The following is a 142,278-nucleotide window of genomic DNA, read 5'->3' as shown; positions in this document are numbered from 1 at the left end:
ATCCATATATAAGGAAGTGATTAGTTCTATGACTCAATTTGTTTTCCTCAGCGTTGGAATGACTTAATAGAACCTTGTGGCCTGATGCAAAATTTTTTCCTCTCTAAAGAAAAGGTTTATGGTGGCAAATGGTGTTTATTTTATTTTGTGAAAAAAAAAATATATCCTATGTGCTTTGTGCAAACACCGAAAACCCTCTGTCATCCCTGAGAATTACCTTGAAGCTGTGGTCTATGGTGCTGTCGTCTTGGGCAGTGGGCAGTCATGTGGCTTTCTATTTGTTTCCTTTGCAGTCTTTTTTTCTTTCTTCCTAATATGGAAAAAAAAAAAAAAGCTGAGTCTTGTCCCGTTCCCGTTACAGTGATAGCTCAGCGCCCCCAGACGTTCACCTGCTGGCTCCTCTGGCCTGTGTGCTGCCTCTGTGTGTTTGCCTCATTGTTCAAAACACATGGCCATTGAGTCAATTCTGACTCCAGGCGACCCTATAGGACAGAGTAGAACTGCCCCATAGGGTTTCCAAGAAGTGCCTGGGGATTCGAACTGCCGGCCTTTTGGTTTGCCTCATCTTTTGGTCTTTCTCAAATTCATGCTTAACCACTGTGGGAGAGAATAACTGCAAACAGCTTTAATTAAATCATACCCATAAAAAATGATTTTCTTATACTGCACTTTATGTTTTTGGTATTTGTAATGGATTGAATAGTGGCCCCCAGAAATATGTGTCAGCTTGGCTCAGCCATGCTTCCCGGCATTATGTGGTGGTCCTCCATTTCGTGATCTGATGTAATTGTCCTATGTGTTGTAAATCCTAATCTCTGTCTGTGGTTAGTGAGGCAAGAACAGGTTATGTTAAAGAGGATTAGGGTGGGATGTAACATCGTTGCTCAGGTTACAGCCTTGATCTAAGGGGAGTTTTCCTGCGGAGCGGCCTGCATCATCGTTTATCTTACAAAAGATAAAAGGAGAGAGAATCAAGCAGAGAGATAAGCACTCGTTACCACCAAGCAAGAAGAGCCAGGGGTGTGTCCTTTGGATTTGGGGTCCCTGTGCTGAGGAGCTCCTAGACCAGGGGAAGATTGATGACAATGACCTTCCCCTAGAGCTGACAGAGAGAGACAGCCTTCCCCTGGAGCTGATGCCCTGAATTTGGAGTTCTAGCCTCTGAAACTGTGAGAAAATAAATTTCTGTTTGTTAAAGCCATCCATTTGTGGTACTTCTGTTATAGCAGCACTAGATAACTAGTATTGTTTATCTTTAAAAATTAAATGGTCTTTGATAATAGATCTATTTTGTATTGCCTTATTAAGACCAAATACTTCTTGTCATCCCATTCTTTATCCTCTCCTTCCATGGAATTTTTATCTTCAATTAAAACTTTTTTAAAACACTGACTTGTTTCAAGCATACTGTAAATTTTGGTCATGGCCAGCTTTGAGTGCAAATGAGATGTGTAATTCCGTTATTCATCACTTTTCGAGTTTGAAACTCAGTTGGGAATCTTTGACAGAATTTAAGAGATATTTCTGAAAAATGCTTTCTTTTCAAGGTGAAAGCTCTTATGTGTGTGGCTCTGTTGAATATAGCCATTTCTGAGATGAAATTATATATTTATATACACATGCACATACATTTTTTATTATTGGTTTTTAGAAATTTCTTTCGTATACATTTATGAAGTAATAAGACCAATCAGACCATTTGCAGACACTTAGTGCAACTTTTTATGAAGAAAATAATGCTAAAGTAAGACAAAAACTGATGTCATCACGGAAATGAACATTTTCAATATGTTCGTATTTTAATTCATGAAAAATGTGTTCCGAAACTGGAAACTCATAATACTCATGTGAATTGCAGGTTTTTAAATGTGATGTTATTTTGACAGTGTTTTAAATTTCAGAGTCACATTTTATTCTGATCCGAATTTTTATCCAGATGTTGAGCTTTTTTGTTGTTTGAAGCTAGTTTGTTATAACATATTGTGCATCATCACGGTATTTATTTTCTAGGACTATTGTGAATGTGTAGACTTGTGTTAACTGCTAAGGGAACAGTTGTTTATAAAATAATATTAGATCCAGTATTAGCTGCCTATTTATTTTCAGACACTTAATACTTGCAGAGATCCATGTTACATTGACCACACTGAAGGCTTTTTGTAAGAATCCCCCTCATGGTTGAAAGTAGATGTACTCTTACGACGTGGGCATTAGTGTTTCAATAAGCATGTGATTATATTAAGGTGTTGGTAACGGGAAGATCATCTTGATTCCGTTGGGAATCTTAGGTTTTCATAAATGTATTGGGAAAACAGTTTTTCCTGTAATGTCCAAGCTTCTTTTTGGTAAACAGTGTCTTTCTGAAACAAAAAGCATGAAGGAGAAATGGAGGTGTGTACATTTCCTCAAATGACCAGCGCTGCGTGGGTGAATACTGTGTGTCTTGCGATGAACGGTGTGGACGCTGTTCACTTTTCAATCTGAAGTAAAATACTTTCAAGAACTTTTAGTTTGCCCGCTGATTTGTTTTGCACGTTCCATCTGTGTTTGACTCCTGCCTTATTTCTTTTTTGAGTTTCAGTACTTTTTATAAAGCTCTTGTGACTATACCAGAAGCGTGTCAGGTAGCTATTATAGCCCACCCACATCGATGAATCCTAGCCGTCCTTTGCTGGTACCTGTTAGACACGATTTACAAATTCTGCCTCACTGTGGTGACATTGCTTTGGTGGTCACGTATGTGTACCTGGTCAGTGTGCAAGCACTTTAAAAAGTAACTTAAAAAAAGAGTTACATCCTAGTTTTTAGAGGTGCTGATGGAGCAAAGAGGTGTCAGCACAAAACCTGAATGGTTATACTTTGATGATAAAGGTAAATAAATGCATTTTTCCGCTCCAATTTTAAGACGTTGATGAAGGTGCCCAGTTTTTAATGTCCTTGTTTTCTTGGGAGATGTAGCGTTCGGTTTTCAAATCTAGGTCTGGTCTATGGGATCTATGGTTTTTATATGTAGTTGCCCACCCCCTGTCCAACAGTTGATCATATTATATTTTTTTTGTCCTATTTTGAGTGTGTTTCCTCTTTGCTGGGATTTTGAGCCTCTCGTTAATATTTGGTTATTTGCTCTGGCTCCAGGTGCTCCTGAATAAAGTCTTCACAGAGTAAAACAAGGGCACTGGGGAGAACATTGCTTGTTTTTCCCTGTGGGATCTCATATCTCCAGGCGTTTTCTTCTTGTTCCCTCCCCCATGTACTAGTAAGTGTGAGTTGTGTTTGCCGTAACCTAGGGACCGGCGTTTGGGGTTTCCAGACATGCAGGCGGGTCAGAAGAGTGCGTGGCTGCTGTGAACTGCAGGACCCTGTAGATATAACGTGTTCATCACAGAAACCTCCCTAGTGACTAGGATGCAGTTGTCGAGGTCGCTCTTTAGAAGTCACGTTATCAGGTATTTTGTTCTACAGGGTCGCTATGAGTCGGAATCGACTTGACAGCACTGGGTTTGGGTTTTATCAGGTATCACTGACGTTCCACTGATATTTTTTTTTTTGTTCACGATATATCTCAATTTTAATATTGACCTATAATTTGAAACCGATCAGTTCCTTCAATTATAACATGCTGTTGATTTATTTTTTAGTTTCAGACACTAACTAGGAATGTGTATAGGGAATTTGTTTGCTTCTCAGTTAACTTCTCAAAATTCAGTGGTAAACTATTAAAAAAAAAAAAGACATTCCCAATTTTGCTGTGATTACAAATACTGAGATGTTAAAATTAATGATCAAAAGATTTGTTCTTATCCATCAGCTCTTACTCTCCCAGGTCATTAAGTTGTTTTAACTAGTGAAAAGCAACATCTCATAAAGTATTTTGTGAGCAGAGTATTATATAAATGGCTCTATTAAATTTGAGTAAAAAGTTATATTTAATAGTCATGTGTTATAGTAATTTTCACCAGTGACACAGTTGGTCTTCATATTAGAAAATGATACAGCATTCAAGCGGGGGCAAAGATTTGTGTCAGTCATTCCTTGGAGGTATTGTCTTCACCTTGCCTCAGCGTCTCAATCTCTAGACTTTAGCTAGCCTGCATTTTGTCAAAACATGTATGGATGGAATAAATGCTAGGAAACAAATTTTAATATGCTACCTGATATTTAACATAACTAGGAAACAAGCCAGATGTTACTGTGGAAGTTACTGTCATGACTTCAGACCTGACATAACCAAGAAGCCTTTTTCTTGACCACCTTCTTGTGAGTTATCTTGACTTCATACCTTAAGCAACAATTTTTTTTCATCAAAGAGACGGAGCTAAACATCTCTATCAATTGCTATTGATAAGATTATTTCTCAGGAAGATTGTTTATAAAGTCTGCTGATTTATTTGATATCTGGAATTAAACATTTATTTAAGGACAGCTTTTAGTTAATAAACTGGTGTGTATTTTACTCTCAGGTTTTTTTTTTTTTTTTAAGTATCTGCCTTTTATATGGCACTGGGTTTTGGGTATCTGCCTTTTATATTTTCTACTGAAGTGTGTGCTTTACTAAGTTTAATCTAGTTTATGGTCTACTAGCCTGAAGGAGATGAACCAGGGAGAGGAGACAGAACACCTCCTTGGGTTATTATTAGCTTGGGCTATTGCCTGAATTTACGGAGAGACACTTTAGCCATATCAATAAGAATAGAGGGTAGTGTAGAAATCAGGTATTCTCTTAATTTGTGTATTTCGGTGAAAGTTTTTCTTGATATTTGTACATCACCTTTACTTTTACATTTTAACTCAAGTTCTTTTAGTTCCAACGGCCTGGGTAATTTTCATTGCACCAGATGTCACAGGGCCTGATAATAGGGCAGGTCTCCAGAGAGGACACAGTTTAATTGAATTACTTAAGAGTGTTGTAAGACTGCCCTCTGATTTTATAAAAGTCTTCTTAAAGTCCTGTAATCCTTATATAAACCGAAGACTTGTTGTTACAAGTATCAGAGTCTTCACACTTTTCTGGAAAAACTGAAAAGCACTGTCTTAATGCCCCTTGTGAAAGGTGAAAAGTGAGGTGCAGAGAGTGTGGTTTCTTTCTGGATATAAAATGTGAAGGACTATTGACATTAACATTTTTAGTGGAATATACTATAGATACACATGTTTAGAAAGTTTGATGAAACAAGTGTTCGATTTTTAATGTTTTCATTTATTTTCCTCTTTGATTGGCATTGCCTTCTGTGTTAAAGAAATGCAGACTCCTGTGAGGGGCTGGAGGTTGAAGTCATCCTGAAAGCTTTCCCATGTTATCTAGTTACTGCTTCAGAGGCACTACGTAATTTATCAGAAAAAGAGATTTCATACAAACGATTTATGAGATCTCGATAGTTCCTGAAGTCCTGTAACTAGGCACCAGTTACGAATATCATGAATGAATTGCATGCCTGGAAGCTTTTTGAAGTTAACAATTTCTTTAAAGGTGTCAGTTGTTTGCCTTGAAATTTTTATAAACTGCATTTTTACGCAACCTGCCCCCAGTGCTTACCACTGGCTTTATCATTCATGACTTGCTTTTCAGGGCAGGCTTTGTGCTTTCGTTTATCTTCAAAACTCCAGTATGAGCCTTCCTGCAAGACTTGAATGGCTAGTTCCTTTTTTTTTTTTTTTAATTTATCCTCCAATTCTAAAGACAGCTCTGGTTAGACCAGTGGGAGATTTTCTTGAGCATAGCCAACATTTCTGTGAACTGGGTCCCCCACCCCCCGCCCCCGTTTTCATGCCAGCATGCTTTAGCATAGTGGTTTTCTCTTACTTGGGTCCTAGCCAGTGATATTGGTTTGCCTCCTCACAGCCATTCCAAGACTCATGGAAACCGACTCCTTAGAATTTGGTTATTTGCAAATGCCGGCCCAGTTGTATCCTTCACTTTAACGTGAGGGGCTCTACTCACTGCACTAAGAAGTTGAAATACTTGACCACAGGTGAGGTGGACTGACAGGTTACGCAAACCATTACTATAGAATAATGAAAGTTTGCTTCTGCAAAGAAGAGGGAAGCAGGATTAATAAGCAAAGGATGTTTTCACAACTCTGCTCCCTCCTCTGGGTGCACTGGGGCTGCCTGCGTGGACCTGAGTGGTGGAGAGGAGAACGCCGCCTAGTTTGCATCTATATAATCACTGGATTTAGGGTGAAGAGTTGCTCAGCCGCGCAGACAACTGGCTAGTATAACCAGACTGCCCGCTCCAGCCTGATTTCTTTCTGAAACGTGTATTGGAAGTACAATCCTTTTAAATGGCACCCCCGAAGTTTCTCAAATGGTGAATCAGAGAATCAGCTGAGTATACAGAACAACTTTGTCCATCTACCCAGTGAATTTACTTAATTTCAGAATAGACAGGTATGTTTACTGGGAGGAAATGTCAATGTAAAGTATCTAAAAGGATACCGTAGCCCTTCATACCTAATCCCACTGAGCTCCCAGAGCTACAAAGTACCCTTCTACGTTTCATTCTATGCATTTACATACATAAGTATACACACATAGGTAGTTTCAGGGGTCTTTTGCCCTTTAATATAAATGGGATCAGGCTGCAGTATTCTGCAACTCACCCACCACAGAGATCTTCCCATATCCCTACACAGAGGTCTCCTGTATTTCATTCCTTTTTATTATGCTGAGTTTTGCTTGCAAATTGCTGATAGTAAATTAACATGTCAGGTACTCCAAGGCCCTTATAAACTAATACAAACCAAAAACAACCCAAACCGTCGCGTTAATTCTGACTCATAGCAATTCTACAGGACAGAGTAGAACTGCCCCATAGGGTTTCCAAGAAGCAGCTGGTGGATTCAAACTGCTGACCTTTTGATTAGCAGCCAAGCTCTTAACCACTGCGCCACCAGGGCTCCATAAACTAACAAGCTCTTAGAAAATGCGGAGTATTTTTCCGTTTACTTTGAGCAGGGGTTCTGTGAAGTATTGCTATTTGATTGCACTTTTCTCCTGAACTGAGTTTAGTGGGAAAGTTTCCCCTAGTTTTGTACTCTTTCAGGTGGATTTTCATGAGTTGCTTTGATACATGTTTCATCTTTTGCTATTTTTGCTAGCTTACTTTAAATGTTATATTTAACAACACGGTCCTCTGAAAATTAGCGCCCCACTACTTTTCCTATATTTTACTTCCACTTATAACATGTTTTTGCCCTTAGCAAAACTGATGGAAAAAAAATCAGTTATATTGATCATTCACCACCTGCCCCCACAGCTCAGTCTTTTTAAGGCCCTTCAGTGACCACAGCGTCAGCAAGTAAAACTCCCTCTAGAAAGAAGCTGTCTTAGAGTGGAGTGAGTCATGTGGTGGGCAAAGGGTGGGTACTCTGCTGAGAAAATCCAATTATTTGGGGCAGAGAAGGCGAGATGCCTCAGATTTTGTTGGGGCGGGGGGGCAGTGGAAACAGAGAATGAAAGGTAGCTAGGGAGATTCCAGGTGGTGGTCCCCCTTATTCTAGGAGCGTAGCGATGTTTTTTAGGTGATATTTTCCTTGAAATATCTTAAGCTTTCTTAGGCTCTCGTTACGTGATGGTAGAATTTCTGCTGTAATTTCTAATCACTGGTGTTCAGAAAAGTCTGTTATGAGATGCCCTGTATTTACCAGTTTAGCTCAAAAATGCACCTTCTTTGATTTTTAGCTTGGGAATATTTCCACCTTCTATTATAGGAATTGTCTCGACGGCACTGGGTATGCTGCGTATTATACTTCTTACTGGTCTAAAAAAACACCATTAAATGACCCAAAGGAAGTAATACTCTGAAATAATCCATTTGGGAAATAGCATAAGAGCTTGTGTCTGAGTGTGTGTTTTAAAGCAAGTCACTAAATCTTTTTTAAGAACATGGGATTAAAATTTTTCTGTTATTATTAAAGAGGAACCTATCCAAAGCACAGATGAGAATAGATATAAAAATATGGTCAGGCTGACATTAAAAGGAAAAGTCAAAGAGAGGGTTATTAAAAGTATCAAATGGCCTGTTTAAATGGTGTATCAATTCTTAATTTCATTTGCAAACCACTTTTGTACTTAAATCATGCCAGCAGGTTACTTCAGAAATGTAGCTTTGCACGAGCAATCCTTAAAATAGTTGTAGGGTGGATGATACCATGCATCTTGGCTTTTTAAAATCCAATCAAGGTTCCACGTGTCAGGCGTGGTAAGTACTCAAGACATCTCTAACGGGGACAGAAGGTAAGCTACAAAAACAGCAGAGGAAAAGCCTGTCTGGAGAGAGGGGTGTGAGTCAGCCGGGCAGGATAGGCAGGACACAGCGGAGGCTGGAGGCAGGACACAGGGGAGGCTGGAGGGGTGCTGGAAGCGGTCCGCCAAGAAAGTGAGAAGCAGGTGGGCGGGGCAGGGCATGAGTTCTGTTATAAATTAAAGCCAAAGAGTTGTAAAAGCTTGTCCACCACCCCCTTTCTCCACGTTCCCCCTCTCCCGAGGTAGCCACTTTTGGTGGGGAGTGTTTACCTCTATGTCTCTAAATAATATGCTTCTGTTGCCACCTCTTGATTTTCAATTCTTGAAATTATCTGTTGACTTCCCACCACTCCTGAAGAATCCCTTCTCTGCCCCAGCCTCCAAACAGTTATACTGAATTCTGTTTAGCTCCAAGTCAGTGTTTATGTTGAATAAGTGTGTCCATAGTACTGTCAGGGGTGGGTAATAAAATGGTTCTTTTTCTTTTTCTGCACTTTTTGTTTTTCCTGGAGTTTTTTTGTTGGCTTGTTTTTTGTTCTTCAAATTGTCCATGTACTTCACGAATTCACTTGAAATTCTGCCAATTTTCTGAGCCTCTGCCAATGCTCAGGTGCATCAGATAGCTTCTCAGCAGCGAGTTCTGCAGTTATGACTGGCTGTGTCTGATGCACGGATGACCTCTTGGTCTCTCCCTCACCTCCACCCCACCTATGCTGCAGCTCCTGTTCTCTGTAGTGCATGTTGCCTTTTCTCTTGATAAACTCCCTCTTTTCCTTGGTGCACTTCCCCTGGTAGCTTCCTGAAAGAGTGCACAGGCAGTAAATACCTAAAAATGCCTTTTCTCTTTGTGCTTAATTGACAGTTTGGCTGGATATAGAATTCTAGGCTAGAAAACATTTTTCCTTCGGAATTTGAAAGTATTGCTTCCAATGTTATAAGAAGTCTGCAGACACCGTGACTTTTTTTTTTTTTCTTTTTGAAAGTTACTTAGGATCTTCTCTTTGTTCCCAGTGTTTTTGAAATGTCACCATTTTATAGGAAATAGGTGGGTCTGTTTTTATGCATTGTACTGGGCACTTGATGGGATGGGCTCTTTCCATCTGGCACTGCCCATCCTTACAGGACTGGAAAATCTTGAATTCTTATTTTTATTTTCCTTCCTTCTGTTTTCTCTGGAACTCCACAGTTGCTCAGATATCCTGAACTGATCTTCTAATTTTCTTATCTTTTCTTCCCTGTTTCCCATCTCTGGCTTTTTTGTTCAACTGTATCCTCCAGCCCTTCTGCTGATTTTTCATATCCGCTGTCATGTTTTTCATTTCTAAAGTCTTCTTTTGTCCTCAAAAGTTCCTATTTAAAAATAGTATCCTATTTTGTTTCATGGTTGCAGTATAGTTTTTTGGAATCTAAGAATATTAATAACATAGTTAATTTTGTCTCTGTACTGTCTCTTAACTCTGTGTGTGGCTTTTTTTGTTTGTTTGTTTGGAGTTTTTTTTTGGGTTAGATGCTCTCTTCAGGCTTCTGGTTGCCTGCACATGTTTAAAAACCTGGTGGCAAGTGCTGTGTCAATCAGTGTGGTTTGTCAGCTCTGTGCTGCCCTGGGTGAGCAGGCTTGGTCAGGGGTGAGGAGAGGATCTTTAGGACCTGGCTGGTGGGGTTTCCCAGAGAGTTCCTCCATCTCTAGCCTGGGGGTAGGGCCTGGCTTCCTTTGTCCTGGGAGCTGAGTGGGAGAGAGGACTGGCAGGAAGGGGTGTGTGTGTTTGGTGTTTCTCAGTCTGGAGACTCTTACTTTTTTCAGAGAAAAAAACTCCAGGATCCTGTTGGTCTGGGGAGGAGTAGTTACTTGCCTGGATGGTAGTCGTGGTGGTTGGGATGGGGGAGATTGGTACTCTTTTTTTTTTTTTTTGGTTTTAACAAACAGAAATTTATTTCCTCACGGTTTAGGATATAAGCACCTACTCTAGTCTGCAGAATAAGAAAGGCCCTGTACTTAAAAAAAAAATGTATATCTATATGTATTTCTTATATTTGTTGAGCACCTATTATATTTCAGATAGTAGCACCAATTACATATCACATAGATGTACATATACAAAGTCAAATAAAGACATGTTGTTGTTGTTGTTGTTAGCTGCCATCTAGTCAGCCCCTGAATCCTGGTGACCCCATGCACAAGGGATTAGACCATTGTGACCCATACAGTTTTCAATATGAGTCAAAACTGACTCCAAAGCTACGGGTTTGGTTTTTTGGTTTTAATTTTTCAGAAGTAGATCACTGGGCCTTTCTTCCTAGGCTGCCTTAGTCTGGAAGCTCTACTGAAACCTGTTCAACATCATAGCAACATGCAACCCTTCAGTGACAGACAACCAGTGGCTGCACTTGAGGTACATTGGCCAGAAATTAAAGCCAGGTCTCCCACATGGAAGGTGAGAATTCTACCACTGGACCACCACTGCCGCCAAATAAAGACATAGAATTACATTAATATGTACAGTGCAATGTCAAGGGTCCGCACAAGAGCATTTCATAAGAACTAGAAGTCAGAGAAGACTTCCTGGAAAGCACTTTAGCCACAGTTTGAAGGATGAGTAAGAATTACCAAAGAAAGGGTACATTCCAGTCAAAGGGAAGATCATATGCAAAGCTCCGAGGAGGACATATCATAACACATGTGGAGAACTGCTGCAGAGAGTTCACTATGGTAAAGCAGAGAGCTTCTGTAGAGGTAGTGATGATTTTTTTTTTTTTAATTAACTTTTATTGAGCTTCAAGTGAACGTTTACAAATCAAGTCAGACTGTCACATATAAATTTATACACACCTTACTCTGTACTCCCACTTGCTCTCCCCCTAATGAGTCAGCCCTTCCAGTCTCTCCTTTCCTGACAATTTTGCCAGCTTCAAACTCTCTCTATCCTCCCATCCCCCCTCCAGACAGGAGATGCTAACACAGTCTCAAGTGTCCACCTGATATAATTAGCTCACTCTTCCTCAGCATCTCTCTCCTACCCACTGTCCAGGCCCTTTCATGTCTGATGAGTTGTCTTCGGGAATGGTTCCTGTCCTGTGCCAACAGAAGGTTTGGGGACCATAACCGCCGGGCTTCCTCTAGTCACAGTCAGACCATTAAGTATGGTCTTTTTGTGAGAATTTGGGGTCTGCATCCCACTGATCTCCTGCTCCCTCAGGGGTTCTCTGTTGTGCTCCCTGTCAGGGCAGTCATCGATTGTGGCCGCGCACCAACTAGTTCTTCTGGTCTCAGGATGATGTAGGTCTCTGGTTCATGTGGCCCTTTCTGTCTCTTGGGCTCTTAGTTATCGTGTGACCTTGGTGTTCTTCATTCTCCTTTGATCCAGGTGGGTTGAGACCAATTGATGCATCTTAGATGGCCGCTTGTTAGCCTTTAAGACCCCAGACGCCACATTTCAAAGTGGGATGCAGACTGTTTTCATAATAGAATTATTTTGCCAATTGACTTAGAAGTCCCCTTAAACCATGGTCCCCAAGCCCCCGCCCTTGCTCCACTGACCTTTGAAGCATTCAGTTTATCCCGGAAACTTCTTTGCTTTTGGTCCAGTCCAGTTGAGCTGACCTTCCATGTATTGAGTATTATCCTTCCCTTCACCTAAAGCAGTTCTTATCTACTAGTTAATCAGTAAAAAACCCTCTCCCACCCTCCTTCCCTCCCCCCCTCGTAACCACAAAAGTATGTGTTCTTCTCAGTTTATACTATTTCTCAAGATCTTATAATAGTGATCTTATACAATATTTGTCCTTTTGCCTCTGACTAATTTCGCTCAGCATAATGCCTTCCAGGTTCCTCCATGTTATGAAATGTTTCACAGATTCGTCACTGTTATTTATCGATGCGTAGTATTCCATTGTGTGAATATACCACAATTTATTTACCCATTCATCCGTTGATGGACACCTTGGTTGCTTCTAGCTTTTTGCTATTGTAAACAGAGCTGCAATAAACATGGGTGTGCATATATCTGTTTGTGTGAAGGCTCTTATTTCTCTAGGGTATATTCCGAGGAGTGGGATTTCTGGGTTGTATGGTAGTTCTATCTCTAACTGTTTAAGATAACGCCAGATAGATTTCCAAAGTGGTTGTACCATTTTACATTCCCACCAGCAGTGTATAAGAGTTGAGACTGGTACTCTTAACTGCTTCTTAGATTTTCAACTTGCCTTCTTTACTGTATTGGAGCCTTGGTGGTATAGTGGTTAAGAGCTCAGCTGCTAACCAAAAAGTCAGCAGTTCAAATCTACCAGCTGCTCCTTGGGAAGCCTAGGGGGCAGTTCTACTCTGTCCTATAGGGTCACTATGAGTCAGGATCGACTCGACAGCAACAGGTTTGGTGTCTGGTTTTCTTTATTGTAGTGCCACCCTACCCCCACTTCCTGAGGCACCTGTTACCTAAAAACCTGTTGCCCGACAAATCAATACTGACTCACAGCGACCCTACAGACAGAGTAGAACTGCCTCATAGGGTTTCCAAGATGTGGCTGGTGGATTCAAACTGCCTCTTAACCACTGTGCCACCAGGGCCCCTGGCACTTCCAACTTCTGTGTTTCTGGAGCTTACCCAGAATAATTGGGATTGATTCTAGTTTTCCCAGCTGCCAGTTCAGGATTCTCTTTCTTGTGTCTGCTTTTCACTTTCCAGTATTACTCTTCTCTCATTTTCTCCATTCTCGTGGGCCTTAAATTCCTTCACTGCCCTTTTATGTGGGATTCAGAAGGCAGTAAGTGTAGATCATAAGTTTAGCTCACCATCTTTTCTGATCAGTTTTCTCCTGTAAAATCAGATTGCCAGAGAAGAAGGGTGTAAAAAGAATACACCCCAAGTTTAGACTCAGTCACCTCAGTGAGTGGCATGAAGGAGAAGGTAGGGCAGTTCTAATTCTCTTCATCTTTGGGTTGTTTCATTTTCCACTGAGAGTACATATCCCTTTCTGATTAAAACTCATAAAAGCTGTACTGCCCGTCTATGGTAGTCTCTGAGCGGCTGTCCTGTGCCAGGCAGTACTGGAGGAAGTGAGGGATTGGAGGAAGTGAGGGATAGAAGGAAGCTCCTGAGGAAGGGGGGACAGCAAAGACCATCTGGTTGGACTAGCACTGCCCCACGTAGTGACGAGTGAAGAAGCTGTACCAGGACTAATGACAAGTACCAAGCTCGGGACACTTGCGTGGTGCTCCGCTTGGCTATAGTTCCCGTAGCTGGTAAAGAGAAGGGCCGAGTATGTTCAAAGAAGTGCGTCTTAGCTTCTCTTGTCCCTGGGTGGTGCTAACGTTTTGCACTCGACTACTACTAATCTAAAGGTTGGTGGTTCAAGCCCACCCAGCAGTACTGAGGAAGAAAGTCCTGGCAATCTGCTTCTGTAAAGATTACACCCAAGAAAGTCCTATGGAACAGCTCTACTCTGCAACACACGGGGTCACTCTGAGTCAGACTTCATGGCCATGGGCTTATTTATTATTTTTTGGCTTAGCTTCTGTTGTAGTCAGAATGGTAACTTTTATGTTATATATATATTTACCACATGCACATGGAAGATTCTCAGTACCCACCCCAGACCTGCTGAACCAGAAACTCAGAGTGGGATCCAGTATCTGGGTTTCGACCAGGCCTCTAGGTGATTCTCATGCTGACTGACGTTTGAGGACCGCTGATCTGAGGACTGAGTTGGCAATGAGGCTGAAATGCCCAGAGCAGAGATAGCGATGAGGGGAGCCCTGATGGTGGTCATGAATGCTGAGCGCTGATGCAGGCATCATGTTTCACTTTCTCAATCTCTGTCAAGAGTGCTGGTCACAGGCTTATGTAAGGATGACACCCAACGACAAGGTGGGAAGCTATAGCATTGCCCCCCACCCCCACACACTGTAAAGGGCTGAGGGCTTCTAACACTCAGCTTTGAGAGGCCAGAGCACTGAGGACAAGCACCAGCAGGGCCACCCCATGCCTTTAGCTCTACTCTATTCTGGCCAGGGCTGACCTTGGTGGGGAGGACACCCACCTCACGGCTGAGGCACCCGATGATCTACAGGCCTTGGGGCACGCAGGTGGGTTCCCTCACTGCCTGGGTTCTGTTGAGGGGGTAGGGCTTCAGGAGTGGGCGTGGCATGGTTCAGAAGTTGGGGTTGGATGAGGATCAAGTGTGCCCACCGGTGTGCCCACAGTCTCACTCGCTGCTGTGGTTCCCGTTTCCCCGGGCAGGGAAGTCCCTGAGGCTCAGATCTTCCCTGTGAGCCTTCGGATGCAGACTGACCACACCTGGCCCTGAGCCTTGAAGGGAGGGCCAGATGTAGTGGTGGAGCAGCTCCAGCCCAGAGGGTCAAGACCATCATGCGGGGAGCTGAGAGGCTGCGGGATTCCAGAGGAAGGCTTGCTGAGGAAAAGGATGTAGGTCTCAGCTGGGAGCGTCCCACCTGGAAAGGAAATCGGATTTTCACCAACTGAGTTCCCAACAGGTGGTCTCTGGGCCGGGGTTCCAGGCCCGCACATGAGGGCAAGGTCAGGATACCCCTAAGGTCTCTTCCCTCTAGGGTCTCTTCCCTGCAGGGTAAGCTGGGGGTGCCTGGCTCCAGGATCCCTACCATAGCGTTCCAAGTAACCAGGTGTTCCCATCCTATCTGTCATACGGATTACCTGGGTGATGGTTAAACTAAACTCCCAGGTAATGGGGGAGCCCCTGGATTCCACTACAGAAATGAGGGAGCTGTGGAGACAGGAACAGAGTCGTGAGTCGGAAGCAGAGGGTTAAAGGCGCACTGGCACTTGAGTACCTTCTCTCCAGGCAGTGACTCAGAGCAGCGCGTTCTAGCTCACCCAGCCAGGGTGCCTCGGAAACAGGACAGCTTTACTGCCGGCTCTGGGGCCCCACCCTGGGTTGCAGGCGGAGTGGGGTCACGACGAGGTTGCGACACCTACTCTATGAGGCGGGCTTTGTCTTCTGGCGCCAGCAAACCACAACGGGCAACGAAGCCCCCACGCGCAGAGTGCACGGCGCGGCTCCCACCTCTGCACCCTCCCCGGAGCTCTTGGCCTGAGTGAGAGCAGGGCGGCCGACTGAAGCTTCCCGCGTCCCGCAGCAGGGCACTAGCCGGTAGTCTGTGGATCCTTCCAGAAACGGGGCTTCAGGGGGGAGGAAGACCTGGAGCTGAAACGGCTGAGAGAGTTTGCTGGAAAGTATTTCCTTCTGGGGGTGGGGCCGGGCCTGGCGCTTCCAAACACGTGCGTGAGTTACTCGGATAAAAACTGTTTTTGAAAGGCTTTGTTTCCGGCTGGCGTTGGAAGCTGCCCGGCCCTCCCTCCCACACCGACCTGGGACGGCGGCGGCTCGGGCAGTGTGCGCTTTTCCGCAGCTCCGGCCGAGCGCCGCGCGGGGATGGGGCCGGGCGTCGGGCCCCCGCGCCCAGCTCGCCGCGCCGGGCCCGGGTCTCCCGGGCGGCCAGCGGGGGGCGCTGCGGCCGCCCCGCCACCCCCGCCCGCCGTGCCGGGCCCGCCTGCGGCCAGTCGGGCGGCGGCGGCCGGAGCGGGAGCCAGCGGCAGGTGAGCGCGGCGGCGGCGGGGCCCCGCGGGGAGCGCGCCCAGGCCGAGGCGCGGCCGCCCGGGGCCGGAGCCGGCGGTCAGGGTGTCAGCGCGCGGCGCTGCGGCCGCGCGAGGCTCCCGCCGGCCGGGCCCTGGGCCTCCGCGTTTAGGGGCGTCCGAGCGGGGGTGTCTGTGGGGTCCTCGCCTCGCGCCCGCCCGGCCCTACCCAGACGGCGGTGTGGGTGCGGGGCCGGGCGGCTTCAGCCGCGGCCCCTCTCGGCCTGCGCTTCCCCGGCCTCAGGGTGCGGGCTCGGCCCTCACAGGGGCGGTGTTTGAGGGCGATGGCGTGCCCAGTGGTCCCCCAGACCCGCGGGATCGCGGGTGCGCCCGCCCGGCGCCGCACCCACCCCAGCCCCGGGGGCGTTCGTCCCCTTACATCTTTGCTTTTTCTCCCCGCGGAGGTTTGGGTCTGGTCTTCTCAGATGCCCCCTCCCTCGCCCTCTGCCATCCCTACCCACCCCGGTAGACACTGCGGGTACAGGCTTCCCAGACAGTTTCCAGCTGCCAGGAACTCATGACCAACCTCACTTTCCGGATGACAAGACTGAGACCTGAGAGAGGGACCCGGCTCTGCTTCCCTCCCTTGGACCCCTCCCTTGGGAAAGCCCGTTCGATGGCAGAGGCGGCTGGTTTGTCAGGTTTCCCAGTCTTGGACAAGGCAGGGCCTAGCATGAGCCCCTGGGGCCGACACAGTCTCCTGCTTAAAGTAAAAATAGCATAAGGGGAGAGGGGGCTGCGGGGCTGGGGGCTTGGGTTGAAAGCAAACACAAGAGCCAACAGTGCGTGGACCCCTCTCCAGTTAAGGGAGGAGCTAGGTGGAGGGTGAGCAAGGTGCGGGCCCCTGCCTTGGGTCCTCACTGGGGAAGACCAGAAGCCTTCGGTGGACAAAGGTGGTAAGGGACCAGATGCTGGCTGGGGGAGAGATGCTGGAGCCCTTCTCACTGTGGCTCCCGTGAAAGGCCAAGCACTCATGCTGAGTCCCACGCCCGGCTGGAGACCAGAGCTTGGGCCCCATTTATGGAAGCAGAACCTTCAGAATAAGGAAGCCTGGGCCCGGAGGGGTTAAACTGTACCTAGACCGGCCAGATTTGGGGCCTGAGTACTGCTTGCCCCTCCGCACTCCACAGTGATGCTCAACAGAGGAATGAATGAATGGATAACAGGACTGCAGTGGGCTGGTGGTTGGCTGAAGAGACTTGGTGGGTAGGGGCTTTGGGCCCTGAGACAAGGAGGCCCTGGGAATTGAGCTTGTCTGCTATGGGCCTGGTGGTGGTGGTGTGGGGAAAGGAGGGGACAGACCCCAGGTCCAGTGAAGAGGCCTCACAGGAGTGGCTCACTCAGCCTGGGGAGACCAGGTGGGCAACCCCCAAGCATGGCAGAATGTCTATTTAGATAGGGTGTCCTTCAGAGCACCCTCCTTCAGCGCTGAGGGTTTGGGATCCTCTTATGAAGGATATTCGTCCCTTGGCAGCTGTCCTCAAGACTCTTGGGATCTGGAGAATGGGTGCGCTTGGCCCTTTTGAGGGAGGATAGTGGGGCAGCCCCTGTTGAGTCCTCCAGTTTCCAAGGCCCTCCACGGTTCACAAAGCTCTGACAGTTGCTTACATGATCTGATCTTTCAATTTAGGCAGGGCTGGATTATCCACCCCACTTACAGATGAGAAAACTGAGGTCATCAAAGCTTTTGTAGCAAGTTAGGCATGGAGTTGGGATTAGGCTCTGGCCACCTGGTCTTCCTACCCTGTTCTGTTATGGTTCTGGTGGAATGGAGGTTTGAGGAGACATCATGGAGCCTGAGGACCCCCCAGGGGCCAGCATCTTAAGGGGTAAGACACTTCTTACATATGGGAGACACCCCAGAGTTGTTCTCTGGGGTTTTGGTCTCTTTACTCTGTAGCTGGACATAAAGGGGTTGCTGATGGGGGATAGTGGTTTATGAGGACCCCGGCCCCTAAATCCAGCAGGGGAGCCTCCATTGGGCCTGCCTGTGCCTGGGCAGGGGGTAGATAGACAAGGTAGGTGTGGCTCCTGTTCCTGTAAGCCCACTGGCCAAGAGGGGACATAGAGTGGCCCCAACTCAGACCCAAGCACCTCTCCTAGAGGGAGGCAGGTACGGCAGTGTGGGTCAGTCTGTATACTGTCCATTGGAGGAGGACCGTCACTGAGGTGTCTTTGGGGGAGCCCGTTGACAGACCATTGTAACCTTTTTTCATACTTTCTGTATTTTCAGTGTTGTCTGCAATGAGGAGGAAAAGTAAAACTTGATTCCTTTTCGTTTTTTTTGGTCCTTTTTCAAGAGCAGATACCCAGTTCTGCTGTATCTGAGATTTGGGATTGGATTTGAGGGTGATGTCTGGAGGCTGGTGTAAGCCCCTGAGTTTAATAGGGTGTCAAACGATGAGGTCCTAGATTTTGAGATATCTAAGTACAAATTAGCTTCATAACCTAACAGAACTGCCTGGCACTCAGGCAGAAGGAGGAATCCTAACTGGTCTGTCCTGAAGTGTCTTGGTGGTGGTGTCACTTTTTCCAGTGCGTGTCTGCTTTTATCTGTGGCTCATGACGGTTGGCGAGTATCTGATCATCTGGGGTGGGAGCAGCCCCTCTCGTGAGGAGCGCCAGGCCAGGGGCCCTGGTGGCAAGGTGGTCAGCAGACTCCAGAGCTGCCCACTTAGGAGTCAAAGAGAGTGGTTTTCAGGCTGATGCTGACAGGCCTGGATTGGAATTGTGGAGGCTCTGGGTCCAGAAAGGAGTGGCAGCTCCATGTCCCTGTAGGCTGGACTCTGGGCAGTGGCCTTAGGACCCTCACTGAGGAGGGTGAGCTTATGGGGCCAGCCCACAAGCCCCTCCTCGTCGTCCTCCTCCTCCCAGATAATCTGCCCACTCCGCGTGACCCCTTGAGTCCTTGTTGCTCTCTGCAGTGAAAACTTGCATTGTTCCGACTTCCCAGCCTTAGGTCTTGCTTTTCTCCTGTAAGCCCTTCCCTCCTCTGCATCCATATCGTGCCCCTCTTGGACAGCTGATTGCAGGGCTGCTTTCAGCTCTGGTGGTCTGGGGGCCAGTACTGTGACCTGGGGGCTCTTATGACTTCAGGCTCTAGGACAATTACCTTCCTTGCCTTTTGGACACCTGGGCATTTGGACCTGGACTGTCACTTTAAGAGGAAGAAAGGAAAGGCAGAGTTGCTGGCCCCTAGCCCTCCACAGCTTTCTGTCCCCTTGTGGAGGGGGAGACTCCTCCATACCAGAGCACATTCTTCATCTGAAACTGGCTAAATGTGGGGCCTCCGAGGGTGGGGTGGTGAGCCTCAGGCTGGGCCAATGCCAGGTGTGGTGAGCTGGCAGGAGGAGGGTCCACAGGTGTGTGCACAGGAGGCTCCCTCTTCAGCTGACGACCACCTGGCGAGTGAGCAGCTTTGTGCAGAGGGAGCCCCTGTTTTCAGTTAACAAGGTCCATTATTTGCAAGCTCATAGGCCTGAAGGACAAGAGCACTGACTCTAGAGGGAATTGCTGGGCTAGAGTCCCAGCTTCAACATGTCCTAGCTGTGTGACTTTAGGCAAGTGCTTCAACCCTCTGATCCTCAGTTTTCTTATCCATAAAATGGGGGCAATAAGAATGCTTATCTTAAAGACGAAGCAAGGCCAAGGTTCCAGATTAAAGGAGCCAGAGAGACATATCTAAATGCCATGTGTGAGCCTAGATTGAAAAAAATTTTATGAAGGACATTATTGGGACAATTGAGGAAATTGCAATATGGGCTGTAGCTTAAGTACTATATCAATATTAAATGTCCTGATAACTGTTTTTCTACACACTATTAAGGGATAAAAGGACACAGTAAGCAACCAACTCTCAAATATTATGGATAAAAACACGTAAAAGGAGAATGATAAAGAAAACTTAGCAAAATGTTAAAAATTGGCAAATCTGGATAAAGGATATCTGAGAGTTCTTTGTACTTGTCTCGCAACTTTACTGATATGAATGAAGTGACATTAATTTGCATAAAACACTTAGAACAGTGCCTGGCCCTCAGGGAACACTAGCTGTTATTGTTACTGGTGCTTTTTATTATTGTTCTATGAGCAAGGTGTTTCTTCTCATTGTCATGGTAACCCTGAGAGGCAGGTCCTGCATCTCTACTGTTCAGATGACAGAATTGAAGCCTAAAGAGAATGAATGGTTTGCCTAGGGCCACACACAGCCTGGCAGGTCGCTGATAGGGGGACTGTAGGGGTGCTTAACATCTATTTGGGATTAATCATCAACATTTGAAAACTGTGAGATTTTACAGAAAAACTCAGAAGGCAGTGTCTCGCACACAGGGCTCGGGCTTCCAGTGTGCCCTACTCCCCACCCGGCCAGGCAGCCTCACTTACTGATGTCCCCGCCTGGCCTCTGGGGAAGTGGCATTGCACATCTGATCCCAGGGTGCCAGGTCCCCAGGCTCGGGTTCCTCCCCGCCCTCACAATGCCCCCTTGTGTTTCTCCTCTCCCCCCACCAGCTCCTCCATCTAGAGGGTGCTGCTTTGCCCTTAACCTCTACTTGGAACATCTACCCTGGGTGTGGGGAGGGACCTGGGGGCTGCAGTGGAGGAGGAGACTTTGAGGCTCCCATCTGCTGTGTCCCCCAATTCCCACTCTTCCTCTATCCCTGCCTGCAGTCATGAGCAGTGCACCTGGCTCCACAGAAGGGTGCAAGGTGGTTTGCTGACCACCCCATGAGGAGAGTGCCAGAGGAACCCCAACTAGTCTTCACCTTGGCCTGGTGTGTATAGGCAGGCAGTCATTTCTCCTCTTGGGGTCTCTGACTCTCCTTCTTTAAAATGGTGATCTCTTGCCTTCCTCAGAGGCTGCTTGGAAGAATTGAAGGAGCTGAGGCAGGTCAGCCTCCAGCAGGGTCTGTGTGGCCATGGTGGTTGTTTCGTCACTGCTTGGCCTCTGATGCCCCTGGTTCCCACCAGCCAGGTGCAGGGCCCCTTGCTCAGGAGGCGCCGTGAGCCAGAGGAACAGCTGAGCAAAAGCTGGAATGGGGACGGGGGGTGGGCAGTGGCTGGGCTGGGCAGGTGTTGCTTACGTGACCCTGTAGATGTGCCTTATGGTCTCCATCTCTCTGCCTTGGTGAGGATGGCAGGAGGACCTCAGCTTGGGGAGTTTGGTGAGTGACAGATGGGGAAACTGAGGCTCAGAGAGGCGATGTGACCCCCAGAGGTCCCACAGTCAGGTAGGTAGTAGCAATGCTGGGACTGGAAGCCAGGCCTTCTGCCGCCTGGGCCAGAGCTCTCTGAGCTACGTTCCCGGGAGGAGGAGAAAGTCAGTCCATTTCGTACTTTTGTTGTTTTTTGCTGCTGCTGAGTCAACTCAGACTCATGGCGACCTTATGGTCCTGCGCCATCCTCGCAGTGATCGGCATGTTCAGGTCTATTTGTGTGGCTCTTGTGCCAGTCCATCTCACAGAGGGTCTCCCATGCCGTCATTGGCCCTCTGCTTCACCAAGCGTGATGCCCTTCTCTAGTGACTGATCCTTCCTGATGACATGTCCACAGTAAGTGAGTCAGACAGTCTTCTGCTGTGATCCATAAGGCTTTCCTTGGCCGATTTTCAGAAATAGATTGCCAGGCCTTTCTCCCTAGTCTTGTCTTAGTCTGAAAGCTCTGCTGAAACCTGTCCACCACGAATGGTCCTGCTGACGGTTGAGATACTGATGGCCTAGCTTCCAGCATTGTAGCAACACACAAGCCACCATACAATACGACAGACGAGTGGTGGTGTGTACTTTTAAATGACTTTAATTTTTTGCTAATCACAGAAGTAATTCACGTTTATTATTGAAAAATTAGGAAATGTAAGCAGTAAGGTGGGGGAGAAAACCTAGAATCTGTACTCTTTGGAGTCACCGTTAACATTTTGGTATATGTCCTTGCTAACTTCTTTTAAATACATGACAAGAAAACAAAATCGAGCATTTGCAACTTTCCGTCCTGTCCTTTAAGGAGAGTTCTGTCTGTCCTGCTTGCTGTCAGGCTTCGGGTGTGGAATTGTTGGGGGCGCAACTCAAAGATATTCTCAGACAGGCGTCAGGGCCACCCCAGGACTTGACCCAGTAGCGGGCCTGGTTGATTTCTCCATCCCCTATTGCTGGACATGTAGGTTATTTCCAGTAGGTTTGCAGGTAGAGCACCGCAGTAAATGCCCACATGGCTAAGTCTTTGTATCTCTGGGGGATTCCTTCTTTAGGGTCCATTACAATGGGTCCATTTGTCAATTTTGTGGGCACTGTGGATTGTATGCAGGGTTGCAGTAGAGCTGCCTGGGGTGTGGGGGGCCTAGGTGCTGAGAGTTTCTGTCTCTCTGTAAATTCCTTTGTGGTCAGAGGAGGAGACAGGGAGGGGCTCCCAGGAGAGGTGTTAGATGCCAGCACCCAGGCTGGGGCTTGAAGTCTTTAAGCCCCTGTGGGTGAGAGGGCTGATGGGGGAGGCAACTCTTCTTCTCTGTGCTATAGGTCATGGCGGAAACTTGACCCCTGAAGCCCCTGCTCCTCCTCCTGAGGGGTCCTGGAGGGCATGCAGCAAGGCCTGGGGTCCTCTTTGCTCGCTGCCTCGGAACATGCCCTGGGTGATTTGGGAGTGTGGAGTGAGGAGTCCTCTGTCTGGATCCAGAGAATCAGGTTGAGGCTGGGTTTGTGTTACAGTCTCTGAGACCCTGAATGAGTGGCCTCACCCCTCAGGGTCTCATGTTCCTCATCTGTAGGAAGGGGCCAAAGAGACCCCTCACTGTGTGAGACTCCAGTGAAGCAGCAGATGCCAGAGCTCTTAGGGTGATAATGTTTCAGCATGAAAAAATTAAACCTGTACAAGGGAAGACCTAATGACACAGCCACTCCCACCTCCCAGGCCCTCAGCGTAGGCAGTTTTTAATTCTTGGCCAATCTCCAGTCATCTCTACTCCCCCACGCTTCCCCCTCGAGCAGAATATCATTTCAGCAGTAACAACGTTAGTATATATTGCTAAAAGGTAAGGGTGCTTTAAAAAAGTTACCCTACACCTGAGTATTAGCAATAATTCTTTGACATCATTATCCATTCAGTGTTCAAATTTTCAATTGTTTCATAAACGTCAACATATTTTTTTTTTTATTGTTTTGGAAGCATGTACCACATGAGAGTCACGTAACGGGATCTGTTGACATTCATTCCTTCTTTCTCTTTTCTCTCCGTCCTCCTGCCCTTTCCCATTCTTTCTCTATACTCCACTCCTTCCTCTCTCTCTCTCTCCTCCTGCCTCTCTTTTTCTTCTTTTCCCCCCTCTCACGTCCCCCAGCTTCTCCCCCGCCAGGTCCCCACCTTCTCTGTCCCTCCTCTTCCACCTGTCCCCTCTCTCCTCCTCTTCCCCTCTCTCCCTCCCTCCTTGAATCTCCTATAATTGTATTTGTATCTAGAGGCTTGATTAAGGTGTGATTTTTTTTTTTTTTTTGAGATGAAAATACTTGGGAGACAGAGGTAGACCCTGACTTAAGGGGGGGGGGGGTTCCGTTCATAAGTTGGTTCTGACATAAGTTGCATACCTTTTTTTTTTAGTTTTCATAATTATTGCCTTTTATTATCAGTATTTTTATAAATCTGATCTTTGAACATCTGCGAGTGACCATCTGAGAATCATACCATCAGCAAATGACGCACTGCGACATTTTATGTAGTATATACTACTAACAATAAGAAGTACACACACACAAAAAAAAGACGGTCATAAGTGTGGTTCGTCCGAACTCAAATATGGCGAATACGCCGTAAGTCGGCGACGACCTGCAGCACTGCACGCTTCTGCCTGGAGGCATGTGTGTCTGGTCAGATCTCTTTTTCCTGCCACAGTGTTGGCAGCCACTTGTGCTCAATGGCTTTAAGGCAGTATTTTTTTTATGAATATTTTTATGTTTTTAAATTTTGTTGGTGAGAATATAAACATAGCAGTTCAACGGTTTCTGCATGTACCGTTTAGTGGCATCGATTACATTCTCCGAGTTGTATAACCATTCTTACTGTTCTTTTCTGAGTTGTTTGCTCTCATTAACATAAATTCACTGATCCCTAAGGTTCCTTAAATGTCTGGGAGTGAACATCTGAGAAAGATAACGTCAGTAAATTACACACTGCAACGTTGTATGTGGTAAATATTACTAACAATAAGATATACCAAAACAAAAAGGGCATAAGGGGGCTTTTTTAGGAGTTACAGTTATCAGTCTGATCCCATATAGGTAGTTCTTAAAAGAGCATAATGCTCAAGGCAGACATCCTTTACTAGTTAAGCTAAACTATTGTTTGTTTTTGGTTTTAGGAAGACTTCAGGGGACATTTTTGGTTTAAGGTTTAAAGATCTCAGGGCAATATTTTCAGGGGTTCATTCATCCAACCTTCATGGCTCCAGGAAGTCTGGAGCCCATGAGATTTTGAAACTCTGTTCTACATGTTTCCCCTTTTGATCAGGATTAATCCTGATCAAAATGTTCAGTAATGGTAGCCAGGCACTATCTGGTTCTCTTGGTCTATGGCAAAGGAGGCAGTTGTTCAAGGAGGCAATTAGCCACACGGTCTGTAGCCGCCTCCTATTCCTGACTCTCTCCCTTCCTGTTGTTCCAGGCCATTGTTGTACCTCGAATGGCCACTTGCAAACTTATAAGACCCCAGGCACTACTCATCCAACTAGGAGGTAGAACAGAAGTACTAAACATGTTATTAAGCCAATTAACTGGGGTGTTCCATGAAACCATGACCCTAAACCTCCAGACGAAGAAACCAAATCCCGTAAGGTGTTTGGTTGTACTTAAGCAGCCTCAGCAGCTATTCTTTTTTTTTTTTAAGTCGATGTAAATATATCTGTCACATAACTTTTGCCAGTTCAGCTTTTTTACAGGTTTACCACTTATTGACAGCAATTATAGTAATCGGCGGTGCGACCCTACCCTTAATCAGCGTGATGTTCCTGTCACCATGAACCTCCTTTTCCCCCTCACTCCCACCCCTGGTAGCCACTAAGCCACTAATAAACTTTGTTTTCTATACATTTGCCTTCTCTTGTCTTTTTGTGTAAGTGAGGTCATACAATATTTATCCTTTGAGATTGATTTATTTTGCTCAGCATAGTGTCTTCCAGCTTTATCCATATTGTAGAGCGTATCCAGACTTCGTTCTGCTTGCCGAGTAGTATTCCATTGTATGTCTGTACCACATTTTGTTTATCCATTCATCTGCTGACGGGCATTTAGATGGTTTCCACCTTTTGGCTATTGTGAATAGTGTTGCAGTAAAATTGGTGTACGAGTCTCTGACACTCTCCTTTCACTTCTTTTGGGTATATACCTAGGAGTGGAAATGCTGGATCATATGGTAGTTCTATTTTTAGTTTTTTGAGGAAACGCCATACTGTTTTCTGCAACGGCTGTACCATTTTGCATTTCCACCCGCAATGGTAAAGGTTCCAATTTCCCCACGTCCTCTCCAATACTTATTTTCTGTTTTCTTATCTTAGCCATCCTGCCAAACACCAAACCCGTTGCCATCGAGTTGATTCTGACTCATAGTGACTCTGTAGGACAGAGTAAAACTGCCTCATAGGGTTTCTAAGGAGTGGCTGGTGGATTTGAACTGCCGACCTTTTTGGTTAGCAGCCTGAGCACTTAACCACTATGCCACCAGGGTTCCTAGCCATCCTACTGGGAGTGAAATGATATCTCATTGTGGTTTTGATTTACATCTCTCTCATGACTGATGATGCTGAGCACATTTTCATGTGTTTGAGGGCCATTTGAATGTCCTCTTTAGTGAAATGTCTGTTCAAGGTCCTTTGCCCATTTTATGATTGGGTTATTTGTCTTTTTGTTGAGCTGTTGCAGTTTTGTATATATTTTGGTTATTAGATTCTTGTTGGATATATGGTTTCCGAAGATACTCTTCCAATCGGTACCTTGTCTTCTCACTTTTTTGGTAAAGTCTTTTAATGAATAAAGGTTTTAATTTTTGTGTGGTTCCATTTATTTATTTTGTCTTTTGCGTTTGTGCTTTTATAGTTATATTAGATAATCCATTGCCGAAAGCTAGGAGGTAGTATTTTTAATGATCATAAAAGCCTCCAATTTTTGCCTGTAACAGGTGGTGCTGAGTTTGGCCTTGAGTGGGAAAGTTCTGCTTTTGGCCTGCTGCTTTTCCTTTTTGCTGTCCTCGTAGTAGCTGCTTGTCCTTCCTTTATCTTTTAATTACATGGCTAGTGTATTTTTCTTAAAGAAAATTGGAAAACAGATACACGCCAAGCCGAAAGACAAACATTAAGTTAAAAGTGTGCTAATTCCACCTAGCGATAGCCCCTAAGGTTTACAGTATATTCTTCCAGATGTTCTCCAGTGCAGAAAACCAAAGGCACATCTGCCGTATCGTTGAAGGAAAAAGGGATCACACTGCCCCATGAACTCTTCCTCTCTGTCAACCTCTGTCCCAGGGTGGGGGGTGTGGTCTTCCTCCCTGCCCCTCACGCCTGTGGGGGAAGGAGGGCCACTAGCACAGCCCAGCTGCCAGGTTTTTCAAAGGAAACAAGGACTTTTGGTTGGCAGAGCCGTTGCTTCCACATCTGTTCCTGCAGGATTTGCTGCTGTTACTCAACACCCGTGACCCTGGCTGCCCTCTTCCCTCTCCAGAACCCTTGTTACACAGGGCTGGGCTGGCAGGGGCTGGGTCCTCGGGGGTCACGGGGCCAGCCCCCTGCCTTCATGCTGGCTTCCCACCCACAGGGTTGTTCATCATCCCTTATTCTGGCTTTATATCTGGGACAGGCAGCAGCTGTTGGGTTTGTACGTAGCAGGGGCAGTGGCTCAGGGAAGCTGTTTGGCGGCAAGGATGCTGTTTACTTAGAACGCGTATTTATTGAGAGTGGCTTTGGGGATCCCTTCAGGGCACCCTTAAGATCACCTTAGGCAGATTAGGCATCAGAAGGTCCTAGTTCTGTCTTGTGTCTTGTACCCAGTTGCATGATCCCAGTAAACCCCTTCCCTTCTGGTAACCCCTATTTCCTGCCTGTTGAATGAGGGGGTGAACCGTGGCATCTTCATATGTTCCCAGTCCGGGGAAGGATGGATCGCCAGCACATCAGCTGGGGAAAGATGAAGGCAGACAGCCGGAGGTGAGTCGGTGCATTGGAATGTCCCCTGCCCTCCCCCAGTGTGAAAAATCCATCTGGGAGGAGGATGAGTGACGGGGCCACAAGGCTGTGCCTGCTCAGTGAGGCACTCTGCACGGGGATCATCCTAGCCCAGAGCAAGAAAGAGCTGAGGGCCTGCTCTGTCCTCCAAGAGGGGTGAGGCCACCCCTGGGGAGCTGAACTGGGAGGGGGGCTCACACTGCTGGCTGTACTGAGTGGGTTCTGTGTTTCTGCTCTGTGTTCTCCTTGGGAGAATTTGAGTTCAGATCAGTTTGGTGAAAATGTCAGGAGAGCTTCTTGAGTGCCTGGTGTCCTTGCCCTCAGTGAGGTGGATCTGATGGAGAAGATGTAAATCCTCAGTCACTCCTGGCAGGCAGGGGTGCTACGGAAGAGTTAGTCCAGACTCTCTCAGCTGTAAGTGCCAGAAACCCTACTCAGACCAAAATGTGAGGAGGGTTTAATGGTTTCTCTAAGTAAAAGTCTGGAGGTCAATTTGGTGTGGATTCAGGCGTGGCTGGATCTAGGGGCTCAGGTAGTATCAGGAAGACTCTGCTCTCTCCCTCTCTGTCTGGGCTTCATTTTCAGGCAGGTTCTCCCATGCAGTGGTTGTGTTAGTTATCTATTGCTGCATAACAAATTACTCCAAAACTTACTGGTTTAAAAGAATAGGCAGTATTTCACAGTTTGGAGGCCAGGACTTCAGGAGTGATTTAGCTGGGTGGGCCTCGCTCAGAGTTTCTCATGAGATTGAAGTCAAGCCGTCAGTCAATGCATAGTCATCTGAAGGCCTGCCTGGGGCCGGAGGATCTGTTCCCAGGATGGCTCCCATACATGGCTTTGGGCAAAAGGCCTCTTCCTCACCACATGGACTTCTCCATAGGGCTGCTTGAGTGTCTTTACAACATGACAGCTGGCTTTGCCCAGAATGAGTGGTCTGACAAAGAGCAAGGCCACAATGTCTTTCTTGGCCTCAGAAGTCATAGTAATTTCTGCCATATTTTGTTGGTCATACTGATCAGCCCTATTAAATGTGGAGGAGACTATACAAGGTGGTGAATACCAGGAGGCAAGACTCATTAGAGGCCATCTTGGAGGCCATCAAAGTGTTCAGTAGTGGTAGCCAGGCTATATCTTGAAGGCTGGCTACCATGGTGGCAAAAGGCCCTAGTGGTTCAGAGCTCCTATCTCTCCAGCCTAGTGAAATGACAACCCCTTTTTTCTATATGGCTTTAACAGAAGTCCCGGAATTGAATCTCATTGGCCCACCTTGAGTCTCATGCCCGTTCTTCAACACACACGTGTTGTGAGCCCACCTCTGGAGGGCTAGTTCCCCATAGCAACGGGGAGCTGTTACCAGAGGGGCACAGGTGCTTCAGGAGGGGGATAAGTCTACATCCTCTATGGAGAGGCCCATGGCACTGTGGCCCAGAGGAGGTGAGTGGGACATTGGGGAAGGCTTCCTGGAAGAAGCAGTATTTGTTTTGGCTGGATGAGTAGGATTTTGAGCAGAGGGTAAGTTCCAGGTGGCAGAAAGGTCGGAGCACAAGCATGGAAGAGTGAGGCAGCTGGAAGATATGGATGGAAAGGTGAGTTGATATGAGGGAGCCTGAAGGCTAGGAGGCCGGGGGGAGGTGTGGAAGATCTTTGACTGGGGCAGGCGTGTAGTAGAGCCCGGTTCTTGGTTTGGGAAATGAGAGAGCATGTGATTGGCCTCCCTTGCCTCCTGGCTTTAATTGAGCACTTAGCTGTGTGCCTGACACACCTTTCTCACTTAAGCCTTGTGGCCACTCAGGGTGTTAGTGGAGATTGTCCTGACTTTACAGATGGGCTACCTGAGCTGTCATCACACAGACAGCCTGAGCTGTCAGCACTTCATCCTCCTGGGAGAGGGCTTGAGTAGGGGTGGGTCACCCACCTAACTGCTCGACCCCTCCCTGGACTCCTCTGGGGTGTTTTGAGCCCCGACTTTAGGGAGAAAGAGTGAGGGGAGGTGACGGTTGTGTCTCTTCTCACACCTCCCAGCTTCTCCCAAAATGTGCTGTAGAGCTGTGGGCTTTCTTCCCCTGGAGAAAGAGCTCGACATCTGGGTTTGTTGAATGGGGCCAGGCTGTTTGCTCAGTGCTCAGTGTTATTTGTCCCTTGGCCAACTGACAACCACTGGCCGCCTTGTTTTTGCTAGATTTATTCCTTTCTACCTGCTATTGCACGGCCTTGCCACTCTCTGACAACAGCTGTGCCTTGGCCTGAAACACCCCATCTTGGGGCCTCTCCTCCACGGTCCTCTCCTCCCAGCCTCCCCCAGGTGGATGTGGTCTCTCTCCCCTGGGCTCTGGACCCCACATTTTCCCTTCATGGGCACTTCTTCCCTGCATTTTGGTGCCAAGTCATTGTTGGTCACCAATGGCGTCACTAGGGTTGGTGTCACCCAGTGCAGTAACTCGTGGTGTCACCCCCCTCCCATGGACCGCCTCCTGTACCAGAGCATACAGAATCCTTGATAATAATGTTTTTTATATTGTTACTTGTAAATTGTAATTCTCATGTATCACCCCTTTTCCTTTGATTACTACTTCACTCTCACAAAGTTACTGATAATAGGTTCACAAATACTAATTACCACAATATTGTAGCTAAAACACCAGGGAATTTGACAAAATCAGTGACTATAAAAACACCGGCAGCTACGAAAACAACAGCATGTGCTTGTAACGTGTGCAGACGAAACCACGTGATTGGAAGTGTCAGTGTGATTGGGTAATAACGACAGCTCTGACCAGAGCACGTTAGAAGGTTCAAAAAGTAAATTAGTGCAGAGTTTTAGCCTGGTAGGTATATTGATATATGTAAGCTGGGCTTATGAAAATATTTTTTGTTGTAACCACAGGAATATTTTTTTGGAAAATGATAATCTGCTGAAATGCACAAAAATTTTTATAGACAGTCATTTCTGTGTCATCCCCTCTGACAGTGTCGCCCAGTGCTGTCTGCATCCCCCTAGTGACATCACTGGTGGGCACTTCTTATCCATCGAACTCTGCTCTCAACCTAGGAGTTTGCACAGCAGGGACTGTGTCCAAGTCACTTGTGTGTCCCGAGCACCAGGGAACAGTCTGGCCTGCAGGGAGGTGGGTGGGAGTTTGCTGAGTGGGACAGAGAAGTGTCGGGGCTGTGCTTTGTGCCCCAGCACCTTGAGCCAGCAGAGGCCAGGCTTCCCTGTCATGCTGCAAAAGCCTGAGGTCACCCTCTCCTTTGGGGGAGTTGAGGGAGAGAGGGGAGATTGTTCAGCAGGCTTGGGAACACTGCGTGCCAGGGCTTGAGGCTCTTGGGGTGCGGACACCCAGCCAAGGGGCGTGTAATGGGATTTGGAGCAGCTCCTTGTTCCCAGGGAGAGTCCTGGGGTGAGTGGTTAAGAACATAGGCCGTGAGCCAGCCAGACCTAAGTCTGAATTCCACTTTGCCTTTTCCTAGCTGTGTATGCTTGGTAGGGGTGGATGACCCAGTAGGCAAGGTGAGCAGGGGAAGTGAGCACAAGTAAGCCCATGTTTACCTTGCCTGCTGAGTCACTCGCCCCTGTCAGGGATTATAAACTTGAAAAGAGGCCTTGATTCTCTAGGAAGGTGCTGTGGGGTCTGGGAGAGAGACAGATATCAGCCATATCTAGGAGCAGAATCTTTGATGGAGTGAAAAAATGTGCAGTTGTTCACTACAGATGATCTGGTAAGCAAAGTTAACGCCGTGCTTACCCTGCCTATTGGATAGTCCACCACTGGCGCTTGGGCAAGTGATATGGCCTCCCTGAGCCTCGGTTTCCACTTCTGTTAATAAAAAAGCCATCCAGTAGGTTCCAACTCATGGCGACCCCGTGTATGTCAGGGTAGAATTGCGCTCCACTGGGTTTTTACTGACTTGACTTTTTGGAAGTGGACCATCAGGCCTTTCTTCTGCGGCACCTTTGGGTGAAGTCGAACCACCAACCTTTCTGTTAGCAGCTTAGTGTATCTCTTAATGCCGGTGGTTGGGTCATACAGGTCTTGCCTGCAGGGACCTCGTGGTCAGCACAAGGGTAGGGGTATCAAGGTCCAGGTGGCCAGTGTTGGGGAGGGGATTACCGCTGGTGCTGGGCAGAGCTGTGGCTGTAGCAGAAGGCAGGGAGGGACCTGACCGCTGTGTCCTCTGAAGAAAGAGCTGGAAGGGAGGCCTGGGGAGGGCGGGAGGTATTAGCCAGGGAAACCGGCCGCGTGTCCCTTTGTGACCAAACAGCAGGGTTTATTGAGTCTCTGGGGGTGCAAATGGTTAAGTGCTTGCCTACTAACCAGAAAAGTAGTTGGCAGTTCAAATCTACCCTGAGGCACCTCGAAAGAAAGAATGTCCTGATGATCTGCTTTCGAAAAATCACAGCCTTTGAAAACCCTGTGGAGCTCAGTTCTATTCTAACGCACATGGGGTCAGCATGAGTTGGAATCGACTTGATGGTATCTTTTTTTTTTTTTTGCTATATGACCAGTTCTGGGTTGGTCCACACTTTTCACTGGCTGATCCAGGCCTCGTTAGCTCTTGTGGATAAAGGGGAGCCTCCCAACCCATCTTCTGGCTTCTACATGTGGCGTCTCCTAGCTGTCCTCCGCACTGCATCTGAGGTTGCCTTTCAGGTCACTTCCTGCCCAGCTGCAGCGGCTTCCCAGCCCACCTGGATGGTCCCTGACCCTTGAGGCCTGCGTGACCCACCCTACAGACCTCTCAGCCCTACCTAGTGCTGCTTCCGTCTGCTCAGTGCTGACCGCCCACAGGCTCCACCTCCACCCACTTCCCTTACATACTGGGTATGGCCTGCCTCTTGCCCACTACATTAAATCAGGTCTTAATGTTTCCCAAAGTAGACCGAGCACCTAGCACCAGGCCCTTGATCAGTGTTTGTTGACTGAAAGAACAGAAGAGTAGTAGTCAACTTTTCCCCCTATTTAAATACAATGAAGTGCACAAATTTTAAGTGTACAGAGTGAATTTTACTTACGCATATACCTGTGTTGCCAGCACCCAGATCAAGTCTTTGACCTCCAGGGTCAACTTGTGCCCCTTCTCTGTCAGTAGCCCCCCAGACACAACCACTGTCTTGTTTTCTATTACTATAGATTTTTCTAGAGTTTCATATAAATGGAATCAAATGGATTGGACTCTTGTGTCTGGTTCTTCCGCCCAGGTTACTGTTGGTGAGAGTCATCAGTGTTGCATATTATCGTCTGTTCCTATTTATTGCTAAGTAATAGTCTGTTGTATGAATATATGAGAGCTTGTGTATCCGCACACCTCTTGATGATGTTTGGGTTGTTTCCAGTTTGACTGTTAAGAATACAGCTGCCATGAACTTTTGCTGTTGTTGTTAGATGCTTTCGAGTTGGTTCCGACTTAGCAACCACATGTACAACAGAATAAAACACTGCCTGGTCCTGCACCATCCTCACAATCATTGCTATGTTTGAACCCATTGTTGTAGCCACTGTATCAGTCCATCTTGTTGAGGGCCTTTCCTTTTTCACTGACCTTCTACTTTATCAAGCAAGATGTCCTTCTCCGGGCGGGCCTGGTCCTTCCTGATAACATGTCCAAAGTACATGAGATGAAGTTTTGCCATTGTCTTAGTCATCTAGTGCTGCTGTAACAAATACCGCAAAAATACCGCAAGTGGATGGCTTTAACAAAGAGAAATTTATTCTCTCACAGTAGGAGGCTAGGTCCGAATTCAGAGTGTCGGCTCCAGGGGAAGGCTTTCTGTCTGTCGGCACTGGGCTGGGTCCTTGTCATCAATCTTCCCCAGTCGAGGAGCTTCTCAGCACAGGGACCCCGGGCCCGAAAGACATGGGATTTCCCCGGCTCTTGTTTCTTGGTGGTATGAGGTCCCCATGTCTCTGCTTGCTTCTCTCTTTTATATTTCAGAAGAGATTGGCTTAAAACACAATCTAATTCTGTAGGTTGTATCTCATCAGCATAACTGCCACTAATCCCATCTCATTAACATCATAGAGATAGGATTTACAACACATAGGAAAATCATATCAGATCACAAAATGGTGGACAGTCACAGAGTGCTGGGAATCACGGCCTAGCAAAGTTGACAGCAATTTTTGGGGGACACAATTCAATCCGTGACAGCCATCCTCGCTTCCAAGGAGCACTCTGGCTGTACTTCTTCCAAGACAGATTTGTTCATTCTTCTGGTATGGTATATTCAATATTCTTCACCAACACCATAATTCAAAGACGTCAATCCTTCTTCCGTCTTCCTTATTCATTGTCCAGCTTTCATGTGCATATGAGGTGATTGAGAATACCATGGCTTGGGTCAGGTAGACCTTAGTCCTCAAAGTGACAGCTTTGCTTTTTAACACCTTAAAGAGGTCTTTTGCAGCATATTTGCCCAATGCAATACATAGTTTGGTTTTTTGACTGCTGCTTCCATGTGCATTGATTGTGGATCCAAGTAAAATGAAACCTTTACAACTTCAGTCTTTTCTCCATTTATCATGATGTTGCGTGTAAGTATTTTGTGAACGTACAGACTTATTTCTCTTAGGTAAATAGGAAGATATTGCTGAGTCATAGGAGAGGCATATGTTTAGTTTTAACCAATATTGCCAACCAGTTTTCCAACGTGGCTACACCATTTTACATTCCCACCAGCAGTATATAAGTTGTTAGAGCTGGTCCATGTCCTTGTCAACACTTGGTATTTTCTGTCTTTTTAATTTTAGACATTCTAGTGGTGTCGTGGTTAAGAGATATGGCTGATAACCAAAAAAGGTTGGCAGTTCAAATCCACCAGGCGCTCCTTGGAAACCTATGGGGCAGTTCTACTCATCTTTTAGGGTTGCTATGAGTCGGAATTGACTCGACGAAAATGGGTTTGGTTTTTTTTTTTTTTTTTGGTTAGTGATATAGTGCTGTCTCGATGTGGTTTTAATTTGCCAATGACTAATGATGTTGAGTACCTTTTCATATGCTTTTTGGCCATTTTAGTATCCTCTTTGTTGAACTTAAAACCAAACCTGTTGCTGTCGAGTTGGTTCTGACTCACAGCGACCCTACAGGACAGAGTAGAACTGCCCCTTAGAGTTTCCAAAGAGCAGCTGGTGGATTCAAATTGTCGACCTTTCGTTAGCAGCTACGCTCTTTACCACTGCACCACCAGGGCTCCTCTTTGTTGGAATACCTGTTTAAGTTCTTTGCCTATCTTTTAGTTGGACCGTTTCTTTTTCTTTTTGAAATTTTTATCGTGCTTTAAGTGAAAATTTACAAATCAAGTCAGTCTATCATAAAAAATTTTTATATACTCCTAGTTGCTCTCCCCCTGATGAGATAGCACACTCCTTCTCTCCACCCTGTATTTCCATGTCCATTCAGCCAGCCTCTGTCCCCCTCTGCTCTCTCATCTCCCCTCCAGATGGGAGCTGCCCAGATAATCTCATGTGTCTACTTGATCCAAGAAGCTCACTCCTCACCAGTATCATTTTCTATCCTATGGTCCAGTCCAATCCCTGTCTGAAGAGTTGGTTTTGGGAATAGTTCCTGTCTTGGGCTAACAAGATCTGGGGACCGTGACCTCCGGGATCCTTCTAGTCTCAGACCATTAAGTCTGGTCTTTTTATGAGAATTTGAGGTCTGCGTCCCACCGCTTTCCTGCTCTCTCTCAGGGGTTCTCTGTTGTGTTCCCTGTCAGGGCAGTCATCGGTTGTAGCTGGGCACCATCTAGTTCTTCTGGTCTCAGGCTGATGTAGTCTCTGATTTATGTGGCCCTTTCTGTCTTTGGGGCTCATAATTACCTTGTGTCTTTGGTGTTCATTCTTCTTTGCTCCAGGTGGGCTGACACCAACTGATGCACCTTAGATGGCGGCTTGCTAGCATTTAAGACCCCAGACACCACTTTCCGAAGTGGGAGGCAGAATGTTTTCTTAATAGACTTTATTATGCCAATTGACCTAGATGTCCCCTGAAACCATGGTCCCCAAACCCCTGCCCCTGCTACGCTGACCTTCAAGCGTTCAGTTTATTCAGGAAACTGCTTTTGGTTTAGTCCAGTTGTGCTGACCTCTCCTGTATTGTGTGTTCTTTCCCTTCACCTAAAATTGTTCTTGTCTACTATCTAATTAGGCCTTTTTCTTATTGTTTTGTGCCAGATCCGTATATATTCTGGAGAGGAGTCTTGTCAGTCATACGCAGTGTGAATATCTTCCCCCAGCTGGGGTCTCTGGCTGTGTGGAATGGGCCTTGGTGGCATGCCCTGACCTGGCAGCAGGTGTGAACTGTTGATGAACGGGGCTGAGCTGGAACACCTTTGATCTCCTAGGCCATCCCAAGGTTCTGCTGGGCCCCTACTCTGAGCCTCTCAGAGATAGATGAGGAAACTGAGCCCCAGGGAGGCAAAGGGGCCCGTCTGTGGCTGGCAGAGCCAGTCTGGGGCTCCTGAGCCCAGCTGTCTGCCTCTAATTGCTTATTAAGGATGCATTTACTCCCTTGCCTTGGAACAGTCATCTTGGGACTTCTAATGGAGGTTTTTGGTACTTGCGTTTTTTTTTTTTTTTCAAGATTGTTTCAGCTCAAAGCTTCAAGTTTCCGTGAAGTCATTGGAGCGGGAGTCTGGCCTGGCGGCTCCCCCACTCCTGTTGAGATCTCCGCTATGGCTGGGGGAGGGGGGCAGGACGCCCCGGGAGGCAGGCGCTGAACGGAGGGTTCACTGTTAGTCTTTCTGCTGCTGCCACAGTCGGGGCAGGAAGTTGTGGGTCCCTGAAGTGACTCACTCGTTGGGTAGCCAGTGGAGGGAGCTTTCACATGTGTGAGCCTGGACCCTGCCTGAGGAGGACCAGGTGGAGGGCCGGGCCACCTTCCTGTGGGTGCAGATGCTGGCCCGGTTGTTGAGGCACCCTGGAGGAGAGCCAGGTAAAGTAGGGTGTGGGGTTGGGGCATCGGTCTGAGGGGCTTAGGCTGGCCAGGCCCCTGCCTCCAGGGGATGGACCAAGAGCTCACCCAGGTGGGCCTGGCTGTGGGCTGGACAGGGTTGGGCTGGGGCTGGGTTGGGAGAAGGCTCTCGGAGCCTCCTGGGCAGACAGCTGGATGGGGCAGCTCCTCATCTAGGGACCAGAGACAGCTTGTCACTGGTGTTGCCCAGACTGACATGAAAGTGCATGATATTACTGCTGTGGTGTTCATTTGGCTCCGTCCACCTAGAATTCAACAGGCCACAACACTCTCAAACTCCACATTTCTTTCCAAGGTTGTAATTTTGCATTTGCAAGCACACCTCACTTTTCTCACTGAAAGTAAAAATTAGCGAGGGAAGAAGGGCAATTGAACCTACTAGAGTAAAAAAATCAAAAAAAGCTCCAAAAGTGATATGTGTCCAAGAGACAGAATAAAGACGCCTCAAGAAAATGGAACAGTCTCCTTCCAGCCCCACCTCGTCCGTGGACCCTGGGACCGATGTGGACCGTCTGGAGTGGGTTCTTCTGGATCTTTCTGTGCATTCACCCAAACACATGTCCACGTACACAGGATAAAGCAGGTGCCTCTTTTCTGTGTCGCCATATCAGGTTCAGGGGCAGGACAGCAGGGGCTGGGGGCTTCCTTCCTGGCCATCCTTGGCGGGTGGAGGGAAGGTGAAAGGAAGCAGAGGGCCTGGATGTGGGGCCAGGCTGGGCCTCCGATAGAGAGAGCCCCTGCCTCTAGGTCTTGGATGAGCAGCTGAGTCTGGGTGTTCTACCTCAAATGTCCATGTGACTGTGGGCTGGTACCTGCTCTCCTGACAGCTGTGAACTATGCATGGGGCTGGGCTGGACTCTGTGTTTCTCAAACTGTGGTCTGGGGCCCTCAGGTGGTTTTAGCCTGTATACGGATGAACATGGAACTTGATGGGACTGCCTTGTTTTTCTGGGTCTCGCAAGTTTTCTGCCTTTGACAGGGTGCAGTCTTACCACTTTTCTCCCACTCTCTGTTAGTGGAAAATATTTGAGCCTTCCTTCTCTGACAGTTTTCCACCTTGTACAGGTTCTGGCTTTTGCAAGTTTTACTGTATTTGTTTTAATGTGTTTTTGAGAAGACAAATCTGTGAATAGGACATTGAATCTGTGACTTGGTGGGCGTATCATTTACTGCCTCAGACAATGCCGAAGAAGACATTTAGGTGAAAAGTGAGTGGATTTAAGGGGAGGCCTAGGGTGATGGGCAGCACAGGATGCAGGGAGGCTGATGCTTGGGAAGCCTTTCTGAGCACCCTTCACCTCTGACTGGGTCGTGTCTTCCCACCTGGGCCCTGGGCTTCCTGGGTTTTTCCTGTGGCTCCCGGGGTGGGTGTGGAGGCTGGCTGTGTTCCGGGCCCTGTGGCCTTCAGAAGGAAGGTGTGAACTTTGTGGGGGAAGACTCTCCTGGTGGCACCTTATTAGAAGTGGTCATTTACTAGTGGCCAGTTTCTGGAGCTGGCGGGTATGGGATGGTCTTGCAGGACTTATTTGCCAGGAGCTGGTCTGGGGGGTGGGAATTTTTGTTGTAAGAGCTCCGGAAGTGGGGGTTGGTACTACAGGCTTTGGCAGTACGAGGTGGGACAGGACAGGAAGGACTTCTCAAGAGGAGGCAAAGGTCTGACTTGATGTCAAGGGATGTGCACCTTCCTTTACAGTTTGTAACTGCTGACTTAGCCACTGCCCTAGGTGGTAGGTGCCATTCACCCCCGGTTTACAGAGGAGAAAGCTGAGGCCCAGAGGGGCAGCGTTCTGTCCTAGGTCACACAGCAGGTTGGTCCCCAGAGTGTCTACCTCTCGTGTTGGAGGTCTGGAGTTGGGCTCAGGACAGTGGACCTTGTCTTTGGTGAGGCCCAAAGCTGAGTATAGGGGCCCTGGGTGGGGCAGGAGGGTTAATGGGGATGGGTCTCACTGGTGGGGTGAGGAACTCAGGTTCCTCTGAAGGAAGGTGGCTCCCCCTGTGCCTGGATCCTTTCTCTGTGCTCACTGCGGGGTGGGGTGGGGTGGGGATGAAGCCTTCGGCATGATTGGAACAAGTCAGGGCTTTCATGTCCCTGTGAGCTGTCTATTCTCAGAGTGTGTGGCTGAGCCCTGCCTCGGCTGGGAGGTAGATTTCCAGGCTTTGCCATTCCACCATTACCGGGAATGATGGAGCGATGCTGGGTGGCAGGTCCTTCGGCACTGCCCCTCACCACCCTCCTGTCCTGGAGGAAGGGGACATGGGCACATTCACACTGAGGTGGTGGCAGCTTCCCATATCCCGTTGCCCAGGTGGAGGGCGGTACTTAACCTGGCTGGGAAATGTCTGGGGCCTCTGAGGGGGCAGGCAGAGTGGGTTATGCTAGACGACCATATCACAGCAGCCAATTCTAGCCATTCACGGGGCTGGGCTCCGGGGGAGGGAGGTGAACCTTTGGGTGTTTACTCTGCTTAAAATGGATGGTGCTAATGGTTAACGAGTTCCGCTGCTAGCTGAAGGGCTGGCGGGTTGACTCCACCCAGAGGCACCTGAGAAGAAAGCCCTGGTGATCTGCTTCTGGAAAAGCGGCCGTTGAAAACCCTGTGGAGCAGAGTTTTACTGACACACGTGGGGTTGCCATGAGTCAGAGTCAACTTGACAGCAACTGCCTTTTTTTTTTTAACGTAGCTAAGAACTGGGGGAACTGGGGGTGAGTTTGGCCCAGTGAGCGAGACCGCCATATCTGAACACCAGCCAGAGAAGCAGGGTCTTCTGGAAGTCATCAGGTCCAGCCCCCTGTCTCAGGGCAGAGCTGGGTAGCGTCCTGGTCTGGTGGCCTTTGTTCAAGCCACACTCTGCCTCCTAGCATCGTGTGAGACTGAGCCTCTGTTTCTAGATCTGTAAAATGGGGTTGCTTATGGTACCCAATGCATCAGGTAGTCGTAAGGATGACGTGATGCTCGTACTGTGCCTGGCACAGAGGAGCTGTTCCCTAAGCAGGTGCGTTTGTCATCATCGGTGTCATGTATCTGCGTTTGGGCTCCCCTCTGCCCCGTCCTGCTTTGACTGGGAGGGTGGACTACTTGGGAGGTGAGGATGGGTGGGGCTGGGCTAGGGCCCTCCCTGGTAGCCTGAATTCCTTAAGCTAATTATATTTCTGTCCTTCAGTTTTCTTACCTGCAGAATGGCACTGATGGCAGTGTCCAGGGCCTATAGGTGGCTGGGAGGGTTAAATGCATGCAAAACACTTCCTTTGGCCTCTGAGGCTAATAATAAGCTCAGGCCAGGAGGTTCCCCGGCAGTGTCCAGAGCCCCACCAGCCGCCGCCTCAGCCCAGTGGCCCCCCAGCTCTGCCTGCCCTTCCTGCCACTCGCCCCCTATGGGTCGTCTGTCCCTGCTCCCCCAGGAGTCTGGCATGGCCCCCACTGCCAGCCATGGGCATCCGGTTCTACTTGTCGCTGCCCATGGATTTCACAACCTGGCATGTCATGGGCGTTGCCCAACCCGAGATGCAGACCTGCTCAGCTGAAGCACCCTCCATTCCCTGCTCTCTTTCACTGTGAAAGCCTTTCTAGAAGGGTCTAGGTCTGGGGATGCAGTTGGACCAGAGGTGGGCTCATTTCCTCTTTGGTGGCCTCTTTTCCCTGTGATATCCTGGGATTGTACTTTTCTCCCCCATCTGCTGTTCTTATTAATAGAGCAATTTCACGGGCATTTTCCCAGTGCTGACTAACAGCTGAGCTGGGGAGGTAACCTGAGTGGACCCTGTGGTCAGGATGGCTCACCTGAGGTATGGGAGAAGAGGCCTGTAGGCTGCCCTGGTTTTTCTAACACACGTCTGATCTGGTGCCATTTTGTAACCCCTGCCCCAGGTTCTGCGGCCCTCGTGGACCGGGTCCCATCCTCCCGCTCCAGTCCCATGTCTTGTCCCCCTCATCCACTCTGGGCCAGTCCCCCTGAATTGTTTATCAGGCTGGCTTTGCACTCTTTGCTCCCTCCCCACTTATCCCTCTGCCTGGAGCGTTCTCACCTCTCAGCGCCCTCTTGGCTTGTAGCCCCAAGTGAAGGCTCCCCCTTCAGGGGTCCATGAGGTCACTCAGGGAGGGGAGGGGGCTTGACTTCTCTGCTGCAGAGTCAGTTCACTTGGCAGTTCCTTGACTTCCCCTTTTGCTGGTGCCTGGGGGACACCCGGAATGCCCAGCTCTCTCCACCTGCCCTCTGTGCTCCCGCTCTTCCTGTAGTTGACCACTGGAGGGAATTACCCTACAGCTGGGCCTGAGTGAAAAGGGAAGCAAATAGAGGCCCTTGTCATGGGATCCCCAGTTCTGTCGCGTTTCCTGGCCCTCAGGGCCCACCCTCTCTTGTTTCCTCCCTGGGTACCAGTACCAGCCTGGGGGTGACAGGGGCAGAAGGGAGCAGTCATGACATCAGACACGGGCCGTGGCCTGTCCTGGAGAGGAGTTCATGCCCCATGTGTGGGTTGGAGCTTGGAGCATGGCAGGCCTGGCTTTTGGGGAGCGTGAGGCCCTGGGAGGCAGGGGTGCACACAGTGGTACTGTTGACCTCTCAGGGCTCAGAGCCCTGGATGGTCATCAGAACCCAGAGTACCCTCACGTTCCAGGGTCCAGGCCTTTCCCACCTCTCAGCTCCCCGGCTCTAGGTGGCTCAGTCTGCATTCCCAGGTGCAGTTGACTTGGGTTGGTGGTTCCTGGAGTCACTGGCTGGGCAGGGAAAAGCCCAGCATCCTGGGGCCCAGCTGCTGTCTGCACAGATGGGAAACAGGCTCAGAGCACCCCTCAGCCTCAGGGCGAGTGCGAGCATTCCTGGTCAGACAGGGGAGCCTGAGCTGTTTTGGAGGTGCCGATCCACCCACACTCATGAGCATTTGCCCTGTCCTCACTCTGTGGGAGGTGCATGAGATGTGGGGGGAGTCTTGGGAGGCTCATCCTGGCCCTGCTGCCCCTCTCTAGGGGCCACCCCTCCTTTTCCAGGCCTCAGTTTCCTCAGCTCTGTAGTAGGCAGGCTGTGTATCCCCTCTGGGGGGCCAGGACCTCCGTGATTGCCTGTCCCTGTTCCCAGCCTTCCACACCCCTCCTGGGGCCCATCTGGCTGTGGAAGGAGGAACCCTTTGAAGCCAGCTGGAGGCAGGTGCTGCTTTAATGGGGGACCTGCGCTATGAAGAAGTGCCCTCTTTTGAAACACCAGGCTCCCTGGAGCCACTGCTCGGGTCCCACTTGGCCTGGCTGAGCCCCCTGGGGAGGGGGTGTCTTAGAGCCAGGCAAGCTGGTGGCAGACCCAGCGCTTAAGCACCCCTTCGTCAGGCCCAGCTGCAGGGCAGTGGGGGCGAGGGGAGAGGTGTGTTTATTTTGGGGAGGGGCGATAGGAAGTGAGACAGAGACCCCTGGAACTTCGTGTGTGTCCCCAGCACCAGTTTATATGGCAGTTTCTCAGGCTGCCAGCTCCTCATGTTTGGAGCCAGCTGGGGTGACTGACTGTGTGCCATCCTGTGTCAGGCCCTGTGAATTAGATCCTATTTCCCTCATTCTGTGGGTGAAGAAACTGGGCCCAGAGAGGTTAATTTACATGTCCGAAGGTCACACAGCTTTTCTGAGGTGGAGTTGGGATTCAAAACCCATTCGGTTTGGGCTCAGAGCCTGTGGTCCTAACCATTAGACTTTCCTGCCTTCCTGACTGCCCATCTGAGACTGTGCCCTGGCCCCGCCCTGGCATCTCTTTTCCTTATTTAGCTGATTTATTGGGCATCTCCCCCCTCCCCACAATGTGAGCTCCACAAGGGGGACCCTGCATTTGTCTTGCACGTTGTAGTCTCTGCTCCTTGCATGTACCTGCTGTGTGGCAGTGTCCCAGTGAGCACTTGGTGAGCAGATGGCTGTGACTGGGGTTGGTACCTCCTCTCCTGGCCACGGCTGTGCAGCTGGATGACACACAGGGCTGGGCTGGATCCATGGGGAGCCTTAGGTGGTTTTAGCCTGTACGCCTCGGGTGGTCTCTCGGGTGGACTTGAACCTCCAACCTTTAGGTCAGTAGCTGAGCACATTAATTGCTTGCACTACTAGGGACTTTTTCACATTTAAAGTATTTGAATGTGTTTTGGGAAAAAGCAGTCTGTACATGGGGTGTGTGTGGAATCTGTGACTTCATGGATCTAGTATTGCCCCTGACAAGGCTAAAGAATTTTAGTGTAAAGTGAGTGGATTTAAGAGGAAACACTGGGCACCAAGCTGGGGTCTTTTTCTGCGTGGTAGAAACAGAACTTTACACCATGTATAAAGTGTCCTCGGTTATAAGGAGGTTTTATAGCCATGAGCTCATTTCACTGCCAGAACAGGACTGGGGAGGCCGGGGTGGGGGGGGGCGGGTTTCATTCTCCCTGCGCAGGTGAGAAGGCAGCCCTGAGAGCCAGGTGAGCTGCCAAGCTTGCTTGAGCAGCACCAGGGACAGCAGGGTGGGGCCAGCCCCCGACTGCTCGTTCAGTGCTTGCCATAGCGAGGCATCTGTTGAGTAGGGGTTGAGTGTCTCCTGTGTGCCAGGCAGGGTGTCAGATCTGGAAGCTCGGTCGTGAGTGGTCAGATGCTCAGCCCTTGGGGGGAGGAGGTGGGAGGTGTCACGCAGCCGGGCAGCTAGGGGCCAGGGCGCCCTGAGGGGGATGTGCAGGCGCTGTGGAAGCCCAGGTGGGCACCGCAGCCAGAGTGGGAGGGGACCGGGCAGCTCTCCTGGGAGGTGGCAGCTGAGTTTTGGTCTGAAGGGCAGCAGGTGAGGGGTCTTGTGGGGGGGGGGGCGGGCGGCATTTTTAGGCTGCGAGAGGCTGCAGATGAGAGGGTGGGGCTTGTTTGGGGAACCAAAATAAGTCAAATCACGCAGCCAGGAAGAAGCCACGGGAGCCACGGAGTTGTTCCGCCAGGGGGTGAGCAAAGACTGGTCTTGGTGTCCTCGGTGTCCTGGGCAGTTGCGGGGGCCCCTGGTGGGTGGACCATCCCAAGGGGAGGCCTGGGTTGTGGGGTCATCGGTCTGCTGTGGACCACGACTCCATCACAGCGACCTCCCGGCGACCGGCCCAGAGCCTGGCCCCTGAAGACAAAGGTTTGTGGGAGGAGTGAGTGAGAAGGAGTGGGGGGCTTGGGCTCCAGGGACAGCTGTGGTGAGGGCCCCTTGAGCCCCTGTGTGGGCGCAGCTCCGGAAACCGGGACTGTGGTTTGGTTGGGGGGAGGCCGGGTGGGGCTGCCTCCCCTGCAGAGAAGGGCTCTTCCGGGCTCTCAGCCCAGCCTCATGAGGCAGCCCCATCCTGCTCGACCCTTTGGCCTGCTCAGGTTCTCAGGCAGCCTGGGGGAGGTGGGTCTCAGTCCTTGGGATTAGGGCCGGGCACTCTGGCAGCTGGCATGGTAGGGGCTGAAATGGGGGCCTAATGGCCACGTGGTAGCTTTTGGCTGCGGTGGTGACGGGAACTAGTCAGGCCCAGAAAGGGTGAGGAGTTGCCCAAGTCACACGCTGGTGAGAGGCAGAGTTGGGACTGTACCTTTGGTCCCCTGACATTCAGCCCGGAGCCCTGCCCCTGTACTGCTTTGCCTGTGGTGGATGGGGAAACTAAGGCAGGGGGTCCATGTGTCTCCCTTGGCAGGAGAGGGGTGAGGATGCTGAGCCCATGTGCATAGTGGAGCCCAGGTCTGTTCACTCCGGCCTCTCCTCTGCCCCTGTCGCCAGGGGAGGCCAAGCTCAAGGCTGGTCTGCTGGCCCCTGAGTAGGTAAATGAGCTGACCTCCCCCTTCTCCCCAAGTGTGTAGTGTACAACTGTCCAGCCTGATCCCGGGTCAGGTGGAGGTGGGAGAGTGGGACCCAGAGCCTGAGGGAGCTCATCAGGCAGCCTGGACTGTCAGGAAAGGAAAGAGCGGCCGCTCTGGGCCACAGCTGTGCTGGGAGTCTTCTTGGGGAGGAGTTCTGAGCTGGGTCTTGGAGACATCAAAGTCAGTATTTCCCAAAGAGGGTTCATTAGGGATTGAATGCAAAAAGAGTTCCATGACCCAGAAAGCCTGGGACATGTTTAAGTGTGTTTGATCTAGCAGGTTTCTTTTCTGCAGGACTTCTCAGAGCCTTTAATTTGCTAAGTACTCTGGGAACCTTTAAGGGGGAGGAGGAGGACGTCAGGTGCAGCAGTGCCTGGGACCTCAGACCGTGTGATGCTGTGTGTGTGCAGCGTTTCAAAGCCCCCTGTTGGGCAGAATGTGCCTCAGGAATACAGGTAGGGGGTTAAGAAAGAACTTGGGCCTTGCAGTGGGGCAGGCCTGGTTGAAATCCCAGCGCTACTGCTCCCCACCTAGGCGGCTTTGGAAATGTAGATTAGGCTCCTGGAGCTGGTTCCCCTGTCAAGAAGTGGAGTGAGAGCACCCCCACGCCTCCCCCTGGGGGTGGGGGTCAGGCATGGAAGGGCCTGGTCCTCAGCAGGTGCTCACTGGGCAAGGACTGGTTCTCTCCCAGTGCGCCTGTGCCTGTAGTGCTGTTGTCAGAGGACGGAGGCCAGAAGCAGTGGTCTCAGGGACGCCGGCCCGGTGTTTTTCTGCCCTCTGTCACCCCAGCTGGGTTCAGAGGTTGAGGCCACATCTTGAGGGCTGGGCATTGTGCTTTCTCTCCTGCCATCAAGCCAGGATGGCCTGGGGTCCAACCCCACAGCCTGCAGCTCCCTCTCACGCGGGCCAACATCCCCACTTCCTCCTGACCCTGGGTCTCACTAAACTGCTGTCCCTTGAGGCCCAACTAGGTACCACTGGGCGTGTCAGCCCACATGACTGCTCAGGCTGTGGAAAGCCATCCCAAGGTGCTGACAACTGCTCTGTCCACCCCAGAGGCCAGGGAGAGTAGGAGCTGGGCTTCGGTGCTGTGGGCTCGTGACGGGGTGGCATGGAGGGGAAGGGCCAGGCTCTCACTCACTCACTTCCGCCCCTCACGGCCCTTCCTGCCAACTTGGTAGTGCATGTCATAATGCCTGCCAACTAGATGTGGTGCTTGGTGCCAGGGGCAGGAAGACGGCATTCTTGCCTGTATTACCCCTCGAAGCGCCTTAGGGTCCTGTGTGGTCGGGCTGATATTCTCCACTTTGTTCAGATCAGGAAAAGGAAGCACCAAGAGTGAAACTTGCTCAGTGTCACTCAACTTTGACACGATGGGCCCAGGCTTTGCATTTTCTATAATTTTTTAAAATACCAATTGCAGAAACTACATTGTGACAACAGAAACGAAGTGAAAAGTGAGAAGTAAGATTTGTTCACTCTCTCAAAGCAAGATTTGGTTTTTCCACGTCGTGGTTCAATCCGTATGCCTTCTCACCGTGAAGATTTCTCCCAGAATCCTCCCGTGATAAGCTATCCACCCTTTTTGACAGCTGCATAGTATTCCATTGTAAAAGTCTTGTTGTTGTTGGGTGTCCAGTTGATTCTGACTCATGGCAACCCCATATGACAGAGTAGAACTGCCCCACAGGGTTTTCTTGGCTGTAATCTTTACGGAAGCAGATCGCCAGGTCTTTTCTCCTGCAGAGCTGCTGGATGGGTTTGAACTGCCAGCCTCTCGGTTTGCAGCTGAGTGCTTAACCATTGCAATGCCAGGGCTCCTTTGAGAGTGTATATTGTAATTTATTTCACCATCCCCTGATAGACACATAGGTTGTTTTCAGCCTTGTGCTATTATAAACAGCGCTGTAACAAATAATCTTGTCTGCACGTCGTTTCACACAGGGGGGAGTGTCTGCGGGATGATCACGTGAAGTAGATTGGCTAGGTCAGGAGGTGTGTGCGCTCCTTAGGAACTTGGTTAGAGATTGCTAAATTGCCTTCTGCGGGGCTGTACTGAGTCAGACTCCTGCCACTCAGTGAATGGGAATGCCTATTTTCCCACAACCTGGCCAGCACAAACTTATAACATGCTTTGGGTTTTTTTTTGCCAATCTGATAGTAAAAACGGTTGTTTGTGGTAGTTTTAATTTGCATTTCCCTTATTGTGGGTGAGGTTAGCTTTTTTCCAAATGTTTAGAGCCATTTGTAGTGCCTCTTCTGTGAACTCTTTGTTCACGTGTCTTCCATTTTTTTCTTGGGTTGTTGTTCTTTTTTTTTTTTTTAATTTGTAGAAGCTCTTTACATGTGAGGGAGATTAGCTTCTTGCCATATGAACTGCAAATATGTTTTCCTAATCTGTCACTTATCTTTTGATTTTGCTTTTGATGGTTTTTAATCATGTAGTACATTTTCTTTTTATGTAATTCAATAGATTATTTTTTTCTTTGTGGCCATTGGGTTTTGTGTCAGGTTAGAAAGGCCTTATCACTACAAAAGTATGTGAGAATTCTCCCATGGGTTCTTCTCTCTTCAGAAATCATTGTGGTATAAGTTATGAATCCAGTTTGCTCTCTCTTCTCTTTATACAAGTAACTGATGGTTCGGGAGTTAGATTCAATGTATATCTTTCTGCCCCCCAACAGGACAGGGGCTGCTGGTGGGTCTGTGAAACAGTCTCTTCTCCCACCTCCCATCCCCATTATGCCTCATTGTCATCTTTGCACCCACTGTCTGGGTGGGGAGACTGAGGCTGTGAGGGGCAGGAGCTGTCCTGACTGGGCCCTGGGCATAGTGTGAGGTCAGTAGACACCTGTCATGCCATCCTGGGCAGAGCTAGCACCATGTGAGGTCCCAAAGGCCAGCCTGACTTCCCCTTCCTGTTCCTCCTTATTGGGAGAAAAGGATCAGATATGTGTTAAGCGTGGGCGTGAAAGTGTTTCCATTCTGAAGAGGGAGCCTAGTGAGGCCGTGCTTAAAGAAATGAGTCACTAATGGTGAATTTATAGGTATGAGTCAGGGAAATACTGATATTTCTTCCAACAGGGAAGCCCGGTGGTTGATTGGTGACTCATGTACCCAAGCATTGTTGCCTGAGCACCCACTGTATACAGAGCCTCTGCAGACACCCTGAGGGGCCCTGAGGGCCTGAGCTGTGGTTTCTGCCTTCCGGAAGCTTGTGCACTAAGCAGAGTTTCGTCTTGGCCCCTGGCCTGAGTCTCCAGCCTCGCTTGTGTTCCCGCCTCTTAGGCTTCCTAGCTGTGTGACCTTGGGCACAACTGCCATACTTCTCTCTCAGAGCCTCGCATCCTTGCCTGGAGGGGGGTTGTTGGAAAGGGTAAAGTGCCTGGAACAGTGTCTGGCACAGAGTTGGTGCTCCAGTGACTGAAACTCATCCGAATGTCGCCCCAGTGCTCACAGCTGGGCCAAGCTGCTGGGAAGCCTGGAGTGGGGTGGGGGGCCGGGTTGAAGTGTGCCTGGGGACTGATGCCATTGAGGAACTTTGGCTTTTGCCTTGGGAGATGGGCAGAGGAGTGGAGGATCCTGGGGGATTCCTTCCTGCTCTGTGCCTGTTTCCCCTGTTGAGACCCCACAGTTGAGCCGTGATCTTGTGTGGCTTCCTCGTTCTGGGACTGGGCCTTCTTTCTGGGCTTGTTTGTGGGTTTTCTCTTCCACCAGCCTGGTCTGTCACAGACGATTTGGTTATCAGCACCCCAGCTTCCTGATGAAAATACCGAGAACCCGAGTGTGAGGTATGAGGTGACGCTGCCGCCCACACAGCTGGTGGGTAGCGGAACCCAGTCTCCCAGGCCCGGGTGTGAGGCCGGCAGGTGCGAGGCCAGCAGGTGTTTCCCGTGCTGAGGGAGGCTCTGCTGATCCATTTCCTCTCCTTCTGCCTGAGGCCTTGCTCCCCTTCCTCACCAAGGCTCTCCTGCTTGCTTCCCACCTTTCTGCCTGGGTCAGGGTTCCAGCTGGTTGGCTGGCTCGTTCATTCATCCACTCCATCCATCCATTCATTCATCCATTCCACAGCTGTTGGCCGGGCCCGGCCTCAGGACCAGACAGACACAGAGATCCTATATCAGTTTGGTGAGGCAGTTGCTGGATGTGTGACCCCGGAACACTGAGCAGGGGTCTGGGAAGGCCTCCTGAGTGGGTGAAATTTGAAGGGGCCTTGAAGAGTGAATCAGACTGTGCCTGGGGGAGAGTGCCTGGGGAGGAGGTCTGACAGCAGCCTGAGCAAAGGTGCAGAGGTCCCAGGCTACCGGACTCTCGGGGGCCTGGAGGCTGGTGGAGCAGATTTGGGGTGGCAGAGGTGAGGCCAGGGAGGCCTTGCCTGCCAGCCAGGCTGGAAGCCCTTTGCCCATCCCCTGGTTTCCTGGGTGCCCCTTTGTGCCAGACCTGTGCTGGGCAGAGAAGCTGCTGTGCCACCTTCACGGAGCTCAGGGCCTCCCGAGGGAGATGGCATGAACATGAGACCCTCCCCAGCAAACAAAACCTTCACCTGTGACGGAGCCTAGCGATGACGCCTGTAGCCGCTGGCCTGGGAGGCACGGTTGTATGCTTGTGTGTTTTTGGCTGCAGCAGTGCGGTTGCCCCAGCGGGCGTGGGTGCAGAGACCCGCCCAGGGGCCTGACTGGGTCTCTCTTCTCCTCAGGCCTGACTGCCCCCGCATACCCAAGGCCTCCACTTCCCCTTTCTGAGGCTACCAGGGCCCCAGGCCCTGCTCAGCTCTGGGGCCTGCCGAGGCTGGGCTGGAGGAAACCAGGCTGGGGTTCCTGCCAGCACCTGCTGGGTGAGGAAGTGGGTCCCCTGTATGTGCTGTCTGTGCTCTCTGGGAACGCTGGTGGGGGGGATCTAGAATATTCTCCCCCTAGCAGTTGTGGTAGGCCTGGGGACACTGCCAGTTCTCCAGGGAAGAGTTTCCTGAGCACCCCTGAGGGCCCAGTCCTGTAGTCACAACATGGGATCCCAACCCCCCACCTCTAGCACCTCTGCCTAACACCTCTGGCAGCACCTTTTCTGCTTGGGAACCTGGCTGCCGCCAGTCAGCGATAGGCAGAGACTACGGTCCTGCCTTTGTCGCAGGGACTGGAGAGGAGGGTGTGTGTGTTTGTGTGGGAGGGGTAGCTCAGAGGGCTTCCTGGAAGAGGAGGCCCTCCTGGATTTCACTGGCTGACAGAAGGCTCCCTGGCTTGGCTCCTGACCTTGCCCATCAAAGGCAAAAGGAGGCACCTTGATGGGGTCTACTTTGCCCCCCACCCTCTTGGCCATAGCTCTGACCTGGGGCTTGTAAGGGGGTGGGAAGGGCAAGGAGGTGTTGGCATTGAGATGTAATGGCCTCTGGATGCCAGCATTGTGAGGGCGATGGTCAGGATGAAGGGCGGAGCCTGGACAGTCTGCGTTCAAATTCCGGTTTTCTCTCTAGCAGTGTGGCCTCTCTGTGCCTCAGTTTATGCATACATACAATGGAGCAATAGTAACAGACACCTACAGGGCAGGTGTGAAGATTTAAAGAGATCATAGCACCTGGCACCAGCAAGTGCTCAATAGATTTTGTTCAAAGCCTCCCCGCCCTGCTGTCTCACAGGGCTGGAACGCAGGGAGCTCGGAGCTGGCTGAGATCTCTTGGGGAGTGGTGAGCTGGATTCCCCTGATGTCCATTTCTGTGTAAGTGTGCCTGTGAGCTCCCTAATTCTCCTGTGAGGGAGGCTGCTCTGGAGGCCACAGAAGAGGATGCTGGGTTCCCCCAGCCTCCTCCAGCCCCAGGTGGGGCGCCTCCTTCCCAGCTTCCCCAGGTCCTCTGCAGCCTGGCTGGGCCTGGGCTGTGGAGTCTGAGACACAGGTGATAGAGGTCTTAGCAGGGGGTGTTCCTTCCCTGGCCCAGTCCCCTGCCAGAGGAGATCGTAGCCAGGACTGGCAGTGTCTGCAGGGCCCCGCTTACTTCCAAGCTCATTAGGACCCTCCTCCCAGCTCTGGACCTAACGAGGGGCCCTGGGGCTTTCCTGGACACAAGCTGGGGCAAGAGGCCCCACATGGAACTTGGAATTTTGGGTTGCAGGTGACGGAAACTCAAACTGGCTTAAGCTGAAAGGGGTTTTGATGACCCCATGTGATTAAAGCACCTGGGGTTGCTTGAATTTCAGGCAGAGCTGGATCCAGGGGCTCAGGGAGTCTTGTCAGAGAGGGGACATTGCCCAGTGGAAGTAGGAAACACCCTCCTCCCAACTTGAACCCTTGCCAGGACCTCAGGCACCTGTAAGATGGGGCTGCTTGGGCTGCTGGTCCTGCTTGGCCGCAAGGGTGTGAAAGACAGTGAGGGATCCCAGGGACTACAGTCCCTCCAGGGAAAGGGGCCTTGACACTACCAAGTTCACATCTCTGCTCTCGGTGGCTTTGGAGTTCAGATAGGCCCAGTAGGGGAGGCGGGGTAGAACTTTCTCACAGCCAGAGGTGCTGGCGATGGTCAAGTCTGCCCTGAGAGGTGGTGAGCTCCCCATCACGAAGATAATGTGAGCTGAGGCTGCAAGGCCATTCGCTGGAAATGGGGCAGAGGGGTTTCTTCATCTGGTGCTCTCTGAGGGGCCCTCCCAATGGCAAGCCAAATCAGCGACCATCAGAAGAACAGGCGATTAGACAGAGGGGTCTTGAAACCCTCCCTGGCTGAGGGAGGCCTCTGGATCTGGCTTTGGGGGTTGCTGCTAGAGAGGAGCTGGTCTGTGGAGATGCTCACAGGCGGTGGGTCCCCTGGCTGTCTCTCCAGGCCTGATAGGTGAAGCCTTTCCTCCCAGCCTCCGGCTCTGCCAGGCACGACCCGGCTTGTTCTAGTAGCTGAAAGGGGTCCGGAGATGGGCCAGGTGCTGCCCATTGTCCACCCGCTCTGCCTGCTGTTGCCCAGGAAGCGGCCTAATTAGATTCCTGAGATGAGTGTTTACCAGGCCTGGGTCTCCACAGGCCCTCGGAAACCTCTCAACAGCTTCCTCTCTTTCCCTGCCTGCCTCTGCAGGATCCATGTGCCTGGAAAGGCAGGTCGGGCGCCTGGGGGATGGACGGTGGCATGTGGGGTAACGTGTGTGTGTACACACTTGGGCTTCTCTGAGCTCTGCCTGTTTGGGCTGCCTGGCCAGCTTTGCCCAGAGGATGGAGCAGCTGCTGGTAGCCCCCTCAGGCTCCTGGTGTTTGGCATTTCTCCCTGGCACTCAGTGCACCAGCATCTTGCATCAGACCAGAGGGACAGGCACTGTTATTCATGGCATCTGGTTCAGTCCCCCGGGAGCTGTGGCTGGAAGGGGCTCAGTGGGGCAGCCTCTTCTCTGTTCAGAGTGACAGCGAGGCCCGGCTGAGGATCACTAGTTTGGGAGCCAGGCTATTGAATCCCAGTCCTTCCAGCAACCAGCCTCACCTGTGTGATTGTAGACAAGCCACTTCACCTCTCTGGATCTCAGTTGCATATCCTGTCTAATGGTCCTAATAGCATGGCCCTGGCGGCGTTACGGAGATGGTGCGGGTTGTATGTGCGGGTGTCTGGCTCAGGCTGCTCCCCAGGAGCTGCTGCTGTGATCACTGAAAAGAGCTGCTTTAAGGAGCTTCCCAGGACAGGGAGCTTGTCTTGTTTTGTGAACCCCGCAGCATAGGGCTGGTCACATATGGTGGTTGTTGGTTGCCATTGAGTTGATTCTGACTGCTGGTGACCCCATGTACAAGAGAATGCACATTGCTCCATCCTGTGCCATCTTCACAACTCTCCGTATGCTTGAGTCCGTTGTTGCAGCCACTGTGTCTTTTGACTGCCTTCCTATATCAGACAATATTCTGTTGTGATTCATAAGGTTTTCATTGGCTAATTTTCAGAAGTAGATTGTCAGGCCTTTCTTATCTTAGTCTGGAAGCCGTGTTGAAACCTGTCCACTGTGGGTGACCCTGCTGGTATTTGAAATACCAGTGGCATAGCTTGCAGCATCATAGCAACACACAAGCCACCACAATACAACGAACTGACAGGTGGGTGATGGCATATATGGTTATGCTCAGTAAATGCCTCTCGTTTCTCTGGTTAGGTTAGATTTAGAAGTTGCAAACTAGTGGGCTGTACCATTCAAAAAAATTTAAATTATCTGCCAATGTTTGAAAGTCAGGGCATTTCATGTAGAAATCAGATTTGTAGTTTGTCTAAGCTCTTTGGACACTCTGGTAGCCCTGGTGCCAACCCCACAGAGCTGCCCATGGTTAAACAGGTTCCAAGCGTGTGGACCCCTGCCCTAGCCTGGCGGGTGGAGAGAAGCCAGAACCCTGGCAAAGGCCCCTCCTTCCACCCTGAAATGCATGGTTTTTCCATTTTGTTTTGGGGGCTGTAGCAAGGGAACGGGGTGCCCCCGGGACCTCACCGTAGCCCACATTCACTAGGTGGCTTTACTTGGGCTCAGAGACCCTGAGCATCCTTGGGCTCCCGTCCCTTTTCTGGATCCTTTGTAGCTTCTGCCAGCGGCAGTTAGTGCCCCTGGGGACTGCTCAGCCCCCACGGCTTACAGCCTCGCTGCCCTCTGCCCCTGCATTCTCTTGCTTGTCCTGATTCCAGTCCCTGAGGCAGTCCTGGAGGGTGTCAGGTGTCAAGGCTTCTGGTCCAGGGCCGTTCCCTTAGCACACGGTTCCTCCTGGGAGCACGGCAGCCTCCCGCAAGCCCCAGTGCTGTGTCTAAGGATTGCACATTTTTTGTATAACTTTCTTATGGAGCTACTTCCGAGCCCCAGGGAGAGAGAGCCAGCCTGGCATACAGGAGGTATAGTGGGCCGGCATGCAGTAGGTGGTGATTAGCAAGTCTTCTTGGAATAAACAAATGAGCAAATGAGTGAATGGTGCTGGGGAAACAGGGAGCCCAACCAGGCTGAGCGTCGAAAGCCTGGGGCTGCTCCCAACTTTGTCACAAGGCGGGGCAAGGTCTCAGGTCCACCATGTTTCCTCTCCGAAGCTCAGGTTCCTCTTATGTGAAGTGGGGTTTGCAAACTTCTTAAACTTTTGTCAGTGAGCTTTTTAAGAAAAATGCAGTCTTACATGGAAGCATGACATAAAATAGATGCAAGGAGGATGCTCAGGCTGCAGTGGGTGTGGGCGCCTGAGCCTACCCCCCTTGGCCTCCCCATCCCATCTGGGCCCCAAGCATCTCCCCAAATCTCAGGGCTTCCAATATCACAGTTTCTGGACCTGGAGGCGTAAGACCAAAAAGCAACAGTAATTGAGTGAGTGTGATATTTGCACTTGGGCCAGCGGAACAGAACATTCTAGAAACAGACTCCATGTTAACAGTGGTCTGATGTATGACAGAGGTGGGGCAACAGAAGGATGGTCTCTGCTGGGATAATTAGATATCCATATGGAAAAAAGAAAGGAAGTTTGATCCCTCACTCACCACACATAGAAGTTAACCGAGGTGGATCAGAGGTATAAATGTGAAAGTGAAACAGCTAGACATCTACAGCGGTGCTGTCTGGTAGAGCTTTCTGCGATGAGAGAAATATTCTGCCTCTGTGTGTCCAGCCCAGATGCCACTGGCTAGCATGGCTCTTGAGCCCTTGAAATGTGACTAGTGCAGCTGAGACACTAAATTTTTTTTTCATTTTGTTTTTTTAAATTTTTATTGTGCTTTAAGTGAAAGTTTACAAATCAAGTCAGACTCTCATACAAAAATTTATAAACACCTTGCTATATACTCCTAGTTGCTCTCCCCCTGAGACAGCACATCCCTTCCCTCCACTCTATTTTCGTGTCCATTCAGCTAGCTTCTGACCCCCTCTACCCTCTCATCTCCCTTTCAGACAGGAGATGGCAATATAGTCTCGTGTGCCTACTTGATCCAAGAAGCTCACTCTTCACCAGTATCACTGTCTGTCCCATAGTCCGGTCCAATCCCTGTCAGAAGAGTTGGCTTTGGGAATGGTTCCTGTCTTGGGCTAACAGAAGATCTGGGGACCATGACCTCCGGGGTCCTTCTAGTCTCAGTCAGATCATTAAGTCTGGTCTTTTTACTAGAATTTGGGGTCTGCATCCCACTGCTTTCCTGCTCACTCAGGAGTTCTCTGTTGTGTTCCCTATCAGGGCAGTCATCGGTTGTAACCGGGTACCATGTAGTTCTTCTGGTCTCAGGCTGATGTAGTCTCTGGTTCATGTGGCCCTTTCTGTCTCTTGGGCTCATAATTACCTTGTGTCTTTGGTGTTCTTCATTTTCCTTTGATCCAGGTAGGTTGGGACCGATTGATGCATCTTAGATGGCTGCTTGCTAGTGTTTAAGACCCCAGACGTCATTCTCCAAAGTGGGATGCAGAATGTTTTAATAAATCTTATTATGGCAATTGACTTAGATGTCCACTGAAACCATGGTCCCCAAACCCCCGCCCCTGCTATGCTGGCCTTCAAAGCGTTCAGTTTATTCAGGAAACTTCTTTGCTTTTGGTTTAGTCCAGTTGTGCTGACCTCTCCTGTATTGTGTGTTGTCTTTCCCTTCACCTATAATAGTTCTTATCTGCTATCTAATTGAGACACTGAATTTTTAACTTTATTTTTAATAATTTTAAATAACCACATATGGTTAGTGGCTACTGTATTAGAAAGGGCCATTCTAGAAGAAAACACAGAGGGCTAGCTTTGTGACCTCGGAGTGGGCAAGGCTATAAACAGGACGTGATTCTCGGCCAATGCACCTCAAGCTCTGGAGGTGAGGTGGCAGGCTGGAGATGTCTGCTGGCTCATGGGATCGCAGCGGCTGGCGAATCCAAAATCGGCTGGCCAGAGACTGACTTCTGCAGGCTTACCCGCCAGGAAGCTGTCAGCGGAGTATCGAGTGTTGGCTATGATGCTGAACAAGTTTCAGTGGAGCTTCCAGACTAAGATAGACTAGGAAGAAAGGCCTGGTGATCTGCTTCCAAAAGTCAGCCAGTGAAATCCCTGTGGATCACAACGATGCGCTCCACAGTTGGATCGGGGATGGTGCAGGACTGGGCAGTGTTCCGTTCCATGGCGCGTGGGGTTCTTACGAGTCTGGGGCTGATTCCGTAACAGCTAACAACAAAAGTTAAGTTAGGATTAAATTGATAAATTGGACCCCGTAGCCCTGTTCTCCCTTCCCCTGATGCTACCCTGTCGTGGCTTAGCCTGTTGAGGTAAAATACTGGGTCTCCCTTGTGTCTCTGCAGATCTGAGGACCCCATGTGTCTGATCAGCCTGGCCTGGATGCAAACCAAGATTATGGCATTGTGGTGAGAAGCCCTGGTGGCTGGAGCGGCAGGCACTGTGGAGCCCTTGGTGCTGCAGACCCTGGGGGCTGCTCCCCAGCCCAACCTGTCAGGCTTGGAGAGGCCCGAGGCCTAGGCCCACAGGGGAGGGTGTCGGCAGACAGATGCCCCCTAGGCCGTGGGGTCTCCCGAGTGGGCGTGAGAAGGGTAGAGGATGCCAGCCAAGGGGCGCTATTTCCTCAACGAGGGTGAGGAGGGCCCAGACCAGGATGCGCTGTATGAGAGGTATAGCCTCACCAGCCAGCGCGGGCCGCTGCTGCTCACATTCCTGCTGGTGGCTATCGCGGCCTGCACTGCCCTCATCGTCATCGAGTTCATCAACTGGGTGAGTAAGGGTGCCGGGCGGGCAGCGGGGGCTGGGCAGGGGCCTACTTTGGGGCTCCAATCTCAGCTCTGACACTTCGTACTTGTGAGGGCTTGGGCAAGTCCTTATCCTCTCTAAGCCTCAGTTTCCTCACCTGAAAAATATTATAGAGGATATTTAGGCTGGTGGAAGGCTGGATTTTTATTTTAATTTTGAAGTCTGAGGTGGCTTTAGATATTACATTACTTTGGTCAGATAAGTTACCCTCACTTTTCCTCACAATGAAATTAGGTTTTATTGAAGACCTAGGTTAGGGTTGGCCTGTGAATGCCTGCTCCCCATTGCTGCACTATGGCAGACATCATTAATCAATCCCAGCACTTGTTCTGAGCACAGCTATCCAGGCAACCACCACCACCATCAGCTCTGACCTAGACTGGCCTTGCTACAGCCACTAGCTACCGGTGGCTACCGAGCACTTGAGATGTGGCTACTATGACTGAGGAACTGAATTTTAAAATTTTATTTTTAATGAATGTAAATTTAAATAGCAAAACAGTGGCATGTGACTTGTGGCTACTGTATCAGACAGCAGAGTTCTAGAAGAAGACACAGGAGACTGTAGGATATTTTGAGAAAGGTGATATTTGTGTAGTAGCTGGTATACTGTAGGCGCTCTATCAGTGCTGCCAGTTTCTAAACCAGTTGCCATTGAGTTGATTCTGACTCATGGCAACCCCGTGTGTGTCAGAGTAGAGTTGTGCCCCATAGGGTTTTCAACAGCTAATTTTTTTAGAATTAGAAAGCCAGGGCTTTCTTCCAAGGCACCTCTGGGTGGACTTGAACCTCCAACCTTTTGGTTAGCAGCTGAGCATGTTACCATTTACACCACTTGAAGACTCAAAAAACTAGTTGCTGTCAAAGTGATTGTGACCCATGGCGGCCCTGTGTGTGTCAGAGTAGAACTGTGCTCTATAGGGTTTTCAGCGGCTGATTGTTCAGAATTAGGTGGCCAGACCTTTTTTCTGCGATGCCTCTGGATGGACTCAAACCACCAACCTTTTGGTTAGCAGCCAAGTGCATTAATGCCTGCACCACCAGGGACACCTGTGTCTGTGTGGCTGTAAACTGCATGACATTCGTTTCATCTCTCAACAAATAGCTACTGAGTATCTACTGTGTGCCAGGCCCCCAGATCAGGCTCTGCCCTCATGCAGCTGCTTGAGGAAACAGAAACTTCAGCATCCAGGATGTGCTGGGTGCTGCCCCCAACCTGTCACACCCCTGTACCTTTGCTCAAGCTCCTCCCTGTCTGGGATGCCTTTTCTCGTCATTCTCTCACAAACCGCAGTTCGTTCTTTGAGACAGGCATAATATCCCCTCCTCCAGGCAGTTTTCCAGGGCTTCTCTGCCTGTGGATAAGCCCTTCCCTGTGCTCCTGTAGCCTTGTCAGACCTGTCACCTGTAGGTATGCATAGAGCACCATGGGAACCCAGAGGCAGGAGGGGACTGGCTTTGCCTGAAGTGGGGAGGGCGGGTGGGGAGAGCTAGTGTCATAGTGCTGGGCCATGAAGGAGGCTTACCTGTTATTGTATATACTCTGTAGGACAGAGTAGAACTGCCCCACAGTGTTTCCAAGGCTGTAATCTTTACAAAAGCAGACTGCCACATCTTTCTCCCACAGAGAGGCTGATGGGTTCGAACCGCTGACCTTTCTGTTAGCAGCCAAGCACTTAACCACTGCACTACTAGGGTGCCTTGAAGGAGGCTTAGGTTCCCGTGCAGGAGACTAGTAAGGTGGTGGCTAAGGCCGACGCTGAGCCCAAACAAAGGCCCGGAGGCCAGAAAGAACCTGGTTTTGTCAGGGGCACGACTTCTGCCACGTGGAGGGTGCCCTGCAGTGGCACTGGCCAGGGCAGCTCTCTGGCAGGAGTGATGCCCGCTGGGGAAGCTGAGGCATTCCTGTGTCTTTGTGCCCCGCCCAGGACCCCTCCAAACTCAAGACTCTCCTGGGGACGGCGGTCGTGGTGCTTGTCGTGTTTGTTGCCCTCTACCTGCTGGTGTATGTCGACTGCCTTGTGCGGCGGGGGCTCAGGGCCCTGGCGCTGCTCACCTGGGCCTGCCTCATGACGCTGGGTTACGTGCTGCTGTACGACTCACGGATGAAGGGGGCCTGCTCCTGGGAGCAGGTAACGGGGTGGGGCCCTGAGTGTCCCCTGGCCCTCTGTCTCGGGGCTGAGTGCACCAGGGCAGCTCCTGCTCTCGCTGGGTATCAGGTCCCCTCTGGAGAAGGGGCCTGCTTTGGGTGTGCTGGGCAGGGCTCTGCCCATTCCTCATTGCCATGGTTTGAGACTTAGGACAGGGCCGGGCTGATTCTGTCCACAGTGATCTGCCCTGATGGCTATGGTGTTTCTGGGTGGACCTTCATTTGGTTGGAAATGACAGAACCCCAACTCAGCCAAAAAGTCACGAATTGGCACACGTACCAGGGAAGGCCGAGGGACTCCAACTACATGGCCAGACCTGTTCTCTCGGCCCTGCTTTCCTCTGGTGTTTGATTCCCATGCATGCTGTCCCCAGGTGCGGGCGGAGATGGCAGTAAGCAGCCCCAGGCTGCCTGCCCACCGGCTTAGTCACCCCCGCTGAAAGAGAGAGCCTTCACCCAACCAGCAACAGGCCCCAGCTTGAGTCTCACGGGCCTGGCCTGGTCAAGGGCCCTGCCTGGACACTGTTGGCGAGGGGTGGTCCACTCTACCCGGTGTGCCTGGGCCATGTGACCTGCTCCTTCTCTGGGGTGGAGTCAGGCTCATTTAAACCATGCAGACTGACAGCTTAGAGGGAGAGGCCCTATTCCCAGGGGGCGGGGGCAAAGCAGGCAGAGTAGCGCCTGGCTGGCCAGCTCCCAGTGTGGCCGGGTGGGTGGGACTGCACTGCCAGAGGGGCAGGTGAGCACCCCACCCTGCAATCTTCTCTGTAATTACCGTCCTGCCAGGAGGGCCGCCTGGCGTGGGCATCAGTGGGGCTCCCTGGTTACGAGGGGCATGGAGCCTCCCTCCTGGGAGGCTCAACCTTGGCTGCAGAACCAAACCGGCGCAAAGGAAACAATGGATAATGCCGGCTGGGCCAGACCCAGAAGCACACTTTGACTTTTTCTTGATCCACTGCGTTTCCATCGCTGGTGCTGGCTGGGTCTCACCCTGAGGGGGTGGGGGAGGGCTGAGGACAGAGGGCACTGGTGGGCAGGGCTCAGCATTCAGGTTTCTGGGGGCCGTCCCCACAGGACCCCGCTCTCAGCTCAGTGTTGGGGCTGTGTCCCAGGCTGTGGACAGCTTGGCCAGGTGTCCCCCTGCATAGAGGGCCGGCAGCAGGCTGAACCTGACAGTGGCCTGTCCCCAGGTGCCCTTCTTCCTGTTTGTCATCTTCGTGGTGTACACGCTGCTGCCCTTCAGCATGTGGGGGGCCGTCGCAGTGGGGGTCGTCTCCACTGTCTCCCACCTCCTCGTGCTCGGCATCCTCCTGGGGGCCCACAAGATGCCTAGTGACCACATAGTGCTGAAGGTGAGGGGCAGGGCAGGGGACTCTGGGCCAGGGGATGTGGTTTGAAGCTGAGGGCGCCAAGCCTCCGTGGGGTGAGTTGGGCCCCGAAGGCCTCCGAGAAGGATTTGGAGGCAGGTCACAGCACCCCAAGGTCAGGTTCCCCGAATCTGCTGCTGGAGTAGCTGGCCACCTCCACCTTCTTTGCTGGCTGGGGCCCCCAGAAGCCCAGCCCTTGCCTGAGTCCTGACCCTGATCCTGCTTCCCAGGTCAGGTGCCCCGCTGTGAGGTGAGGTCCCCGGGGTTTCACCCCTCCTGACAGGGCTGGGGTGCTCCCTGGGGCTTGCATTCTGTGAGTTATGTTAAATGCGATGAGCCTTTTGTTAGTAACTGGTGGTAACTCTTGGTCTTCCCCTGACGGGCCTGGGTGCCCATTCTGGCCCTGGGTGCTACTTCAGGCCCTGGGCCCTCTGAGGTGGGTGCCACTTCTGCCTCTCCGGTCTCTGGTGTCCCAGCCCTTCTGGGCCAGGAAGTGCCTGGTGGATTCAGAGAAGGGGCCTGCATGCCAGTCCTGTGGCTCTGGTGCCTCATGAGAAGGCAGCCCCTGCCAGGCGTCTTCCCTGCTTGCCCCATGAAGGGGTGCCAGCCCGAGTGGGCTGGGGGTCAGGAGCCTGGATGCCCACCAAGGGGGCTGGTGTGAGATGGGGTGGGGCATGGCCAGGCTGAGTGCTGAGCCCCACCCACCCACTCCAGCTGCTGGCCAATGCCATCATCTTCTTGTGCGGGAACCTGACTGGCGCCTTCCACAAGCACCGGATGCAGGATGCCTCCAGAGACCTGTTCACCTACACTGTGAAGTGCATCCAGGTCCGGAGCAAGCTGCGCATCGAGAAGCGGCAGCAGGTGGGCCCCTCCCCTGGAGCCACTGCCTGGACCCTCTTGGTCCCCCCATGGTCCTGCCCCCCTGAGCCCCTGTCCCTCTTCTTACGTCCCCCTGCCCTTCAGTCCCACACCCCATTCCCTACCCTCTTCCCCTTACCTCCACCTCCCCAACCCCGCAGCCTTCCATTCCCCACGACCTCCCCTCCCCCCGTGTTCTTCTGTCCCCCACCTCCACATTTCCACATATCACTCTGTCTCCCCACCCCCATGCCCCCACCCCCTACTCACACATCTGTCCCCTCTCTCCCTCCTGCCCTGGTCCTATCCCTTCCCATCCCCCTCCGTCTCCCCCTCCTGTGCTTCCTGTTCCCCCCACTCCTCTCCACCCTCTTCCTTTCTCTGTGGGACAGTCAGACCCTGTGGATCAGCCATGGGCACCGGTTGCATTGCTAGACACCCAGGGGATCCCACTCCAGGGGGCTCCTGGCGATATGGCAGGGAGCTGGTGGCAAGACATAGGCCAGCAGAGATGGCAGCGTTGTGGGTAGAGAGAATAGGGGCCTGATGCCCCCCTCACGTCCCGCCTGCCCAGGAGAACCTGCTGCTCTCGGTGCTGCCAGCCCACATCTCCATGGGCATGAAGCTGGCCATCATTGAGCGCCTCAAGGAGCACAGGGACCGCCGCTACATGCCCGACAACAACTTCCACAGCCTGTATGTCAAGCGGCACCAGAACGTCAGGTGCGTCCATGACCCCCTGCTCTGGCAGGCAGCCACGCCCATGACCCCTCCCCTCTCCCCAGTCCTGGCAGGCAGCCTCATCCGTGGCCCTCTGCCCTGGCAGGTGGCCTCCCTGATGTGTCTGGAGGCTATGACCCTAGCCCACCTAGGGATTGGGGGGTGGGCAGAGACACTGCTCACTATGGCTTCCCCCAGGCCCTTCCTGGGCCTCAGTTTCCTGTTTGTTTCCTGAGGAGGTAGGATTAGATGAGGGCTCTTACATCAGTGTGCTCAGATTGGGTTGGGGAGATCCAAGAGCCCCCAGAAATTGTAAAGCTATGTGAGCAAGCATGACTGCCAGGAGGAAAGGGGTCTCTAGCTCTCAGATGAGTCTCAAAGGGGCACCAGTAAAAACCCATTACTGTTGACTCTGACTCATGGCGACCTCGTGTGTCACAGTAAAACTGCCGCAGAGGGTTTTTAGTGACTGAGTTTTCAGATGTAGATCTCCAGGACTTTTTTTCTGAGGCACGTCTGGGTGGACTCAAACCTCCAACTTTTCCGTTGGCAGCTGAGTCTGTTAACGAATGACACCACCCAGGGACTTCTCATGTATCAGGCACAGAAAAGATTCTTAGCCTCAGCAAGCCTCTCGGCCAGCGCTGCCCTCGCGTCACTTTAATCTCTTTCAGTAACCAGCTTCTGTCCAGTCAGCTCCAACTCATGACCACCCCATGTGTGTCAGAGTAGAGCTGTGCTCCGTAGGGTTTTCAATAGCTGATTTTTTAGAAGTAGATTGCCAGGCCTTTCTTCCAAGCTGCCTCTAGGTGGACACTAACCTCCAATGTTTCAGTTAGCAGTTGGGTACATTAAATGTTTGCACTACCTAGTGACTCTCCAGAGGGGCACAGGCCCTCAAAAAGGAGATGAAGGCCCCCCAGTCCTGATACCTGGTTCCGGCTGATTTGAAGGGCTGCAGATTCTTTGTTAAGTGTGGCCGTGGGTGCTGTGAGCCTGGTGGCTCAGTGTTCTACCCGAGCGCTGGCCTCGCTGCCTTCTGTCTGGGCTCTGGGCAGTCCAGGAATTCACGGCCTTTGGAGCTGGGAGAGCTGCCACAGATCGCAGCAGGTTGCTCGACCTTCCGGAGCCTGCTTGCTCATCTGTAGAAGGGGAACCCTACAAGGGGTGTGTGAGGACCAGATGTGTGTAAAGTGCTGGGATGCAGAGCTGGCTTGAGGGCGTGTGGAGCTGCATCTTACAGGGGGGTGGTTCTGAAGTCTGTGCCGAAAGCGAAAACGCAGGTCTAGGAAATGGAGAAAAGAATTTCTGTGGGCCAGAACTCTCTGCCTGTAAGAGCGCCTTTCAATTGTCTGCTGTGGCTGAGGGCCTGATGGGGCGGGGTCTCTAAAGGGCCCCTGCAGTCTCTGGGGTTTGCGCCATTTTGCTTTAACCTTAAACCTCTGGAACTTTGATTCAGCTCCATGGCCGGGAGCTTCCATCCCTTCACTGTGGAAGCTGACGAGGCTGGGGCTAGTTGGGGCCCCAGTGGTGAGGGAGCCCTTGCCTCAGGGTTGGCGGGTACTCCCCAGATTGCCCATCTTCCAAGGATCTGCTCTGACCTTCTTTGCCCCCCACCCCTCAGCATCCTCTACGCAGACATTGTGGGCTTCACGCAGCTGGCCAGTGACTGCTCCCCCAAGGAGCTGGTGGTGATGCTTAACGAGCTCTTTGGAAAGTTCGACCAGATTGCCAAGGTGAGTCCGCTGGCCAGTGCTGCCCCTTGTGGCTGCCACGCGGCCCCTGGAAGGCCGCACCTTTCCCTCTGCTGACCGTAAAGTCAGGATCGCCTCTCACTACATCCATGGGGGCTGGGGAGTGCCCAGCACTGTGCAGGGATCCAGACAGGGAAGCCTCTGCTGAATTCTAGCATTCAGTCAGCAAACGCTTCCCAGTGTCTGCTGTGTGCCAGCCTGAGATAGAGAGGAAGGTAGAGCCTGGCAAGGCAACCAGAGCCCTCCCCAGGAATGCGAGGTTGGTGGGGAGACTAATGGTGCCCACTGGGGAATGCACGGGGGCTGTGGAGGCTCAGAGGAAGCCTGGGAAGGCTGCCTGGAGGAGGAGACAGCTCATCCGCACTATGCAAGGCCAGAGCCTCGGCCTCTCCTGGGAGCCTGGGGGGACCACGGAAGGCCAGGCTGCGCACAGGTCAAACGTGTGCACGTTGAAGTTCGAGAAAGCCAAAAAGAGACACAAAGGATCCAGAAGAAAGGGAACAGTGGTTGGGCAGGGGGAACAGTATGTGTAAAAGCCCAGAGTAGAGAGAAATGAACAAGGCTCAGTGTAAGTGGGACACAGAGCGAGGGGACAGGGTGGCCAGGGCCAGATGTGCAGGGGCTTGAGGGCTGAGGTGAGGAGTGGGATTTGACTTAAGGACACTGGGGAGCAAGAAAGGTTCCAAGCAGGGGAGGGGTACTGGGCAGGGAGGGCTCCAGGGTGCAGCCAACTGGGAGGGTTGGGAGAGCAGCCAGGGCTTGGCTGAGGTCTCACTCAACTGTCGTCGTGAACAACACCCAGCCAGGGAGTGTGTGCACATGTGCAAGTGTGTGGATGTTCATGCATGTGTGTGAGCGTGTGCACGTGTGCACATGTGGCTGGAAGGAATATTCAGGTATTCATTAATTCACCCAGTGGTCCTGAGACCTGCTGAGTCCCTGGCCCCGAGGTAGTGTGGGCTGTTGGGCCAGCCCTCAAGTTGCTCATGGTGTACATGCTTTGTGCTTTGAAGAGGGGTGCCGGGGCTGAAGGAACGTGGGGAAAACCTAGCCTGGCATGAGGTGGTCAAGATAGGCTTCTTGGAAGAGGTGGCAGCCAAGTAGAGACTGAAGCATAGATCTGAGGAGTGCCCCCCTGCCTTGGTTGCACAATTCGAGTCATGTGGGAAGCTCAAGTAGAATACCACCCCCATCAGCGTTTTTAAAGAGCCCCCAGGTGATTCTGTGCGTGGAGGGCCAGTGGTCTAGAGCTTGATGAGAGGTAGGTTCTGGTCCCACTGGAGAGCTTTTCATGGTCAGAGCTCCTCAATCCTAGGAGGGGCTGCTGCATCAGGGGGTGGGCTCCCCATCACTGGGAGTAACCAAATCTCCGTTAGCCAGAGTAGAGAGAAAGCTTCATGTCCACGGAGTGCACGTGGCTCAGTGTGAATGGACAGAGAGTGAGAGGGGCATGAGGTGGCTGGGGCCTTTGCCAGGAATATGTGGGGAAGTGTCCCACCCTGAGCACCGGAGGCTTAGTGTCCCAGTGGTCCTGTCTAGCTGAGAGCCATGTTTTAGGAGCTCTGACTTCACCGGGACCAGCAGGTGGGGCCCTGCCAAAAGCCCCAGGGCCTCCCCCTTCCCATAGGCCCAGGAGGACAGGTCCCAGTGTGCAGATGCAAGAGTCCAGCCTCTTCTCCCACTAGCAGTCAGATTCCGGAACTGTAATCTCCCCTGAAAGCCAGGGCCTGCTCTCTGAGGGTCCCCATTGCGTCTGGACTCAGGGACCCCCCAGCTTCCCCAGTTTGTAACTGTCAGACACAGTGGACCTGTCAACTGTGTTGGGGAGCGACCTGGGGAATGTGGCCTCGGCGCCAGGCTCCCACCGGTCTGCCAATCCCTCAAAGGTAACATCAGCTGGGGCTGGTCCAGAGGACAGCCCCCTGCGCCGGCCTAAACGGGAATAAGGGCAGGTGGAGCCTGTGCCCAGATGTCTGGGCCTCTCCCAGCTTCCTGCTGCTTTCTAGGAGATCCCTGTCCTTGTGCCCTTCTGGCCACTTAGCCCAGACTGTGCCAGAACGGCCTACTGGGAAACACCCAGCACATGCTCAGGTGGGGTGATTGGAGGAGGGCGTAGTAAGGGCGCTGTTCACGAAGGTGTGCCCGGGCACAGGGAACCTCCAGGGAGGGTCAGTGCTGTGCTGGGTCAGTGGCAGCCCGATGGCCATGGGGGAGCAGGTGCTAGACCTGGAGATGAGGGTGCCTCCGTTCTAGGGACCAGGCAGCTTTTAGGGACCCTGCGGGAGGGAGCTGGGCTTCAGCGTACCAGCCCCTTCACCTCTCTCCCTCTGGTCCCCCTTGGCTGAACCTTCTGGAAGCCACAGGGTAAGACCGTCTGTCGACGCGCCCACGAGGGTCAGCCGGAGTGGGAATGGGTTGGAGGGCAAAGATAGATGTCTGGCATGTAGCTCCCTCTTCAGAGTTCCTGAAACCCACCCACAAGGCCTTGGTATGTGTGGCCTTTGCCCAGTCCCCATGGCCATGGCACAACTTCAGATGCACCTTGGATGCGCCCCCTCCTGTTCCCCCTTGCTTCTGTGGGCGTGTCTCCACGGCAGCCTTGTTCTGCGTGACCCCAGCCTCACCCCTCTCAGCTCCTTTCTCCCCGTGCTCATCTTTCCTGTCTGCTCTCCTTCCACCCCCAAGCTCTGCTCGTTTTGCATGCCTAGCCTCATAGCCAGCTCTTAGGGGGTACCTTGGCACCTGATGGCCCTGCCCTTGGGTCTCACCTCTGCCCCAAGGTAGAGGGTATTTTGCCAAGGTGCCTTGACTTATTTGCTACCTTTCTGTCCTCATGTCTCCCCACTTGCCCCACTCTAGCCACACGTGCTGCCTTTCTCAAACAGCACTCCAGCCTCAGGGCCTTTGCACATGCTGCTGCTTCTGCCTGGGGTGCTCTTCCTGCAGATAGTGGTGTGGCTCATTCCCTTGGTTACTTTGGATTTTTTCCTCAGATGTCACCGTCTTCCAGAGGCCTTCTCTGGCCTCCTGGGAACGTCCCTCTCATGCCTCATTTTTCTCCTTAGCACTTAACACCGTAGGGTGTGCTATAGATTTATCTTGCTTAGTGTCCAACGCTCCCGCCAGCACGCGAGCTCCATGGTGGCAGGGACTTTTGTCTGTTCACTGCTGTGTCCCGAGGCTAAGCACTCAGTAGGTGCTCAAACATTGCATGGACAAATGAAACAAAGGCAGCGGCTCTCTGAGAGGCATTTGGGTGGCTGCCCTCAGGGACACTTGGTTTCACCCCTGAAGCTTGGTTAGGGGGTTCCTCCTGGTGACCCACCCTGTCCCCAGGCCCAGCAGAAGCTCCTCATGGTTGATACCCTATGAGGCAGCTCCTCGCTGGGAAAGAGTCTGGCTCACCCTGCTGGCAGGGAGGGCCATGTGCGTGACCCCCTGGCCCCCCAGCCCCTCACTGACCTGGCTCCTTCATGATTCCACAGGCCAACGAGTGCATGCGGATCAAGATCCTGGGTGACTGCTATTACTGCGTGTCGGGCCTGCCTGTGTCCCTGCCCACTCATGCCCGGAACTGCGTGAAGATGGGGCTGGACATGTGTGAGGCCATCAAGTGGGTACCAGGGCAAACCTGGGGTGGTGGGTACTGTCCCCATGGTGGACCCGTTCTGCATCACCTCCATTTGACAGATGAGGAAACTGAGGCTCAGGGGGGCGAAGTGTTTTGCCTGGAGCCTGCAACAAGCCGGAGGGCCCAAACCTGGCCTGCTTGCATCCTCCATCTGTGCCCACCTGTGCCAGGGCTCCAGGTCCCAGAAAAGAGTCTTAAGCTCAGAGCTGGGTAGTGTGACAATGGGACCGCTGAGCTCCATTTCCACCCAGGACCGAGTCTTAGCAACAGCAGGAGGGCTTCAGGGCAGACAGCAGGAGGAACTTTCAGACCCGGGCTCAGTCCAAGGCTCCATCTGCTCCCTGCTCCCCCTCTGAAGTGGACTTGGGAGACTGGCCCTTGGGGCTGCAGGGAGACGACCTTCTGTTTCCTGGGGCTCCTGACCACTGATAATCCTGCGAGGCTTTCCGTGGCCCCTTGCTGTGGTGGCAAAGCTGGTGGTAGAGAGCCAGGCAGGCTCGGCCAAGCTGACCGGTGTTTGGGCCAGGTGCGCTACTGGTCCAGGTGTGGGCCCAGCGCCATCTTCAGCTCTGCCTCCGGCCGTCTTCCCAGAAGTGGCTGGTGCTGCCAGGAAAACCCTGGACAGGTTGCTGAGTGGTCCCCTGTCCTAGCCTGGCTCTGCATCCCAGAAGGTGTCTGCCCTCTCTGGGTCTCTTTCTTCCCCTCTAGATTGTGGAGGGTATACCGAACCCCCTTGAGCCCCCTCTGATTTTGTCCCTGGCAGACTCTGTCCCAGCCCTGTTTGTGGACATGTGGTACAGGCAGCTCCCCGCCCCTCTTCCACTTGTCAAAGGGACTCAGGTGCTGCTTATGTTTGGGGGTGCCTTGGGCCCTGGTAAAGCTCTTGCCTGGTGATCCTGGTGTGGAGCGGTGCTCTAGGGCTGGTGGTTCCCAGGGCTCCCATTTTCCAGAAATGGGGTATCAGAGGCCCCCAGGGCTGGCTCATGCTCTTGTCTTTTCAGGGGTTAGGGTGGTGCCTAGCCCCTTTGTAGACCCCAGCAGTCTCTCCAAGTCCAGGCCGCTGCCAGGCAGGCAAATGGCAGGGCCAGTGCTCGAGGCCCATCACCCTGAGCCTTCCTAGTCAGGGACAGGCGGCCTTCCTCCTCTTGCCTACCCAGCCTTGGAGCTCAGGGGCTGGCCACGTCCCTTGCTCCCTCCCAGGGCCGGGGTGCTCAGCCCTTCCCGAGGAGGTATCCCCCTCAGCGTGGGAACATTCTCTCCGGAGAGCTGGGCCTGCCGTGCTCTGCCCCTGCCACGTTACCCGCTCCTGCCCGGCGTTTAGGGCGTGGGGTGACCTGGCTGCTCTGCCCAGGCAGGTGCGGGAGGCCACGGGTGTGGACATCAACATGCGCGTGGGCATCCACTCCGGGAACGTGCTGTGCGGTGTCATCGGGCTGCTCAAGTGGCAGTATGACGTATGGTCCCACGACGTGTCCCTGGCCAACAGGATGGAGGCATCTGGAGTCCCCGGGTGAGGCTTGGGGGGCAGTCAGAGGCTGCGGGGCAGGGGGTGCTCAATGGGTGACCTGCAGTGGGGCCGTGGCTGGGGGTCTGGTGGCGGTCCCGGGGCTCTGCCTGACTTGGCTGTCCCCCAGCCGGGTGCACATCACGGAGGCGACGCTGAACCACCTGGACAAGGCGTACGAAGTGGAGGATGGGCACGGGCAGCAGAGGGACCCCTACCTGAAGGAGATGAATATCCGCACCTACCTGGTCATCGACCCCCGGGTACGTAGGTGATGGGGCGGGGCTGGCCGAGGAGGCCCTGGGGGCAGGGCTGTCCTGGGCACTGGGGTCTGGACCTCTGGGGGAGACCCCCATGAAGGCAGTGTCTTGTCTCCAAGGCTGTGGAAGGGTTGGGGGAGAAGCCTGCTGGGGCAGGAGTGAACTCCCTGCCGCTGGGTATATTCTAGGCACCAAGTAACAACTTTCTGGTCTCCAAGTGCTTCTCTCTGAAGCGGGGTTGACAGCCGTGCCCAGCGCCGGGGGGCGAGGGGTGAGAGAACTAATCCAGGGGAGTGCTCACCCGTGCTGCCGCGTCATAAGCTCTCTGTAAATACCTGTCACTGTTAGTTTATTTTCCACAAGGTTGTCACTAATCTCCCAGATTTCCAAGACACATTTTCAAAACACACTTTGGATAAGAACCAGAAAAGGAGGGAATGGCTGGGGGCCACTGGGCAGGAACCTGTGGGCACCCTGGGGTGTGACAGTGGTACCAGCTGCCTTCCCCCTTCCTTCAAGACTGCTCCCCTGTGCCCAAGTCAGGGGGCCAGGTGGGCTCAGGCTGGTGGGTCCTGCCCTCACCCTGCTCATCCCCCATTCCCCCCCGCCCCCAGGCCATTCTTTTCCTCCCAGGGAGGGAGGGAGCCCAGTGTCTGGCAGCCACTTAGTGAATCATCCTTTGGTGCGCAATCAGGAATGTTGGTGGCTGGCGGCAGGATCTTTCCAGCTTCCTCTCGCTGCTTGCCCGAGCCTCAGGGGCAGCAAGCGCCAGCCTGGGAGGGCCTCACGGGACCTCTGCTTGCCCTTCTCTGCCCCCAGCCCCGTCCTCCTGCAGGTTCATCCCTAGGGGTCAGGTCTCTCCCGTGCCAGTGTCCTGTCTAATGCTGAGTCGTCACCCAGGAAAGCCGTTTTTGGTACCTCGGTCCTGCTCAGACTCCACTGTTCTTAGAGTAAAACCCAAATGCCTGACCCTGTACTCCCCTCTTCCCATCTCCGCTCCTCTCATCCCCCCTTCTCTCCCCAGTGCAGTTGCCCCAGCGCCCCCCTCTCCCTGGCCTCCACCACCAGGCTCTTTTCTGCCTCTAAGCCTTCCCCAAGGCCGGCCCCTCTGCCTAGAGCCCTCTTTCCTCTGTCCTGACGTTTTTGTTTGTTCTTTTTACTTGTTTGTTGTCAATGGGAGCCTCATGCTGCAGGCTGGAGGGCCCCTCTTCCTCGCCAGGCTGCACCCCCCGCCCCCACCATGCTGACAACAGTGCCAGCGGGGAGTCAGGGGCTCAGCTCATTTGTGAATGAACGAAGCAGAACCCTTAACCCAAAAGTCAGTGGGAGGCGTGGTGGTAAAACCCACTCCCAGCAGGGCTGTTAGCAAATGAAAATATAGAACACCCAGTTAACACCCAGTTTCAGGCAAATGAGAAATTCTCGTCTTAAGTGTGTCTCATTCTGTATTTAACTGGGCATCCTGTATTTTATCTGGCAATCCTGCCCCTCCCCTTGTGTAATTGTTTATTCTCTAGCAGGTAATTCATTCCCATAGTTGAAAATCCAAAAGGTAAAGAAGGCACGTAATAAAAACATTTCCCTCCGACCCTTGTCCCCCAGCCAGCACTGTAATTGGTGGCTGCCATTGAGCTGGCGACCCCGTGCACGATGGGACCGAGCTCTGCCCCGTCCTGTGCCATCCCCGTGATCAGTTGTCATTGGACATTGTGATCCCTCAGGTTTTCATGGGCTGATCTTTGGAAGTAGCTCACCAAGCCTTTCCTCCTAGTCCATCTTAGTCTGGAAACTCGGCTGAAATCTGTTCAGCATCATAGCAGCACACCAGCGTCCACTGACAGATGGGTGGTGGCTGTGCATGAGGGGCACTGGCTGGGCATGGCACCCAAGTCTCCCTCATGGAAGGCGAGAAGTCTACCGCTGAACCAGAAATGCCCCCATCCAAACACCACGTTGTTATTAGCTGCTGTCTAGGCCATTCCATGGGGACCTCAGGTGTGCAGAGGAGAACTGTGCTCCAGAGGGTTTTCAAGGCTGTGACCTTGTGGAAGCAGATTACCAGGCCTGTCTTCTGAGGTGCCTCTGAGTGGGTTCAAACCGCCAACCTTTCAGCTCGTGACTGAGTGCTTAGTGCCACCCAGGGACTGCTACCAACCAGCATATCTCTCCCTAAAGGGGCCAGTGTTGTGAGGTTCTTGTGATTCCTTCCGCGGAGATCTTTGTGCACACACGAGGAAATAGCCTCATTTCCCTTCCTTGTTAAGCCAGGGGTGGCTGGCCACTTCTGCGGTTCGTACCTCACTTTCTTCTTTGTTCCAGAAGCATCTCACCGCCTCCTGTCAGTGGACACTGCGGTTATTTCCCAACTCTGGTTCCTTTGCCCTCTGACTCACGCATTTCTAGAAGTCTGAGGGCCCGTGGGGGTAACTGTCCAGAGGTGTCTGGCTGGCTCAAGGTGGGACAACTGTTGTATGGAGGGCGGCTGCCAGGTGCCCTCCGTGCGGCTCACGCCTGTCACGTGCCCACTCTGAACAGGACCCAGTGGCTCTTATTTGGAACACGTTTACCTCCTGGGAGCTGGGTATCTGGCTTCTCTGCCCTAACAGAGCAGTGCCAGTGACTGTGAATTTGAGCTCTGTGCTGTGTGGTGCAGCGGTTGAGAGCTCGGCTGCTAAGCAAAAGGTCGGCAGTTCGAGTCTATCAGTTGCTCCTTGGAAACCCTGTGGGGCAGTTCTACTCTGTCGTATAGGGTTGCCATGAGTCGGAATTGACTCAACAGCAGTGGGTTTGTGTTTTTGGTTTATGTGCTTTGGAAGCGGAATTGCCAACAGCAGAGGGGAGAGAGATTACAGGTTCTTACCTACTACTCCCATGTCCCCACTAGGCTGCCTGTGGCAGGGCTGTTCCCAGGACCCCGGGGACTGACTCCACGCTGTTTCCTTTGGCTAGGGAGACAGGCTCAGCTAAGGGTTAAAAACGTTTTCATCCCAAAAGGAGAAGTTTCCAGGAAAGCTGCTGCTTGTGGCTTAGCGAGTGCTGTGGCTGTAGGTGCTTGTCCACGTGGGTGCTTGGGGAGCCCCAAGGAGACAGGGAATGTTTGGGGGGCAAAGAGGAGCTTGCCAACCGCAAGGTGGCCCAAGTTTGTCTCTGGTAGCCTCAGGGCCCGTTGTCGTCCCCGCCCCCCCCAGGCCTGCCAGCTGCTGTCCGGCTAGTAAAGGCCCAGCGTGCTGTTCTTAGGGGGTTTGGGCTCTGTGACACTCATGGGAGTGGCAGAGCTGGGCCTGCAGGTCTTCCCCGGGTGTGCACTTTGGCCCCCGTGTCCCTAGCCGTGGCAGGTGGGTGTGGGCCAGCCAATGGCCCTAATGGGTCCATGCCGTGGTTTGGTGGCCTCATGAATGGAACCCCCTGGAAGGCTGCCAGGGGTGGGGCTGGTGGCTGGCCAGGATTCTCCTCCTGGGTGCTACCCAGGGGGAGGAGAGGACTTGGGTGATGTGCCGGCCACATGTGGAGGGGGGCGTGGCATGCCTGTGGCTTTCCTGGGCGCTCTCTCCTCCCCAGGATCGAGTCTGGTTCTGAGGTGCCTTCAAGAGGCAAGAGGGATCTGAATCCGATTGGTCCAAGTGGGCCGTGCACGGCTGTGTGTCCCTTCTTGGGGCAGGGACAGGCACTGAGCAGAGGCTCCCAGCAGCGCAGCTGAAGATGCACCGGGTCTCGGTGTCACCCAAAGGGCAGCCCCTCAAGGGGACCTGGGATGCCCTGTGCCTTTTTCCCTTTCTGCTTGATTGCTGCTCCCAGAGGTGTTGTGCTTTGGGAGGGCAGGATGGGGTGGTGGCCCCTTCCTGCAGTGGAGGGAGTGAGACAGGCTGAGTCTGTGTCCACCCACAGAGCCAGCAGCCACCTCCGCCCTGCCAGCACCTCCCCAGGCCCAAGGGGGACGCAGCTCTGAAGATGCGGGCGTCAGTGCGGATGACCCGCTACCTGGAGTCCTGGGGTGCCGCGCGGCCCTTCGCGCACCTCAACCATCGCGAGAGCGTGAGCGTCAGTGAGACCCCTGACCCCAACAGCCGGAGGCCCAGGGTAAGCTCCCCCGCCCCCTTGCTGAGATCTGGGGAGCAGGTGGCGGGGGTGGGGGTGGTGCAGGGGGGAGGGGCAGGAGAACTTGTGCTCTTGGCATCCTTTTGAGCCTCACTTTCTCCACCTGTGAAATGGTCGCAGTTGCTGCCCAGCCTCCCCCCAGGGCTGCTGGAAAGTGAGGCATTTGGAGAATATTTTAGAATGCCAGGACCATCCTCCTGGCTCCCTGGACAGAGTCCAGATTGAGTTCAGGATGCCTGCAGCTTGGGCAAGCCCGACACTCTGGCCATGTATCCGAGTGTGCCTGGGATGACACACCCAGTCAGGCTGCAGGCTTCGGGCCCAGCTTTCTGGGGAGTAAGGTCTTCTCCTACCTCCCCTTCCAGGCCATTCCTTTGCGGCGCCACCGGACCCCAGACAAGTACGTGTGCTGCCCCCTCCTCTGCCAAGTCTGCCCTGCCTTCCTGGCCAAATCCTGCCCTGTCACCTCCTCCAGGCGGGCTGCTCTGGCCAGCCTCTGCCAGGACGCAGCTCCACTGGGGCCAGCCTGGTACCTCTGGCGAGTTGGCTGTGGCCTGGGCCAGAGCATTTGTAGGAGCCAGAGCTCCCTGGCCCGTGGCTCTTCTGCGTGGTCTTGAGCACTGATTGAGCACCTGTTGTGTACCCACCCTGTGGGTGGAGTAGAAGAGGGCCCGGGGCAGGGGGGCCTGCCCTCCGCGCCCTCCCAGACCACTGGCCAGTGGGGTGGGACTGGGCCTGCTTGCTACCTGTCCTATCTGGGCTTTACCGGGAACCCCCTTCAGCTGTCCTGTGTGAGGCTCTGTGGCCTCCACAGGCCCTTGGGCCCCACTCGAGTGGTCCCCTCCCCCACACCTGTCTTTGGGTGGTGGACGTGGGGTCCTGGGGTGATACAGGCGGGGGATCTGATTCCAGAAGTGCGTCTCTCAAGGGGCGGTCGGAGGATGACTCCTACAACGATGAGATGTGGTCGGCCATCGAGGGGCTCACTTCCACAAGGTGAAGCTCCTAGCCACACCCCCCAAGTGGGGTCCTTAATATGCCAAGCCCAGCACCTGCTGGCAGGTGTGGCCCAGCTCCAGCTGTGGCCCCAGGTAGCTCATCCCCTTCCCTTGATGCTCCACCCAGGTGTGGCCCCCCTCACTCCTGTGCTGCCGCCCCCAGGTTCTGCTGCTCCAGGTCAGATGACTTCCACACCTGCACCTGGGTGTCCATCTTCCAGGAGAAGGGCCTTGAGCGAGAGGTGAGGACCCTGGGGAAGCCCCCGCCCCAGAGGAGTGGGGGTGTACGCTGTGGGACAGCCAACACCCAACACTCCCCACAGCTCCTTAAAGGAAGGGGTGGGGTTCTCTGCAGCTGTCGGGGGTCGGTACACCTCCAACTTAGATTCTCTTCTTGTGGCCCCTTCCTCTCCTGAGGCCCCCCCACCCCCTGTTGGTAAGTCACCATGAGGGGTCTGGAGGTTTTTGCTCTCATCAAATGCCAGAACATCAGCTGGTCAAGGCCGTGAATGGCTTAGGCCATCTGCACTGGCCCTGTAGTTGGAAAAAAAGACAAAACCTGAAATGTGGTATCCAGGTTGGAAGGGACCTGATTGGATGGCAGGGTTTTGTATCATCGATGACCATTCATCTATTCAGCTGGGTCTGGCAGCGTCCTAGGCACACGTATTATGTAATCTAACCCTCACAACAACTGGGTTAAGTGGGTGCTGGTACCCCCGTTTCTCAGACAGGAAGCTACTTGTGGATCTGAGGGTGTAAACGCCTGGCCTAGAGCAGACTCCATCTTTACCTCAGGTGTGCCCATCCATGGGGCCGTAGCAGGCCTGCAGCGCTCTAGTGCTGGGGCCTGGCTCCCTCCTGCTAGCCTGGGGCATGGTAGTCACGTCTCCAGCATCTGAGGGCTGGGCCTTGCCCTTGCTGGGGCTCCCTGGGGAGGAGCTTGGGATCTGGAAGCAGGTGTGTTGTATGCTGTTGAGCTGATTCTGACTTATAGCGACCCTATAGGACAGAGCAGAACTGGCTCATAGGGTTTCCAAGGAGCAGCTGGTGGATTCAAACTGCCCACCTTTTGGTTAGTAGCCAAGCTCTTAACCACTGCGCCACCAGTGTTCCAAATACAAAAAAGGGACTGCAAAATGGAAAGAATGAAAGTTACTGAATGTAATGCCATCACTTAGAACCCCAGGAGCGTGTGAGGTTATTTTTAAGGGGATTGACTTGCGATGGGACGGGGCCTGGGAAGGAGGCAGAGCAAGTGGCCCTGCAGGTGGGGTCCACACTGCCTGGTGGGCGCCTCTCATCCCCTCTGTTGATCCCAGTACCGCCTGGCACCCATCCCCCGGGCCCGCCACTACTTCGCCTGTGCCGGCCTCGTCTTCCTCTGCATCCTGCTCATCCATGTCCTGCTGATGCCCAGGTCAGTCGGGGTGGGGAGGACGATCTAGGCCGCAGGGTGGGTGACCTTAGCCGAGCGCATCATCAGGCCGGAAGGGACAGCTGTTGGGATTCAGTAACTGTAGCTCCTTGGGATCCTAGAAACTGGACCAGGGGTGGTAACTCCAGCACCTGGAATTACCAACTTATATTTGTTTGTTTTAATTGAATGTGCTTGCTCTGTTGAGTCGCAGGCCTCACCATTCCCTAATGTCTCTTGCCTTCCGAAGTCTCCTGTTTTCTGCCTGGGTCCTGCAGGCATTTTAGTTTGGGACCCTGGCCTTAGGTCCTTGGAGTCTAGAATTGTAGAGTCCTCAAATTACAGCTACCGTCACCTCCCTCTTACGTGTGGGCAAGTTGAGGCTCAGAGGGGTTAATAACTTACCCAGTGTGGCACAGTGAATACCTCAGGAGTCACTTAGATCCATAGTTGTGGCTGAAAGGCCCTGTTGGTGGGGGCCAGGGCTGAGAGTGAGGTCAGAGGGCAGGGAGAGTAATGCCAGCTACTTGGAGATTTCTGGAATTGCCACTGAGCCGAGGGATGGAGCAGCGTTGTGATTTAGAATGTGCTTAATAAAGACAAAGTAAGGAACACTTTCACATGGCACCTACCACGTCAGACAGAGGTGTGAAGGCTACATGGCCATTACTCATTTCTTACATACTTAGCCCTAAAAGGGGGATATGATGCAGCCGTGGTCTGTGTGTTTTGGCCGGGCGTCACATATTACTGGTGGGGTAGTTGGACCCTAGTTTTCAAGGCCCCCCTTTTCTGTCTAGAATGGCAGTTGGGGGAGGGGCAGAAGGTGCTCGTGAGCCGGAGAGCCGGGGTGGCTGAAGGGGTGGGCAGCCTTCCTGTGGCTCAGTCGCAGGCAGCGGGCCCCCCAAGACTTGGTATTTTTCTTTCGCTCCAGGATGGCGGCTCTGGGTGTGTCCTTTGGGCTGGTGGCCTGTGTGCTGGGGCTAGTGCTGGGCCTGTCCTTTGCTGATCAGTTCTTGGTGAGTGGAGAGGCTGTAGGGTGGAAGGCTGATGGGCTCAGAGGTCCTGGCCCACCAGGTGGGCAGGGCTGTGGTGGTGTGAGCTCCCTGTCCCCATGGCCCCCTCCTCCCTGCCTTGGCGCTCTTCTACCTCTGCTCTGGCCAGGGGGGCTGGGTGCCTTGTCCTGGCTCCTCCTGCCTCGAGGACAATTTGCTGAGTGTTCTGGAAGCTTCTACTGAGAGGTCTCCTTCCCGTGCCTGCCAGAGTCCGAGTGGCTGTCTGTGGCTCCTGGGGGTGGGGACATCTTTTCTGTCTGCACGTTTCCTGAGTGCTTACTCTGTGCCAAGCATGGAGGGCATGCCCACTAACCCTCCACCACCTGAATAGACATCACTCTCTGCTCTCGGAAGCTCTTATGGGCTCCTGGGCCAAGGCCCGCCACGGCCGCACACTGCTGCATTCAGCCAGCCTTGGGTGACTTGCCGCATTCTTTCACAGAGGTGCTGCCCAGCCTGGGGGATGCTCCGGGCCATCTCTGAGAGGGTGGAGACACAGTCCCTGCTGAGGGTGTCCCTGGCCATCGTGACCATCAGCAGCCTGCTCACCATTGCCATCATCAGCCTGGTAGGTCCTGGGTGCCTCGTGCCATTGCAGCATGCCTCCTGAGTAGGGGAGCCACTGTGGGAACCTCACGGTTCTGGAATCCCGTGATCTTGTCTTTACCAGCTGTGTCTCATGTCACCTCTCCAGAGCTTGGTGGGTGGGTGATGTGTCTCTGCATTTCAGGCTTAGGGAGCCTCACCCTTCATTTTTCAAATGGAGACTTTGGGCCCCCGGAGAGCTTAAGTGGCCAATTCCATGGGACTGTGCACTTGACCTCCCAGGCCTTGGGTTCCTCACTGTCCTGTTTCACCCTCCCTGAGACTCAGACTCCCTAGGGGTGTCCCTAGGTTCAGCCCTGGCTTCACCAGGCTCCATCTCACTACTGCAGAAAGTGGCCTGTGTTACACTCGTCCTGTCTCCTTTCTCCTGGGTCCTGCGGGCCAAGCTCTTTCCCCTGTCCCACCCCTAGATGCTCTAGAGCATCGAGTTTTGGAATGTGCTTCTATGACCCCCTCCCTCCAGGTCACCTAGGGAGAAAAAAAAGGGGGCACCAAATGTGCTGTGTCTGCAGCTGAGCCAGCCTCTGATGCTCTGGGGCTGGTGTCTCCCGTATCTTCAGTTCGTTTTGCACCCTCCTTCTCCCCGCTTGTCCATGAGTCTGCTGGCTACTGTGGAGAGCGTGCAAGCTGCTCTGGGCAGTGCTTAGAGCCGGGCCTGGCAGCGCCCTGGTGCTCACCATGGCCTTGGGGCCCAGTCCTCTGTCCCACCTGACTCTCCCTCTCTACCCTGCTGGGCCCTGGTGGGTGCCGACTCACGGTCGCCTAGACTGACCCTAGCTGGGCCTCGTCTCCTGTAGCCGCTGCTCCCTGTCCCAGCACTGGGACCACCTGGTGGGAACGAGACGAGCCGGAACACTGTGAGCAGCCAGACCTCATGTGAGCTGCTGCTGGTGAGTGCCCTGGTCCCAGGCTTCACGTGCTGCTGCCTGCCCTCACTGGCTCGCTTGGACCACACAGTAGAGTAGGCCACGGGGTGTAGAAGGGCTGAGCCCAGCCTCTCCCGGGCAGGGCTGAGGGGTCTCTGGGCCTGGAGAACCTGTACAGAGGTGTCTTGTCTTGTGTGCTTGGTCTTACGTGGATTGGATGGGCAGTGGGCGGTGAGAGCGCCTGCCTACAAGGGGCTCTTCCTCTGTATCAGGCGCTGTCTTACACCATTTTACAGGTGGGAAATGAGGCTGAGGTTAACTGACTTACCTAGTAGATGGTGGCACCCGGACGGGGACCCCCGGCAGGCTGACCCCAGCTCCCCAGGCCTTCCTCTGCCTGGAATGTCATAATGGTAGACAGCATGAGGGCTGTGGGGACTCGGGGGACAGTGGCTTCATCTGAAGGGCAGAGAGGAGCCAGGGTGAGAAAACGCCTCAGTGGGTAGTGGGAGGATTTTCACATGGTTTGTCCGATGGGGAGGGGGTGGGAGAGGGTAGTGGCAGAGAACCAGGAGATACAACCAGGAAAGTAGGTTTGATCCAGATCAGGGCAGTGCGTGAATGCCAGGGTGGAGTTTGTCTTTATTCTGAGGGCAGTGGGGAGCCACAGCATGACCTTGAGCAGGGGAGTAATGTGGGCACAACCGGAGGCGGCAGGAAGGCCGTTCAGGCTTGTGGTGTGCATACTGCCGTGGCCCTGACTTCTGCTTGCCGTGTCCATGCACCACCTCCATTTGTATTTACTACACTTTTTTCCTTTCAACAAGCTCCTTTGCTATAAATAGAATACAGTGAAAACAAAACAACACCGTACACTAGTTCTAGATCTCCTTGTCTGCTCTCTGTTAACAGGGGCTATCAACAAGTGGGGTTAGAGACACACTGCTCCCAACTGGCCCTGAACCCCCAGCAGGGGAAGGGACTGGGAGCCAGGGTCCGTTAACGCTGAAGCACTTCTCCCTGGGGGTAGTGGCTGGCCCAGGAGGGGTGCTTCTTGGTGGTGGGATGGTGGGGTGACCTTGGCCCCCTGGTTAACGCCCCCTCCCTGCCCTCCAGCATTACACCAGCAGCTGCATCCTGGGCTTCATTGCTTGCTCCGTCTTCTTGTGGATGAGCCTGGAGCTGAAGTTCGTGCTGCTGACCGTGGCCTTGGTGGCCTACCTGGTGCTCTTTAACATCTCTCCGTGCTGGCAGTGGGCCTGCTGCAGCCACAGCCTGGGCAACCTCACGGAGAGCAACGGCACCCTCAGGTAGGCCCCCAAAGCTGCTCACTGCTGGGGTCCCAGCTGCCTTGCACATCTCCACAGGACCCAGGAGTGTGGCACCCTTTCTGTCTCAGTGCCATTTCCAACTCTGGTGCGTTTGCATTCACAGTGCTGTTTGCACTGCAGCTTGTAGGGTAGGGCAGGTAGGGGGCAGGGTGTCCATTTTACAGACAGGGAGGTGGAGGCCCAGGGAAGGTGGCTTGCCTAGTTGTCTGCACCCCCAGCTGGGGACTGTGGCTCATTGGCAGGTTGTGGGGGCAGGAGACCTTGGCTCTAGCTCAGTCCCTCTGTGGGCTGGGTCTTGGATCCTGAGTCTTGGAGAGGGCAGCTCCCTCTGGTTCCTTCCTGGACAGGGGTGACTCCTGTGTCATGGGAGGGGCTGGTGTGCATGTGTGGTTCTAGTGGCCTTGGGTCCGAATTGGCATGAGGAGAGGGTCTGGCGCTCTTGAAACTGTAAGTGTGGGGACCCAGAACAATGTCTGCTCTTGTGGGTCTGGCCTGCCTGTGAGTGCCTGGAGGTTAAGGACAGCCTTCATCCTTCTGCCAGTCTCCAAGTCCCTGCTGGCCTGGCTTCCGGCCCCAGCTCTCCATGAGTCTGGGCTGCCTTCTGGCTGCTGCCTCACCTGGCACGAGGGCTTTTCCTTCAGACCTTGCCGTGGCTGATGCCCTGTGACCCAGGTGTGACCTCAGCAAGGCCTCCCTCACTGCAGTCAATTGCCCTGCTACACCGTCCTTACAGTCAGAAATGGGCTTCTTTCCTGTCTGCCCACAGAATGTGAGCACTCAGAGGGCAGCAATCTGTTCGCTGTCTTCCCCTTGGGGGCGTAGAGCCTTAGAGCACTCCGCTGAGTGCCAGGGAGCCACACGTGGCCTCCTGCATGTGGGGGCTGGGTGTACCTACTTTGAGGTTTCTCATTGTAACGGGAAACGAATCCTGCCTTTTCCCTTCATATCCTGCAGCTCCTCTTGTCCATGGAGTGATCTGAAGACAATGATTAATTTCTACCTGGTTCTGTTCTATGTCACCCTCGTCATGCTCTCCATGCAGGTAAGCTGGGAAATGCCCCAGGGTGACCATGGCTCAAGCTGGCCTTTCTCTCCTCCGTGTGGAGAGGTGATGGGGAGGGGGTCTCCTCGGATTTGGAAATGCATGGGAGACAAGCAGCAGGCCTGGAGAGGGTAGGCTCTGGTCCCTGGTCAGGGGTTCCCAGTGAGTGTCTTTCCCTCCCTGTCACCCCCACCAGGACGTGACAGACTCAATCTCATGGCTCATGGGGAAACCCTGTTCAGTCAGAGGTTTGCTGCCAGCATGGGTGGGCAGAACTGAGCTGCTTGCTCAGTACCCCCAAGGGTGACCACTGTGCCCTGCTAGCCGCTGCCTGGGCCTTTCTGCCCTTGCTGGCCTACCGACAGGATGCTGTTCCCTGCTGCCCGCAGACTGACTACTACTGCCGTCTGGACTGTTTGTGGAAGAAGAAGTTCAAGAAGGAGCAGGAGGAGTTTGAGACCATGGAGAATGTGAACCGCCTTCTTCTGGAGAACGTCCTGCCAGCCCATGTGGCCGCCCACTTCATTGGCGACAAGTTAAATGAGGTGTGGTGGGACAAGGGGCCGGGCACTCGGGCAGGAAGTCTGCAGATGGCCCAAGTGCAGAGTCCAGCCGAGGGAGTGCTTAAGCAGAAGGTGCTTCCCCAGCTTGGCTTCTTCAGCCTTGGTCAGTTTGTGGAAGAGCTGTAAGAATGCAGGCTTTGGAGTCAGAGACCTGGTTCAAGTGTGATTGTGGATGAGGTACTTCACCTCTCTGGGCCTTGACTGTAAAATGGGGCTGACAGGAATTACCTTGCAGGGTTGTCATGAGGATCACATGTATCCAGGATTTGTAATCTGGACATTGTGGACTGATGAAAGTAACTACATTTCCACTAGTTGTTTGTAAAAAAGGGGGTAGGCTGTAGATAAGGAAACAGGGTTGCTTAGGGGCCCTGGGTGCAAGGCCCAGGTCCTGACTGCTGCCTTCTACCCTACAATACACAGAATCACTGGGGGTGCTTAAAGCAGAGACCTGAACCCGGCCCCACCCCGACCCATGGACAGGAATCTCCCTGTTGATTCCCACGGGCAGCCAGGGCTGAGAACCACTTAGCTCATCTCCACCTCAGCCTGCTTCTCCCCTCTCCGAACCCAGGACTGGTACCACCAGTCGTATGACTGCGTCTGTGTCATGTTTGCGTCCGTGCCGGATTTCAAAGTGTTCTATACCGAGTGCGACATCAACAAGGAAGGGCTGGAGTGCCTGCGCCTGCTGAACGAGATCATTGCGGACTTTGACGAGGTAAGGCCTCAGGACCCGCCCTGCAGGGGGCAGCGCGGGGCACCCTAAACTGCAGACACCAGAAAGGGGGGACACAGCTCCTGTGGGGGAAAACACCTCACACCAGTGATAAAAAGGCACATGTCTGCCTTCTCCGTTCTATCATTAAATGCTTGGTTAGCACCTTCTTGGTGCCAGGCCTCCTGTGAGGCTGGACTTGGGCCTGAGGCCTGTACAACAGCTTTGAGCTCCAGCTCAGCCCATGCTCTCGGCTCATTTCAGAGGCAGTCAGTTTGGCTTAACTCTTTGCTGGAAACAGCCTGCCCGTGTGACCGTGTAGATTATGCTGAGCTGTGTGTTTGCTCCTTAAAGAGAAGGTGAGGGCAGCTGAGAATGGAAGGGATGAAGAAGAGACAGAAAAGGCCAGGGAGGAGTGGGACGAACCCAGAGGCCGTGTCCCCACTTGTCGTTGGTTAGGAGCTCAGACAGAAAGGGCCAATTATGAGAACATGTCTGCATCTGAGAAGTGGCAGTGGGAAGGAATCTTGGAAAATGGAGGCCGAGCTGCTGCCGCAGGATCTGGGACAGGTCTGGGCTGCGGCTGGGGAGTCCTGGGCCCTGCCCCATGCCTCCCTGTCCCGCAGCTGCTGTTAAAGCCCAAGTTCAGTGGGGTGGAGAAGATCAAGACCATCGGCAGCACATACATGGCAGCAGCGGGGCTCAGCGTCACCTCAGGGCATGAGAACCAGGTACCTGGGGCAGCAGGGTCTCAACCTCACCTGAGAGCCCCCCCGACCTGTCCCTGTATTTAAAGGGAGCACCTCCCGATCTCCCATCCTATGTGGGGGGCACAGGAACTTGGATGGCTCAGCTGGGAGAGTTTTGGTGGTGGTGGCGGCAGGCGAGACCCCCGAGAGCTGCCTTCTGGGGTCACAGGTGCTCTTGAGGGGACACCCAGAGGGGAGGAGGTCCTGGTCCCTTGCAATGGCTTTCATGCTGGTGGTGGTGCGGCAACGCTCCAGGTCAGGGCTCTGGGCTGCGACCTCACACACAGCCAGCCCGGGCAGGAAGATGGGGTGATGTCCCACGGCCCCAAGTGCACAGACTGTGTCCCGCAGGACCTGGAGCGGCAGCACGCCCAGATCGGCATCATGGTGGAGTTCAGCCTCGCCCTGATGAGCAAGCTGGACGGCATCAACAGGCACTCCTTCAACTCCTTCCGCCTCCGTGTCGGTGAGGCTCTGGGGGGAGGCTGCGCAGCCCTGGCCGCTGCTTCCAGGCAAGCCTGTGCCCGGGTCTGGCTGCCGAACCTGTGCTTTGTCATCGATTTCGGACATTTTCAGACACCCCTCACCTCATCTTAAAACCCCGGCAGCTGGATGGTTCTTCCGGTTTTCTTTGCATAGCACTTAGAAAGCTACCTTTGAAATTTTTAAGTAAGATAGCACTACAGAAAGTGGAGAACCAAAACCGCCGCTATGAACAGGTGACCTTAGAACACACTGAGAACGAGACGAAGTTATGAAATCTGACTAGCAGTGCCTGTTGGCTGAAAGGCCTGGCGCTCACAGCCCATTTATTCTTTAAGAGGGAGATAAGCAGATACTAGAAGTGTTAACACCAAACCCAGACCTCCTTCACACCTGGAAGATCTTAGAGCTGCCCAGGGAATGAATGCCTTGCTCACTTCTCAGGTAACACCTCAGGCCGCACACTTGGGCAGCACTACCCAGCCGGCCCTGCATTCCATGCCTGGTAGTTAGCGCTTTCTGTGGTGGGCATGGATTCTGGGGCCTCTCTAAGGGGCAAAGCCCATGGCTCTGCCTGTGTGCCAGGCTAACCGTCAACCTCCTCCTTAGGCATAAACCATGGGCCCGTGATTGCTGGGGTGATCGGGGCGCGGAAACCTCAGTATGACATCTGGGGAAACACGGTCAATGTTGCCAGCCGAATGGAGAGCACTGGGGAACTTGGGAAAATCCAGGTAACCAAGGGGGAGAGAGAACTTGCCGGAGGTGAGGGGATGGGGCTGACAGCCTAGCTCTGCCACCGGTCAGCTGGTGACTGTAGCTGCACAGTTGCTGGGGAAAGCTGAGCTGGCCAGTTTCTATCAGTCCTCCCCTGCCCCCATGCTTCCTTCTGGCCTCTTTCCTTTTCAGGTTACTGAGGAGACATGCACCATCCTGCAGGGACTGGGCTACTCCTGTGAGTGCCGCGGACTGATTAACGTCAAAGGCAAGGGCGAACTGACGACTTACTTCGTCTGCACAGACACTGCCAAGTTCCAAGGGCTGGGGCTGAACTGAGAGCTTTCGGTGGGGTTCAGCATCTGCTGGGAAGTGCTTTCCTTCCCTGAAGCAAGCCAAGGAGAAGCCAGCACCATGCCAGGCACATAGGCCTACCAAGGGTTCGGCCACTGACTGGGTCTCTCAGACGTGTGCACCAACCAGATCCTGGCTCGAAGCACCCGCAGCCAAAAACTGCCAGGTCGTCGGTGCCTGTACCGCAGTCTCTAGGAAGGACAGCAGGAAGAGGCTCACTGGTACTGCTGGCCCTACGTTGTGTGGTTTACCCCCTCACTCCCCAGGTACTGTGCAGGTAACCTCAGAGCACAGCTGGAGAAGATGTCCCCCCTTAGCAGCTTGTGAACACGCCGAAGTTGAGAACTGGCTTTTCTAGGTACAAAGGAGGACTGAGGCAAGCTGTCTGGGATGGGCTTGGAACGCCACCCTGCCCAGCTGGATAAGCTGTTGGATTCTGTATTCTGCACATAAGCACTCTGTGAGTGAGTTGAAAAAGTGGTTTTCATCTATACATGGTTTCAGACAACAGGGAGAAAAGACCGTAATTGACACTTGTTCCTTCCTGCCATCTCTGGAATGCTTATTTTAAACAGATCCATTATTAATTTGGGCTTTATCCTTTTTAATGACTTCTTAGATGCCGGAGAAAAATCTTTCTTTTGGTGGATCCTTTGCCTTTTTACCACTGACACATAAAGGGGACTACTGTCCAGTGTCGGCTTAGGGCACTAGCTTGTGAACTGTGTGAAGTCAGCCTGGCTGTGGGGACAAAGCTCCAGGGAATGTGGCTCACAGCAAGAAGGCACAGGAGCCTGGCATGTGGCTCAGAGAACTCAGAGGCAAGCACTCGGGTCAGCTTCAAGCAGCTGAAAGCCTAGAAGATAAGGCAGAGCCTTTAGCCTTTCCCTGACTACTCCTGCATTTCTGAGCTCTCCCCTGCAATCTTTAACTTAGCTTTTGTATCAGAAAGGAATGGAGCCTGCAGAGAGAAGCTGGACAGCCTGTAGGACTTCTTTCCTTTTCTTAATCCTAACTTTTAAGAGGTTCAAAACTACAAAGATCTACCTAGCATGTGCAGGGTGCCTGTATCTGGGCAGACAGTCCTCTCACAACGTCCAGATGTTCTTGTTCTGAACCCGACTGAGTCACGGCAAGTGCAAAAGGCCAGATCTGTGGAGGGGCGTCTGGCTGTGCTCCCGCTCCACAGGTAACAAAGGAAGTCACCTGTTTGAAGGTGAGCAATAACCAAACTGCCTGTTCCTTTTCCTGAACCGCTTCACTGCCTCAGAACCAGAGCGTAAGAATGACATAGCGCACCCTCAGGATTTCTAGGGCAACCGAACCTCACTGTCCAGCAGGAATTCTTGACGAGGCGTCATCTGGGAGCTCCCTGAAGCAATACAGAAAACCCTGTACACAGGAGACTTCAAATGATGACACAGGGTTGCAGACAGGTGGACTAGCCATCCTGGTTTCCCTGGGACCGAGGGTGAGTTGTCACTGGAATCGAACCTACTGCCTGCTTGCCCTGTGTCCTGTGATGGGCTTTTACAGCCAGAGAAGGGGGGCTGTTTCCAATGCAAAAGGTGCTGGGTAGGCTAGTGGCAGCTGTGTGTTGCCGGTAATTGTATCAGAAGAAGTTGCTGTTTAAAGGAACTTTATGGGGAAAACTCTGGTAAGGGAAATAAAATTAGACTTCTTACACTGCCTTTTTCACATGCCAACTTTTCATGTAAAGGGCTGGTTTCAGGCAAGTATTGTACTGAAATCTTTGCTCTTAAAACCCAGGGGGACCAGGGCTGCCCTCCTGGGAAGTCAAGTCTCTCCTGCTGACATGATGGAGACACATGGCAGTTGGCTGGGCCTCTTTCTGCTCCTGCAACATTCAGGTCACTTTGTTCCTCCACCAACAGGAGCCCCCAACTGGTTACCTGTCATGTATTTATTTCTCTTTCCAGTTAAACCACTGGGCTCACGTAAGAATATTTGGTAAGCTTTACTTTTCAGTGTTTAGGTCACAGCGTATAACTGACACAAGTCACATGCAGTTATTTTTATAAATCTGTTTTCTCATCTTCCTAGGCCTCATTTTGTTTATGACAGAAACAAATGCCTTCCTAACACTGACTTCTCTATGGGCCAAGGGCTCGCTTAAAGCATCTACTAAGGTGGCCTCACCGACTCCAGGGAAAATAAGGCCTGGATCCCTGGTATTAACCGCCGGACACATCGTGTCTGTAGTCAGTCAGCGCACACAGATGTGCTTTGAGAAGGTAGATGCAAATAACGAGGGCTTGCTGTCGTAAATCCTTATTTGTAACATTTGTTTCAAAAGGTTTTTTCATTTTTATGAAAAGCACTAGTATTTCTAAGCTGAACCGACAGCTCTGGTTAGCTGCTTTTCCTCAATCAGCAACGCTGAAAACCTGAGTGCCCTGAAGTGCTGGAATGGTCACTTTTTCCTGGTGTATTGTACTGAAATCTCTGCTCTGAAAACCCAGGGGGACCAGGGCTGCCCTCCTGGGAAGTCAAGTCTCTCCTGCTGACATAATGGAGACACATGGCAGTTGGCTGGGCCTCTTTTTCAGGAAATTTTAAGTAACTAAGTAGATCTAAAGAGTCAATTACTGCATGAATTATATGTTAGATTAAAACTAGACTATTTGAGCTTATTTTTAAAATTCTTTTGGCACAGGCTTTTAAAAAGATTATTAGGTCATCTTTAACTCTCTTGAGAGAATCAATTTTCCTTCACTCTGTTTGTTCTTGCTAAATGTTAATTTTCAAATCCAAAACAGTCACATTGAGAGACAATGACAATGAAAGAGGTTCCTGCTGTTTTCCAGACGGGCTCTGCACAACCCTGGCAGGATCTGCACTTAACATGCTTACTGTTCTGGGCTGCATACATCCTTTTATCCTCGCTTTTTATCTTAGACTAAACAGGTTATATACTGAACCAGACTCAGAAAAATCACCATTCAGTTCACGGTCCTGTTATGGAAGGGGACCACATGTCTCCTGCTTAAATAAATTGCTGGGCAGGGCTCAGACACAGGTGACCTTTGAGAAACAGTATACTGAAACATAAGCGCTCCTTGAAGCTCAGTAATTGTCCTGCTCAAGGATGTTTTACTTCATCCCTTTGCTATAGTTCCAACAACCCTCTCAAGAAAGGGGGAGAGAAAAACCCTCAAAAAACCAACAACAGACAGACAAGTTAAAGCCATGAAACTGGGTCTGAGCACCTACACAAGCACACCGTTCCCGTCAGGTACTTGCCGGGGGCGGGGGGGGGCGGGTGCTGAGCCATGGTAGTAAATTCTAAAATTATGTTACGTATGTTACTTTGTTCTTCAAGGTATGACAACGGAAAAATCTCACTGGATAGGGACATTAAAAAGTTCCTTAGTTACGATCCAGTGAAACAAAAGGCTTGTCACTCCTCTGAAAGCACTTGGCCCAGGCCGACTCTCACTTTCTGCTGGGTATGGCAACAGCCCAAGGCCACATTCTTTCCTCACGAGGCCACTACTGAATCATCAAGATGAGCTCTGATACGTTCAGCTACATTCTTTGTTTCTTAATTGATGGTTACGAAAAAGGCGATTTTATTTTTTGAGCTGCTCTCACTCTTTATCATGACAGTCACAGGGTTAACTTCGCTGACATGCTTGCTGTAACTCAAAGTCCTGGGCTCAGCTTTATTAACAGAAGTCCAATCTCTGGAACATCAGAATGAATTGTTCCAAAGTTTAATTAAAAACACAATTTACAAATATTTAACATCCTTGAAAAGCATTTCCAAAGTTAAGAACAAAAAAAAATATGTACATTATATATAATCAAATACCAGCTAGCTTCAAATCTCATCAGGTCCGCATTCAGCAGGATCAGCCTTGCTGGGGTCTTCAAAATCTGAAAGAAAAAGACACACTGACTGACTTCCCACTTTATTCTTTTAGTTAAAAAGGGAAGTGAAGGTAGCACCCAGAAGAACTGTGTGTGAACCACAGACCGTGAGAATCACTGTAGCTGCTATCGCAAAGGTGGTAAACTGATTCTTCAGCAGGATGGAAGGAAAAGGCGAAGCAGCTTACACATAGAAAGCACACAAGGATAAACCTTCCCACTGTCATCTGAGGGGAGAGGACTCATGTTCCTTCTGCTCACGACCGTGTTCCACTTCCCGAGAAACGGGACACCTACCTTCTGTCAGATCTACAGAGCTGTTTTCTAAGCTGGGAGAAGGCATGGAAATCCCCAGTGCTTTTCGAACTCCGTATGTGCTGACAACGTCACCGGGAGTAACTTGCTGTGCAAGTTCTTTAAGATTATTGGTCACTTGTTCAGCTAAAAAACAATAAAAATGGTCTAGGTAACTGAAATGATTCTTTTAATTTAAAAAACAACCCAAAGAATGGTCAGTGTACAAATGCAAAGCACTACTCTCCCTGTTATTCCCTGTGGCCTTCACAGTGGTATCACTACCCAGGGTTTCCTTTAAGCACCCCCCTACTCTCCTCGTACCCAAGGTGCCACATACCGAGAAGCATTTCTCTGTACGAGGGACCCAAGAGGCAGATGGTGTTGGGAGGGGGTCTGGTGCTCAGACGTTCGTTCTGGGCTTCCTGGAGCTCCCTAAGCAATTTGGTGGTCTCGTCAAGTTTCCTCTGGAACACCTCGGCTTCTGTGTGGTAAGAGAAAGAATGCACTGAAGAAGACACACACACGTTTGTGTCTGAGCCTGTGCTGTACACGGAGTCCCAGTCTCTGGGGCTTTGCTATTTACTGATAGGTCTTCTCTCCTAAAAGGAGCTGTTGTCAGCTGCTGTCGATTCTGACTCACAGAGACCTCATGCAACAGAGCAGAACTGCCCCATAGGGTTTTCTAGGCTGCAATCAATTTAGAGAAGTAAAGGTCTTTCTCCTGCGGAGCAGCTGGTGGGTTCGACCTCTTGGTTAGCTGCAGAGTGCTTCAACCACTGCACCACCAGGGCTCCTCCTTAAGGGAGTAATCCTCCTCCAGTGAAGTAACCACCATGGGCATGCTTTACTATTCATCTAAGCACAACCAAGATTCTGCTGTAGTGAATGGCTACGTTACTCTGTACTCATGTGACATTAAGTCAGACCCTCTGGGGCATCTCACCTTCGGAGTCAAAAACTTCAAGTGGAGCACCAAAGTTTGTGACCGCCTTCAGTGCTGTGAGCCTGTCCTGGCTGCTGCAGTCCACAGGCCCAGCAGGCTCTATTTCTGTAACCTGCTTAAACAAAATTTGCAAAACCATGACACTATTAACTGGAAATTAGTAAGATGGCTTGTTTTTATAGGCAGTTATTCCACTTATTTACTTTGGAGTTAGAATTTTGACGCCTAAAAAAGATGTCCACCCAGAATACCCTTTTAAAATGCTATTTCAAATCCTGGCAAAAAAGTGTCCCTCCATTAATCCGTACTTCTGTGATGTAGTGTCGTGTGTATATAATCTGCATCATTTGTTTTATACGGCAACCATTCTGAGACAAAGACCGATGACAGCCTTGTTGCTGCCTGAACTGTGAAGAGCTTTCGGTGATCCTGACAAGGCCTCCTGTTTGAGGCCGCACATCTGTGCTGCTATAGAGCTTTACCGTAAGATGCCTCCTGGACGGCCAGGCCCCGAAACTAGGCTGTCAGTGTTGTGTGGGAGAAACAATATCCTAAAAAGGGTAGAGTTTTATTTTTGGAATCACAGGACTCAGAGTTTCCACAACTGCCAATACTGCCTTTTAGGAACAGATGAACCCAGAAAATTAACACGAAATTAATGGTTCCAATGTATATACTACGGTACTGTTCTCCAAGTGGGATCGATCTGAACACCTGATTCCTCACCTACCTATGGGCTAGGAGTGTGTGGGGAGGAAAAGCTGTGTAACTGTACAACTTGGCACCAGCGTGCACTTACGGTTTGCCATTTCAGCTGGGCCCCCAACCCTACTCTAGTCTTTACTTCTTACCCAGCTTCCTTCCTGTTCTCAGATGTTCTTTCACTCTTGCCCCCTCACTAAGCACATGACCTTGCCTGCCTCCTCCTCCTCTGAAAACAACACAATCGTGTGAATTCCTTTACCATCTGCATCTACCTTTACTTGATCTCCTATCTCCAACTCCTCTTTCCCCTCGGTTAAAGTGCTTGTCTTTCCAACCTTAAAGGTCTCTTAATAGCCCAATTTTCCTGCATTCACTGCGTTCCCTGAAAGGACACTCACTGGTCATCTTCTAACTGGGTTTCTATGAGCATCTGACATTGCTGAACCGTCTCTCCTCCTGGCTTATCATGCTTTCATGGTTTTCCCACCTAAACTGTTGGTCTCTCAAGTCTGTCTCTTCGATCTATTTCCAGTCTGTGTCCTCCCCGACAGTCTCCATGCTAATAACTGACATAAAATTTCACCTTTTAAGTCCACAACTTCCAGGTCCACATCCATAGCCCAGATCTTGGAGATACTTCTCCAATGACACTTACTACCTCTGAAGCGGAATGTGCTTGATTTCCTTACTGAGCTGTGCTCTTTCTTGCACTTCCTGCAGAAGCTAATGATACTATTATTTACCCCCACATACCGGGTCATGTCAATTTCAGTTCTACTGTAGCTCCCAAATCCTCATTCGCTCCTTTTACATTGTCATGCTACTCATTTCTCTGCTTAGGCAACTCCCACAGTTTCTCACTAGTCCTCCTTCCTCCAGTATCTCCCCTCCAGTTTATCATGGCACCCTATCTTCTAAGATAAAATCCCAACTTCTCAGCACTGCAAACAAGACTCATTTGTTCCTCATCACCTTTCCTTCCTCCTCTCCCAAGGCAGTCCTTGGCCACCCACTTCTTGAGCTCTCTGCACACACACCCTGCTTTCTCAGATGGACTATGTCACGACAGACGCAGTTCTGCCACCTGAGATGCCTGGCCCTACCTGCCTGGACCCTGGTCCACGGGGCCTGTCCTCTGAAGACTTTGTGGAACTTCAGGCATTCCTCCAGCCTGTGTTTCCAGCGCATGGATGTTACACTGCATAGTGCCCTCGTTTCCAGGCTTGTCTCCTGCACTAGCTGCCGCTGAGCTTCCCAGGAGCAAGGACAAGTTCCTTTTCTCTCAGGATATTTTTCTTTTACAGCTTATTCTCCATTTACATTTCTTGTGAAGAATAAAATATAATCACCTCCATGTCTTTTGTTGTGTCAAGTGTCCTAGTCTGGCTTTCATCTTCAGGCTAGAAGGATAAAGAAAAGCAACTCTTTATTAAAACATATGAGAAGGAAACAGGAAAACACCTAATTTCATGGTAAGAGAAAAGGAATAAGAATATAAATTACTGGAAAATGAAATACAGTTATTGGCATTTTGAGTATTTTGAGTCAGGTGTACCTGGAGACTTCAAAATTGGATTTCTATGCCTGATCAAAAAGTTACACACATTTTTAAGAAGGTATCTGATAAAAACCTGAATAAATAGAGTCTGTTTTCAATACCAAGTGAATCTGGTAAGACAGGAAGGAAGGAACCCCAGGGACTGTTTTGCATTAACAGAGGCAATATTCTCTGATAACAGGATTATTCAAATACTGCAGACAATGTGAAAGTTTCCCACAATCCCATTCTTCAGAGCTAATGGAGATAACAGACAAATGTATCATGGACATCAGTCAATAATGATCCATTGTCTTTTCTTGAAAGGTGTACTGTGATTTATTTCACCAATTCCCAATTTTTAAAAATTAGGAACAATGTTACAATGGTATCTTAATATAAGCTCCTTATTCTCTAGGATAAATTCTAAGAGGAGGAACTGTTTGATCAAAGTGCAGAGAAGCTTTAAATTCTGACACATTCTGCCATATTAACCAAATGAAGGCTACTCGGTTTTGGTGAAAGACAACTCAGATTGGTGGGAAGGATGTACTTTTGAACTGAGGTACAGTTTAACATACTTGAGGTCATGTGAAGAAAGTAGTGGACGTGCCAAGATTTCACAGCAGTTATCACTAAACCTGGGTGCTGACTTGAGCTTCGCCGACAGGTCACCCAACGAACAGCAACCCTATGTGCAGCGGGCAGAGGACATGGCCACTACAGCCACCATGAGGAGTTAGGACCTCCAAGAGACAAGGGCGCTTTGCCTGTCAACTCTCCTTGACCTCAGTAGGAACATTTTCCGGTTCTAATCTTTGCGCCAAGACTCTCAATTCTTCCAGATTATAAACTGTTTTCAACTGAACTAGGAGAGTTTATAAGTGTTAATGGAAGACAGCAAAGAAGGGAAGCTTTTTGTTTTTTCCTTGAAGCTCCTATCACTGTGCTACTGCTGCATAATTAAAAAAAAAAAAAAGGACATTCCATATCATCTTAGCTAACTTAGTTTCAAGCCAGGGAGCAAGACTTTTACCTTTTTGGTTAGGGTACATGGCACTCGCTAACTGCTGAGTTGTAAACCTCATTTTTGAATCCTACTATATTTCCAAGACGAGGGAGTAATGATAATCCTCTGGGCCTCACAGATCCTGGTAGCTGAGTTACTTGTTTCCGTTCATTGTCCTCCACCCATGGCCTCCACCCAGGCTGGGCTGTCTTTTCAGGGGAATGGAGTTCAGCTGTCATATGGTTAATCCCATGGTTTCATAACACTGAGTGACTAATGTCTGAAAGCCAATAATAAATTAGCCTGTTTCTTTAGCAGGGCTCTTACCGTCTCCAACTCTTGTAGGGCTCTAGAATGCCCTCCTTTTGTTAAAGCATCCAAAAAACTATCTGCCATAACATATGGATAATCTTGACATGTGGCCAAAAACTCATGGATGCTGAAAGAGAATGATGGCAAAGTCACTTTCATATAAATCCTCTCCATTGGCTTAATCTTTCTACATAGCCAAATATTTCTATTAGATGCTCTTAGTTTTTACACCATAATATAAAACATTCTTTCTAGGCGTGACACTTTACATACTTACCAGTGATAAATCTATCATTATGAGAGAATTAAACAATATCAGGAATACGGTGAAAATGAAATGTTCCTGGGGATTCTCCAAAGCAAACTAATGACGGAAGGGCCTAGGACTCAGTCCTTGGAGCTCCTCACTCCTCTCCTTCACACTTCCTACCCACGGTGATCTCATTTCCCTCAGGACGTTCAGTATGTACTAAAAGACTCTCCAAGGTACACCTCCAGTTTGGACCACACACCTTGGACGGCTCTATTTGCATGTCTAGTAGGCACCTCAAACTTAAAATGTTCTAAATTGACTTACTATATCTTCTTCCCAAAACAGCTCCTTCCAAAATCCTCCCATTCTAATAGCAGATTCATCTTTCTAAGCTCAGGCTGAAATCCCTGGAGTCATCCTTGACCCCTCTCTTTTGTACCTGCTTCAATCAATGACGAAATCCTACTGGCTCTATTGACTTCTCAGCACCTCGAGGAGTACTCCTGTGGTCCCTGCCACCATCATCTCTCATCTACATGATGACAGCAGTCTCCTTGCTTCAGTCCTCATCCCCCTACAGTCTCTTCTCCACATAGCAGTCAAAATGATTCTTGTAAAATTATAAGCCAGATTGGCGTACTACTCTGTTCAAAATCTACCAGTAGCTTCCCGTCTCAGAATAAAATGCCAAGTCCTCACAACCATCTACCTCACCTATTACTTCTCTGTGATTTTCACCTTCACTTGCTGTGTTCCTCACAGATGCAACTCTTTGCTGTTCCTGGAAAGTGTCAGGCAGGCTCCCACCTCAGGGCTTTTGCACTGTTTCCTCAGCTTCAGTTTTGCTCAATTTCGTTTTCTTGGCCAAGCCTTCCCCGACTACTCTGCTTAACCATGACTGCCCTATTTAACATCGCACCCCACTCCCAATCATGGCGCTCCCTGCCTTCCTCTGCTGCTTACCTTTCTCCAAAGCACTTACTACCATCTGACAGGAGGACATGGGGTCCTTGTCAGCGCTGCTCCCTTGTGGAGCCTCAGCATCTAGAATGCCTAGTGATGTGAGCATGCAACGCCTATTTGTGGAACTCATGGATCAAAGTCTGGAAAGAATTTGTTCACACTGCTGAGAAGAGGTCTAAAGGCTTATAAACCGCTTGACGTTCAACCACACTCACTCAGTCTCTGACTTAGGGACCCATGCTTAGTTTTAAACTAATCAAAACACTACACATACATAAAAGTAACCAAATTCCTCCTTTATCAGAAAACCAGGGAATAATTAATCTATAGGGTAAAATCCTCTCTTGCACATAATGAAAGCTGACAAGCTACCAGTGAGCGCCAAGAAGGAACAACCCAAGCTCAGTGTCCCACTCTGAGCCAGGAGCCGAAGCAAACCAGGCCGACATCTCGTTTTGTTGATGAGATGCAAAGTGTCATCCAGCGTTCTAAGCTGGAACACAGAATCTCCCCCAGAAACGTGTAATAAGTGAGGGTGTGACTGCAATGGTCTACCTGGTATGTGATGGGCCAAATGGGCTCATACCTGGGTTGCCTTAGGAACCGAGTCAATATGTCCTATCTCAAACCCTGGGCAGAAAGCTCCGTGAGTTCCAAAAACTGGCCAAGTTTGGGAACACAGCTCGGTGACAGAGACGTTACAGCAGATGACCAGATGACGCAGGGACATTTTGTAATAACAAGCTCCTGAACATTCGTATCAGTTATAGTATGCAGCATCTTTAAAAAAGTACTGTTTGAAGAATTAAAACACTACAGGTGCCAACATCAGAAAATACTGGGAAGATATGTTCTGTCTTTAAAATATTCAATTTCCACTAAAGGATAATGATAACTAAGGATCTATTTAATGCCTGCCAATTTCAGGGGTAAACAACTGAACACATCTTCCACCACTTGGATAGCTAAGTCTATACACAGATCCCATGCGCACACTGTTACTTTAGAAGAACGTGGTACTCAGAATACTGATGAACCGGGGCTCACCTGAAATCGCTTGGAAGATCAGGGTCTTCCCCATAGGCTGAGTAGATTAAATCAGAGTCATCCTTGCTGATATTTGCAAATGTGGAATCATAATGTGGGGCGTATGAACTGTAGGGTCCATAATTCAAGTATAACACTGTTGGTAAAAAATGAAACGCTACAACACTATTCGTCAACTTACATATCAATGTTTTTTTTTTTTGTTTTAATAATTTAAAAGATTACTGTCTTCCAGCTTCACTACTTCAATGACTGGTACACACAACTAAGACATTTCCCCGGATACTTACGAAGTCACAACTCAAGTGACTTTTTCCCCACAAAGGGGAAAGGGGGAAAGAAAAAAGACCAATGTTGACTCATTTTGAAAACTCATACCCGATTTTCAGTTTCTTAAAAAAAAAAAAAAAAGAAAATGCTAATTGATGTTGTGAAAACACCACCCAGGGAGTTAGTGAATAATACAATGAATGGTTAACCATGCTTCCTTTCCCCATCTCCCTGAAAGAGTGAAAAGAGACACACTGTGACCTACTAGGCCAGAGCCTTACCTGGAGTCACTCTGTTCCTTTTATCCTCTTTGAACCCCTGCAAAGTATTCACTCCAGACTGAAGTCGTCCAGTGGTCATTCCCAGTTTCACAGGGCTGTAGCCTGGATCTGAAGCATAACACCAGGCACAGTGAGGAGGCATGAGCAGAGTGCCCACGAGGTACTGTGCAGAGTGCTCTCACCTACATTGCTGCCTGTCACCCACGTGACCCAGGAAAGCGGCTGGCAGCCATTACTATATCCATTTTTAAGATAAGAAAATCTGAGCTCAGAAAAGCAAGAATGTAGCCAAGATCAAAATCTGGATCTTGTCATTATACTCTACCAGTTCCTGGAATCCCTAAAAACCATGTGGCACTTAAGGCTTTAGTGGAATGAAGATGAATTTCCAAAAATAGATTTTCTCTTACCTTTGGCAACAATTAACCTTGATTTAAAAATTAAACTCGATTGAGGACAGTCTCTAAAATTATTAAAATACACATTCATGATACTTTTCCTTCATCAAGAATTGGTTGCAAAAAGAGACTTCACTTAAAAAAAAAAAGTTTTCCAGAAAAAAGGATTTAAAAGCCAGGCTTTCAAATGTTAAGATGATGGAAGTAAATCAGTACAAAAGGTTAGTAAAAGCCTGAAAAAGAGAAAACACCTGGATTAAAAGTAACAAGAATTCAAAATATGTTAAGGATAAATTAATATCCACTAGGAGGCACACGTCCCAATGTGTCTGTCAGTCTGTCACACTATGGTGGCTTGTATGTTGCTGTGATGCTGGAGCTGGGCCACCGGCATTTCAAATACCAGTAGGGTTACCCATGGTGGACAGGTTTCAGCGGAGCTTCCAGACTAAGATAAGGAAGAAGGACTTGGCAGTCTAATTCTGAAAAAACTGACCAATGAAAACCTTATGAATAGCAGTGGAATATTTGTTTGGTACAGTGCCAGAAGATGAGCCCCTCAGGCTGGAAGGCACTCAAAATACTACTGGGGAAGAGCTGTCTCCTTAAAGTAGAGTCAACCTTAATGATGCGGATGGAGTCAAGCTCTCGGGACCTTCATCTGAGGATGTGGCATGACTCAAAATGAGAAAAAAATAGCTGCAAACATCCACTAGTAATTGGGACGTGGAATGAACGAAGCCTGAATCAAGAAAAATCAGAAGTTGTCAAAAATGAGATAGACTGCATAAAAATTGATATCCTAGGCATTAGTGAGCTGAAATGTACTGGTATTGACTGTTCTGAATTAGATAATCATGTGGTCTACTACGCTGGCAACGACAAGTTGAAAAGGAATGGTGTCACATTCATCGTCAAAAAGAACATTTCAAGGTCTATCCTGAAGTGCACTGTCAGTGAAAGGATAATATCCACACCCTTACAAGGAAGACCAGTTAATACAGCTAGTATTCAAATTTATGCACCAACCACTAAGGCCAAAGATGAAGAAACTGAAGATTTTTACCAACTTTTGCAGTCTGAAATTGATCAAACATGCAATCAAGACGCAATTATAATAACTGGTCACTGGAATGTGAAAGCTGGAAACAAAGTAGGATCAGTAGTTGGAAAATATGGCTTTGGTGATAGAAATGACGTCGGATACCACATGATAGAATTTTGTAAGATTAACGACTTTTTTATTGCAAATACCTTTTTTCAACAACATAAACAGCGACTATATATGTGGACCCTGCTGGATGGAACACAAAGTTATCAAATTGACTAGATCTGTGGAAAAAGTTGATGGAGAAGCTCAATATCATCAGCTAGAACAAGACCAGGGGCAGACTGTGGAGTAGACCATCAATTGCTCATATGCAAGTTCAAGATGAAGCTGAAGGAAATTAGTAACAAGTCCACGACACCCAAAGTACAACCTTGAGTATATCACACCTGAATTGAGAGACCATCTCAAGAATAGATTTGACATGTTAAAGACTGAAGCCTGAAGACAAGCTGTGGAATGACATCAAGGATATCAAGAATGAAGAAAGGAAAAGTTCATTAAAAAGGAAAGAAAGGAAAGACCAAAATGGGTGTCAGAACAGACTCTGAAACTTGCTCTTGAACATAGCATAGCTAAAGCAAATGGAAGAAGTGATGAAGTAAAAGAGCTGAACGGAAGATTTTGAAGGGTGGCTCGAGAAAACTAAGTATTATAATGACGTGTGCAAAGATCTGGAGACAGAAAATCAAAAGGGAAGAACATGCTCAGCATTTCTCAAGCTGAAAGAACTGAAGAAAAATTCAAGCCTGAGTTGCAATACTGAAGGATCCTACAGGGAAAATACTGAACGACACAGGAAGCATTAAAAGAAAATGGAAGGAATACACAGGGTCACTGTATCAAAAGAATTGATCCATGTTCAACCATTTCAGGAGGTAGCATATGACCAAGAACTGATGGTACTGAAGGAATCAGTCCAAGGTGCGCTGAAGGAAATGATGAAAAACAAGGCTCCAGAAATTGACAGAATACCAACCGAGATGTTTGAACAAATGGATGTAGCGCTAGAGGTGCTCACTCATCTATATCAAGAAATTTGGAGGACAGCTTCCTGGCTAACCAAGTAGAAGAGATCCATATTTGTACCCATTCCAAAGAAAGGTGATCCAAAAGAATGTGGAAATTATCAGATAATATTGATGTCAAAAGCAAGTAAAATTTTGCTAAAGATCATTCCAAAGCGGCTATAGCAGTGTATCAATAGGGAATTGCCTGAAGTTCAAGCCAGATTCAGAAAAGGACGTGGAACAAGGGATATCATTGCTGATGTCAGATGGATCTCGGCTGAAAGCAGAGAATACCAGAAAGATGTGTACCTGTGTTTTACCGACTATGCAAAGGCATTCGGCTATGTGGATTGTAACAAATCATGGATAACACTGCTGTCATGGATTGAACTATGTCCCCCCCAAAATATCTGTCAACTTGGCTAGGCCGCGATTCCCAGCACTGTTATCGTCTACCATTTTGTCATCTGATGTGATTATCCTATATGTTGTAAATCCTATCTCTACGATGTTAATGAGGCAGAATTAGAGGCAGTTATGTTAATGAGGTAAGACTCAATCTACAAGATTAGGTCGTGTCTTAAGCCAATCTCTTCTGAGATGTAAGCCAGAAGCAAGCAGAGCGACGGGGGACCATATACCACCAAGAAAACTGCGCCAGGAGCAGACACTTCCTTTGGACCCAGGGTTCCTGTGCAGAGAAGCTCCTAGTCCAGCGGAAGATTGATGAGAAGGACCTTCCTCTGCAGGCGACACAGAGAGAAAGACTCCCCCTAGAGCTGATGCCCTGAATTTGGACATCTAGCCTACTAGCCTGTGAGAGAATAAATTTGTTGGTTGAAGCCATCCACTTGTGGTGTTTCTGTTACAGCAGCACCAGGCAGCTAGGAAGGGTGGGAACTTCAGAACACTTAACTGTCCTCATGAGAAACCTGTACATAGACCAAGAGGCAATCATTTGAATAGAACTGGAGATACTGCTTGGTTTAAAGTCAGGAAAAGTGTGTGTCAGGGCTGTATCCTTTCACCACACTTATTCAATCTGTATGCCGAGCAAATAATCCGAGAAGCTAGAATATGTGAAGAATGCTCCATCAGGATTGGAGAAAGACTCATTAACAACCTGTGTTATGCAGATGACACAACCTTGCTTGCTGAAATTTAAGAGGACAGGGAGCACTTACTGATGAAGATCAAAGACTACTGTACTTAGTGAAGATCAAAGATTATACCTCAACATAAAGGAAACAAAAATCTTTACAACTGAACAATAAGCAATATCATGATAAATGGGAAAAATACTGAAGTTGTCAAAGACTTTATTTTACTTGGATCCACAATCAATGCACATGGAAGCAGCAGTCAAGAAATCAAATGATGCACTGAATTGGGCAAATCTGCTGCAAAAGACCTCCTTAAAGTATTAAAAAGCAAAGATGTCACTTTGAGGACTAAGGTGAACCTGGCCCAAGCCATGGTATTTTCAATCGCCTCATATGTATGTGAAAGCTGGACAATGAATAAGGAAGACTGAAGAACAATTGATGCCTTTGAATTACGGTGTTGGTGAAGAATACTGAATATACCATGGACTGCCGAAACAATGAACAAATCTGTCTTGGACAAAGTACAATCAGAATGCTCCTCAGAAGTGACGATGGCAAGACTTTATCTTATGTACTTTGGAGGAACCAGTGCCTGGAGAAGGACATCATGCTTTGTAGACTAGAGGGTCAGTGAAAAAAAAGGAGCATCCTCAATGAGACACTGACACAGTGGCTACCACAATGGGCTCGAATACAGCAATGACTGCGTGAGGGTGGCTCAGGATCAGGGTGCATCTTGTTCTGCTGAACATAGGGTCAAATGAGTCATAGCACCTAAGAACAAGACTATAAAATAATCTACTATAAAAAGTTCACATAAAAATAAAAAATGTGTTTTATTTTGAAAACATATCACTGGTTTCTTTTATTCTAAGTTCATTTGGCTTCTAATATTTTCCTCCTTTAGCATTCCAAGAGTGGAATGAAAAAGGTCTATTTAGGTCCCAGCCCCATTTTAGTGGACAGCCTTGCAGGGCTTCCTTCACAGCTGCTTATTTAACCCCGAGATGGCCAGGGTCCACAGATTTCAAGACTTGTGCTCCTTTAAGCAGCCCCAGACACTATTCTGTAAGCCTATCTTGGAGAAAGGAAACCCTGGTGGTGTAGTGGTTAAATGCTACGGCTGCTAACCAAAGGGTTGGCAGTTTGAATCCACCAGGCGCTCCTTGGAAACTCTATGGGGGCAGTTCTACTCTGTCCTACAGGGTCGCTATGAGTCGGAATCGACTCGACACACTGGGTTTGGTTTTGGATCTTGGAGAAAATCAAAACAAAACCCACTGTTGTCAAGTTGACTCTGACGCTTGCATAAAAAAAAAAAAAAAAACTTGCATAGGGGGCCAGTAATACCCATACTTTGGTATTAAGATTTATTTGAACATCTGTCTTATTCCCCCACCCTACTTTTGGAGGCATTATACCTGGAGGCTTTTAAGTCAGGTAGAACTGCATTCAAACCCTGGTTTTATCACTGATTAGCTATAACCTTTGGGCAAGTCAGTTAACCTCTCTGAACTTTAGCAGTAAAACAAAATAAAGGCAATATTACAGGGCTACTGAAATGATTAAACAAGATAATGTATAAAAATTATAGTGCCTAGAAGTTTTTCAGTGTCCAATAAATGGTAGTTAAATTACCTCCTTTTTTTCTCTCCGTAATCCATTGCTGTTGAGTCAATTCAGACTCATAGTGACCCTATAGCACAGGGTAGAAGTGTCCCATAGGGTTTCCAAGGAGCAGCTGGTGGATTCAAAATACTGACTTTCCAGTTAGCAGCCAAACTCTTAACCACTTTGCCACCAGCACCCCGTATTACTCAGAATAAAGTCTAACATCCTTAAAGTGATCTGACCTCCCTCTTCTCCAGTCTCCTCCAGGTGACTTAAGTTCCTGCTTAGGGTCCCTTTTCAAGTCTCTCAAATCCAACAAGCTCTTTTCTGCTTCAAGGTTTTTCACTCACTGCTCCCCACTCACCCACCCCCAATTCACCTTTCTGGGATCAACCAAACATCTTCTCAAGGAAGTCTTCCCTGACTCCCAAATTGTTATTCACCATCACAGCTGTTCTCTTCCTTTGTAGCACTTACCACGATAGGTAAGTTCATATTTCTTTCCGTGATCATCTTCTGTTTGTGCTCATTCCCCCACAGAATGTAAAGGCAAGGGACCCGTCTCTCCCAGTTTTGTTCCCCACAACATACCCGACTCCACTTCCTGCTCCCAAAGCAGTGCCTCGACCATGGCATACAAGAAATATTGGAAACTTTCTGAGTGTAAATTTTGTCGTAACTCACTTTTGTGTTCCCAATTACCTCTCTCATGATGGTAGTATTAAAATCAGTATTTATAAAGTAAATTAACATTCTCACTTTTGCATATCAGAAAGCATGATTTTTTTCTCAAATGGATCTGCTTGATAAAAAGTTTGCAGTTTTACATCAAATTTCAAACACTGCCTATGTTGTCTCCATTAAAACATTATCTAAGTATGACAAAGGCTCTAAAACATTGATTCTGAACATTCATAAACTTTCTACTAACCATGGTGCAAGATTTAATGCCCGAGTGCACATAACTTCGTTACAGTAAAGTACTATGTGACATATGCATCAATTTTATTCACTGAAATTTAAAGTTGGTTAAATTATTGTGTCATAATCTGAGGGTTTTGAGAAACCTCTAGAAATATCTAAGAACATCAGTCTCTGAAAACCGTGGCTGTAAATTACTGCTTAAATTTTCTAGCTTCGTTAATCATGGGTATGAAATATTTCAAGGGCCTTGCATTTTAAGGGAAACTACATCTATAGTACCTACTTTGGGCTGAAGGGAAAGGCTAGCTGTTAGTATGAGATACACGCTGTCTGGTCAAGTTCTTTATGGATGACAGCTGGATTTACCAATATTCAGGCTGCTGCTTTAAAATGCTAGTCCAGGTTACAGCTCTTTGTCTAACAGCATCAGATTCGTGTACAGTCTTGCTCCGTGAACCTACCTCCTATAACAGGATCCACAGGATGGAGAAGCCCCAATGTTGTTGTCCCATCTGACTTTCTTCTTTCAAATTCACACTGCAATGACCCAAAGTATTCAAATGGACTAAACTGTTTTATAAATACCATATATATCTGTAGCACACTAGAACGTCTTAGTTTAATTAAGCTAATATTATATCACCATCATCATTAAACTCAAACATTAACTTTCACACCTGTCTCCATGTATACAGGTGCTGACAACAGGCAAAAGAAATGAAGGTTAAGAAAATCTCAGAACTTTAAAAGAGCTACATGGGTCCTTAAGAGATCTAGTTCTGCCCACTCTATCAATAAAGGAGGACACTGCAGACCCAGAAAGAGGAGTGACTTGCCCAAAGTCAAATACCAATCCAACCAAAACCAAACCCACTGCCGCTGAGTTGATTCTGACTCATAGCGACCCCGTAGGGTTTCTGAGGCCATAAATCTCTACGGAAGCAGACTGCCACATCTTCCTTCCACAGAGCCGCTGGTGGTTTGAACTGCCAACCTCTTGGTTACCAGTCGACAGCTTTAACCACTGGGCAACAAGGGCTCCTTAATACTAATCCACTTGGCTTTAAAACCAATGACCTAAACAATGTGATTTCGAAAACCAGGGTATAAATGTTATAAGTTTAAAGTATATGGTTCATTTTCTAAGTCAGAACATATTAACGTCACTAAAAAAAAAAAAAAAAAATCAATAATAGAGATAAGATTAATCATGTATTTTACAAATAAATGTATTACTAATCTTTCTTTGTGAGTTTATTATACTGATGAAAAGTGCCATGGCAGAGGAGGATTAAAAAAACAAATGGATGAATGTGCACAAGCGAATTAAAAACTAAGAGTTCCACATCACCTAATAAGAGCTGACAGCAGTGAAGGTCAGTAGGTAGTAGAAGAAAAGGAAAAGTTGAATCACCTGACTATTAACAAGCCGCCTGGTCAGCTTTCCTCCAGATTCCTTAACGATGCGGTCAATCTGCTCCTGCTCTCTTTCTAAATTATTGCTTTTGAATTTATCTTCACTCGTATCTTTGTCTTTCCTGGAAACATACAAGAGTATCAAGTAGAGAAAGAAAAATAAGATCAAAATGTTCAAATGAATTCCAAATATGTATACAGCTAAAGTGGAGACGCCTGTACTACCATCACCAACCAAAACTGTTTCCTAATGGTCTGGCAAGGGACATGTGACAATGTACGAACAGAAAGACAAACCCAATACATTTACTTAGTCTCTCCCCTCTTATCTGCAGTTTTATTTGCCTTAGTATGTTTTCTGGGTACATTCATAAAAATGAATTCTACTCCTAACATATTTTGAAGGAGGAGGGGGCACACACACTTTTTTTTTTTTTACAGCTGCTAACCAAAAGGTTGGCAGCTAGAATCCACCAGCCACTACTTGGAAACCCTATGGGGCAGTTCTATTCTGTCCTATAGGGTCGCTATGAGTCGGAAACAAATTGACATCAATGGGTTTGTTTTTCTGGTTTAGAAACAGAAGAAACTTGCTATCACAAAAAAAGATTTATGGGGGTTTTGTTACTTTGCAAAAGTAAATTATGGCAGCAGAAATCTCAAACTGCTAACTAATCCCCTTCTCCAGAATTGACAGTGCGGTGCTCAGCAGTAAGGGCTGGTGGCCAGCGGTGTGCAGCAGGAGGCCCTCTACTGCCGTCCACTCACACTGGCTGCTGCCTGGTTCATCGCTGTCCCTACCAGTGGGCGTTAGTGGAAAACAAGCTCACATGGCAGGGGCAGCCCATCTATTCAGGAAGAGCTTTATCTGCACTTATGTTATCTACTATCTCAACTCCGTTTATGGGATGAGGTAAAGAACAACCACACATTTTAAAACAATTACGTCTATTTAATTAACTCACTGACAGTGAGTCCTTAAAGTTAGGTTATTGGTCTTAAAACCAGTAAGAATATGTATCCAGAACCATTTCCTGAACTGAGTTGGACAACTTCATAAAGTGCTTGTCTGACGCGAGGAGTACCACACACCAATGTGGACTTTCATGATAGCTATCATTGTGCCAAAAACCCAGCACTGACAGACTAGGACGTGGGCTTCCCCACTCAGGCCTGAATCAGTGGAGTCAATACTTTTTCCCCCTTACTAGCTTGAAAAAGATAGCTTAACCAAGTAGTCAGAAGATTTTTACTTTCTGTTTTCCTTGTTGGGGCTTTTGAAGGCCTGGGCTTCAGCCTCCCCGGAGTCTTCCTTCTCCCGTGGCCAGCAGCTGCTGTCCTCTCCACTCTGCGAGGTATCTGTCTGATCTTTCTGCTTTTGAGTTTTCTGCAAGTCTGTCATGAATTCTATGCTCTGCTTCAGGCTCTGAATTCTTTCCTAAGAATATTCAAGAATATTCACATTGTATGTTTGTTGTCAACTTTTAAAGTAATGCATTTTTTTTCCCGGGAGTTTGTACTTATTGTCATTAACTAGGGAACAAATATAATCATATCAAGAGGGTATGACATTTAGAAACAGAACAATAAAATTTACTACTTCAATTCAGATAATTTCCAATTTCAGAGAATGTCTAAAAACTTGATCACATCATCAGAAAGTTTACAGAAGAGAATGTATGAATTAAGATGTATTCTTTGAAGTTCTGAATTAAAAAAATAAAATTTCGCTTAATATATGTTAAAAATTTTATATATAACAGAATGGCTCTTTTGAAAGTTAACAATCACCGGGTATATTAAAACCTAGAGCCTGTGAACCGATGACGTGTCCTTATATTCTGGTACCCTAGGGTAATCACTGAAGACTTTGCCATTTTTCTCTTCCATGTGAAAATATGCCTTGATGAGAATACTAAGTTGCCAGCATAGTTCCCTCCTTGCCCTGCATAATGCTCTAGTAACCAAAGAACTCTTGTTTCTATTTTGTGAAACACGTGCTCAATTTTCCACTGCGGTGATAACCTGTGAGATTTCCATCCTGGTTAAGGGCTTGAGGTTTCTGGACCAATTTTAAAGAGGCAGATTTGTTCCTACTGACTACTCTGCCTTTTACCTCTGAGAGTTGTCACTGGGTAAAATTTGGAGTGCAGTGCAGCCTCCTCAGCAAGGGTGGATTATCCAGTAGGCAAGGTAAACACTGTGCTTACCTTGCTTACCAGATCATCGGTAGTGAACAAATTCATATTTTTTCACCACATCAAAGATTCTGCTTCTAGGTATGGCTGGCACCTGTCTTTCCCCCAACCCCACAGCACCCTGCTACAGAATCAAAGCCTCTTTTCAAATTTACAATCCCTGACGGACTGATTACGTGGTAAGCAAGGTAAGCACGGGCTGGCTTACTAATGTGAAACCCAAATAAAAAACTCGTTGCTGACGAGTCGACTCCAACTCATAGCGACCCTATAGGACACAGTAGAGCTGCCCCATACGGTTTCCAAGGAGTGGCTCGTAGAAACCCAATGAAACCATGTGAAATTTGCCACTACAGATTAGTAAGTAAGCACAAGTAAGCCCATGCTTACCTTGCTTACTGGGTAATCCACCTCTTCTCCTTAGGCTGCATAGCAACAGCAGGGAACAAAGACTTTTGCTGTATAGAAGCTAAGAACTGGAAAGGGCCAGAGGTCATTCAAATAAGAACAATATCGCCCAGAAATGCTAGCTCACTCACCTGAGGCCACAGAATTGCTGGCCAAGACTAGGCCTCTCCTCACCACACTAAGCTGCATCAACAGCACACCCTTAGCCTGTGGGAGCCTCCAGAGAGGCTGGGCCTGCTACCTGGCTGTGAAGTCATGTTAAAACTGTTCAAGTAATACATTTTATTTAGACAAAGATATGGGCAGCAAAGAAAATAAAAACATTGTTAATTTATCTAGACAGAAATGGAGTTAAGACGTTTAACATTTTAGTATTTTTCTAAACAGTAAACATGTTAGCAAACTGGAATGATACTAATATTTGGTAACAAGCATATTTTTCAGTTAACAAATTATAAGCATTTTCCTTCCATACTGTTCAATACTCTTTAAAGCCCTTTGAATAACTGTATAGTACTCCATTCTATGTATGTGCCATGATTTAATTCACACTCTAAGAGCTATGCCTGCTAACCAAAAGGTCTGCAGTACAAATCCACTAGACAGATGCTCTCTGCAAGTCCTATGGGCCAGTCTATTCTGTCCTATAGTGTCACTATGAGTTGGAAGTGACTCAACAACGTTTTGAGTTTGTTGGACATTTAGATTATTTCCTAGTTTCTGCTATTACAAATAAAAGCCTCATGACCATTACTGTAAATAAACCACTCTAGGAATCTCCTATTATCTTTTTAGGATGAAGTTCTAGAAGGGGATACACTAGGTTAAAGGGAATGAGTATTTAAAGGCTTTTGAAACTTATTCCCAAACTGCCTTCCAGAAAGCGTTATATCAATTTGTATCAGTATCTGAAAGTTTCATCAGTGTTTGAAAATTTCTCTAAATGCTGGCCAAACTGAATAGTATCACTAAAAACAATGCCAATTTGATTTTTAAAAACATCTTATTTTAATACATACTTAAAAAATATTAATGAGTTAGAGATTTCTGTGACTATCTATTGGCCATCTGTGCCCTCCCCCCCCTCCCATGTCATCTGAGCTGCGTCTTACTCATCTCTGTAGCCCTGGAACTAGGCTGGCACATCGTTGTGTGCCGTCAAGTCGATTCCAACTCATAGCGCCCCTACAGGACAGAGCTGAACTGCCCCACAGGGCTTCCTAGACTGTAATCTTTCTAGAAGCAGATCACCAGGTCTTTTCTCCATGGAGCTGCTGGTGGGTTCAAATCACTGACCTTTCGGTTTGTAGTCGAGTGCTTAACCACTGTACCACCAGGGTTCCTTGGCACATTGTAGGTGCTCAATAAATGCTGGCGAAACGAATGGGCTTAGATCACAAGGGTCTCAGTAACCTTTTTATTCCCACTCTAGAATTTATAAAGCAAAATCTACATTAAGAGCATTTTGGGATTTTTTTTAACATAACATGCACAAAATTTAAATAATTCAATTAAAGAAACGTTCTAAATTTAGAAACAAGGGAAAAAACTGAGTTTAATTAATTTTTACTCTCAATGTTTTTTTCTTTTTTGGTAATTAAAACTTCTCCGCATCAGCGTACTGTTCATTGAGGGTTAATTTTACAGTATTAAATGGCTAAAAGTGCTTGGTTTGTTGCCATTAATAGCTAACGCTTAATGAGTGATTACTCTCGCACCAGGCAGACTTTATGAGGTAAACAGTATTATCATCCCCATCTTATGGGCCAGGAAAGAGGCTGTGCAGTTGCCTGGCCTGCCTGAGGTCACCAGGATTAGTCTGATCCTGAAGCTACTAGGCTATGCACTGCAGTTTGTTAAATGCAGCATTCTACTCACGCACACGTCCACTGTTTTAAAGATACTACTTCCGATAGTCACTATTTGGGTGTAACTAAGAAAATGATGAATGACTACTCTAAAAAAAACACTTTACATTGAACATTCAAAACCAGTTATCACTTAAAAGATGCCATTCATGGAAGGGTGTGCTGGGCTCTCTTGGGAGCTTTGCTATTAGAAGAGTTAACATCTACATTTAAACATTTTAGAATCACTGTTGTGACCTCCCATCTAGGGTGGAGAGAACAGTCAACAGGAAGCTGTTAACACAGGATGGGTAGGGCTCCTCAACAGGAAGACCTCTGAAAAAAAGGAAAACAACAGAGAGAGAGAGAGAAAAGGGAAAGTGGAGAAGGGAGTTTATTTTCTGGGTCACCCCCAGTAAAAATCAAGACACTGGAGTCTTCTGCACATTAGCTAAAGAAGAGAACATACTGGTGAATCAAAGTTGGTAAGCTGACTTTGGATATGTTAGATCTATGTAAATTGACCTCTTTCCCCAAAATACAATGTGTGTCTTCTGGAGTGACAACAGGCTGCACTTACTGGATGCGCTTTTCCTTCACGTACAATCACAACAAACACCTGCAGGTTTTTAAACCTGGAATGTGGCTTGGTTCTGGATTCTGAGACTTCCTGCAAAGTGGGATAAACATTTTACACTCCCTTTCCCTCTGCAAATTTTGCCAAAAGATGGGTGACTGGATTACATTATAGTTTCCCAAGTCTTGAGGAAAGGGTGGGAAATGATGTTGTTTAAATATTAAGAGTGTAAGAAAAATCATCAATCCAAATATTTTTCCCCAGTTAAGTAGATCCAAGAATCTTGCAGAGCCAAGCACAGATACTGAGACATCCGCACGCCAAGGCATTTCTTTAAACATAGAGCTGTAATACAATCACCAAAAAAAAAAAAAAGAAAAACAGAAAACAAAAAACACTAAATTGGAAAACCAAAAACATGACTCATTTTTACTATCCTTTAGCTCTTCTGGGTCTGAGCTCAAGCCCTGAATTTTCATTCCTTTCTGCTTCTCCCGTGTCTGACACCCACTCATTTATTTGCCTTTGCAAGTCCTTCTATCTTCCTGTCTTTTTTAAAAGTCTCCTCCCTAGTCTAGCTCTTATTTGGAATCACAACACTGCTGCTAGAAATTCTCTTGGAGATCACAGGTTAAACGCTTCTTTACAGATGAGAACCCTGAGGCCTAGGGTAGCCAAGGTCTTGCCCACGGCCCACAGATTAGTGGCAGGGAGTTAAAACTAGCACCCAGTCTTCTGACTTTCTGCCACGGCACCAGGACTACCCTCAATGTTTTCCTACATGTAGCCCCCCATTAATGTGGTTCATCCTACTCAGAGCTGTGACAAACACCTCAAAAAAAGCTACTTATCTTCTTAGTTTTTTTTTTTCTTTTTCCAGCAGATTCAGTGATTACCTCAGTTTATCCTTCAAGGTCTCTCATCAACTGTCACTCTGATATGACACTCGTAATTTTGAGCGACACTGTCTACAGTCCAGTTTTGGATAAGTCATCATGTTTAAACTCTCTCACCCCACTTGATGACGTTGTGTCTGGGGCTCTGTATGCATTTCTCCCCTTACAATGCCATGCACCAATTCTTGACCTTTAAGGAAGATTCTGCTGTCGTGAAGAGGGGGCCTGGAGATAGTCCCATGCGATTTCTCATTTGTGTATTTTGTCTTTTTGCTTCATTCACCAAGAAGCACAGGATTGCCCAGAACACTGGATTCTACCACCACAAGGGGAAACCGAGTGCTTTCATCCTCAAAGGGCTCGTAATTCATCCAACCTTCATGGAATTCAGGCTGCTGTTTCTTCCACAGTCAAATTTTGCTGCCCACAGCAGAAATAAGTCTATCTCACGAACATCAATTCAAGAGCCTCTAAAGAACTAATTACAAGTGAATATTTAATTGTATCAATGCCAAGTGAGACTCTTCCTGCCTTAATCTTCTGTTTACTAAAATTTTTCCTTAGTATTTCCTACTATAATATGATCTATTAATAACATAAAATCAGTATTGTATTGGATCTGTACCCTATGATCAAATAATTATTGTTTAGAACAAAGAGTTTTCTTTACCTGGCTAAGAATTTTCATCCCTGAGTGTAATAGCTTCTTTGCAGCTTTATAATAAATGGTCTCTGGCTTGTTGTAAATCATGGCATTAGTACACATTAGTTTGAAATTATCCTGTAGAGAGAATATTAAGAATAAAAATGCATTAAAATAGAATAACTCTCTCAGCAAGTTTTAAAACATACAGATGCTCTAAAACTTAAAAAGACCTTTTCTTCTACTGTTCACTAAGCAACATTAATAGCAATTTATAATAAAAAAAATTTAGGACTCATCAATGAAACAAATATTGCTAAATTAATTTAAATATGTTACAACATTCTGTTCCAAAAAACATTTCATAGTAACTGTATATAAAGTTTAGATCCCACAAGGAAATTTTTTAGTGAGTTTCTTCAATATAACCTTATTGCACAAGGACTGAGAAGAAAATCCTTCTACTTCATATTTATTAGAATAATCCTGGCTGAAGAGCCAATGTAATTTCAAAAATTATTTCTAGTTTAAACCAAACATTTTAAATTTCCATTTTGGAATTAAATATTTCAGATCTTGACTGAAGACTGGAAACAGTGCTAAATTATCACAATATTTCCTGCCAAATTCAAATTAAGTGAACAAAAATGTTAAAACATTTAGTCATTTTAAGTGTCTGAGTACTCTCATAAGCTAAATACAACTGGCAGAATGTTGTAAAATCATGCCGAACAACCTCAAGGAGTCACAACATGTAAATGGAGTAGCCAAATCATCAGAACGGTATTTTTGGTTTAAATTTCAAAGTATGCACACGTGCTGGAGAACTCAGTTCCACTGCATTTTTTTCATGGCTGAGTCACTTCTACATTATAGAAATATGAGAGTGATTATGCCAAAGTCTCACAAATTCAATTGATAAAAATCCAACAAAAAAGGACCCCCTTCCCCAACAATCCAAAACAGACACATTCAAAATCCACTGCTTAGTAATTAGTGATGACAACTCCCAACACTTAAACGGAAGGAAAGAGGTAAAATGAATTCTACTTCAAAGTATCTAAAGAGATGGATTCAAAGGTCACAATGAATGTGGTATTAAATTTATTGTGGTTGGAAGTGTACTGGATTCTCAGCTTCTGGCCGTCTCTAATCAGTTATGCTCAGGTGCTGGATTTCGAAGAATCTGAAGAAAGTTTTGGATCTACTCCTCAAACATACACACACAATGTTGAACACATTTTTCATGCAATTTTAGCAGGTTCACGGACCCCTAAAAGCCCTTCTGTGGCTTCCCAAGGAAACTCGTGTTAAGAACTTCTGCTATAGATATTGTGAAACATTTCCATTCCATTAAGAATTATTAAATATATACTTCGGGGAGAGGGGGCAGATGACTTGGACAGATGACTAAATAACCACTGAGCAATAAGACTACTGGGTGAGCATCGTCACAGACCTGATCCTTGAAGGCCATTTACAGACACCTTCAATCTTAACTGCAATGTATTAGGCGTCACTGGACTTTGGTAATGGTACTTGGTCATTCAAAAAGATGAATGCCTGTTCTGCACACATTTCACACAATTTTTTTGCTTTAGTAACCTAATGAGCTGAATAAATACATATTACTTCAGGCTGTGAAACTTTCCCCAGACAAAAGACACATTAACGCTGACAACTTCAAAGAGTTAAGAATACTTGTTCATTTCAATTATGATAAACCTTAACCCATTTTCCTCAAAAACACTTAGGGGACACACTCTCTTGTCATCGATAAGAAAAAGATCGTAGAGAAACGCTTCACAGAAGAAAAAAGGAAATATTTTCCATTAAGCAAAAATAAGGTCAGAAATATGCTGGGAAAACCAAGGAAAATAGTCCTAGCCAAATTCTCACCAGAGATACAATTTGGAAAAGTTTCCACATCTCTGAATATAAGAGAATAAAACTCAGGTTTTTCAGGGCAAGAGGGACATTATCTACACACTTAAAACTGACAGTGACAGAATTAAATACCGGTGTTCTTCATGAAGAGCCCTGGTGGCACAGTGGTTAAGAGCTTGGCTGCTAACCAAAAGTTCAGCAGTTTGAATCCACCAGCCACTCCTTGGAAACCCTATGGGGCAGTTCTACTCTGTCCTCTAAGGTCACTATGAGTCAGAATCGACTTGATAGCAAAGGGTTTGGTTCTTCATAAATCTCAGCTGATCTACATGTGGATGAAAAAGAAGAGACAAAGTAAAGATAATGTTTACAGTCTTATTTTCCTTTTGTAATTAATTAGGGCCTAGCCTTTAGGTCAAGTGAACACTACGATGCTCCTGTGGAAAAAATAAATGTAAAATAGATACTACCTAAACCAGCTAAGTTTGTAGCGGTTTGATACGAAGCAAACTGAAAAAACAGATGGTATCTTCTCTTTGGAAGAATAAAGAGAAGAAAACTGTACCTGTGATATCAATATATACCAATACTCTTCAAAGATGGAAAAAACTTTAACATTACATTATCTTGCGGATTGTATATGTTTTATTAATTTTATTTTTTTTAAATTTCTTTTCTTCTCCTTCTTCTTAAAGCTGAAGAAAATATGCTCAACAAATGTAGCCTAAGTAAACTCAGGGGCAATGACTTACAACAAACTGTTGTTGGTAGGCAGCGTCGCATTGTTTCCGACTCATGGCAACTCTATGTACAACAGAATGAAATACTGCCCAGTCCTGCACCATCCTCACAATCACTGTCATGTCTGAGCCCACTGTTGCAACCACCATGTCAAATCCATCTTGTTGAGGGTCTTCCTTTTTTTCACTGACCATCTATTTCAGCAAGCATGATGCCCTTCTCCAGGCACTGGTTCCTCCTGATAACATGTCCAAAGTACATGAGACAAAGTATTGCCATCCTTGCTTCTAAGGAGCATTCTGGCTGTACTTCTTTTAAGACAGATTTGATCATTCTTCTGGCAGTCCATGGTATATTCAATATTTTTCACCAACACCATAATTCAAAGGCATCAATTCTTCTTTGGTCTTCCTTATTCATCGTCCAGCTTTTCCACGCATATGAGACAATCGAAAGTATCATGACTTCAATATTTTCTCTATTTATCATGTTGTTGTTTATTGGTTAAGTTGTTGTGATTTTTGATTTCTTTATGTTGAGATGTAATCCATACTGAAGGCTGCAGTCTTTGATCTTCATCAGTAAGTGCTTCAAGTCCTCTTCGCTTTCAGCAAGTAAGGTGTATTATCTGTGTAACGCAGGCTGTTAATGAGTCTTCCTCCAGTGCTAATGCTGTGTTCTCTCTCATATAGTCCAGTCTCTTGGACTACGTGCTCAGCATACAGTTTAAACAAGTACAGTGAAAAGACCCAAACCTGACACATTTCCCTTCTGATTTTAAACCATGCAATAATCCCTTGTTCTGTTAGAATGGCTCCTTCTTAGTCCATGTACAGGCTCCTCACGAGCACAATTAAGTGTTCTGGAATTCCCATTCTTCACAATGTTATCCATAATTTGTTATAACCCACACAGCGGAATGCCTTTGCATAGTCACTAAAACACATTAAACATCTTTCTGGTATTCTCTGCTTTCAGCCAAGATCCATCTGAGATCAGCAATGACATTCCTCATTCCACGTCCTCTTCTGAATCTGGCTTGAATTTCTGGCAGTTTCTTGTCAATGTACTGCTACAACCACTTTTGAATTACCTTCAGCAAAATTTTACTTGCCTGTAATATTAATGACACCATTTGATAATTTCCACATTTCTGTTGGATCACGTTTCTGTGGAATGGGCAAAAATATGGACCTCTTTCCAGTCAGTTGGCCAGGTAGCTGTCTTCCAAATTTCTTGGCACAGAAACTATACTTTAAAGTAGAAAATGTAATTAAACTGTCACTTAGTATTTTTGGACAAGCCAATTTCTTCTCTATTTTAGAAGATACACACTTTATATGTCTAGAAAAAGAAATCCTACTCAAATTATGCTTTCATTAAAGCATCAATTTTACCTGTGTTGATGAAAAGACAAGAATCTTATACTATCTTTTTATTTTAAAGGCTGTGAAAATATACTTTGGAATACATATGAAACTCAAAATTTCACTAAAAACAAAAAACAAAACAATATACCAGATGGCTTATTTCACCTGGTTTTCTATTACTGAGCTCAAAAAAAGCTAAGACAAAAACACAAAGATATTGGATACTAAAATCAACTTAATTCTTTGCAAAATAAAAGGTCAATCCAAAATATTCTGAACACCAGACCTCCAGATTTTTACCAAGTTTTTGTGTATGTGGATCCGAGAGTTTGACCCTCAAGTGAATAAAGATGCCTCTGAGAGTTTTATTTTGTACAAGAGCTCAGTCTACTTCTCCAACCAAAATATAAATAATTATAATTACCTTTAGTTCTTCTATGGACTGGTAGTCATTGTTCTTGATCTTTTCTTTCATGGTACTAAAATCCATTGGGTGTTTAATGATCATGGAGTAGCCAGGAGCAATAAAATCAGTCACAGGAAATGAAAAGAAAGCACTTGGGTCTTTTCTGTGAAGATATGAAAAAAAAAAAAAAAAAACTTATATTTCTATGACAAACAAATCTACTGGTCTAGAAGCAGATGTCAGAGAAAAACTCTAGATGGAGCAAGAATCTGTAGTATGCTACCAAGTTTTTCGCTGAAAATTGAAGGAAAAATTTTAATGACAAGGCTTTATATACTAGTTGTACTCTTAAGACAGATAATATTTCTTTTTAAATATGTAGTCTAATTAATTAGTAGCACCTCCTACAAATGGGAAAATGAAGCAAAATAACCTAGGCTAACAACCAATGTTTTGGCCTTTGGGAGCTTAGTACTGTCTATCGTTACTAACCGTGGGAGAAAAGACAAAAATGTTAACTATGAATGCATACCTGCAATTTCCATATTGATTTCTAACAGGTTTGGGTTCCTTGTGGACCACAGAATTATTGCATCCATGTGTATATGTGTATTTTCTCAATCAACAGAAAAAACTTCTGTTGCATGCCTGCACACGTGTGTGCTCAAAAAACTGACATTAAGAAAGGTCTTCATGACACCCCTAAATCTGAGAAAGAGCGCTTTCTATTACAGGTTCTCAACTCTGGCTGCACATCAGAATCATCGGGGGAGCTTTAAAAACACTCCAATGTGTGTGTGTGCTGGGGGGAGGCTCACCTAGACCCATTAAGTCAGAATACAAGGTCCTGAAGGTTTACTCGTTTTCTCCTAAGAGTTTCATCTTTAGGTCATTGATCCATTTTGAGTCAATTTTCATATATGGTGTGAGGTAGGGGCCCAACTTCTTTCTTCTGCATGTGGAAATTTAGTTGTCCTGGCACCATTTGTTAGAGACTATTCTTTCCTCATCGAATGGACTTGGCACCCACGTTGAAAATCAACTGACTAAAGATGTATGGGTATACTTCTAGACTGTTAATTTTACTTCACTGGTCTGTATGTCTATCATTGTATCAGTACCACACTGTCCTGATTACTGTAGCTTTGTAGTATGTTTTGAAATAGGGGAGTGTGAGTCATCCTACTTTGTTCTTTTTCAAGACTGTTTTGGCTATCTGGGGTCGTTTGTAATTTCTTATGAATTTAAGGATTTGCTTTACCATTTCTGCAAAAAAGGCTATTGGAATTTTGATAGGGATTGCATTAAATCTGTAGACGGAAGTACTGACATATTTTCAAGTCCATGGACATAAGATGTCTTTCCATTTATTTGCTGTTAGTGCTGTTGAGTTGGCTCTGACTCATGGCAACCCTATGTATAACAGAATGAAATGTTGCCCAGTGCTGTGCCATTGGTAATCATTGGTATGTTTTGAGTTCATTGTTGTGACTACTGAGTCAATCCATCTCATTCAGGGTTACCCTCATTTTCAATGACCCTCTAATTTACCAAACATTCTTTTCTAGCAATTGTTCTGATGTGTCTAAAGTAAGGAAGCTGAAGTGTCGCCACCCTTGCTTCTAAGGAGCATTCCGGTTGTATTTCTTCTAAGGCTGATTTGTTCATTCTTTTGGCAGTCCACAGTATATTCAATATTCTTTACCAATACCACATTTCGAATGCACCAATTCTTCTCTCTTCCTCTTTCACTGCCCAGCTTTTACACATGCATGAGGTGACTGAAAAGACCATGGCTTGGGTCAGACATACCTTAGTCATCAAAGTGACATCTTTGCTTTTTAAAATTTTAAAGAGATCTTTTGCCGCTGATCTTCCCATTGCAATATGTCATTTGCTTTCTTGACTGCTGCTTCCACAGACACTGATTGCTAATCCAAGTAGAATGAAAATGTCGACAACTTAAATTTTTCTCCATTTATCGTGAAGTTGTTTATCAGTCCAGTTGTGAGGATTTTTGCTTTCTTCATCTTCAGGCACAATCCACACTGAATGCTGTAGTCTTTGACTTTCATCCGTTAAGTGCTTCAAGCAGTCTTCATTTTCAGCAAGCAAGGCTGTGTCATCTGCATACTGTATGTTGTTAATGAGTCCTCCTCTAATCCTGATGCTGCATTCTTTCATCTAGTCCAGCCTTGAGGATTACTTGTTCAGTATACACACTGAATAGAGTGAAAGGATACAACACTGCTGCACACCTTTCCCATCTTAAACCATGCAGTATCCCCTGTTCTGTTTGAACAACTGCCTCTTGATCCATGTACAAGTTCCACAAGAGCACAACAAAGTGCTCTGGAATTCCTGTTCTTCATCACATCCATAATTTGTTATGATCCACACAATCAGATGCATTCATGTAGTCAATAAAACACAGCTAAACATCCTTCTGGTGTTCAGCCAAGGTCACCTGACATCAAGCAAGCAGAGTGGGGACCTCATACCGCCAAGAAAGCACTGCTGGAAGCAGAGCATGTCCTTTGGACCCAGGGTCCCTGCACAGAGAAGCTCCTAGTCGAGGGGACGATTGATAACAAGGACCGTTCTCCAGCGCTGACAGAGAGAGAAAGCCTTCCCCTGGAGCTGACACCCTGATTTTGGACCTGTAGCTTACTAGACCGTGAGAGAATAAATTTCTCTTTGTTAAAGCCATCCACTTGTGGTATTTCTGTTATAACAGCACTAGAAGACAGACTATGGTACCAGGAATGGGGTGCTGCTCTAACAGATACCTAAAATGTGGAAGTGGTTTTGAAACTATGAATGGATAGAGGACTCAGAAGGAAGTGAAGAAAACTGTTAACACTGAAGACAGTGCAAACGATGAGAAGCGGCAGCAGCAGAACCCGGAGTCCAGCGTGAGACAGTGCTGGAACCGACCCATGGAGCGGAAGAGCTGATTGCCAAAGGCACTTACTGATGGAGCTAGACTTGCCAACCCACGGGGCAAGAGAGCTGAATGCTTTCTGTTCGAAGGTTACTGGCGGAGTGAGGTGCCTCCAGGCACTTATTGGTGGAGCTACATAGCTTTGGAACACTTGCCCCAGCAGGGCAGATGTGTGTGGTGAGGCCGGAGGGGCCAAGAAGCCAAGGAACCAGGAAGCATAAGCTGAAGAGACAAGGAACACAGGAAGCAGAACTGCCTCAGTCTCTAAGGGTATGGCCACGACTTCTGGGGTCTCAAAGGGTGGAGTCATGGCCTCTGGTGTTTCTAAGGGTGGAGCTGCCACTCAGACGGACTAGGAGAATGATGCGCCTAACGCCAAGAGAGTAAAACTGCCATTCCAGTGGGCCTGGGAAGTGTGACCAGTATCGAGTATGGAGGGCAGGACTACTGTGTGAATGGTCTCAGAGAACAAAGGATTATTTGCAAAGCCTTAAGGACTAATGTAATGTGTTCTGCTGACTTGCTTGGTGCCTGTTATGCCTTCTTTCCCTCCAATCTCTCCTATTTGTAATGGAAATGTCTAGCTTGTGCCTGCCGGTTGTACCACTGTACCCTGGAAGCAGATAGCTTGTATTCTAGATTTCACAGATTAAGAGGAACTTCTGAATTTTGGACCTGGAGTTGATTTAAGACTTCTGCTATGATATGATGGGATGGATATGTTTTACATGTGGCAAGGACATGAATTTTGGGGGGCCAAAGGGTGGGATGTTATGCATCAAACTGTGTCCTCCAAAAATGTATGTCAACGTGATTAGAACATGATTCCCAGTATTGTGTGACTGTCCTCCATTTTGTAATTGTAATTTTTCTATGTGTTGTAAATCCTAATCTCTGCTTGTGGTTAATGAAGCAAGATGAGATTATGTTAAAGAAGATTAGTGTGGGATTGTAACATCCTTCCTAAGGCCATTTCCCTGATCCAGTATAAAGGGAGTTTTCCTGGGACGTGGCCTGTACCACCTTTTATCTTATAAGAAAATAAAAGGTAAGAGAGGTGAGTAGAGAGTTGGGGACCTGGTATCACCAAGAAAGCAGCACTGGGAGCAAAGCAGGTCCTTTGGACGCAGGGTTCCTGCGTGGAGAAGATTGAAGACAAGGACCTTCCCCCAGAGCCAACAGAGAAAGCCCTCCCCTGGAGCTGATGCCCTCAATTTGGACTTCTAGCCTACTAGGCTGTGAAAATAAATAAATTTCTCTTTGTTAAAGCCATCCACTTGTGTTATTTCTGTTATGGTGGCACTACATGACTAAGACAGTCATAAAGCGAATCAGGGATGGAGATAGAATCTGAACTCCAGCGTGCCTGAATCTACCTTTATTCTTCCCAGCAGGATGCCTAAGCAGTGAAACTAAAAAATATTGAAAATGAGCAAATATACCCAGTCCGGAACTTACATACCCAGATTCATTCTGTTCATCGTAGTTACCATGGTCAACAACACTAATCATCTCTCGAAGTCTTCTTTTGCAACTATCTTTCAGAGAAAATTATCAACTATATCCCATAAAATGAGTCATTTTACTATAGAACCCCATCTCGTTTTTTTGACCCAAAATGGTTTTGGCAAACTTGATTAATTATATTCTTTACCAGTCTTAGCTCTCTGAGCCTCACAAATAAAAACTCACCCAATCACTAAAGCTACTTAAAATCTAATTTCAGGTTCTAATTCCCAAAATGTTCTCAGCAATGTTAAGATTCTTGGACTAAAAAATACCTTTTAAAGTAGGCTTTTCTTAAGGTGACATCATTAACCTACATTCCAATTTTATGTTACAAGAAAAAAACTAAAAGGCAGACAAAGCACTTTACAGTCATAACTTTTAATTGAGATGGAATGCTGAATACTCACACATTCACTCCTTTGAGACAAGTAATGAATAATTTATTCAAGGGTAAAGACTAGAAATTCAATGTTCTCAACTACTCTGTAACACCAAAAAAGAGGAGAGCCTGGTAGCGTCTTAACTGTAAAGCTGAACAGATGTTATATACAGACAGCTTTAGAGACTTTATCTTGAACACTTATTTATGATGTGCTCTGGAGCTGATACGTAAGTACAACACAGTGAAAACCAAGATCCCTAGTAGAATGTATGCCTTAGAACCATCAATCCCCTGCAAATACACTGTAAGTGTCTCTGAATTGGAAATTCAGATTCTGAGTGAAGGGAGTATCAAAATAAACATTTCAATAACGATTGGGTTATTCTTTTCTCTTTTAAGAGGTTTACTTAACATTTGTTTAATCCGGACATTATTCAGAATAAATTCCCACATTTAAAAGAGGGTCACAATTCTGATTTATGGTGCTATGTTTCTTCTCCTAGTCTCAGTAATTGCTGAACACTCACAGCATGACATGCACTGCACAAATACACAGAACATATTTCAATCTATTGGCAAAACCGGAAATATCTGTACTGTTTATTCCATGTTTAAAGCTTTAACTTCAGAAAGTACTTAAGATAAAAAAGAAAGTTGCCATTAAGAGTATTACGTAATAGCATTCAAGTTGCCAGTTAAAACAAGGCAAATAAGAACATCCAAAAGTCAGCCTCTTGAAGTACTTCTACTGCCAGACAAAATATTTATCATCCATTTTAAAATGAAGTACATTTGGATCTAGGCCACAAAATGTGGCTTTAAGTAGTCAAAAAAGGGGAAGTGGGTTTGGATCCTATACATTTTACCATTTCAATTTCCATGTTACGAAAAAGTTGGAAAAAACATTTACCTCTGCAATTGTCTCATCAGTTGATTCAAAGCTTCTTGAAGGGGTGTCTGTTCTACTTCTAAAGAAAAACAGAAACAAAAAGAGTGTTTTTAAAAGGAAGATTCTAGAGAGTTTTACATTTAGCTTGTTTTCTTTCTATATGGTTTCTCTAATATTCATTATTAAACATCTTGTACAGAACTGCCAAGAGGACTTGAAGCATGTACTGATGAAGATCAAAGACTACAGCCTTCAGTATGGATTACACCTCAACACAAAGAAAACAAAAATCCTCACAAGTGGACCAATAAGCAACCTCATGACAAACGGAAAATACCGAAGTTGTCAAGGACTTCATTCTACTTGGATTCACAATCAAGCCCATGAAGCAGCAGTCAAAAAATCAAATGACATACTGCATTGGGCAAATCTGCTGCAAAAAACCTCTTTAAAGCATTGAAAAGCAAAGATGTCACTTTGAGGACTAAGGTGCACCCGACTGAAGCCATGGTATTTTCAACTGCCTCATATGCATTTAAAAGCTGGACAATGAATAAGGAAGACAGAAGAAGATTTGATGCCTCTGAATAATAGTGTTGGTGAAGAATACTGAATATACGATGGACTGCCAGGAGAACAAACAAATCTATCTTGGAAGAAGTACTGCTAGGATGCTCCTTAGAAATCAGGATAGCAAGACTTCGTCTCACGTACTTTGGACACATTATCAGGAAGGACCAGTCCCCAGAGAAGGACATCCTGCTTGGTAAAGGAGAGGGTCAGCGAAAAAGAGGGAGACCCTCAACGAGATGAATTAACACAGTGGCTGCAACAATGGGCTCAAACAGCAATGACTCTGAGGATGGTACAGGATTGGGCAGTGTTTCATTCTGTTGTACAGAGGGTTGCTATGACTCAGAACCGACTCGAAAGCACCTGACAGGTAGAAAAGGAAATTTCATTTATTTTCGCTATGCTGAAGTTTGAGGAGATCAATTCAAAATTGAAGCTAATTGCCATTTCTTACGCAGTGAGATAAGAAAAAAAAAAGAAAAAACTAAGCAAAATAAAAAAACACCAGTTAAAAGCTTCTACACTGTAACTTCCACCACTTGTCTGTCAGTTTGCTATACTGTTGTGGCTTGTGTGCTGCTGTGAAGATGGAAGCTATGCCGGGGTATTTGAAATAGCAGCAGGGTCACCCATGATGGACAAGTTTAAGCAGCGTTTTCAGACCAAGAGAGACTAGAAAGAAGGACCTGGTGGACTACTTCTAAGAAAACTGGCCAGTGAAAATCTTATGAATAGCAGCAGGACAGTGTCTGATACAGTACTGGAAGATGAGCCCCTCAGTTTGGAAGGCACATAAAATACAACTGGGGAAGAGCTGCCTCCTCAAAGTACAGTCCAGGGATAGAGTAAAGCTTCTGGGGCCTTCATTTGCTTATGTGACACGACTCAAAATGAGACCAAACAGCTGCAACTATCATTAATAAATCAGAACGTGGAATGAAGCATAAATCTAAGAAAACTGGAAGTAGTCAAAAATGAAATGAAATGCATAAAGATCAATATCCTACGCTTTAAACCCACTGCTGTCAAGTCGATTCTGACTCATAGTGACTATACAGGACAGAGTAGAACTGCCCTGTATGGTATCAGAGGAACAGCTGGTAGATTCGAACTGCCGGCCTCTTGGTTAACAACGCACCACCATCACACCACCAGGGCTCCATCCTAGTGAGCTGAGATGGACTGGTACTGGCCATTTTGAATCTGACAATCATATGGTCTACTATGCCAGAAATAACAAATTGAAGAGGAATATGTCACATTCAGCATCAGAAAGAACATTTCAAGGTCCGTCCTGAGGTACAGTACTCTCAGTGACAGGATAATATCCGTACATCTACAAAGACGACCAGTTAATTTGCCTATTATTCAAATTTATGCACCAACCACTAATGTCAAAGATAAAGGAATAGAAGATTTTTACCAACTTCTGCAGTCTGAAACTAATCAAACACACCATCAAGGTGCACTGATAAATTACTGGGGATTGGAATGCAAAAGCTGGAAACGAAGGATCAGTAGTTGGAAAATAAGGCCTTGGTGATAGAAATGACACTGAAGATCACATGATAGAATTTTGCAAGACCAACGACTTATTCATTGCAAGTACCTTTTTCAACAACATAAATGGTGACTGTATATGTGGACCTCGGCAGATGGAATACACAGGAATCAAATCAACTACATCTGCGTAAAGACACGCCGGAGGAGCTCAATATCATCACTCAGAACAAGGCCAGCGGCTGACTGCGGAACAGACCATCAACTGCTCACACACAAGTTCAAGCTGAAGCCAGAGAACATTAAAACAAGTCCATGAGGGCCAGTGTGACCTTGCCGTATATCCCACCTGAATTTAGAGACCATCTCAGGAACAGATTTGATGCGCTGAACCCTAATGACTGAAGACCAGACGAGTGGTGAAATGACATAAAAAATATCGCTGTATGAAAGAAGCAAAGGTTCATTAAAAAGACAAGAAAGAAGGAAAAGACCAAAATGGATGTCCGACGAGACTCTGATGCTTATTCTCGAACACAGTGTAGCCAAACCTAATGGAAGAAAGGATGAGGTAAAAGAGCTGAACAAAAGATTTCAAAGGGCAGCTTGAGAACACAAAGTAAAGTATTATAATGGAAAGTGCAATGACCTGGAGTTAAGGGAAGAACACACTCGGCATATGCTGAAAAAACTGAAGGAAAAATTCCAGCCTTGAGCTGCAATACTGAAGGAGTCTATGGGCAAAATACTGAACACAGGAAGGATCAAAACGAGATGCAGCAAATACACAGTCACTATACCAGAAAGAACTGGTCGACGTTCAACCATTTCATGAGGTAGCACATGATCAAGAACCAATGGTAATGAAGGAAGAAGTCCAAGCTACACTGAAGGCATCAGCGAAAAACAAGACTGCAGGAATTGATGGAATACCAATACAGATGTTTCAACAAATGGATGCGGTGCTGGAGGTGTTGTCTATGCTAAGAAATGTGGAAGACAGCTACCTGGCCGACTGTAAGAGATCCGTATTTGTGCTCATTCCAAAGAAAAGTGATCCAACAGAATGTGGACATTATCAAACAATATCATTAATATCATAAATAAAATTTTGCTGAAGATAATGCGAGAATAGTTGCAGCAGTACATCAACACTAACTGTACAAAATTCAAGCTGGATTCAGAACGAGGAATATCACTGCTGGTGTTAGATGGATCTTGGCTGAAAGCAGAGAATACCAGAAAGATGTTTACCTGTATTTTACTGGCTGTACAAAGCCATTCAACTGTGTGGATCCTAACAAATTATGGACAACACTGAGAAGAATGAGAATTTCAGAATATTTAATTGTGCTCACGTGAAACCTGTACATGGACCAATAGGCAGTTGTTTGAACAGAACAGGGGGAAATTGTGTGGTTCAAAATCAGGAAAGGGGTACACCTTTACTATACTTATTCAATCTATATGCTGAGCAAATAATCTGAGGCTGGGCTATATGAGGAAGAACTTGGCATCAGGAAAGAAGACTCATTAACAACCTGTGTTATGCAGATGACACAGCCTTGCTTGCTGAAACAGAAGAGGACTTGAAGCACTTACTGATGAAGATCAAAACCACAGCCTTCAGTATGGGTTATACCTCAACATATTTAGAAAACAAAAATCCTCACTGGACCAATAAGCAACATCAGGATAAATGGAGAAAATACTCAAGTTGTCAAGGATTTCATTTTACTTAGATCCACAATCAATGCTCACGGAAGCAGCAGCCAAGAAATCAAATGACATATCGCATTGGGCAAATCTGCTGCAAAAGACCTCTTTAAAGTGTTAAAGAGCAAAGATGCCACTTTGAGGACTAAGGTACACCTGACGCAAGGCATGGTATTTTCAACTGCCTCATATGCACGTGAAAGCTAGACAACGAATAAGGAAGACCAAAGGAGTGCTGATGCTATACATTATAGTGTTCACGAAGAAAAATGACTAAACCAAGGACCACCAGAGGAACAAACAAATCTGTCCTAGAAAAAGTACAGCCAGAACGTTCCTTAGAAGCAAGGATGGCACGATTTTGTCTCACGGACTCTGGACATGTTATCAGGAAGGACCAGTCCCTGGAGAAGGAGGACATCATGCCTGGTAAAGGAGAGGGTCAGTGAAGAAAAGGAAGATCAACAGATGGAGTGACAAAGTGGTTGCAACAATGGGCTTAAGAATGGCAATGACTGTTAGGATGGTTCGGGACTGGGCAGTGTTTCGTTCTGTTGTACACAGGCTCGCTGTAAGTCAAAACTGACTTGATGGCACCTAAGAACAACAAACAACACTCTTTAACTTAGAAGCTAAAACTCAGTCACTTTTCCTGGATATGACCGTTAAAACATTTTCAGCTTCCTCATTTAGTGCAGTTAATTCAAAGTTATTCCAACCTTCTTGTTTGGCTAAAGAACTTGTGAGAGGCTTCTCAGGAGGCAAGTCTAGTCTTACAGGGTCCTGATGTTGGAGGTCGTTTTCTGCGTCATTCTCTACACGGTCTCGATCTCGCTTCCTTTTATCCTCCTAAATGGAACAAAGAGAGATAACTTAGAAATATTTCAGAACCGGTATCTATAAATGTGCAAATCATTTTAATTTCAGAAGAAAAAATAAGATACCACTGGGGCGGGGGGGGGGGGAATCTTAATAATGAAATCTTAGTATATTTTACTGCCATCTACTGGAAAAGGAGAGAATAACATGTTCATAAAAAAAATAAATTCCTATATGCCAGAAATAACTAGTTACTATTCACAAGTATTCTGTATATTTATACACATACACACATTATTAGAATGCACATATTAGCTATATACAATATAATATACCCAGGAATAAACCTAACAAAAGATGTCTAAGACCTTTATGGGAAAAATTATAAAGCATTATTGAAGGTCCTACTAGAAGACCTGACTGAAGAATAGATACACCATGTTTATGAACTGAAAGACAGTCAATTCTCTCCAAATTAACCTATAAACTTAATATAATACTAATCAAAACTGTAAAACAGGATTTTTCATGGACTTTGACAAGGTGATTGTATACTTTATCTTGAAGGGAACAGTTAGAACAGTTTTAAAAAGGTCTTACTAGGATAATTTGTCTTACCAGGTATTAAGCATCTGTATAAAGGAATAATAATAAAGACAATGTGGATCAGACAAAAGGACAGATAAACAGACCAAAAGAACAAAGTAGAGAACTCAGAAACAAACCAGTACACATAAAAGTCTCAGAATATCACAAAGAAGCCATTAGAAATCAACGAAAAAAGGGTGATGCTGGGGCAAAAATGGCTAACTACATCCAAACCCAAAAAACCAAACCCAGTGCCGTCGAGTCGATTCCGACTCACAGCGACCCTACAGGACAGAACAGAACTGCCCCACAGAGTTTCCAAGGAGCACCTGGCAGATCTGAACAGCCAACCCTTTGGTTAGCAGCCATAGCACTTAACCACTATGCCACCAGGGTTTCCACTAATTACATGGAAAAAGAAAACAGAATTATATCTGCACATAATATCATATAGAAAAATAAATTCCAGAGCTATATTAAAGACTTCTACGCACAAAGCGGAGCTTTATACTTCAACAAAAGTGGAGAATCTTCATGATCCAAGAGTAGGGGTTTTCTTAAATAAGGAACAAAAAGAATAAATCATAAAGAAACAATCTGATAAATCCACCATTAAAATTATAAACTTTGGTACCTCAAAGAAAAAAACCCAAAACAACAAAACACAAAGCTAAAATGCTAGTAATACCTGAGATAAAGTACTTGAAACACAAATGCTTCATAAAGTGTTAGCAGAGATTACAAAAGAGCATCTATAAAAACATGTCAAGACAGATTACCCAACATAAAATAGGGTAAAGGCTATCACAGGTGGCTCACAGAAAAAGAACCTGAATGTTAAGAAACACAAAAAGTTGCTCAAGCTCCCTAAAGCCCTGGGAATTATAAAATTCAAAAATTATAAGGCATTTCACATCTAATTGGCAAAAATTCAAATGTCTACAGATCCCAAGTTTTGATAAAAATTTGGAGAGCTAGGACTCTCATACTTTGCAGACAGGAGAGAATTAGCAATTGTGCTCATGCGGAATGTGTATATGGATCAAGAAGCAGCTATTCCAACAGAACAAGGGGATACTACAGTGTTTAAGATTGGAAAAAGTAAAATTGGCCAAAAATGTCCGTTTTAAGCTTTTGAGAGTCAAACTACCTGAGTTTTAAGAGCCTCAATAGGATCTTACCAACTCAAAAAATGATTTTCTTGGCCTACGTCCTAGTTTCTTGTTCTAGTACATAAAGCAGTAGTTCTGAAAGCGTGGTCCCCAGTCCAGCATTCTCTTAGAATTTGTTAGAAGTGCAATTTCTCAGGTCCCATCATGGTTCTCAAGCTGTAGAGTGTGTCAGAATCACCTGAAGGCCTTGTAAAACACTGACGGCTGGGCCCCGCCCCCAGAATTAATGATGGGGTGGAGCCTGAAAATTAGCATTTCTAACAAGTTTGCAAGTCATGTTGGTGCTGCTGCTTGGTCCAGGGATCACGCTTTGAGAATGACTGATATGGACCTTCATGCACTTTATTCTCAGAGTCCAAAGCACCTATTAAAAATATATACGATTGGTTTAAAAGCTCCAGAAAACAATGTTATGAACTGTACTCAGTGTGCACTTGGTTCTGTACTGTTACTGTAGGTTGGCTGGAGTCTATTTTTCACTCCTCACGACACACTCTGTAGCAGTAATTCTAACTTTGGAAAATTTTGTATCTTTTGCCCAGGAAAACTGACATGAATCTTGTAGGCTGGCGGGCTTAGAACATCTGTTCTATGGGAAAAGACCCCGGAGATATAGATCTCTTCCTATGAAATGTGAAACGTGAAGACAGGACAGCTTGAAAAGGCAGTAAGGACTTCTCCCAAGTGGAAAGAATTAGGGCCCCAGTGCCAGTGCCAGAACCCCCGGAGCAGGGGTTAGCAATCTTCATTTGTAAAAGGCCAGAAAGTAAGTATTTTAGGTTTTGCGGCCCACATCACAGCTACTAACCTTTCTGCTGTAGTGTGAAAGCAGCTACAGACAATACGTAAATGAATGAACGGGTGTGGCTGTGTTCCAACGAACTCTATTTATAAAAACAGATGGCGCTGGCCATAGTTTGCCAGCCCTTGGTCTAGAGCCTCAAATTCTAGCTCCAGCCTCTCCCATAACACATTCTGTAACCTCAGGCAACTTGTTTACTCTCACCAGGGTTCTTTAAAAAAAAAAACAAAAAACTGCAAAATGGGGATTTAACTGTTGATTTTAGACAGTCACTGAAAAGGTCAAATGAGGTCATAAAATAGAAAAGGTCAAAAGTATCAACGGAAGGTAGTGTGTCTCTCAACTACCATGTTATGGATTGAACCCTAACCCCCGTATCTGTGGTTAACTGCAAATGGGTTTTCCTTGTTAGGTTAATCAGACAGTGTTAGTGCAGGGTGTGTCTTAAGTCAATATTTTGAGATATAAAAGCCGATAAAGCAAACAGCAAAAAGAGCAGAGCTGGAGGAAGACAGATACCATGCCACATGATCGCCAAGGAACAGAAGCTGAAAAGAGACAAGGACCTTCCCATAGAGCTGGAGAAAGAAAACCTTCCCCTAGAGCTGGCCCCCTCAATTCAGACTTCTAGCCTCCTGAACTATGAGAAAATATATTTCTGTTTGTTAAAGCCACCCACTTGTGGTATTTCTGTTATAGCAGCACTAGACAACTAAGACATACTCCTACCTAGTTAACCTTCCCTAGTTAGCTTGGTCTAGAGTAGCCACTTCATTATTTAATACGGCAAAAGAAGACAGGTTTTTCCCGCTATCCAAAACAAGAGCATTCCTATGAAACCTTTCGTCAGCTGAAATGGTGTAAAGTGAGTAAGCAATTACCATCACGTCTTTTGGGAAAAAATTTTGAGCGTTCCCAAACCCAAAAAATCACCTACCAAATCATACCAAATAACACCTAAAACCTAAAACAACATAAACACATATTAAAAGCAGGAATGATATAATACACAGCCTGTACAAAGTAGAAATAATGTATGTACAGTGTAGTTTCACTCTTGCTGCTCGAGGCGCACACTAACAGCCTGCTGCAAAACTAAGGCTGAACACAAAAATCCTCTTTGGATTTCTTTTGGTTAGCAAAAACAGGTACCAATGTAGGTCTTTTACAAAAACAAAAGTAACATAAAACAAACTTCCGAAAAGCGGGGGATACCTGCATAGTCTTCTGGTCTAGGGAGTCCAAGAGAGAAAGGGAATATACAAACATAATTAGAAACTGCCCTAGACTGAACAGAGATGTTCTAACATGTTACTGCCAGGCCGGGAAGCAGGAGCCCTGGGTTGTTGTTCACAAGCTATGCCATGGTTTCAGTCTTGGTTTCTCATCTAGAAAACAACAGGCTTTGATATCGGGTTCTCTCTCCACCTAAAATTCTGATTCCAACCTTTTTCTTTTTTATGATTTAGAATATACTATAGAATTCTACTGTAAATGTCATTTACTAATACACATATGCAAAACCACAAGTTAACTGAGTTCTGGCTAATACTGTACTTTGCTAGTTCCATACAGAAAACCGAACAAAAATACTAGTGCCACTTAACTCCAGGCAGCCGAGAAGGGCTGAAAGTCAGTTTGTAAAATGAGTTCCAATTCTGGTTCTGCCACTTACTAGCTATGAGACTGTGGATCGTGGATAAGTTATATAATTCTGTGGAGTCTAAAAGAGACCATAATACATACGTCAGATGATTATCTTGAGGATTAAATAAGCCAGTGCATGCGAAATTTCAGCGCAGTATCTAGCACACAGTAGGCACTCACCAATTCAGGCAATTAATGAATAAATAAGGCTCACTGTGTGGATGCATACCAAAACCAAATCAAACTCAAAGCCGTCGAGTTGATTCTGACTCACAACGACCCTACAGGACAGAGTAGAACTGCCCCACAGGGTTTCCATGGAGCAGCTGGTAGATTCAAACTGCTCGGTTAGCAGCCGAGCTCTTAAGCACTGCACCACCAGGGCCCCATGCAGATGTACAGTGCTGAATAAAACATGAAGGGCCCTGCCCTTATAAAGCTCATAGTGCAGCGTAACAGCAGAGACAGACGTTAAACAAAAAAACAAAACAGTTTTTGAGGACGGAGTAACTGTTAGGGGAATCTAACTTAGGCTGGAGAAGTGAGGGAGGACTTCTGTGGGGAAAGAACATCTAGGCTGAGATCTGAAGGCTAGAGCATTTAGCCAGGTTGGGAGTGTGGGTGGGAACAGCATTCCAGGTAGAGAAGTACCCCGTGTGCATGACGGTCTGAGGCAGGACGAAGGAACACTGGCTACTTCCGTAACTTCAGATGCACTGTACTTTTTCAGACCAGATTCTAGTTTGCTGAAATTTATCTATGACTTGATGGCAAGTTACTTTATTAACTTATGAATAATACTTTTGAAGCAAGTCCTTGCTCACCCTATTAATATTAAAACACTCATTGCACTGTATTACAGACACAGTTGTCTCTTTCGCTGGAATTCCTTATAGGCAGGGGCCCATGTCTTACTCACTTCTGTACCCCCAGCTCAACAATGCCTAGCATATTATGGCTGCTGAGAATTAAGGAATTACACGACACAGCACGAGAGCATATGGATTAACAGCTGAAGTTCTGTGTTGTTGCTGTTAGTAGTTAAGTACTGTCCTTTAGACTGGCTACTTTTGGAGGCTAGGTATGTATAATAATGCTTTCGACATGTAAACAATTTCAGAAGTTCCTATTAACAGCTGACTAAATTCACCTAAAAAAATCAGTTTTATTACTTTGAAGTTAACACTTCATTTTAGCCCTAGGTTGAATCACATGGCTTTATTCGCAACTGGCTTGGTGCTATATAACTTTTGGCTATTTCCAAAATCAAATATACTGCCAAAGACATACCTCTTCGATACACTTCTTGATTTCAAGTGTGTACAAAGAATCTTCAAAAATATTAAAAAATCTTTGACTAAGTGTACATACTCTCCAAAAGGAGACTACTTTGGAGAGTGTGTAACTAGTATGTTTTTTTTGTTTTAAATTTGTTTTATATACCTTACTGATATGTTCCTTATGTATAAAGGGACAGCCTGGAGGAGCAGAAGGTATCCAAGTAATTGTGAGAGGATTTACTGTAAATCAAAAGCCATGCAGAAAAACCATTATACAAAAACAGACAAACAAAAAACCCAAAACAATTCCCCCAAAGTTCTAACTTTTTAAAAGGTTGTCTTCATTAAATGATTATCTTGTTTTGCGTAGGAAGGCCCGGACCATACTAGTCAAAAACGCCCCAGCAGGTACATCAACGGTGTTCTTCTCTGTAGAGCAACGGTATATAATACCAACAGAGCATCAAGGTACGAAGTGCCTTGGCTTCAACCAGACCACAATCTGGAGACCACTCCTATGAAAGTGCGTTGGTTTAGTTATTTTTTCTTAAACATTCGGATGCAAACCAGCTGGCAAGAAATTTGGGTGCTGGCCTAACTCTTGTTATGGGATACTGCCCTTTTCTAAAGATTGAGCCTTATGTTTTCAAGTTATCCATTCCCACATAACACAAAAGATAACAGAGCTCATAAAAAAACGCTCATACTATTTGATCTAGTAATATGCACGAGAGGACAATTAAGTAAAACTATGGTGCAACAGGTGAAATTCTGTATAGGCCATTAAGTTGATAAAATGATGGTCTGTAAGAATTAGAGAAGTGTTTATAAAATAATTTTAAGTGAAATAACACAAACATATACCTCCATTACGATCATTACAAAACTACATATATATTTTACAAATAATAATTGCTACTTATCAAGCACATTATTACATGCTAGGTTCTGTGCTAAGTGCTTCATATATGTTAGCTCACTTCTTACCATGATCCTATGAAACTGGTATTACCATCTCCACTTTCTAGATGAGAAAACTAAGGTTAAGTAACTTGCCTGAGGTCACAGAGTTCCAGAACAGGAACTCAAATCCTGCCCTTAAGGAGTCTGTAGTCTAACAGAGATGTTAAAATGGATACCAAATCTCCACTCTCTGCATAGTGTATAGAAGAATAAAGTTAAGAGGCAAAGTTCTAGCTCTGAGGGTCCTGAGATTTCTTGGAGCTGGGGAGAATCACAGGAGACTTTGCTTGGAAAGTAGCATTTGAACTGGACTTTAGAAATCAGACTGCAGTGATGTTACACTGTGTTCAATTAAGATGGGGTCAACTATATGCTCTGAGGGAAACAACCCCATTATAGTTGTTGTTGTTAGGTGCTGTCGAGTCAGTTCTGACTCATAGCAACCCTACAGGACAGAGCAGAACTGCCTCATAGGGTTTCCAAGGAGCGGCTGGTGGATTCGAACTGCCAACCTTTCTGGTAAGCAGCCATAGCTCACCACAGCTCTTAACCACTGCACCCCCAGAGCTCCTTATAGTAGTATGGTAAAAAATACTCTTCATAATTGTACAATTATATGCTAGCGTAAGAGACCATATGTATACCAAACCAAAACCAAACCCACTGCCGTCGAGTCAATTCTGACTCATAGCGACCCGACAGGACAGAGCAGAACTGCCCCATAGAGTTTCCAAGGACTGCCTGGTAGATTCGAACTGCCGAACTTTTGGTTAGCAGGCATAGCACTTACCCACTACACCACCAGGGTTTCCAAAAAATAACTCTTCATATTGTACAATTTTATTTCAGCATAAAGGTCCATATGTACACAGACTCTAAATATTGTATTTTATGGGCTACTTCACGTATTTTCAAAGGTGATGTGACAACCTGATTTTTACTTACGTGCTGACTTTAGGAGCTGACCCCTGCACAGAATGCTATGGCACAGCCACTGCACAGGTTTGAGGGGAGGAAGTTTATATACCAAGTACAGGGTTAAGAACAAGGGCAGGGAGTTGAGTAAGCGTGAGGGCGTGCACAGGTGACATTAAGTTGTTCTCATTTTAAGCACAGGAGACACGAAGGGGAATGACAAGGATTGAACTGTATGCCCCCAAAATGTGTCAACCTGACTAGGCCATGATTCCCAGGACTGTGTGGTTGTCCTCCATTTTGTGATCTGATGTTAATTATCCTCCATTTTGTGCTCACAGCCTTATTCAAGGCACTACCCTTGCTGAGTCACACTTTTTATCTCACGAGAAATAAAAGGAGAAGCAGCAGAGAGGTGAGAGAACTCACTACAACCAAGAAAGAAGAGCTGGGAGCAAAGTGCATCCTTTGGACCTGGGGTCCCTGTGCTGACAACCTCCTAAACCCAGGGATGACAGATGCCAAGACACGTGGAGACCTCCAAAGAACCAGAAGCTGAAGAGACAAGGACCTTCCTCCAGAGCTGATGGAGAGAGAAAGCTTTCCCCTGGAGCCAGTGGTCTGAATTCGGACTTCTAGTCTCCTAAGCTGTGAGAAAATTTGTTTATTAAAGCCATCTGCTTGTGGTATTTCTGTTACAGCAGCACTAGATAGCTACAACAGGGAGTACAGGATAGGATTTGAAAGGCAGTTGTGCTGGCAGACTAGGGAGTGAGAACTTGAATATTCAGGTGGTGGGGAGTCAAAGTTTCTGAGTGGAAGAATGATAAGCCTTGAGCCTTAGTTATATTAATCAGATGACAGTATCTAAAAATACTGAAGAAGGTAGAGACTGTGTTAAGAAGACCTACTGAGAAGGCTTTTCATTGAAATAGCTCACGTGAGAAATCTAAATTCCTTTACTGAAATTCAAACCTGTTCTTCTGAAAAGCACAGTCCTAACCCAAATTATGTCTTCACAGCTTTGTAAGTCACCTCCAGGTTTAGATGCTCAAAGAAGTTAGGCCAGTCCCACTGCCAGGGATGTTACCAGAGTAAAATGACAAAGACAGTAGTCATTTTTAAAAAACCAAAAGCATTACTATTATTTATAAATGGAGGTCAAGTAACCTTTTAATGAAATTAAAAACTATCATTCATGCATAATAGATTCCAATCAACATCTACGTTATGAAAGCACTATACTAGGTCCCAAGGAGGATTTAAAAAAACAAAACTCGTTACTGTTAAGTTGATTCCAACTCACTGGGACCCTTGTAGGGTTTCCAACGCTGTAGCCTCTAGGGAAGCAGACTGCCACATCTTTGTTCCGCAGAGTGGCTTGTGAATTCGAACTGCTAACCTTTCAGTCAGCAGCTGAGCACTTAACCATTGTGGTTCCAGGGCTCCTTTCCAAGGAGGATACATACTCATAAGAACTAACAGTTGAACGTCTACTATATGCTAGACACTGTTCAAAGTTATTTAGGCATATTTACTCTTTTAATTCTTAAAAATAACTCTATGAGGCAGGTACTGTTCGTATCTCATTTAATTGCTGAGTTAACTGAGGCAAAGAGCAGCTAAGAAAGCTACGGAATATGAGGTAGTTTATGACAAGAAAGGAGAAATGAATGGCTATAATCCTGTTAAGCAAAATGAGGATTCTGTCAAAACACAATCCATTGACTGGTATGGTACAACATCTGCCACACCTGGGATCTCAGGGCTGCCAGGGTTTACTATCTGGCTTGGCAAAACGCCCCACCACTTCTTTCCCACTCTGCTGTTCCACGTATGTACCTCCTGGAGGGGTCCTCTTAATTAGAGATGATCTTCCCAGAGAAGGACTTTGACTAAGGGTATATAAGTAGTGTACCTCCCCTCACAGGAGGGCTATTTATTCAACAAATATTTACAGGACTCCTATTAAATATGCCAGACTCTGTATTAGGCTCGGATGTTAAAGGTATACTTCCTGCCCTGCACGAGCTTGGAGCTGGGCCGGGGAATCAGATGCAAAGGGATAAACAAGCTTCACGGCCTGGTACATTCTACCAGAGGTCTGAGTTAAGTGTTCTGGGAGTCCGGGGAAAAGTGTTTCTCATTCTGCCTTGGAGAGCTGGCGAAAGTTATCATAGAGGTAACAGCTAAAGTGTGCCAGATACTGCTGAGTACTTCCCCAAAACTTTATCTTCTTATCTAAGTAAAAGATTTCTGATTTTAGCAGGGTTCACTGTGTCCCTGATCCCAACTAAAAGAGGGTCATCTCTCAGCCTTCCTAGCTGCCAGGGTGGCCATGTGATTAACTTCTGGCTAATTAAGTACAAGCAGAAGCAACCAATGCCTTTTAGGAAACATTTAAAAAGGGAAAGGGCATTCTTTCCTTATGCCCCTCCTCCTTACTGCTGCACAGAACTGAGAGATGACAGTCACCAGCCCTCAGAACCATACATAACCCAGACCTTCCCAGGCCAACAGATGTCACACAGCTGACCCCCCCCCCCAAGAAGAAACCAGAGGCAGCTGCTGTTCTAAAAGTCCCTGGAGATCCAGAACACAGCTCAGAGAGGAGTCTCTTTCTGAACTCTCCCTCTCTAGACAGCACTAGCAAAAACAAGCCCCTCTCTCTATCCCAGGTCTGGCCTGGAAAAAGGGGACGGCCAAAACATCCTCTACAGAACCAGTGATACCCCAAGAATCTGGAAATAGCCCATGGTCCCTAGCCCTGAGTCCTGGAGGAGAAGAATCCTGGGAAAATTCATTTTTACCTGTTTCTACTTCAGCTTTGGTAAAACGAAAACCATCTACCTATTTGGCATTCTCTGCTGGGTTTTATGTCCAAATGAGACCGAGGATGAAAAAGCATCTTATTTTGCAAGAGCATCAAAATATAACAGTGGTTAATGATGATGAGAGTCACGGTGAAGAGACGGCAGAATGGCTGGAACACCGAGGAGACTTCTAGGCACCTCTCCTAAAGATACCCTTTTAAAGTGTACAAAGATTAGCATACAATGAAGCATGCTGCAGCATTATTTGTAAAAAAACAAACAAAATCTGCTGCCGTTGTAGTGACCCTATTGGACAGCCCCATAGGGTTTCCAATGAGCAGCTGGTAGATTCAAACTGCCAACCTTTTGGTCAGTAGTTATGTTCTTAACCACTGTACCACCAGGCTTTTATTTCATATTAAATAAAATGAAGTTTGGGGGCCAACTCAACAGTAGTTTACAGTAACAATAGTACATTCATATAACCAAATACTACGCAGTCATTAAAAAGACTGAGATAATTGACAAAACAAGAAATGAAGAACATGAGTATATCATTTGGTGGTATGGTGGTAAACACCAGAAATAAAGCTAAAAGCGGTTAAAAGTGATCACTTCACCTTTTAGTTAAACAAGACGATGGCAGGAGCAGAGTACACAAGAGACAAGAGTGGATGAAAGAAATCAACAAACCTGGGAGGCAGAAGGCAGATGGAGGAGTTTGCAGAACAGAGGAGACAAAGTATCTTCTGCCTAAAAAGAGGGATACCTATGAGGTGAGTCAAATCCTAGAAGCCTGGAAAAGCTCAGAACACGAGGACATAAGGAACCAGAGAGGCTCCAGACCCAAAGACCAGTCAAAAGGGACCGAGAAGCTGGAATGAAAGCAGAGAACTGGATGGTAAGACCTTTAGCTCCCCTCCCTCATCCCCACTAGTCTCCAGAAATACTTGCAGCTAGGTAAAAATCTTCTCCCAGGAGGGAAGGGTTTTTCTCTGGAGGAACTAAAGAGCCTAGTGGAAACATCTGTGAGGTGCAGACATCTGAGGGTTCCCCACCAAAATTAGCAGGGTCCTATTCAGTCACCCTACAGCAAAGTCCATCAGCAGACAAAGTTTGTCCAGGCACAAAACATTTACTCAGCTTTTTTGTGCCGCATGTTTAAATACAGACTACAAAGGATGAAGAGACAACCAAAGAATGCTTTTAACATAAACGAGACCAAACAAATAAATTGAAGAACTTGGGAGAAATGTACACAGCAAAATAAACAAAACTTCAATCAATACAAGAATAGGATGTTATCAAAAAAAGACCACTAAAAAACAAGAAAGAGGTCCCGGATATTAAAATGATGAGATCTGAAATAAAACTTAATAGAAGAGTCCACCCAGTAAGAAGACAAAATTCAGAAATTCTCTTTGAAGGCAGAACATAAAAAACAAAGAGAGGGAAAACAGGAAAGAAAATGCTATCAGGCCAGGAGCCCAACATCTAAATGGCAGGGGGTTCCAGAAAGAGAAAAAAGAAAAAACAGAGGGAAGGAATTTATCACAGACATTTATCAAGCGGCCATCTCAAAACTGAAGGCACACATATTCATTGTGAAATGTTAAAAGCACTGATATCGACTGAATTAAAAGCCCGTTGCGGTGAAGTCGATTCCAACTCACAGAGACCCTACAGGACACAGTAGAACTATCCCCATAGGGTTTCCAAGGAGCAGCCGGTGGATTAGAGCCACAACCTTTCGGGTTAGCAGCCTGAACTCCTAACCACTGCCCCCAGGGTTCCACTGAATTGTGTCCCCCAAAACATGTGTTATAAACTCTAGCCTCCATGCCTGTGGTTAAAACCCCATTTGGGAATGGGTTTTTGTTATGTTAATGACACAGGATTAGCGTAAGGTATATTTTCAGTCAATCTCTTTTGAGATATAAGAGATTAAACAAGTAAGCAAGAGAAGGAGAGATGGGAGAAGACTGATGCTAAGCCACATAGAGATCTCCAAGGAACCAGGAAAAAAGCTGAACAGACAAGGATCTTCCCCCAGAGCTGACAGACAGAAAGCCTTCGCCTAGGGCTGCTGCCCTAAATTCAGATTTTTAGCCTCCTAAACTGGGAGAAAATAAATTTCTATTTGTTAAAGCCATCCACTTGTGGTATTTCTGTTAAAGCAGCACTAGATAACTAAGACAACTGAAGATCCTACAAACTTCAAGAGAGCAAGTACTGGTCATATACAAAGGTCTGAGAATAGCAACAGACTTCTGAACAGCGAATCTGGAAGCCAAAAGACAACAGAGCAACACCTTCAAAATTCTGAGAGAAAATAGTTTTCAAGATACAATTCCATTTTGAATCAAACTATCAATGAGGTACAAGGGTAGAATAAAGATTTTCAAGCATGTTGGAACTTACAAAAACCTACCTCTGATGCATGCTTTTCTAGGAAGCTCCTAGAGTTTAGACCCCACGTAAACAAGGGAGTATATAACGAACAAGCGAGTAAATTAAAAAAAGGGAAGACATAAGATCCAGGAAGTAGGCAAAGGAGAGTCCCGGGAGACCTAGAGAATTAGTCCAGAAGAGAGGCGGAGGAGACAGAGAGCCACAAGATGGCTGTCTTAAAAAAAAAAAAAGTGTTCAATCTTGTGCAAAACAGAACTCAGCTGGGCTTTATAAATCTGTGTGAGAACAGATAACCAAACAAATGAAAACAATTAACTTTAACTCCCTGGCCAAGATCAGATCTGTATTTGTTCACTGTACTTGTCTCCACTGTGAACAGTAATTACAACACTGCCTACTGATTTAAGCAACAACTGTGATTTATCTACAGTGGGACAATGGAGGTAGGGAAACTGGGGGTGTGCAGCAGTGTAAATATATACAGTAAGGCTATATATGAATATACGGATGTGGTGTGTAAGTATAGGTGTGGGCATATGTATACGCATGTTTACGTGTGCTGCACATACTTTCAAATATTAAATAAAGCAAGTGGGGTGGCTATATATATAAACAGCAACTATACACTTGGACCTCCCCGGATAGAATACACAGGAATCAAACTGACTACATCTGTGCAGAGACAATGGAGAAGCTCAATATCATCACTCAGAGCAAGGCCAGAGGCTGACTGTGGAAGAGACCATCAACTGCTCACATGCAAGACCAAGTGGAAGCTGAAGGAAGATTAAAACAGGTCCACAAGAGCCAAAGTATGACCCTGAGTATATCCCACCTGAATTTAGACACCATCGCAACAGATTTGATGCATTTAACACTAATGACTAAAGACCAGATGAGTTGTGTGGGATGATATCAAGGACATCATACATGAAGAAAGCAAAAGGTCATTAAAAAGACAGAAAAGACCAAAATGAATGTCAGAAGAGATTCTGAAACTTACTTTTAAACATAGAGTAACTAAACCAATAGAAAAATGATTAACTAAAAGGACTAAACAGAAGATTTCAAGGATGGCTTGAGAAGACAAAGTATCATAATGAAATGTGCAAAGACGTGGAGTTAGAAAACCAAAAGGAAAGGACAAGCTCGCATTTCTCAAGCTGAAAGAAATGAAGGAAAAAATTTTAAGCCTCAAGTTGCAATACTTAAGATTCTACGGTCAAAATACTGAACAAGGTAGGAGGCACCAAACGAAGATGGGAAGGAATACTGAGTCACTGTACCAAAAAGAAACGATCAACGTTCAACTGTTACAGGAGGTAGCATAAAATCAAGAATCGATGATACTGAAGGAAGTAGTTGTCTCAGTCACCTAGTGCTGCTATAACAGAAATACCACAAGTGGATGGCTTTAACAAAGAGAAATTTATTCTCTCACAGTCTAGTAGGTTACAAGTCCAAATTCAGGGTGCTGGCTCCAGGGGAAGGCTTTCTCTGTCCGCTCTGGAGGAAGATTCCTTGTCATCAATCCTCCCCTGGTCAAGGAGCTTCTGAAGCGCACGGACACCAGGTCCAAAGGACGTGCTCTGCCCCTGGTGCTGCTTTCTTGGTGGTATGAGCTCATCACTCTGTGCTTGCTTCTGTTTCCTTTTACCTCTCAAGAGCTAAAAAGTGGTGCAGGCCACACTCCACGGAAACTCCCTTTACATTGGATCAGGGAGGTAACCTGAGAAAGGGTGGTGTTACAACCCTACCCTAACCCTCTTTACCATAAAATTACAATCACAAAATGGAGAACCACCACACAATACTGGGAATCATGGCCTAACCAAGTTGAAACACACATTTTTGGGGGGACATAATTCACTCCATGACAGAAGTCCAAGCTGCACTGAAGGCACTGGCAAAAAACAAGGATCCAGGAATTGACAGAATAAATTGAGACGTTTTAACAAACAGATGCAATGCTGGAAGCACTCACTTGTCTATGCCAAGAAATTTGGAAGACAGCTACGTGGCTAACCAACAGGAAGAGATCAATATTTGTGCCCATTCCAAAGGAAGGTGATCCAAGAGAATGCGGAAATTATCAAATAATATCGTTAAGATCACAGGCAAGTAAAAATTTGCTGAAGATAATTAAAAAACAGTTGTAGCAGTACACTGATAGGGAACTGCCAGGAATTCAAGTTGGATTCAGAAGAGGACGAGGGACAAGGGATATGCACGGTTCTTGGCTGAAAGCAGAGAATACCAGAAAGTTGTTACCTGTGTTTTACTGACTATGCAAAGGCATTTGACTGTGTGGATCATAACAAATTACGGGTAACATTGAGAAGAACGGGCATTCCAGAACACTTCATTGTGCTCATGTGGAACCTGTACATAGACCAAGAGGCAGTCATTCAAAGAGTGCAAGGAGATACTGCATGGTTTAAAATCAGGAAAAGTGTGAGTCAGGGTTGTATTCTTTCACCATACCTGTTCAATCTGTATGCTGAGCAAGTAATCCGAGAAACTGGACTATATGAAGAAGGCAGCCTGAGGACTGGAGGAAGACTCATTAACAACCTGTCATATGCAGATGACACAACCTTGTTTGCTAAAAGCAAAGAGAACTTGAAGCACTTACTGATGAAGATCAAATACTACAAAAATTTGAACAATCGAACCAATAAGCAATACGATAAATGAAGAAAAGATTGAAATTGTAAAGGATTTCGTTTTACTTGGATCCACAATCAATGCCCATGGAAGCAGCAGTCAAGAAATCAAACTAAGCATTGCACTGGGCAAATCTGCTGCAAAAAACCTCTTCAAGGTGTTAAAAAGCAAAGATGTCACTTTGAGGACTACGGTGCACCTGACTCAAGCCATCATATTTTCAAATGACTCATATATATGAGAAAGCTGGACAATGAATAAGGAAGACCAAAGAAGAACTGACATCTTTGAATTATGGTGTTGGTGGAGAATATGGACTATACCACGGACTTCCAGAAGAATGAACAAATCTGTGTTGGAAGTCCAGCCAGAATGCTCCTCAGAAGTGAGGATGGTGAGACTTCATCTCATGTACTTTGGACATGACACCAGGAAGGGCCAGTCCCTGGAGAAAGACATCATGCTTGGTAGGTCAGCAAAAAGAGGAAGACCCTCAATAAGATGGATTGAGAGTGGCTGCAACAACGGGCTCAAGCATGGCAACAATTTTAATGATGGGGCAGGACCAGGCAGTGTTTTGTTCTGTTGTATACAGGGTGGCTATGAGTCAGAGCCGACTTGACGGCAGCTAACAACAAGAAGCAGTGTAAAAATGCTAATTTAAATTCTAGTCTTCTGTATGTCAGTAGAAGATAAATAAAACTGATTAATCACAAAATAGCAATATAAACCTATATTTAGAAATGGAGATAGGTTATCAGAAGAAAAAGCCAAAAGGTTTGTAGTGGAACTCCAGGGTGGAACAGGAGACAGCTTTTGTATTAAAAGCCTTGTACTGCTCTGTGACTTAAAATGATGTTTGTGAATTAGTTTACAACTAACAAAAATTAACTAATTGAAAACTAGTTACCTCTGGAGAGGGAGACTATGTGAAGGACTGGTGAGAAAAATGCTTTTTTCATTTTGTTCACTTCTCTACTGTTTCAATTTTTTAAAAATTCATATGCATCTATGGCCTTTACCATTTAGGAAAGAAAGGGAAACGTGTATTGTCTAGCCAAACGCAAAAAAGCTGGGGAAGAAAGGAAGAATAACTTAAATTCTAAAGAGAGAATTCCTAAGACTTGGTGACTTACCAATGTGTTTAACCACATATAACTCACTTCTGTTGTATATATTAACGTAAGAAAAACTATAAGACTAACTGTGGAAAATCTACCTTCAAGATAAAACAACTGATCTAATAAGTCACTTAGTGAGAGGTTAAATTTAGGAATACAGAAGTCTAGGATGAGTCCAGGTATGTATGTACCATCCTTGGAAAGAAAGTTTATTTATATTATTTTGCCCAGTCTGTGAACCAAAATGGCACCTACCTATTTTTTTTTATTAAATGCAAATGGTTAAGAAAATTTTCATTATTGGTGTTATGTCCCTGAAAGGTCTCTGATCAAATCTTCTCTTCCTTAGACTAAAACTTTATTTTAAAAGATGAAAATTGTTCACTATATATTTAGCATTATAGTATTTACTTCAGAACAAAACTTAAACTCTGATAGATCCCATTCAGTTTTGAAATTACTATTTTTGACAAACCTGGGAACACTGAAATCTTCCTGAGCATGACCTCTACGCTTTTTAAGCGGAAAAAGCATTCTTGGAAGCAGCTCCTGAAAATCAGGACTTAGCCACTTATTCACCTGGTGTGTGTGTTCACCTGATATGTGAGTCCAAATTGCCTAAAAGTGTAATTAAACAAAGATGTGCTGAAACTCACAGATGAGTCACGTTTCTACCCTGCCTTGTTCCTCCTCAAACCGGGCAGATTTTACAGGTGTTTCAGTGTCTCACTGCGCACAAAGAAAATAAAGCCACGTTGGGGGCTGCAGGATGGACCCTTCAGAAAGTGGCGCCACCAGCCAAGCTGAAGTAACGCAACATCCTTTACCTTGACTCTTCTCCGTTTTCTCCCTTTTTCTTCCCCTGGAACCTGTTTCTCTCCTTTCTTTCTCTTTTTGCGCTTTCTGTCCTTGTGTTTGTCATGATCGTTCTTGTCTTCGAAGAGGCTTGAGTCGTGCCCCGAGCTGCCCGTGGAGAGTTCGGTGACCTCGCTGCCTCCCACTTTGAGGACCAACTTCAGGGGCTTCTCTACGTACTCTGAAGGGAAAGGAACGGCCTCGATTAGAGGGGCTGGCCGGGGGATCCACAACGCACGGCGACCCGGGAGCAGGGAGGGAGGTGGCGCAAAGGACGCAGCGGGCGCCCTACAAGGCACCTGCTGAAAGACGCACACCTGCCAAGTGACCGCGGGCGCCGCCCGCCCCGAACCTCCCCCGGCAGTCCCACATCGCCCAACGAGAGACTCCCCCGGGACCGGGCGGACCCCAGTTCGAACCCCGCCCCGTCTGGGGTCTGCGCGGCCTCGGGCCGGCCGCACCCCCTTCGCAGACCAGGCCCGTCCGTGCGAGGAGCGGCCCCGGTCCACCTCGGGCGCCCAGGGGTAATTCGGAAAGAAGGGAAACCCCGCCGAGCCGGCCGACGGCCCGCCGCCCCGCCGGCCCGCCCACCCCTCACCTTCGTAGAGGTGTTTGTCCGACTTGTGCTTCTTGTGCTTCTTGCCCATGTCCGCCCGGGCCCCGGTACCCGCCCCCCGCGCCAGGCCCAGGCCGTGCGGCGCCGCTTCCGGTCCGGACCAGGCGAGCGGAGGGCGGGAGCGGGGCCCACGAGACCCTGCGCCGCGAGGCAGGGGGACGGCGTGCGCCGGGCGGCGCGAGGCTACACAGGAGGACGGCGCGCGAGACCCACAGGGGCCTGAGAGCGGCTGCGGGTCGGCGAGCGGCCGGCGCAGAGGCGGAAGAGACGGCCTGCCGCGCGCGCAAGGTGCGGCCGGCTGCGCGTGGCGGCCCCTGGAGGCCGGAGGTGGCGCTGCAGCCTGTGGGTCTGGGGCGGAGTCTGGGCTGGGGGCGGAGTCCTGACAGGGGGCGGGGCTGGAGCCGGCCTCCGGTTCACCGCCCTAAATGAAGAGTATTGGTGCCGGGCACCACCGTCTTCCTTCTCTCCTCCTATCACCATCTCACTCCCTCCTCCTGTTTCCTACCTTTTTTTTTCCTGCTGTCTTTTCCTTTCTTTTTTTAAAAAATTACCCTCCCTCCTTCCTTGATTCCTGCCTTTCTTTCACTTTCCTTTACTTCTATTTCTTCCTTTTAATACTCTTGCATCCCGTACGGGGGGGCCTGAACTGGCAAACCCAACATATTGGGAACTGAAGGATTTTAACCTTAAAAAAATTTCTTATGTGCAGATATGTAAAGGCCTTATTAAACAACAACAACAATAATAAAGTATGGAGCGGGTATATTTAGTAAGAATAGGGTCAGCGGAAAAGAGGAAGACCCTCAATGAGATGGATTGACACAGTGGCTTCAACAATGGGCTCAAGCATAACAAGGATTGTGAGGATGGCAGAAGGACCAGCCAGTGTTTCCTTCTGACATACGGAGGGTCGCTATGAGTCAGAACCGACTGGAACGCACATAACAACAACAACATTTGTGGAAGTAAATGTTGATGTTAGGTTAAAAGGCTGTGGATGGACGTCCAAGAACTGATTAACAGTGGTTATCTCGGGTGACTAGGATTGAAGGTGGAGTGGATTATTTTACTTTTATACTTCTCTCGATTTGGGTTCTTTCATGTGCATGTTAAATTGGAAAAAAAGAATATTCTCAACAACAAAATAAATTATTGAAAAAAAGAAAAGAAAGATGAAATTTAGGAATTCCCTGGTGGTGTGGTAGTTAAAGCAATGGTTGCTAACCAAAAGGTCTGCCCTTCAAAACCACCAGTAGCTCAGGGGAGAAAGTCAGCTTCCATAGAGATTTACAGCCTTGGAAACCCTATGGGGTTGCTCCA

General features: G+C 47.8%; 2 protein-coding genes across 14 annotated transcripts; one reads left to right on the top strand and one right to left on the bottom strand.

Annotated features, from left to right (window-relative positions):
• Positions 1-42,668: 42,668 nt before the first annotated feature.
• On the top strand, positions 42,669-82,864 carry ADCY7 (adenylate cyclase 7). Of its 12 annotated transcripts, XM_064274062.1 has the most exons (28): positions 42,929-43,098; positions 43,634-43,757; positions 44,091-44,251; positions 55,019-55,442; positions 57,407-57,610; positions 58,818-58,979; positions 59,709-59,858; positions 60,430-60,578; positions 62,200-62,311; positions 65,815-65,942; positions 67,312-67,470; positions 67,595-67,727; positions 71,610-71,801; positions 72,185-72,219; positions 72,732-72,815; positions 72,945-73,059; positions 74,140-74,237; positions 75,169-75,253; positions 75,732-75,857; positions 76,693-76,785; positions 77,878-78,071; positions 79,047-79,134; positions 79,524-79,679; positions 80,272-80,418; positions 81,042-81,146; positions 81,420-81,630; positions 82,257-82,381; positions 82,557-82,864. In XM_064274062.1, exons 4-28 carry the CDS (start codon positions 55,272-55,274, stop codon positions 82,701-82,703), a joined length of 3,369 nt encoding a protein of 1,122 aa, XP_064130132.1. In that variant the 5' UTR covers positions 42,929-43,098; positions 43,634-43,757; positions 44,091-44,251; positions 55,019-55,271; the 3' UTR covers positions 82,704-82,864. The 12 variants fall into 12 exon arrangements, with proteins under 12 accessions (XP_064130136.1, XP_064130133.1, XP_064130132.1 ...); XM_064274064.1 differs by lacking the exons at positions 43,634-43,757; positions 44,091-44,251 and adding an exon at positions 48,493-48,630; XM_064274061.1 differs by lacking the exon at positions 43,634-43,757.
• BRD7 (bromodomain containing 7) lies at positions 81,040-141,075 on the bottom strand. 2 transcript variants are annotated; one of them, XM_010596089.3, is made up of 17 exons: positions 140,941-141,075; positions 140,315-140,523; positions 123,008-123,137; positions 118,521-118,578; positions 112,794-112,938; positions 108,399-108,509; positions 103,056-103,240; positions 101,801-101,924; positions 100,848-100,923; positions 94,230-94,337; positions 93,679-93,814; positions 91,431-91,542; positions 89,907-89,957; positions 87,853-87,964; positions 87,247-87,390; positions 86,910-87,053; positions 81,040-86,618 (listed from the first exon to the last, which is right to left on the bottom strand). In XM_010596089.3, exons 1-17 carry the CDS (start codon positions 140,987-140,989, stop codon positions 86,563-86,565), a joined length of 1,950 nt encoding a protein of 649 aa, XP_010594391.1. In that variant the 5' UTR covers positions 140,990-141,075; the 3' UTR covers positions 81,040-86,562. The 2 variants fall into 2 exon arrangements, with proteins under 2 accessions (XP_010594391.1, XP_064130140.1); XM_064274070.1 differs by having other exon boundaries at positions 81,040-87,053.
• Positions 141,076-142,278: the final 1,203 nt, after the last annotated feature.

This window comes from Loxodonta africana, chromosome 21 (genome assembly GCF_030014295.1).
Source record: "Loxodonta africana isolate mLoxAfr1 chromosome 21, mLoxAfr1.hap2, whole genome shotgun sequence".
NCBI classification, from domain to species: Eukaryota; Metazoa; Chordata; class Mammalia; order Proboscidea; family Elephantidae; genus Loxodonta; species Loxodonta africana.
This window is presented reverse-complemented; position numbering and strand designations above follow the sequence as displayed.

Coding starts and splice junctions, on each gene's coding strand:
- BRD7 (XM_064274070.1), bottom strand. CDS start 140,989: ATGGGCAAGAAGCACAAGAAGCACAAGTCGGACAAACACCTCTACGAA. Junction 108,510..112,793: donor AGTCCATAGAAGAACTAAAG/GTAATTATAATT, acceptor TTCTCTCTACAG/GATAATTTCAAACTAATGTG. Junction 93,815..94,229: donor AAGGAACAGAGTGACTCCAG/GTAAGGCTCTGG, acceptor TTTTACCAACAG/TGTTATACTTGAATTATGGA.
- ADCY7 (XM_064274066.1), top strand. CDS start 55,272: ATGCCAGCCAAGGGGCGCTATTTCCTCAACGAGGGTGAGGAGGGCCCA. Junction 60,579..62,199: donor AAGCGGCACCAGAACGTCAG/GTGCGTCCATGA, acceptor CCCACCCCTCAG/CATCCTCTACGCAGACATTG. Junction 74,238..75,168: donor CATGTCCTGCTGATGCCCAG/GTCAGTCGGGGT, acceptor CTTTCGCTCCAG/GATGGCGGCTCTGGGTGTGT.